Source organism: Canis lupus, chromosome 12 (genome assembly GCF_003254725.2).
Source record: "Canis lupus dingo isolate Sandy chromosome 12, ASM325472v2, whole genome shotgun sequence".
NCBI lineage: Eukaryota > Metazoa > Chordata > Mammalia > Carnivora > Canidae > Canis > Canis lupus.
In genome coordinates this window covers 57680437-57802332 of record NC_064254.1, presented here as the reverse complement: position 1 = coordinate 57802332, position 121896 = coordinate 57680437, and the positions used below count along the sequence as shown (strand labels likewise).

The window sequence follows — 121896 nt, the reverse complement described above, 5'->3', positions numbered from 1 at the left end:
TTGTGTGAATAGTTGATTAGAACCTGTCTCATATAAACACTATGTAGGCTGGACCATTGTTCTGTTTCACTCACTATTATATCCCCTGACCCAGCTCAGTGCCTGGCACTTGATATTTGTCGGTTGAATGGGAAAGTGAGTGAATGAAATGCTGGTAATATATTTCAATGACATTTCAATAAAGTAAAGTAATTTGGGTTACTTGACTTACAACAGGTTATTACAGGTTATTTTAAAATGATAGGCCACTTACATTTACTTCACTGTGGTACTAGTACCTTCATACAAAACAAAATAAATAAATACAGTTTTTCTTGAGGTTCTGTACTTAATCCACTTGTCTTTATTCTCAATTCCCCTTTTTCTTTGTTTTTCTTTCTTTCTTTCTTTCTTTCTTTCTTTCTTTCTTTCTTTCTTTCTTTCTTTCTTTCTTTCGATTGTATTTATTCACGAGACACACACAGAGAGAGAGGCAGAGACATAGACAGAAGGAAAAGCAGGCTCCTCATAGGGAACCTGATGTGGGACTTGATAGCAGACCAGGATCATGCCCTGAGCCGAACACAGATGCTCAATCGCTGAGCCACCCAGGCATCCCTCAATTTCCATTTTTCTAAGAATAGGTCCATTTTCATCTTTTGGAACAGTAAGTCATGCCATTTCCAATGCTGGGAGAACCTCCTTTTTTAGTTTCCCCAATAATGACTTCTCAGGGACCTTCTTGAACCACCTGCCTGTCCATAAACTTGACCATGGCTGGTGGATGTCCCCTAAATCTCATCTTCTGGGCAGCCCAGGTGGCTCAGCGGTTTAGCACCGCCTTCAGCCCAGGGCGTGATTCTGGAGACCCAGGATCAAGTCCTGCATTGGGCTCCCTGTGTGGAGCCTGCTTCTCCCTCTGCCTGTGTCTCTGCCTCTCTCTCTCTCATGAATAAATAAATAAAATCTTAAAAAAAAATAAAAATGAATCTCATCTTCCCTCTTGTAGCAGTGGAACCTATTATTTTAGCTACATTTCTTGACCTTCCTTGAAGCTAGATGTGGCCATATAACTTAATTATGTGAATGGGAATGGTACTTGTAACTTCCAGGAAATGTCAATAGGGAGAGAGCCCTTTGCCTTCCCTTTCCTCCCTCCTGCTGGCTGAAAAGGGGACATGGTGGCTTGAGGTGGAACAGTCAGCTCAGCCCTAGAGCTGGAGCAAAGAGACAGAGAAGACAGATATGTGTATTATGATGTCAACCTGAGGCCGTCTACCTCTAGACTTGGATGAAAAAGGAGAGGGAGAACGAGGGAGGGAGAGAGAATAAATGAATATCAGCTTGCTTAAGCTACTGCTTTTTGTTTTTCTAGCACAGCCAAATCGGATCTTAACTTATTTGCCTTACCATAATATCCAGATCTAGAGTCAATCTTACCATTTAGTGGATGGGGATAAAGAACCTAAACCAACATTTGTTGAATGGAAGATCCCACACAAAGGAAAGCAGTGATATAGGGATCCTTACAAGAGTGGCCTGCTTTAGGTGTAGTAAGTCAAGAATTACAAGGGAAAGGGGAGCAAGCTAAAAGAACCTTTCTATGAGGGAAAAGTCAGACAAATCCAAAATGTGGGACTTCTATGAGTTAACTGATGTAAACTGCAATGTAGGTCAATGAGATGCAAGAACTTTGATTGGATTCTGGATAGAACAGTAACAGCAAAATAGCTCTAAAATATTTTTGAGACAATTGCATAAATCTGAACATAGACTGGATTTGAGATAACTTTATTGAAGTATGAACTTTCTTATGTGCGATAACATTGTGTTTATGAAAGACATTGTCCTTATTCTTAGGAACTGCATAGAATTGGGAATGTAGGTACTGAAAAACAAGGTATCTGCAACTCACATTCAAACGGTTTAAAAATGAAAACAGGCCATATTATTAAAAAAAAAAGGATGAGGGGAAAATGAGAACAGTTAGATAAAGACAGATTAAATACTTTTCAGGACTTTGGGAAAAGCTATATTTATTTAGGTTTCTGGGAGTGTGTGCTTACATATAAATACAGAGAAAGCATATGGAGTAACATTACTAATTGGTGAATTTTGATGAAAGGTGTACATGTATTCATTGTACTATAAGATTGAAAGTCTCAGAATAGAAAGAAAATGTGAGTGATACTGTGATATTAGATTGGCCCAGAAGAGAAATTCCGCATCAATTAGTGTAAATTCTATCTCATACTATTTTATAAAAACAATTCAGAAGTAATAATGGTCACTTACTGTAATCTTTTACTTTTATGTAACACCAGACTCTGTGCAAAGGGCTCACATTATCTCATTAAACCTCACAGAAACCCCATGAAGTAGGGACTACTGTCCACTGCAGTTTTTCACAAGGCTGTTAAATTGTTCAGAGTCAAACAATTATTAAGACTCAACCAGAAAAAAAAAAAAAAAAAAAAAGACTCAACCAGGATGTGAATGCAAGTAGTCTGATTCCTAAGCCTGTGTACTTCACTACTTTTATCCTTGTACCTAGTATCTGTGCCCTCATATGGTCATAGTAGTAGCATGGCCACACACAATGGCTTATCACATACCTGAATGGTCTGTATGCAAGGTAACATCTTCAAAGCTTTGAAATCAAACAGAGCTTCACAAGCTTTACAGCCTGGGCTATGTGGCTCAGACTCTTAGAGTTTCATTACTTTTCTACAACTAAAACATGTTACTAATTGCAACTTGATAAAATGCTTTAAAGACCCAGAATAAAATGATATCCTAACTTTCTATATTATAGGTTCTGCTATTGTATTAATGATAAATTGAAGAAAAGTATTAAAATATTACACATCAAAAATATCTTAATCAAGCAAAAAAGTCAAAATGTTGGACACTATTTGAAAAGTCTTTATGATGCGTACCAAGGATACTCGTGAGGACTTCCGTGCTCCTGTTGGCCTAGAACACACAATGTTGAGAGGCATCAAATAGAGATTCAGAGAGATTGCTCGGTAACCAGGCACAGGGGTAAGTTATGCTTCCTGGAAATATTTTTCAAACTTGGACTGATGAAGTCCTTGCAATTCTCTAAAACATATTTGCATCATTATAGGCTTACAGAAATAGGTCCAAAAGTCTAAGAATCCCAAGAAAATACCGTTGTAGAAATGAAGATGGAAACAAGACAAAATGCAAGAAAGTGTTAGTATAACCGACACATAATTGCTTTTATTAACTTACAGTGTGACTTTATTAGAAGAGAGATTCTTTGTTGATTATTACTTTTTTAAAAAAGATTTTATTTATTTATTTATTTATTTATTTATTTATTTATTTATTTATTTATTTATGATAGACATAGAGAGAGAGAGAGAGAGGCAGAGACACAGGAGGTGGGAGAAGCAGGCTCCATGCCCGGAGCCTGACGTGGGACTTGATCCCGGGACTCCAGGATCGCTTCCTGGGCCAAAGGCGGGCACCAAACCGCTGAGCCACCCAGGGATCCCGCTTTGTTGATTATTACTAATGAGATGCAAATGGCATGCTAGCCTTTTCTGTATCAAAAAAAAAGTTCCAACACTGAAGGTTTGCATAGAAATCAAGCAAAATAATTTATTAAGAGATCAATAAACCTCTTGTATTCCAGCAAGAAAAGGATGAGCACTTATGAATGAGCCACTGTTTAGGAGCTGAAAGGCACCATTTGGACCCAAAGAAAACAATATGTTCTCAAGATGATGTGCCAGAGCTGAGAATGGGGAGGGCAGCGGGAGAATTACAAGGTAAATACGGACACCAGATGTTTCCATTTTGTTCAAGTTGAATTTTTGTTTCTTTTTTTCTTTAATTTTTTTTAAGTAGGCTCCACACCCAAAGTGGGGCTTGAATTTATGACCCCGAGATCAGGAGTCCCATACTCTACCAGCTGAGCCAGCCAGGCACTTCTTGAATTTTTGTTTCTTGTTGACAGACAGAACCTAATGGAAGCTCATGGATATCATGTGAGATCTCTATTCATTTTCCTTACTCTACAACATGTAGTATCTGGGGTCTACATACAGGCTTCTGAAGTTTCAGGAACCCTTGAAATAGGGAACAAAATTGTTGGAGAGGGGGTACCTCACTGGCTTAGTCGGTAGAGCTTTCCGCGTTTGATCTTGGGGGTGTGAATCTGAGCTATAGTTGCTCATGGAATCTTTTTCTTTTACCTTAAAAGAAAAAAAAATGTGTGTATGCATGCTTTTTTATTTTTTTTCTGAGACCATCCCATAGCTCTCATCAGAGTCTCAAAAGGATTTATGACCACACAAAAAGATTAAAAATTACTGTACTAAAATACTGCAGTGGGAAATATAGCCTTTACTTGGCAGAGTATGTCAGGAAAAGGAAAAATATGGTCACTCTATCTTTTGCCTGTAATTTGTAAAAGTGAACATGAAGGCTGTCAAAAGTTGTGAAAGGAAAACTGGGACATTTAAATTGCTTCTTTTGGTTTTCTCTTTTCTTTTCTTTCTTTTCTTTTCTTTTCCCTTCCTTCTTTTCTTTTCTTTTCCCTTCCTTTTCTTTTCTTTTTTCTTTTCTTTTCTTTTCTTTTCTTTTCTTTTCTTTTCTTTTCTTTTCTTTTCTTTTCTTTCGGCTTCTACACCCAATGTGGGGACTGAACTCATAACCTCTCGATCAAGAGTCACAGGCTCTACTGACTGAGCCAGCCAGGTGCTCCATATTTGGTCATTCTTTTTTTTAAAATTTAATTTTATTTATTTATTCATGAGAGAGAGAGAGAGAGAGGCAGAGACACAGGCAGAGGGAGAAGCAGGCTCCACACAGGAAGCCCAATGCGGGACTTGATCCCTGGTCCCCAGGATCATACCCTGGGCTGAAGGTGGCGCTAAACTGCTGAGCCACTGGGGCCGTCCTTGGTCATTCTTTTTATACTGAATTTAAGAGATGTCCTGGGATTCTGTTTTTAGACTTAGTTTTGCATGGTGGCAGGTGAGCCTAAATTAATAATCAGACTTATGCAATGTTTAAAGAATTTCAACTCATAGGGGTGCCTGGGGTGTCAGAGTCAGTTAAGCATCCGTTTATGATCTCAGGGCTGTGGGATTGAGCCCCATGTCAGGCTCTGCACTCAGCATGGAGTCTGCTTAAAAGACTCTCTCCCTCTCCCTCTGCCCCTCCTCTCCCTGCCTCAAATAAATAAATAAAATCTTTAAAATAAAGAGTTTCAGGGACGCCTGGGTGCTGAGCAGTTGAGTGACTCCCTTTGGCCCAGGACGTGATCCTGGAGTCCCAGGACTGAGTCCCGCATCGGGCTCCCTGCATGGAGCCTGCTTCTCCTTCTGCCTATGTCTCCGCCTCTCTCTGTGCCTCTCAGGAATAAATAAATAACATCTTAAAAAAAAAAAAAGAATTTCAATTCATAATGCTGATTTTAAATGGAGATAAATAGATTAATAAGTAGACGGCTAGGTGGAGGATGGACAGATGGATGGATGGTTGTATGATAAATACTGAAGTCTGTTATCAAAGAGTTTAAGGGAATGGCTTTAATCCAGCTCACCTCCCTCCCTCACGCATACCACAACGTGGCCCCTAGACCCACTCTAAAGTGACCAGGCCTTTGCCCATGCGGCCTTTTCTTATTTACTTGAGCACCCACTGACTTGGCAGTTTTGTACCCAGAACCAAAGGAGGCTGAAACTTAACTCTTCTACAGGCAAATCTCTCTGTGTTCCTGAGATGACATCTTCCTTTGAAATCCATCAGTTTGGCCCCATATGACTGGCGCTCCAGGGATTTGCTGGGGCCAAATGTTTTTGACATTCTTGTAGCCCAGTAAGGATCCCTGCTAACCATAGTCACTGACCAAGATTTAGATACCCCATACTGATTCTTTACTACAATTTCTCCTTGAGACTCTTTCTTGAGTTCTTCTTGCGGGACTCTGCATCTCACTGCTCCTTTATACACTTCTGTTGCAGCCTCTAGAAGCCCCATTTCATGATTTACCAATTACACTCCTTTTCAAGTCTTCATAGCAATTTTCTTTAACTGGCTGTCCTCTGAGGATATGATTTCATCTGGAGCCATTTTGAGAGGAAGTTTCACATTCTCAGAGTTGAGAGATGGGGTTTGTGTCCTCTTTACTCATGGCCAAAACTCTTGTATAAAAGTTCTTATGTCTCTAAGCCTCAAGTCTAGCTGTCCTGTCCTCTACTTCTCTATTGCCAAGCTCTACTCCTGATCAGTCACAGCATCTTTTTAGTTCTTCCCCTTCTCATGTTCTCCCATCTTCCTGGGAAACTCCAGTGTGGATAGTTTGTGTCCCACCTTATCAGCAACAGGACCTTGTTCTAGAGGATTCTACCTTCATGGACACATCTAGCACTTGAGGTGACCTAAGAACATCTGAAATTGTGGATTGAAACACCCCACTCAGAGGAAGAAGCCTCTCTTATGATAGAAAACCAAGAAGGCATAGAAAAAAAAAATGAAAAATAACAAGCTGGGGAAAATATTTGCAAGTCAATTCACAGACAAAGAGTTATTTTTCTCAATTAGAGGCTCAGATAAATCAATAAAAAATACTTGTAACCCAGTGAAAAATGAACAGTTCATGGAAAAGTCAATACAAATGCATTTTAAAGAAATGCACCCAACTTCACACATAACAAGAGAAATGCAAATTTAAAACTACAATGAGACACTTTTCTCACCCACCAAATTAGAAAAGATCGAACATTTAAGAATATATGTGGTAAGGGTACATATGAGGATACAGACGCTTTCAAAACTAGTAAGAATTGCCCTCCATGGAGGGCAATATGGCACTATATATCATAATTACAATGCATGGCTCCTTTGACCCAGAAATTACACTTCTAGAAATATCTATGTATGTATCTATGTGTGTATGTGTATAACCACTATTTTCTATGCAGCTATAAAAACAAACCAGGAAGCTTAGAAGTTCTGTATTTAAGATAAGAAAAGAAAGTCATGTGTAGGACGGGCAGGTAATGATGCAATTTTGTGTAAAAATAATGCAAAGCAATACATACATACAGGTACATGTATATATAGAAAATGTTCTTATAATGCATCGAATATCTCTGGGAATACACACAGAAGCTGATGGCTGTATTTGTCTCTGGGGAAGGGAACTGGGTAATGAGAACAGTTAGGAGGGAGACTGTCTCTTAGAGCCTGGCAAGAAACAGAAGGTACATTTAAGTGGGTATTTTGAAGAGGGGCCAACAAGGACTAGCTAGAAAGCTGCAGCATCCCAGGGAAGGCAGCAGCAGGAAGGCATTACCACCTCTCCTGCTGAAGGAGATGTGTATGGACTTGGTTCTGAAAACCCACAGAAGGTGGCAATGTGGAGAGAGCTGCCTGATAGGAGCCATGGCCCAAGTGACTGCAGAAGACCCTATGGCTTAGTCATCCCTTCCTTACTCTCCTCCTGTCCTCCAACCTCTGTCATGGGGCAAACCCCAAGAGGGCCGTTTCAGTGCGTACAACCAGAAACCACGGTGCAAGGAAATAACTGATGTCTGGGGTGAGGAGCAGGGCAGAGAAGAGTCAGAACAGATCTGGAGGCAAAGGGAGAGTATCTGGAACAGAGATCTACTTTTCATTACATTCTTCTTTGTAGCCATTGAATTTTGTACTGTGTTCATATATTTATATTAAAAATAAATTATGTAATTTCTTCTTTTAAAGAATGGACAAATATTTACTTCCCCCTCCAACTATTACCTTTGCTTTCCTCTTTCACAGCCAAATTCATGCCAAGTGTTATCTACACTTATCATCCTTCCCTTCATTTTTCAAGCCTGGCTTCTGACCCCTTGACACTTGAATGTGCTCAGGCTCCAACGTCAGTGATGTCTGTACTGCTAGCTAAATTTATTTTACTCTGCTTTTTGGGAGCATATAAGACTATTGAAAAAAAAATGAAAAAAAAAAAAAAGACTATTGATCCCACTTCACACTTTCTTGAGACACTTTGGTTTCTACAGCCCCAATACCCATCGGGTTTCCCTCCTGGCTCCCTCTCCTTCTCAATTTTCTGAGTAGGCCTCTCTTCCTTTGGCCACCCTCTTAGATGTGGTGTTCTCAGGGTTCTGTCCTTGGCCCACTCACATAGCATTGACTCTCACATTCTCATTCTAACTCCCTTGTCTTTAATGACCCCCACTCATCTCAATCCCAGGCCCAAATCTCTCTCTAAACCTAATACTTGGGAGACATCTCCACTTGGACATTCTTCAGGCTATTATGGGCTGAATTGTGTTCTCCTAAAATCCATAAGTTGACGCTCTTCATAATGTGACTGTATTTGTGTGTGTCTTCAAAGAGACAATTAAGGTAAAATGAGGTCATTTGAGTGTACCTAATAATCCAAGATGACTGTGTTCTTATAAGAAGAGGACATACATAAGTTTCTCTTTCTCTCTCTCCAGGAGAGAGAGGACATCAGGACATAGACATACAGAAGAAATACCATATAGGGCACAGGGAGAAGATGGCCATCAGAAAAAAAATCAACCCTGCCAACACCTTGATCTTGGACTTCTCACTTTTAGAACTGTGAGGAAATAAATTTCTGTTGTTTAAGCCACTCAGGCTATGGTACTTTGCTAGGGCAGGCCTAGCAAACTAATGTATTGCTCAAGCTCAAAATCTCCCAAGCCCTTCTTATGACCTACCTTCTCAATTGCCCCTTACTCATTTGAGCCTGATTATTATTTGCAGATCTTTTCTCAGCATCAACTCCATTTTGCAGAAAGTGTTTTCTAATAGTTGCATATTTATGAGATGCACAAGGCCAGCCAATCAGAAAGTAGATAGTCAATGTCACCTATGGCAATATAGTAGCTTCCAGCTGTAATGTTGGTGAGGATTTGGGATGCCTGGGTAGGGTTGTATTAGATCTCTTCTCCACAAGTCAAGCTAAGAAAGCAGAAGCTCTACAGTAAAATCCAGTTAAAATCCAATTATATTGTTTATTCTTTGAATAGTATTTTAATTTTTAGATATTTTAATAAAATGGCATCTTAAATTTTATTATGTAAAACCAACATCACATCCACTTATTACCACAGCAGCAAGGTCTTAAATCTTTTAAACTATTTTGAATCATTAAATACAATATAAATTTTTTCAAGTATCAGTGAAATTTATAAAAGAATTATATTCATTTGTTTATGCTCTTAGTGTTGGCATCTGATAAAGTTGCTGTGCTAACACTAATCTCCCAGGATCCCGTCTTCTCTTCCTTTTCCCTCCCTACCACTCCCTCCCCCCCAACTCTCCTGCCCCATGGCTTCCTCAGCCAGCATCTAGCACTTAAACTAGGACCTCTCAAAAGGGATATGCATTACGTCTCTTCTAGTAGCTCTTCTGGAGTCTTGATTCACTTTCTTTCCATGTCTGATTCTGCTATACCAACCCTTTTATCTGTATGTCTGGTGTTTAAACTCATCAAGAACTGTGATGTGATTGGGCTGGTTAAGAACCACCCAACAGGGACGCCTGGGTGGCTCAGTGGTTGAGCGTCTGCCTTTGGCTCAGGTCATGATCCTAGGATCCTGGGGTCAAGCCCCACATTGGGCTCCTGCTCAGCAGAGGAGTCTCCTTCTCTCTCTACCCCTGCCCTCTCTCTCTATCTCATTCTCTCATAAATAAATAAATAAATAAATAAATAAATAAATAAATAAATAAATAAAATCTTAAAAAAAATACTGCAGGGCACCTGGGTGGCTCAGTTGGTTAAGCATCTGCCTTAGGCTCAGGTCATGATCTCAGGTCCTAGGATCCAGCCCTCCTTCATTCAGGCTCCCTGCTTAGCGGAAAGTCTGCTTCTCCCTCTCCCTCTGCTCTCTACTCCCAACTCATGTATGTGTGTGTGTGTGCCCTCTCTCTCAAATAAATAAATAATTTTTTAAAAAAAGATTTATTTATTCCTGAGAGACACACAGAGAGAGGCAGAGAGAGAAGCAAGCTCCATTCAGGGAGCCCGATGTGGGACTTGATCCCAGGACACCAGGATCACGCCCTGGGCTGAAGGCAGATGCTCAATCACTGATCCACCCAGGTGCCCCTAAATAAATAAAATATTAAAGAAAAAGAACCATCCAACATGGAATGAGCGTGGGAGGGGGGCTCCTTTTGGGCAGAGTCTTTGATCCTCTTAATAAGCTGGTGGTCTAGACCACTTTTATTTTTAAACATTTTTTATTACCTTATTTTGTTTAAATTCAATTAATTAACATATAGTGTATCATCAGTTTCAGATGTAGAGTTCAGTTGGTCTAGACCACTTTTTAAAAAATATATTTTATTTATTTATTTGACAGAGAGAGCACAAACAGGGGGAGCAGCAGGCAGAGGCAGAAGGAGAAGCAAGCTCCCTGCTGAGCAAGGAGTTGGCTGTGGGTCTCAACCCCAGGACCCTGGGACCATGACCTGAACCGAAGGTAGACACTTAACTGACTGAGCCACCCAGGCCTCCTAGTCTAGGTCACCTTTAATCAAAGTATGGTTTAGTCTTACCAGGAACCTTGTTAGAAATGCAGAATTTCAGACCTCACACCAGAACTACTGAGTTGGAATCTGTACGTTAAAAAGATCCCAAATGATTCATATGCACACTAATGTCTGAGAAGAATTGATCTAATTGTCCCTTATTTGATCATCATGGCAGAGTTCCAGCTGATACATATACACGTTTGGGAAGCACTGATTTACTTGTCCCTTGTCATATCATCATAGCCAGGCATAAATAGGCATAGCAGTATTAGCATAAGGAACTGTCTGAATCCACCTTTCTCAAAAGATGACAATATAGCTGGTAGGTATTTGAGGCTTTATAGCCATTGGGCTTATTTTATTTTTTTTTAAATAAAGATTTTATTTATTTATTCATGAAAGACACAGAGAGGCAGAGACATAGAGAGAGGAGCAGACTGCCTGCGGGGAGCCCAATGAGGGACTCGATCCCAGGACCCGGGATCATGACCTGAGGTAAAGGCAGAGATGCTCAGCCCCTGAGCCACCCAGGCATCCCAGCCATTGGATTTAGACATAGCTCAGAATAGAATGGTGTAAAGAAGGAATACCATGGACAGCGCTCCAGTCCTGGTACATGAGAGATACCATAGACGCTATGCTGTAAAGCACAAAGGGCTGCTGGTGTAGGACACAGTGGGTTTGAACCCTGGCTATATATCATTACCCAGCTCTGGGAACTGAACTTGTTAATTTATCTACCTTAGCCTAACTTTCCTCATTTGTAAATGGGGATGGCAATACTTAACTAACACAGGTTGTTTTGAAGTTACTGAAAAAAATATCACCGGACAGGCAGTTGGTGTATAATAAATATTAGTCCCTTCCCTTTTCTGGCCTTGTAAAGCCCCAATTAGAGTTAGTAAAACAAAGTCCTCACAAAAGAAAAATGACAAGGTCCTTCTAGCTTGAAGCTAATGTCCATGGTTATGACACCAAGGCTGTTAGGATTGGTGGTGGTGTGGAAGAGGTGCAGTAAAGATGCCCATTTGGCTCCTGTGGTCTTCATATCATTTCAGTAGCTGAAGGAGCCCTGGAAGGGGAGCTGGAGTGCAGACATACTTAGCTCCCTACAGCTTCACCGTGGGTTCAGCCTGGGATCTGGCTCTACACAGGCTATTCTGAGGAGCCATTCTCAAAAGAGTCAGTTGTTGACTCAATGCTGTTCAGTTCCCCTCTGGCTGTTAATTATACTACCCCTACTCCTCTGGAGCTGAGCCCCTGACTCTGAGCCAAAGTCTTCCTTCTCTTTGTGGCTGGATTCCATCCCATTGTGGTGGAGCAGCTTTTCCACATAGGGCTCATCTGATCTTGCACAAAGGTTGGTTAAGGCTTGCATGGCTGTTGTGCCTTCACAGCTGTGGCTGCTTTCCTTGTTCCCCATAGCTTTGCACTGACATTCTCATTTGGTCCACCTCTTACGTCTACTGACTCCTCATAGATTACTCTGCTTCCTTTCACTTTTATACAAGTTGAGTTTAAATAATCTTTCTCCTATGCCACAGGTCTAAAAGCTAAATTTTAATCTGTATCAGGTTAAGATTCTATTTTAGCTTTTCCCGTGAAATTTTATTTTATTTACATGTACATCTAAAAGATGTTCACTTCATGGTGTCTCTGAAAATTTATTTATTTATTTATTTTTAATTTAAATTTTTTTTGTCTCTGAAAATTTAAACCACATTTGAACTAAAGACCAGATGCTCAAGGTGATGGTTTAAAGATGAGCATCTTTAATACTCAAAGATGATCTGATAGGACCAAGAGGCAGCAGTTGGTCACCAGCCTCCATGAGTGGGCAGGGCAGGTCTGCCTACCACAAGAGGTATGAGAATAAAATGGGTAAGTGGCTCTCTGGGACCAAAACATTAAATTCATCTGGTTTCTAACTTGTTTCCTGGACATAGAGTTTGCCAGTATTGATTCTCCCTTTGGCCTTCCATATTGCTTCACTGAAGGTAATTTATGTTCATCCCCATGACTGAATCTGGACGCTCAGGCAAATAATTCAGGACCAAATAACAAACTGTCACTCTTTAAATACTGGCTCAACATTTAATGAGAGCAAAGGCTTGGTGCTATGTGGGAAGGGCATAGAAGAAGAATGAAGGATTGCTGGTCTTCCTTGTCCCATCTCTGCACAGAGCACTTTATTAAAGTTTATTTATTAATTTTTTTTAAAAATATTTTATTTATTCATTCATGAGAGACAGAGAGAGAGAGAGAGGCAGAGACACAGGCAGAGGGAGAAGCAGGCTCCATGCAGGGAGCCCGACGTGGGACTCCATCCCGGGTCTCCAGGATCATGCCCTGGGCCTAAGACTGCGCTAAACCACTGAGCCACCAGGGCTGCCCTTAATTTTTTTTTTTTAAATAAAGTTTATCTATTTAAGGAACTGCTACACCCAAGATGGGGATTGAACTCACCATCTGAAGATCAAGAGCTGGCTTGCAGTACTGACTGAGCCAGCCAGTAGCCAGTACAGAGGATTCCTGCTCTGATTCCAAGCTTACCGCTCTACCTCCTGTGAACAAGACCCTGCAGCCTTCTGGTCCCTCTCTCTGGAATAATCTAGTGACCACGTCTATCACTCCAGCAGGCCCTTGGGTTCCACTCTTTGCCACCTGCTCATGGGACTTTTGCTTCCAAGCGCGTACACTACTTCCAGACAGGTCAGGTGTCCATACACGGTGGTGTATGGGACACTGCAAGCGCTGCTGCATGGCCAGCCCCTTCCATTGCTCCTTCATGCTGGCAAAAAAAAAAAAAATAAAAAGGCCCGCATTTAGGAACATGACAGCATTCACTACTTTTTTTTTTTTTCAGTTCCTCCAAACAATTTTAAGCTATTCATGCTCTTGCCAAAATCCGTGTTATCATAAAACTATGAAACATGGCCCTCTTGTTGGGACTTAACCAACTTTACGAAATGAAATTAAAAATGAAGTTTAAGGGAAAAAAATCGAACACACACACACACACACACACACACACACACACACGTTTAGCAGATTTTCTGCACCGAAAAGAAAAGGGACACAAACCAAAACACCCCACATGTACAAGTTCCCCCATAATGATTTCAAAGGGGAAAAAGACCCGAGCTGGGTCCGGCCGAGGGGAAAGCCCTCCAGAGTGCATTTTTGTTGGTATTTGTCCAACCAGACGTCTCCTCCTCTCCGTGAGCGTGAGCGCACGGCCAAGACCTAGGGAACTGTGCGCTGTAATCAGAGTGTTTTTATGAATTATGCAAATGCGCAGCGCCTTCCCGATGGCCAGAAGAGGGTAACTCCCGGCCTGAATCCGGGCCCTCGTCCCCAGCCCCGCCGGGCGGCGTTGGGGGCCTGGCGCTCGCCGCGGCCCAGGTGAGTCCTGCGCGCTCCCCGCTCCCGGGCCCGCGGGAGGGGCCGGAGCGGCGGCGCGGGGGGGGCGGGGGGCGGGGGACGGAGATCCGGGCCCTGACTGCAGCTTCCTCCCGGTGGAGCCGCATTTCCAGCCCCCCCTCCCCCCTCCCCCGCAGCCCGAGCCCGAGCCCGAGCCCGAGCCCCAGCCCCAGCCCCAGCCCCGGCTCCGAGCCGTTCCCGGCCGCGCCGCCTGGAGGCGCGGGGCCCTCGGGGCGCGCCCAGCGCTGCAGCTCCGGCCGGGGCGGAGGCCGCCGGACCGCGGAGATGCGGGGCGGGGGCAGGGCGCGGGGTAGGTGACTTATCCCGCCTGTTTCCCTGCCCCGGGGAGCAATGACATCACGCGGCCTGCTCCAGGCGCCGACACAAAGAGCGGCGCGGAGAGGCCGCTGCGGGGGGAGCCGGCGGCCGCCGCTGCCGCCCAGGGCCCCGGGGCCCCGCCGGCCAGGCCCGCCGCCCGCGGCCCGCGCCCTCGCCCTCGCCCTCGCCCGCGCCCTCGCCGCCCGTCCTCCTCCTCCTCCGCCGCCGCCGCCGCCGCCGCCGCCGCCCGCGCCCCCCGCGCGCCGCTGAGCCCGCGCCCCCCGCGCGCCGGCCCCTTCCCCTGCGGGCGGCGCGGGCCTGGGAGGGGCGCCCGCAGCCAGCCGCGCAGCATGCACTGGGGGGTTGGCTTTGCCTCGTCCAGGCCGTGCGTGGTGGACCTGAGCTGGAACCAGAGCGTCTCCTTCTTCGGCTGGTGGGCCGGGTCCGAGGAACCTTTCTCCTTTTATGGGGACATCATCGCTTTCCCTTTGCAGGATTACGGTGGGATCATGGCAGGGCTGGGCTCCGATCCCTGGTGGAAGAAAACACTTTACTTGACCGGGGGAGCTTTGCTGGCCGCAGCTGCGTATCTGCTCCACGAACTCCTGGTCATTAGGTGAGCCGGAGAGAGGGCCCCGCGCAGGGGCGCCGAGAGGGGCACCTGGCCAGGGCAGGGCTGGCGCCAGGGGGGACCGTGCCAGCCGCTAGGTCACGCCGCGCAGAAGCCGAGAATCCTGCCCCAGCCCTTCCCTAGAGGCAATCAATCCGTGGTCACCTGGCCCGAGGGGGCAGTTTCGAGTTGCCAGGAGAATTAAACTGGTCGTGGGAGGGGGGAGAACATTGGTCTCCCAGTCCTTCGGTGCTAAAAAGCGAAAATTCTCTGGGTTGTTGTGGAGCGAAATAGTCTACTCGGAAATGCTCTTTGGTAAGATGCTAAGTGCAATGTTTGCAACAATAGAATGAGGCCTTGTAGAGATCCTAAGTTACACTTTTCGCAAATGCCTTATTTGTTTATAGGTAATAATGCTGGAATGGTAACCGCTGACCTTATCTTAAAGGTTAGTTTCTCCACTCTCCCTCCCCAAATTTCAACATCCTCAAAAGGCTGAAATTTGCAAAAGCTCCAGGGACACCCCCCCCCCCCCCCCCGGGTCCCTGTTAGAGAGGCATGGTCAAGTATAGTAGTGTGCAGTTGTGATGCAGCCTTAACCTGGTTGTCTGCTGATCAGGTGTCTAAAGCTAAGTACCATCGTGGGCTTTCAGAGCCATTGTTGTGAGAGCAGCAGGAGATCCGAGGACAGGACTAGCACATGGGCGTGTTTGACAGGAACACGGGAGTCAGCCCAGTGCCGTAAACACTTGCATAGGCTGCCTGCCGCAGAATGTTGACAGGACTGCCTTGGAAATGCCAGAAAATGGAGGCCCCTTACTGTTGGTACATCCAGAAGGACATGAGATCTTTGTTTGAGTAGGGTAATACCGTAAGCTCCTGGGATGGTCCTTTGGCTCACTGATAACATCAGTTTAGGCTTAAAATTCCCATGCGTTGGAGCCCTCTGTCACTGGGAGATGACCAGAAGCGGGCTGTTTTCAATGGCTCAGAATATCCCAGTTGGCCAGTATATGTGTTCACACTGCCTTTTTCCAGCGGGGGAATCCTACACAATAGGTTATAAACAAAGACAGTGATAGGTGACCTTTAACAGGCCAGCAGGGATTCCAGGGCATTGTGACAGGCCAACTTAGGTGTTTTGAATATTTCCTGTCTTTGAGAGGGTGGGAAATCATTTCGGTCTGAGGAAATGTGTTGGCTTTCACTGTTAGTCTGGCCATAATTGAGAAGTTTCATTCTAAGCTTATTATATACACCGAATTCTCTCAGCACAGTACCTTGAATCATTTAGCTGAACCAAATAAAAATGTTTAAAGTGAATTATTTCTCCAGATTATTTCCTATTTTTGCTAGTTTTAGAACTCCACTTCAAGTTAGATTTCAAGCTGTATGAGAACCGAAAACATTTGTGCAGTACTTTAAATGGTAACCCGGGTGTTTCTCAATTATATTCCAGTCCAGAACCTTTTCAGGATCCAGAACCATGTGGCTTCTCACTGGTTTAACACTTTGTGGTGGGAGTGAAGGCACGGCCTCGTAGGACCAAGTCTAAACCTTGCTTAAATGACCTTGCAGAAATAGTGAGGAGCCCAGAGCTCATCCTGAGAGCAGGCCACGCCCTGGCAGGTGTGGTCGCTGGACACAGAAGAGCCCTCTGTCCACAGATGTGTCCTTCCCCGCTTAGCAGACTGCTTGGATACTTATTGAGATTGGGACTTTTTCATTCTTCGTTTATTCACTTTTGTTTCTTGATGGATGTTTAAGCCCTGGGTACGAAATAGGTTATAATGGAGTAGAAAACCGTGTTATAATGCGGATGATAAAAAGGCTGCCCCTTTTGGATCCCTTAGTAGGGATTCTGTAGAGAAGTTCTTTACTTGCATTTATCTCTCTCAACTATGGTTGGATGCTTTGATTCCCATTTCCTAGATAAGGCAGTTACAGCTGAGGGAGGGAGGTTAAACTACTTGCCCAAGATCACACAGTAAGAGTAGTAGGATCCAGGCCTGGAAATGTGTGTCTGTGCAGTCTGCACTTTTAACCGCTGCCTCCTAGAAAGTACCAATGCCGAAATAAGCCTTGATGGGGGGAGAAGAAGAGAAATGTAAAGAATTGGGGTATGGCCCAGGGAAGACAGGCCTGTGGCAGGGAACTGAGTTTTTGACAGCCCCTAGGGGCACAGAAAGATGGGGGCTGGGGAAGACTGAACAAGGTCTGGGACTGTGAGTCAGAGATTACATGACAGAGACTTCCATTTAGGGCGAAATCTAAGTGTCAGTTGTCTCTGTAGTTTAGGCAAAACAAAACAATCCGGAATCTGCAGGATGGAAAACACACCTTGAAATGATCACAGTGTCTGAGGTCACGGGCCATGGTAAAGTTGTAACCTCTCCACTAGGATTTTCTGCTGGAGAGACTTAACCTTTGTGTATGGCCATGTCTCCAGTGTATGAAAGAAAGTTGACTGGTGAGAATTACTTAGGAAGTTTAATCAGTGAGTATAACCAAGAGAGGTATTTTGGATTTTATGCCTGCTTTTCCCCCCACTGCAGTATTTTTAAACAAATAGTGTCTCAACCCTCTTCTTTACTTCCCCTGAGTGGTGAGAGCCTAGCAGCTGTCTTAAATTCAATCCATTTGAAAATGTGTTGTTTGTAAATCAAATGAATAAATAATGATGTTGTTGTTGGTAGCTTATTTGCACTTTGGGCACTTGGGCTCAGCCTGTCGTGGAGAACTTATGGAATCAGAGCAGCCCACAGGTCAGCCAACATCTGATCTCCATAAACTAACAGCTCACCAGCCGCACACCGAGGCCTGGTCATCTGTGATACCCTTCGTGATGGGAGCTGGGGCTAGTCTTGCTGCCCAGTCGATGTTCTCTTATGTAACCCTCGTTATAAAGCCACTTTAGAAAGTAGAGCTGTCCAAGGTATTTTATTAAATACCTGTTCTTCTGATCCTAAGTTAGAGAGTAGTTTCTGATGTGTGGAAGGAGGGCTCTGGAGCCACAGCGGGCTCAGATTCACTTTGCTTTTAACCATGTAAACTTGGATATGAGAATGAGCTTCTTGGCTGCTTGGCTTTCTCATCTGTAAAATGGGGATAATGATAGCCTTCCTTATGGAGTTGACTGAGGACACATGAGACGCTTAGAACGCTTAGTTTGACACGTAAGTGAGCATTCAATTAAAGCTGGCCATCATTAACTATTATAACTTCCATCAGAAAGTTTCAGGCTCGAGTGGCTGGAGTCAAACTGGTGGTTTTGATAGTTTACTGAGAAATTGCCCATTTCAGTGTAGTAGAAGGGCTTAAGAGCTCTTAATGACCTAATCTTACAGTGATGTTCCTTGGACAAGTTATTTAACCTCTCTAAGCTTTAGTTTCCGTTATCTATTGTATACCATAATACACCAAATTTAAACTATAAGAGTATCCACTCCTTGGTGTTACTGTTGGAATGAAATAAATTAATATGCATGATGAATACAAAGTCAATAGCATACGCTTGTCACACCCATTCTTAGAATATGGCCCAAGTAAACCATTAGCGTTAGATGTTTCTGGGCAGTAGAGCAGAAGATTTTATATTTATCTTTCCAGTTCTTAAATTTTTGTCTGGCTACTCTACGTGAAAATACCTCTCTGTGACTTGAAATATTTGACTGGACAAGATCAGTTAATTGTCAAATCTAGTTTGTGCTCTCTGGGAACCATCTGACCTCCCCAACATTTCATCTAAAAGAGAAAATCTTTGTTTTACATAGCAAAGATTGCCAGAAAACAGCAAATACTTGTATCCTTTTGACTTGACGAGTGTTTGCAAAGTGAGTGTCATTCATAACTCTTTAAGTAGAAGGGGCGCTTTGTTGGTAAATTTCTCCAGAAGAGTTTGGTTTTAACTGAATGCCATTGCTGCAGTAAGTGAGCACCATGGGACGATGATACAAAGAGCTTGCTCTTGCTTGGGTGGAAGTATGTGGGGTTAAACTGGGAGTGATGTGAAGGAACCAGAGACTCAGGGAAGGCCAAGGGGAAGAGCGAGGCCTATCTGTCTGGGAAGCGGTTGGATTGAGTGAAAGGCAGATAATTGCAAAAGGTTCTTGAGGGTAGCATAAGATCGAAGCCCGGTAGGATGACGAGATTTTGTAGTTTAAGGGGGTAAGACCATATCTCTGTGAATGAGAATAGATTCTACAATCCTAACATGATGCTTGATAGCTCCACAAATGTTTACAGATGTTAAAAATTTCATCCTTGTGCTAAATGATGCAGAATTGGTACGGCCCTCACTTTCTGTGTGGGAGAGGCAGAGAGGCCTAGGGTAATGTGGCAGGTAGGAAGCAGGGCTTGGATTTGACTGCAGGCATCCACACTTGGAATCTAGCATGTTCTCTATTATACAGTATCTGCTGAAAGATTGTCCCAGGGAAATCCTCTGACCCAAAAAAGTAGCCAAGGGAAAACTAGATGTGTGGCTGAGATAGAAGAAAGGGAAGAGGCAGGGGTATTAAGTTCTATGCTGTGCAGCGAGAGCAGGGACCTGGAAAGCTAGAGAAGATGGAATAGAGCCCGGGAGCCAGCTTCCTTGGCATCATCCAGGTGAAAGGCCAGGTGAAGGCACCCATAGTTTGGAACAGGGACCAGAGTATTCGCAGTCTCAGATTCCCTGTAGATTTGGTTCATTGCAGAGTAAACCTACGCTGTTATTCTAGGATTCTAGGGACAGTTTCATGGTATGGTCCACGGGTCAAGAAACATAGCCTCTGCCTGCCTGGTTCAGTCCAGGTTCTGCCATTTAGTAGCAGTGTGACCTTGGGCAAGTTCATCCCCTCTGCCTCAGTTTCCTCATCTATAAAACATGGATAACAGTAGTACCTCCCTCATAAAGTCATTGTGAAGATTAAATGAAATAATAACCTGTGAAGCCCTAAGAAGAATGCCTGACACCCAGTAAGCACACACCATTATTTTTATCCGCCCGGCTTGTCCCTGGCCCCTACACATAGCCAGCTGGAGAAGAGGTGGGCCTGTATCACAAAGTACTCTTCCTGCCCCAATAGGCTATAGTTACCAGAAGGAGGTTGATACACAAGTTTCGCTCGAAGCCCTTGGAGTCCCTGTGATAGTTTGTAAGGTCCTCTTGTGTTTTGGGTAAGCTTCCACTCCTCTTCTGGAGTGAGCCCCAGTGACAAACAGATCTGCTTGTTCACTGAGGAGCTACGACCCACCAGGGACCTCTGGGGAACTAAGGGAATTGAATGTGTATAACAACGTGGATTGTTCTTGATCTCTGTTTTGGTTTTGGCAGGAAACAGCAAGAGATTGACTCCAAAGATGCTATTATTTTGCATCAGTTTGCAAGACCTAACAATGGTGTCCCCAGTTTGTCTCCTTTCTGTTTGAAAATGGAAACTTACTTAAGGATGGCCGACTTACCCTATCAGGTACTTGTGTACAGATGGGTTTTATTCTCATGGCAGTAATATCAGAAGGGGAGTTCCTCATCTCACATGGTGGGAAGGGCTTGCTCTTGGCCCTGGAGGGTTGGGTATGCAGTTAGCAGCGCCTGGTCCTTAGGAAATATTTAGGAGAGACTGGATTCTAAGGGCCATTGATTTTTACATTCAGTTTAATGGGGCACTCAAAGGGTATGGACTTTTGCAGGTTTCAGGGTCACAATGTTTTTTTTCCTGACATAGAATAGGCCTTGGTTTAGCTTGGATAGGCCTCCTGGGCAGCTCCTAATAAAGGTGGTTTTTTCCTTTAGGTTTGACAGCATTACTTTTTGTCTCTCATGAATCCTGGGGGGCAGAGCACCCAGCAGGTCACCAGGGAGATCGTTGTGATTTGGGGGAAACTTTTCTACAGTGGTCCGTGTTCTGTTTGGGTGACTTTCAGGGAAATATTCGCTCATTTCAGCATTAAAGAACAAACAGAGGGATGCATTTAATGGGATTCATTTTACTGTGACTTCATTTTGTCTCACAAATTTGACAGGCTGTGTTTTCATTGTTATTCAATTCTATGTATTTTTTAAAAATATCTTTCTTTTTCATCTAGTATCTAGCCATGTACAAGTTTTGATTTTTGTTATTGTTTTTTAATTTTATGATCAGAGCAGAGAGCCTCTGTGGTATTGGTTCCCTGAAATTTACTGAGGCTTTAGCCTAGTGTGTGGCTAGTTTTTATAAATGTTGAAAATCATTACCTATTCTCTGTTTGGGTGATGAGCTCTCTCTAGATTTACTTGCTTGAGCGTCTGTTTAGTGTGTTGTTTAGATCTTGTATATCTCTGCTTATTTTTTGTTTGCCTGTTTTAGTAGCGTCTGAAAGAAGTGGGTTAAAATATCCATGGGTATTTTTTGATTTATCTTTTCTTCTTGCCATCCTGTTCTTGCTTTATGTAAGAGATCATATAGTTAGGTATATAATACTATGGAAGATCACATTTGTACTCTCTTGTTTCTTTTCCCAGGATATAGCACCCAGCTGTGTCCCTTGCTTTTCTTTTTTTTTTTAGCCTTGAATTTTATATTATCAGATATTGAGATTGATTCTCCAGCTTTCTTTTGGTTCATATTTGTTTGGGATATCCATCTCCATCCTCTTTCTCTTTTTTTTATGTATCTGTCTCTCCTAGCCAATGTATTACCTGTAGCCAATCTAAGAGTCCTTAATTGGTGAGTTTTTTCATTTATGCTTGTAATTACTGTTTAACTACAACTTATTTCTAACATCTTATTTATTATTATTTTTCTAACATCTTATTTAATATTTTTCTCATTATACTTGTTTTTTTTCTCATTTCCTGCTTTCTAACAGATAAGATAAAAAGAAATTTTCTTCTCATTTAAAACAAATTCTATTTTTGTTGTGGTTGCTCTTAAGATCCAAATTTGAGTTTATTTTTCCCTATTATCACTTCTCAAATGCTGTGTTGGCCCTTGGATAATACAAGTATCTTACAGGTTCCCATGAACCTTGGGTCTCTCTTTTCCCAGCCCTGATCCCAAGTGTGTTGTTGTCATCTAATGTTTTAATCCTGGAATTTTGGAAATCCCTTCCTTTTTTGTCTGGTTCTTTTTTAGGCAACAAACCTTACTAAACTTCTGACTAGCTTTTTATTTCCTATGTATCTTCTCCTCCAGGATTATTTATCTTTTTATTTGAGTGCTTCCTTGATGCATATTTTCAGATTGAGCCTTTACGCAGCAAACCTCCAGTAGCTTTGCACACCTGATGATGTCTTTATTATGCCCTCACATTGGAAACATCTACCTTCAAAGTTCTTTCCCTTCAGGGCTTTAAAAATATTACTCCCTTGTCTTTCTGTGTCAGTATTGCTATTGAAAAATTTGGTATTAGCCTGATCCTTTCTCTCTCTCTTTCTCTCTGGAACTTTTAGAATTTGCATTTAATCTCAACATACTTAAATTTCACTATGCTGTGCCTTGGTGTGGGTCTTTATGTATCTTGTTTGGCCCTTTCTAAACTCTTAGTCTGAAGTCTTGAATCTTTTTTTTTTTTTCATTCTGGGGAATTCTTAATTTTCTTCAAATACTTTCTTTTTTGTTTATTTCACCATTCTTCTTTCTTGTCGCCTATTATCTGGATACTGAAATCTCTGCTTTTATTTTCTCTGTCTCTGAACATATTCCTTCATTCTTTTCTTCTTCCTTCTGTGTGGATTCGTCTTTCTGAAATTCCATTGCATCACTCTGTTCTCTTCTTGCATCCGTTGTACTACTTATCTATTGTGTTTAACTCTATATTTTTCTTCTTCATGTTTTCCCTTGGCTTGTTTTATCATTTCTGCTTTCGTACCTTAGAGGATATCTATTATGCTAATTAAAATTGGTCTGTGTCTGCACAGTCGTGCTCCATGTTGTATGGATTCATCTGTTGCTCTTCTGTGATGGTGGTTGCACGCTTCTGGTGTCTATTTTGGTTTGAGATTTCCTTTTTCCGGAGATGCAGCTTCCCTGCCTGGGAATCTGTACCAAGCCAGGGCCAAAGCTTAGGCTTCAGGTTTCTGCCTCTGAGGGGATATAAGCAAAGTAAGAAGGGAGACCCAGGCACCCCCAAACCAATGGTCCCTCTGGTTTGCTGCCACTCCTCCAAGTGGCCCCTGCTGGCCAGGGGTTCACCTTCAGGCTCTTCCAAAGTGGTGGCACTGGGAGGAAGTGGTCTCCCTTGCTGGTAACAGAGCAGCGGGGCCAGGCTTCTAGCCCTGCATCCCCTGATGCTCCCTGGCCTGTGCTTTCTGAGCCAATTTCTCTGCAGAAGAGGGGATGGGGGGTGGCAGTGACCCTCCGAGAGACCAATGCTGGGATGAGATGAGGGGCATCCTCCTGGTGTGGTAAATGCTATGATGGAGGCCCCGCTGGGGATATGATGGCGGGGCACCTAACCTGGACTTTGGGTGGAGGGCCCTAGAAACAAGGAGATTATTCAGGACTTTCTAAGCCTGAATAGAGGAGAAGATAGCCCTGAAGACAGACGGAACTTGAAGCATCTAGATGCAGCAGATCAGATTTGAAAGATGGTTGCTGAGCTTGGTGTTAGGCAGCCAGCACTGGAAGATCCATGTCACCCAGGGGCTCACATTGAGGGAAGAGAGTGCTCCCCACCAGCTGCCTGTCTCTATTCTGTCATCACTCTTGACCCAGTCATATCAATTAGCCTTGACAGCTTGGGGGCAGTTAGGGCACCAGGCCTGAATTTTGTGCTGGGTAGTCCCTGATGGCTTTCTAGACCTCTTGGACCCTGTCACCTTGATGGAGCCGTACTGCTGTTTGCAGGGGCCAGCTCAGCTGCCGGGCTGTGCCACCCTAGCTCTTCCTGCCTTCAAGCCTGCAAGTACTGACTGCTGCGGCCCTGGCTTTACCAGGAGCCTAACTTCCTCTGCTCATGTTGCAGAGCAGCTGCTTTTAGGTAGTGTGACTGGGCCAGCAGGACACATGTTTCACCGTGAAACCTGAAGCTATTGCACAGGCCTTCTAGGAGGTGACCACTTCCCCTTTTCCAAAATTATGATTTCTTGTTGATGTGTGTGTGTGTGTGTATATATATATATATATTTTTAAAGATTTTATTTATTTATTCATGAGAGACAGAGGCAGAGACATAAGCAGGGGGAGAAGCAGGCTCCTTGGGGAACCCGATGTGGGGACTTGATCCTGGGACTCCAGGATCACACCCTGAGCAGAAGGCAGATGCTCAACCACTGAGCCACCCAGGTGTCCCTGTTCTTACATTTAAAAAAAAAAAAAAAAAAAAATCCTTGCCAGCATCACCGGACTTCACAGCACTTATTTTTAATTCCCCCTAGCTACTCTGTTTCTCCACTCTATTCCCTCAGCTTTGCTGCTCATAGTGTGTTGATTCAGAATTTAGCCAACCCGGCTGCTTGTGGCTTTGTTGAGTGCTGCTAGGAAGCCTCTGGCTTTCCTGAGAGTTGGCCATGACTTCCTCTTTGCTGGCCTCCAGTATTTTTGTTAGACCCTAACTGTCTCTAACATTCACCCCTCAAGGATTCTGAGCCCTTAAAATCTTTTATGGGAAAATGGGTGATGATCCATCTTCTGTAACTACTTCATGCTGGCATGGGACATTGACCCTGCCCCAGGGCTCCAGAAGTCCTTGCTATCTAAGTTTTAGGAAATCTGAATGGACGGTGGGGCAGAGAAGTCATGGCTTGGTCTGGTGGGTGTTGATAGTCATTTGTTTTGGGGCTTCTTTGGGGGTTGTTATGGGTCACCATCTGGAGATTTACCAGACTGGAGGCTTTAACTTCTGTGAATGAACAGATCCATACACAGCACAATGTGTTAGCTCTTGTGGAGTCTCTCTGATTTCTGTAGGAATGGAGTCACGGGCCTCCTGTAGTCAAGTGGTTTTATCTATATGGATTCTTCTCAGGAGGAGTTTATATATATATAAATATTTATAATATATATAAATATTTATATATATATATATTTTTTTTTTTTAAAGAAAGGCATAGGAGTGTTTTTTCTTCTGTGAGGACTTTGTGGAAAATCAATGCAGGGGGTGTTCAGCTCAGAGCAGAGATTTAGGTAAGAGAAAAATGGTCCTGTGTTTTGGAAGGATGCTGTGTGCCCGCCATGGGTGCCTTGAGACCTGGGTGCCCTCGATGAGGGTTTGTGTTGTGGGTGCCTGGGAAGTGCAGGTGGGGCTCATCGCCTGCACTCGTCAGTATAGAGGCATTCTGTCGGAGATCCAGGGAGCTCTATTCTCTGCCCCTTCTTTGCCCTGTGCCTTGAAAAAGAAAAGATTAAAATGCCATACTCCCAAGAACACAACTTTATATTTGAAGCTTTTTTTACTTTTTAACAGAAGAGAGATTGGAATAAATATTTGATGACCATTAGTAGAAACTCAAAGGCTTTTTTTAAAAAGCCTGATCTATTGGTCACAGTTACTATCTTTTCATCTTTTTAAAATCAGGATGTAAATATTGGTAGGTTGAAAACTTTTCATTTTGTAGTAATTATAGATTTGTAGGAAGTTGCAGAAAAGGTACAACAAGGAGGTCCTGCGGATATGGTTAATTTTTTTTTCAAAATGAAAATAGCTTTATCATCTTTTTCTGATTACATATAAATGACATATAGTCCTTATAAGAATTTCAAACAATACATAGAGTGTAAGTGGAAAATGAACATCACCTGGCATCTTACTAACTAGCCATTGCCATTACTGATACTTTGGGCCATCCTTCCAAACATTTTTCCAGACACACACAAAGATGCCTACATTGTTTGCTGTAACTGGTTGTATAAGAAAGCTGTATTTCACACAATAATACTTTGTAAATGTGGAAGAGAAAAAGAAAGAGAATGGCTCCTTTGGAATTCTCTGCTCTGGCTTTTAGCCCTAACTTTTGATTGTTACTTATTTGCTGATCTTGTGTGTTCCCCCACTCCCCCAACATTTTGTGTTGGAACTTTCTAAGCCACAGACAAGTTCAAAGCCTAGTACTGTGAATACCCATATGCTCTTCACCTAAATTGACCAATTACTGCCTTTTTTGCTTTATTTCTCTTTATATAAACAATTTTTTAAATGAACCATTTGAAAATAAGCTGCAGAAATCATGACACTTCACCCCTCAGGACTTCAGTATGCATCTTCAAAAAATAGGGACTTTTTTTCCTACAAAACTACAATACATAGTTGTAAAGGGAAGGACTTCGTTTTTTTCTTTCTATGTGGGACAAAACCCAGCTTTTCCCTACTATGTGTTTCTTCCCTGGGAGTCTCCTTTACTATTCACATCAAACACTTCATTTCTGACACTTGTGGTCACTGGATATGGGGAGGTTTTCACCCCACACCAGGCAGCTCTCTGTGACACCATCTGCATGTCCTGCAATTTAATTCAATTCTGACATGCTATTTGGAGACAGTGTCATCCCATAGGTTAAGGACTCTGTCTCATAGACTGTATCCTTCCCCCTCTACAGAATTCAGGGAAACACGTTTATACCTAGTTTACTAAGGAATACGTTAAAAGATACAAATGAACAGCTAGATGAAGTGGTACATAGGGTGAGGCCTGGGACGGTCCCAGTTCAGGAGCTTGTAGAGTTGGATGCATCACCTTCCCCGGTATGGATGTATTTGCCCATCTGGAAACTCTCTGAACCCCATACTTTTGGGATTTTTTGGAGGCTTCCTCACATAGGCATGAGCAATTATTTACTCCATTTCCAGCCCCATCTTTGGAGGATGGGGGACAGGACTGAAAATCATGGTTGCTCATCAAGGTTTGGTCTTTCTAGTAACCTGGCACCTTCCAAGAGCCATCCAAGGAGCCCACCCAGAGTCACCTCATTAAGACAAAAATGTTCCTAGTGCTCTATCACTTAGGAATTTTTATAAGGCTTTTAGGGGCTCTGTGCTGGAAATTGGGGGCAGAGACCAACATATATATTTCTAATTATTTCATAATAGTGGTTGTGTAGATTTTTTTTTTTGCCAATGTGTTATAATCTATAAAAGTTGCTCAAATTGTCTCAAATTTAGCCAGTGGGAGAGCTTTCAAGATGGCTCCAGGGGTGCAGTGAATGTAATGGATATACATTTAGCTGAAAAGTTGGGGGTACCATGGCTAGTGTAGCAAGTCAGTGTCCCAAGACTTTGGGATTTTTTTTTAAAAGCTTTTATTTATTTATTCATGAGACAGACAGAGAGAGAGAGAGAGAGAGGCAGAGACATAGGCAGAGGGAAAAGCAGACTCCATGAGGGGAGCCCCAGCCCCACGTTGGACTCGATCATGGGTTTCCAGGATCAGGCCCTGGACTGAAGGTGGTGCTAAACCCCTGAGCCACCTGGGCTGCCCTTTTTTTTAGGGTCTTAATTCTCCATTTCAAAATGGTAATGGTGATGTTAATATTTCTGATGAAGGGACTTGTCAAACTCCTTCATGCATGTAGTAGTCCTCCTACAACTCTTGTATCCCTATTCTGTAGATAAGGAAATTGAAGCCCAGAGAGATCCAAGGATGATAAGGGAGATCCAGGGATGACCAGGGTCACACTGAATAAGTGATGGAATGAGATTTTTAAAACCAAAGCCCATAGCTTTCACTGCTGTGTTAATAATATAGTAGAAGTGTAGATTAATTTCACCTAGGACAAACTTGCAGGAGGAAACTAAAGCTCACAAAATATATAAAGGTTTATCTCTTCATGATTCTTCTCAAAATTACTTTCAGAAACCACCGTTAGTGGGCCAGTCAGACTTCAATTGCTTAAGTAAGATAGGCCAGGAGTTCTTGAATATATTTAGGAAGTTAAGGAAAACTAAGTATTATTTTTAAAAGATAATGTTTTTATTTTAACAGTAATATAGCCAATTCTGAAAGACTGAAATTCGTGGAAAGATCATCTGTATCTCATACTATTGCCAATTACTTCAGATGTTTTTGTGTTTCTTTTTTAAATATTTTTAAACATTTATCTAATTTTTTAATTAGATATGATCATAGTATCTCTAAAGTGTTATCTCCTACTTTTCTTTTTAAAGATTTTATTTATTCATGAGAGACACACAGAGAGAGGCAGAGACATAGGTAGAGGGAGAAGCAGGCTCCTTGCGGGGAGCCCAGTGTGGGACTTGATCCCCAGGCCTGGGATCATGCCCTGAGCTGAAGGCAGATGCTCAACCACTGAGCTACCCAGACGTCCCTGATTTGAGAATTGTATACATTACAAAGTACTCACCACAATAAGCGTAGCTACCATCTGTTACCATACAAAATAATTACAATATTATTGACTATACTCTCTATGTTGTACTTTTCATCCCTATGATTGATTTATTTTATAACTGGAAGTTTGCACCTGTTAATCCCCTTCACCTATTTTGCCTAACCCCTACATCTCTTCCCTCTGGCAACCACCAGTTTGTTTTCTGTATTCATGAGTCTGTTTCTGGTTGGTTGGTTTGGTTGTTTTTTTAGATTCCACACATGATATGGTATTTTTCTTTTCTGTCTGGTTTATTTCATTTAGCATAATACCCTCTAGGTCTATCCATATTGTTGCAAATGGCAACATTTCATCCTTTTTTATGGCTGAGTAATATTGCATCCTGTCTGTCTGTCCATCTACCTATCTGTCCATCCCATATCTTATTTGTGCATTTGCTTATTGCTGGACACTTAGGTTGCTTCCATACCTTGGCTATTGTAAATAATGCTGCAATAAAAATGGGGTACATATATCTTCAAATTAGTGTTTTGTTTTCCTTAGGTAAATACCTAGTACAGGAATCACTGGATTGTATGGTGTTTTTTTTTTTTCTTGTAAAGATTTATTATTTATTTGAGGGAGAGAGCGGGCACGCAAGCACATGGTGGGAGGGGCAGAGGGAGAGAAAAAATCAAGCAGACTCCACACAAAGTGTGGAGCCCAACAGGGGGCTCAATCTCATGACCCTGAGATCACTACCTGAGCTGAAACCAAGATTTGGACACATAACTGTGCCATCCAGGTGCCCCTTGTTGAGGAACTTACATACTATTTTCCATAGTGGTTGCACATTTAACATTCCCACCAACAGTGCATGAGGGTCTCCTTTTTTTCTACATTCTTGCCAATATCTATTGTTTCTTGACTTTTTTTATACGATTCTGGATGGTGTGAGATAATATCTCATTGTGGTTTTAGTTTGTATTTCCCTGACGATTAGTGATGTTGAGCATCTTTTCATGCATCTGTTGGCCATCTGTATGTCTTCTTTGGAAAAATGCCTGTGCAGGTTCTCTGACCTTTTAAAAATTAGATTTTTTTTTTTTTTTAGTATTGAGTTATAGGAATTCTTTATTTATTTTGGATGTTAACTTCTTATTGGATATATCATATGCAAATATTTTTTTCCCATTTGGTAGGTAGCCCTTTTGTTTTGCTGATGGTTTCCTTTGCTGTGCAAAAGCTTTCTAGTTTGATGTAGTGCCAGTTGTTTATTTTCACTTTTGTTTCCCTTGCCTGAGGAAACAGATCCAGAAAAATACTGCTAAAGTTGATGTCCAACAGATTACTACCCATCTTTTCTTTTAGAAGTTTTATGGTCTCAGGTCTTATATTTAGGTATGTAATCTATTTTTAGTTTATTTTTGTGTGTAGCATAAGAAAGTTTTCTAGTTGCATTCTTTTTTTTTTTTTAATTTTTATTTATTTATGATAGTCACACAGAAAGAGAGAGAGAGGCAGAGACACAGGTAGAAGGAGAAGCAGGCTCCATGCACCGGGAGCCCGACGTGGGATTCGATCCCGGGTCTCCAGGATCACACCCTGGGCCAAAGGCAGGCGCTAAACCTCTGCGCCACCCAGGGATCCCTAGTTGCATTCTTTTAATGTAGCTCTCTAGGTTTCCCAGGCACCATTCAATGAAAAGACTGTCTTTTTTCCATTGTATATTCTTACCTTCTTTCTTGTAGATTAGTTGGCCATTTAAGTATGGGTTTATTTCTGATCACTCTATTCTGTTCCATTGATTAGTGTGTCTATTTTTATGCCAGTACCCATACTATTTTGATTACTGTAGTATTGTATAGTTTGAAATCAGGGAGTGTGATACCTCCAGATTCATTCTTCTTTCTTGAGATTGCTTTAGGCTGTTCAGGGTCTTTTATAGTTCTCTACACATTAGGATTATTCATTCTAGTTATTTGACAAATATTAACATTATTTTGTTAGGGATTGAGTTGAATCTATAGATTGCTATGAGTAGTATTGACATTTTAATAATATTAATGAATTCTTCCAATCCGTGATTGTGGTATATCTTTCTATTTATTTGTGTTGTCTTCAATTTCTTTCATCAGTGTCTTGTAGTTTTCAGATTTTTAGTCTTTCATGTCCTTGGTTAAATTTATTCCTAGGTATTTTTTTCTTTTTTGATGCAGTTGTAAATGAGATTTTCTTTTTTTTTTTTTTTTTAAAGATTTATTTATTTATTCATGGGAGACACAGAGAGAGAGGCAGAGACATAGGCAGAGGGAGAAGCAGGCTCCTCACAGGTAGCCCGATTGTGGGACTTGATCCCGGATCCTGGGATCACGCCCTGAGCTGAAGGCAGACACTCAACCGCTGAGCCATCCAGGCATCCTGGATTGTTTTCTTAATATCTCTTTCTGCTAGTTCATTATTAATGTACAGGAATGCAACAGATATTTGTATATTAATGCTGTTTCTACAACTTTACTGAATTCATTTATTCTAATAGATTTTTCGGTGGAGCCTTTATGGTTTTCTATATATAGTATCAGGTCATCTACAAATAATGACAGTTTTACTTCTTACCATTTTGGTTGCTTTTTATTTCTTTTCCTTGTCTGATTTCTGTGGCTAGGATTTCCAGTACTATGTTGAATAAAAGTGGCAAGAGTGGACATCCTTGTCTTGTTCCTGATCTTAGAGGAAAAGCTGAAAGCTTTTCACCATTGAGTATGATGTTAGCTGTGGGTTTTTCATATATAGCCTTTATACAGTTGAGGTATATACCCTCTATACCCACTTCATTGAGAGTTTTTGTCATGAATGGATGTTGAATTTTGTCAAATACTTTTTCTGCCTCTAAAACTAACATTTTTGATGACAAAAACCTATAAGAACTTTCATTTCCATAAGAATCAATCATTAAGGGCAGCCCTGTTGGCACAGCGGTTTAGCGCTGCCTGCAGCCCAGGGTGTGATCCTGGAGACCTGGGATCGAGTCCTACGTCAGGCTTCCTGCATGAAGCCTGCTTCTTCCTCTGCCTGTGTTTCTGCCTCTCTCTCTCTCTCTCTGAATAAATAAAAAATAAAATAAAATAAAATAAATCCCTTTAAAAAAAAGAATCAATCATTAATTTTTGTTACTCCAGTTTTTAAAAGGAGTCTAGATAAAAATGTACCAAATACTTGGGCGGGGGGGCATGGCCTAGAGGGAAAGGCAAAGGTACCAATGGTAATATTATAAGATGGGAGGAATATACACTGTACAATGGAAGCATGGAGGAAAGGAAGTAATGGTTGCACCTTGAGGAAATATTGTTCACCAACAAGGTGAACTTTGAACTAAATATTTTAGGATGGATATGACTTGGCAGAGGTTGGGAAAAGAGACTCCTATAAAAAGTAAAGAGTGCACAAAGTCAGAGAGGTGGCAAAGACCTTGATGTGTTCGGATGTGTGCAGTTGGAATTCAGAAGACTGGAGAGATTGATAGCAAAGAGGCTGGGTAGGTGGGCAGTGGCTAGGTGGTATAGGTCTAGACTGGTATGTGAAAGGGGTTAGAATAGATCCATTAAAAACCACTGGATAATTTTGAGCCATAGAGATCTTGCATCTCATTTGCATTTCAAACAGTTTCCTCTGATGTCAGTGTGTAGGATAGAATCCATCTGCAAATGACAAAAGTCCTGAAAGGGATGTGTTAGGTTGATATGGGTGATATCAAGAGTTAATCTGAAACAGGTACTATGTTATATGGTAAATTTACATCTTTAGTGTACAAATTACAAGAATATCTGATGTACTAACAACTTTTCGAGGTTTGTAACATTTCTTCTGGTCCACATCAAGGGGAATGTGTAGTGCCTGGCCAAGGAGTGGAGGCAGCAAATGTCACTCTAATTCCCAGTGTTCATAAAGTGTATGACTCCACACCCCCATTCCACTCCATCTGGGATCATGTCCTCTGAGACACTGTAAGATTCTAGCATGGGTGTAAATCAAAGGGGAACTTAGCACAGACACAGATTTCTGGGCACCATTCCCAGGCTTCTGATGCAGAGGTCTGGGCTGGGGCCCAGGAATCTACATTTTAACCAACACTAGAGTTGAGTCTGTTGGATGCACTTTCTTACACCTAAGTGTTATAATTTATGGGGCCACTTGTTTGCCATGGTATTAAGCATTATTCAAGCATAAGCTGCTGGGTTTCAGATGAGATCTTCGGTTAGTAGCCTCACCAGTGCAAGCCCCATTATGGCTTATTTTCACTGTTTTGCATTTGTGGCTTGTTCTTAACCTTTTAACTAAACCAACTATTACCAAGATCATTTCAACACTACTTCTCCTCTCTGGTCTTTTTTGTAACAATATACCAGAGCTCATGATAAAATCTATGGGAGTAAAGTAATATCTTCATGTGAGGTATTTTTATTTCTCCAAGAGTAACTATTTGTTGTCTTAAAGAGTTTATGTGCTGAGTTCATTCACTTGAACAGTATAGTCACTATCAAATAAAGGGTTGGAATGTTTCTTTCTGTTAACCATACAGTGAAATTTAAATAAAACATTGCTTTTCTCTTTTTAAAATTTACTCTGCTTAGAATTATTTTGGTGGAAAACTTTCTGCTCAAGGGAAAATGCCTTGGATTGAATATAATCATGAAAAAGTTTCTGGCACAGAATTCATAATTGACTTTCTGGAAGAGAAACTTGGAGTGAATTTAAACAAAAACCTTGGCCCTCATGAAAGAGCCATCTCCAGAGCAGTGACCAAGATGGTGGAGGAGCACTTCTACTGGTGAGTCCCCCAGGCATGTTGGGTGAGTGCCCAGGGCCTGTCCCCAGCCTTTGGAGTAAGCCCAAGTTCTGTTTCACTTTTCAGACATTCCCCAGCCTTTTCAAAAATTTCTACATTCTGACCGACTTAGGGGTCAAAGTTATAACGGATAAGTTTCTAGGTATCTAGAAAAAAGGTAGACATTTTCTGTAGAGGCCTCGCTAACACATGTTTTAGGCTTTGTGGGGCCATGGATCTGTTGCAACTCCTTAAACTCTTCCATTGTAGTGCAAAAGCAACCATAGATGACATGGAAATGAAGAGCATGACTCTGTTTCAATGAAACAATAAAAACACTGACATTTGAATTTCATTTAATATGAAAAGTTATTCTTTTGATTTTTTTCCTCCAGCCATTTAAAAATGTATTTTTAATTTTTTAATTAATTAGTTAATGAATTTATTTTAGAGAAAGAGAAAGAGAGAGAGAGAGAGAGAGAACGAGTGCATGTGAGTGGAGGGAGGGGCAGAGGGAAAGAGGGACAGAGAGAATCCCAAGCAGACTCCACTCTGAGTACAGAGCCCAGCATGAGGCTCGATCTCATGACCCTGAGATCATGACCTGAGCCGAAACCAAGAGTTGGACCCTTAACCAAATGAGCCATCTAGGCACCCCTCCAACCATTTAAAAATGTAAAAACTTATTAGCCTATGGGCTGTGTTTGGCTGACCCCTGATTTAGACCTCACCTCACTGAGGTGAAGAGGATATTTCAACTGACTCTGCTCTTTACTAGTCCAAACTGCTGAATTAAAATACTATTATATCGGACACCCAGAGGAGGGAACAGAAGACTAAGTCAGGTTAGAAGTCTTAAGTGAAATGAATTATTCAAGCTTTGTAAAATTATTGTCAGTTTTCCTTAGACGACAAGAGCTTCTCTGTGTTCCAGAAGTAAAGTGTACTTCTGCTTTCTGAGTGCTCTTGTCCCGCCTGGCTGACCCCTAGGTTGCATCCCTTGTCTGAAGCCTCACACACTGCGTGGATGAGTTGCCTGTATTCTGCATGTGCCATTGTGCTGGCTGTGACATGTGAGTTAAACAGGCACAGGGCTTCTTGGCTTATAAACTCATCGTCATGTGGGATTTTTCCTTTTGTCTTTCATCCATTTCCTGGAGTTTTAGCACCTTTCTATACACCCCAGTAGATGAGTTTTCTCTATGATTTCTCTAGACTTATCTTGTTCCAAAGAGCTAATTAAGAATCGTTAAGCCCTCTTTTTTGGGCATTAATTGTTATTAAGGGGTCAGTTGCTCACCCAGTAGCTTTCGCCTCCTCCACACTCAGTGTGGGGTTGATTGTCGAAGGTCTTCCCTATCACCGTCCTATTTCATCAGTTCAGTTCTCTTTCTACATGGAAACTTGCTTGTTCTTTCTAAATGGAAAACTTGCTGTTCCCTCTCTTGGATTTTAAGTGACTCTCTATTTCTGTTTTCTTTTTCTGCTCACAGTCCTTGCCCCGTTTATCCCAGGGCAGATCCAAAGCACCGCTTCTTTTCCCCCCTCTCACTGTAGGGGTGAAGGGGGTGGGGGCAAGGAGGGAACCCAGCAGAGAGCAGAGGCAGGGGTGCAGATCAGCATGGTAGTAATCACAGACTCTGTGTTCCTGGAAAGCACCCAGGTCTTTTCTTTATGGTACTTGTGGAGAACTGATGGGGCTCCCATCTTCAAGAGCGCAGGAGTTACAGCATGGGCCAAGTGAATGACTGCATGTGGTGTGCTTAGTCTCAGGGAAAAGCCTGTGGGACAGAGCCCATCTCATCTCTTAAGAGGTTCTAGTCCCCACTTGGCAGCAATTGAAAGAAATGAAGAACCAGCACAGGGCCACCCTGACCCTCTGTGCCTTCTGTTGATGCAGCCCTCCAAAGTGCTACCTTGTTTGATTGATGGGCCCATTAATGCGGAGAGCTCTTGCTTTGTGAGCTGCATGGAAAGAAGCTGAAAGTCACCTTACATTTTCATTAGTACTTGCGCTACAACTCTTGATTTTTGTAGTGGTTCATAAAATGTACATTCCAGTTAGAAAGACTTTGATCCAGCAAGATTCCCAAGTACCAGCTGTCCCTGATTTTTTCTCTTGGTGTGTGGAGACGTTTTATATGTTTACTCCCTGGTAGAAATTCATCTTCTGCTCTTTCCCTTCCCTTCTCTCCCTTCAACAGCCCCAGCTAATACATGATGGGAGGCAGCTCTAGGTGGTGGAGGGAAAGGTATTGGGGGGTGGGAAGTGAGTGGGAGAGTTGGGAGGTGGTATCCTGGTGTGGAAGAATCTTAATTTTATGGACCATAAACACACAAGTGCTTGGGGGAGTTGCTTAGGTCGTACATAGACCTTTCTAAGGATAATTTTGTATCTGTAATCCACTTTTTAAATACATTTTGTAATTCAGAGCGGGAGCTAGCTACTGTGTCTCATTTGTGTCTCCTCAAAGGTTATTTTGAGGAAAATATAATGAAGGTGGGAGGTCAGGTCTTCTTCATAGAGATAAAAATATCCAGTGAACTTTCTTTCTTTTTTTTTTTTAAAGATTTTATTTATTTATTCATGAGAGACACACACAGAGAGAGAGGCAGAGACACAGGCAGAGGGAGAAGCAGGCTCCATGCAGGGAACCTGACGTGGGACTCGATCCCAGGTCTCCAGGGTCATGTCCTGGATTGAACGCGGCACTAAACCACTGAGCCACTGGGCTGCCCTCCAGTGAACTTTCAAAGAAAAATTCCCAATTCCTTCAATTCCCTTCAGTCCCTAGCAGCAGAAGGAAAAGCAAACCTTCCTCTGTTTCATAAGGTTTCCTAACCTTTAGCTATCTTCTTGCTTTGGGGAGACTTTGAACAGGCATTCCCTAGAGCTCTAAATCCCAAAGGAGAAAAGACACCTGTCCCTCCAGTAAGAAAATGCCTGAGGCAGAGTTTGTGGACACTCCTTGTCAGGTTCCTCTCCTGCTCCCCACTTTCTTGTCTCAGAGGCCACACACAGAATGTGCACCCATGGAAACTGGGGCCAGCATGAGGAATGGACCACCCTATATAGGAAAATATTACAGGATGAGATTTTCATTAGAGCTTGTTAAATTCTAACAATCTGAGCTCCAAGGTGTGTCTGTGTTTACAGCGGAGGAGATGAAATCCACTGTTTGAATCAATTGATTCGAATTATCTGGAGTTTTCAGATATGTTTATTTTGGTCCAAAATTGCAAGAACGCTCCAGGTGTGATATTTCTGAAAAGCGAAGACAATGGAAAGCTGGCATTGTTACGTAAATACCATCACATCATCCTGGGGCTCTGCTTCAGGTTTGGTCAAATAAGCACACTTAGCTATAACGAGTTTTTCTTGAACTTGAAATCCATACCAGTATGTCCCACTTGCATAACTATGATTGAACATGGAGAAGACAGGTTTCTATCCTCTTTGTTCCACTGAGTGCTTAAGTTAGATCCAACGCATGGAAGTTGGTATAAAGGGAAATACGAGAGACACGGGGTCAAATTAGTGGAATGAAATTGAGCTCTGGTAACAGACACTACAGCTTCATCTATATGACACACTAGTGCGCCAAGAGTCTTATAGCCCCACAAGGAAGTGTGTAGCGCACTGTGGTCAGGCCATACCACTTTGACCCATTAAAATATAGGTGTTGGAACAAATTTCCATCTAGGCTGGCCATGATTTTTCAATTTTGAGGTTGGCTTTTGGTATAGTTTCACTAAATGGGGGAGGTGGAGTCCTTACTAAAATGACTTACCCAAAATCTTGTCTAAAAGCCTGGAGTCTCTCTCCATGATTAAAACTGGATTAATGTGATCCCCTCTTCCCTGTTCCCCTTGCCCCCTGATTTCAGATGTAGTGAAAGGTCCTGCTTGGAAGGGTTAGTCTAGGGGCTGTGCAACTCGGTGGAATCATAGAAGCTTATCATACGCTCTTGCACCCCCATGCATTTAGAAGACAACCGAAAGATGACAGGATGTAGCAGGATATGGAGAAAGGCATCTGTGGTCAGGAAGGCCACATGCTGAGACTCAGTCATCAAACAGTAGATTCCGAGGGTTGCAGTTTTCCACATGTTAGCATGATCTCTGCTATGGGCCAGGCCTCATGTTAGGTTATAACAAGAGAGATCTTCATTGAAACATCAGGGGTCAGCGCTTCTTTCCTGTACTCTTGATCTCCTTTAAAAATGTTGAACAGTATTTATTCTTCTGTTCTGACTAGGATAATCAATTTTTAAGAGAAACCTTGACCCCGTTTTGCAGAAGAGATCCGGTACATCATTTGTGATAAAGGAAATGAGAATCAACTTTCTGAAAGAGGTTCTCAGAATGATGAATTAATTGTTCAGCTTAGTCTAGTTTCCAAACTGGCTCTCCCTGCCCTTGCCGGTTGATGATTCACGACTCCTCATGGAGTGGGCTCTTCCCAGTAGAGAGTGACGCGGGCCTCAGAAGAGAACAGTCAGCCCCTTCTTCATTCTTCAAAGGCATTTCTGTTTTTCCTTCGTCCTATTTAAATATTGTCAGCCCTTAGAAACACTACTTAGCAGTAGCTGGCTCAGGAGTAAAGCTTTTTTTACCATTCAATCAATAATTCATTCTTTCAGTAAACTTAATGAATGACTCCTAGTGGCCATACTCCATGCTGGATGGGGGGAAGCAAGACACTGTCTCCGTCCTCAGGTGACTCACAGGCTGAGGGAGACATTGACCCATCATAATGGTGGGTGCTGGGGGAAGAGTTTGAAGACCTGAGGAAAGGCAGCCAGCACCTGCTGGAGTGATGGGGGAAAGGCTTTCCCAGAGGAGATGGTACCCCAACAGAAGCTGGGGACTGTCAGGGCTGGGTGAAAGGGGCTGGGTGGCAGGGGATTAGGATATCTAGGCAGAGAGAGCAGCATCTGCCAAAGTTTAGACGCAAGACAGAGGAGCCTGGGGAGACACAGGTGGTTCTGTGTGGCAGGTACACAGGAGGCAGTGCAGGGGGATGGGGCCAGGGGATGGCCAGCCGTGCCTGGGTGAGACTGTAGGAGGGCTGCGTGCCAAGCTAACGGGCTATGGGGAGTTAATGAATGACTCTGAGGAGCAGCCTGATGGGATTAGATTTGTGTTTTAGGAGATCTTTGTGGCTGCCTTGGGACAAATGGCTTGCTGAAGGGCATGGACGGGATGTCAGGAGACCTGCTAGGAGACTGCTGTGCTTAGGGGTTGAGAAATGATGGAGGCCTGAGCTACATGATAATCAAGTTAGAGAAAAGGACAGATTCACAGGGTGACTGGCTTGTCAGGAGTGAGGGATAGAGAGCAGCAAAGAACACATCCTGGGGTTCTTACGGGCTTGGGTGAGGAGAGACAGATTCAAAGGAAAGGAAGATCATTGAGTCCAGTTTTGGATATAGGCTTTGCAGTTCCCAAGGACCCCTCACAGAGATCCCTGGGTGTCAGGACAAGGGTCTGGGCTGGGTATGGGTTTGGGAGTCATCACTTTGAAATCATGGGTGTGAATTAGATCATGCCATGACGGTGGAGTAAGAAGTAGGAAGAATGGTGATGAAAATCTTGGGAACTTGCATGAACATGCAGGAAAAGCAGTAGAGAGCTTTAGAGAGTAAGCCAGGGGAGAGCTCTTCTACAAGAGACACCAACAGCGTTACATGTTGAGGAGAGTTCAAGAAAGATAAATAAACAAGGAAGGTTTATGGGCACTGGGATGGCTCATTCAGTTAAGTGTCTGATTCTTTTTTTTTTTTTTTTTTTTTTTTTAAGTGTCTGACTCTTGATCTCAGCTCAGGTCTTGATCTCAAGGTCATGGGTTCAAGCCCCATGTTGGGCTCCATGCCCAGCATGGAGCCTACTTGAAAACAAAAAATAAGGAATGTTTATTTGGATTTTGCAACAAGGAGGTGTCATTGATTTGGATGAGAATAGTTTTGGTCAAGTACGAATAGTTTGCTGGAAGCTTGGTCACGGAAGGAGGTGGGTTCTTGGTTGTGAGAATATGGAAGTGTGTGTAAATGAGGTTTGCTGCCTGTAGTGATTGATTTAGGATCCCACGAATTACTTGTTCTCTTTGGTATTTAAAGTTTGTACCCTTCATAGGGGTTGTACACTTCATAGGGGTTGACCCTTACACAGCCTGCCTGGCCCTCATTTGCTTCTCTTCCCTGACACTGGGCTCAGGATTAGGCACAAGGAGTGAAAGAGGGAAGAAGTCAAGAGCAGGGTGGCAAAGAGAAGAGAGGAAGACCAGACAGTTTCTTTCTTTTTTTTTTTTTTTTTCAGACAGTTTCTTAGGTTACCTCTAGCTGCAAAATTCCAGATCAACCTAGTGTTCCTCCTTCTGTGCCCTCCATTCAACCCACTAATGCAGGCAGAGAACCTTACACCATTGTATTGGTGGGGTCTCCTCCAGCTTAGCTGTGTGGCCCAGAACAGCTACCTCTTCCATCCCCATCTGCTACTTGAATTCATTAGTTGTGCAAAGCTCTCTCTCCATCACTGCATCCTCATCCTGTGCGCATGCCCCCATTTCCTGCTTGATGGTGGAAACCGGAGTCACTAGGCAGGAATTCTGAACCTCTCTGCAGCCCCTTCTCTTACAACATTCTCCACCTCTCTTCAGAGCAAGGGGCGTCTCTATTTCTCTCTATGCTGGCCCTTCCAGCCTTGCCTTCTCACCTTCTAATTTGCCCTTGACTTGTGTAAGCCTTATACCTAACACCACACCTTACCTTAGAAACTTCCTTAGGTGATGTGACCCTTCTCCTCTGACAGCTTTAGCACTCACACTGACAAACCCTCACCCACAAATTCTCTATCTTGAGTCTAAAACTATCTCCTGAGTCCTCAACCTCTGGAAATTCTCACTTGGGGGTTCCATGGGATCCTCAAATGAAACCGTTTGATGTGTCTTTCATCATCTAAATCTGTGTGTCTGCCCTTATTGGTTAATGGCATTATCATCCACTCAAGTCATCAGCCTGAGAGAAAATACCTAATCTCTCCTTATACCTAATCCATTGATCAGTAGACTCTTTCTCATATTCCAGAGTTTCTCCTCTGCATTCCCTGCACACCCTCCCACCACCTCTACTATTGCCCTTGTCCTTAGGTCTTGCCATAGTCTTCCAAGCAGCCTTCCTCCCAGTGCTTTCTCCATTTGCAGCCCTTCCTTCATATTGCCACAAACCTGATTATGTTTCTTGACCCCTTATCACTTTTCAGTGGTTAAAGCTCACCACCCTTTGTCTCAGGCCCATCCAGATCTGGTCCTGGCCCACCCTTCCAGCCTTTACTCTTAGCTGCTTCCCAAGGCATCCTGTACCCACCCCAGCCAGTGCTCCTCACGCATACCATTCCTCTTCTGCTCTGCCTGGTGAGCTTCTGCTCATCCTTTGGGATCAGTTATGATTATGATAAAATCTGTGTAATCCATCTACGAAGAATACATATATATTTTTCACATCAACCTGTCAGTTTGGAGCCACCACATTCCTCATTTTTACTCTTTTGGTGCTTCCTAAATGCTGTTATGACCTAGCTATGCTTATTTGGGGATAATTTAGTTTTATTCTCAGTTCATGGACTTGCAGAATAATCAAGGATGGGATAGCTCTTTTCTGTGTGCCTTTCAGTCTAGTACAATTAGAATCAAAGAGCTGAATTATTCTAATAGAATATGAAAATTGATACTTTAATTACTACAGGTGTAGAAAGAAGAACAAACAGGAAAGTATTTAGTTTGCATGTTTACAAAGAATTTACTAGAGTAAATGTGAGATCTTTTATATCAAAAGATCCATTGACTTCTCTGACTGTATGTATTAGTTACCACTGCGATGTACTTTTTCCTATTTTCAGCAAAATTCATTTCTTGACTCAAGACTTTATTTTGAGAGATTTATAAAAAAAACAAGTATAAAGCTCTCTAACAAGATTTGTAGGCATTATCTTAAAAAATAATAAGAGTAATGGGTACAGTACAGAGAATTATGTTGAAATTGGTTGTAGGACTTCAGGAATCCTAAATCAGGAATGCTTAAAAATTTTTAGGGAAATCTGTTTTTTATTTTTATTTTTTGTAGAAGAACGAACACTGGAAAGAATAAAACTATATAAGATGATCAACATTTCAGGGACTTTTTTTTTCTTTAAAAAAATTGAGGTGGAAAAGTAGTTATAATGTATTGTAATTCCTTGTGTTCTCTCTGTAAAAATGTTTTTCACTCTTCTGATTTTTTCAAAATGGCCATTATTTCTATATCGACCAACATAGGAGGAGAGATGACTGTCAGTACATCTTTTATTGCTCATTATGGGGAAAAACTAAAATATCTTATGTGGGCACTCCTACAGCTACGTTTTTCTCAGCCTTCAGGAGAAAACCCTTTTAACTTCTGTCTACCAACACTATTAGCCATAGAAACATTCCTGCAATTGCACAGGTTCAGAGACCAACATCAGTCAAGGCCTGAGTTCTGTAGCCAGCATACCACGCAAACAGGGAAGAGCTGCTGAGCTATCTGTGTATGTCCCATGGGAACACCGGGAGAGTTTGCCACAAGCACCACCCAGATGGGAAAAATGACTCAACTGAGTTCCTTCGGTATTTGTGTTCACTTTAGAGTTCTGGAGAACAAACTGAAACAGTTCTCCAGACTTTCTGGAGAGCAAATAATATACATAATATTTACACTTTGTGTAGTTTATACTAAACACAGACAAGTATATCTCCTCCCTACTCCTCTGTCAAAAAGGCAAAAACCTTTTGAAAAAGCTCTTTGATGTTGTAAAATATAAAATGCATTTAAAAAACCCCACATTCACTAATTGTCCAAAATAAAAAAAATGCAGCTTACTTTTACTTAACACAGAGCATATACCTGCATATATATATGCAGACATGCATATATAAGACATATATAAGCAGAACTCTGCTTGCAGAGTTGATTGTGCATAACCATGACTTAGATCAAAAAAGACAAGGAAGCCAGCACTGCAGTCACTGTGCCTCCTTCCTCTTGTCCCCATAGGTATGCACTGTTCTGCCTAAAAACCTTTTGAAGTGGGTTTCTACTGTTTTCCGTGGGGTTGCCTAGGCGGAAGCAGGAGCTCGGCCTTGGGGAGGTGGGGGGGTGGGGGCGTGGATCTGAGGGTGGGTGCCAGGAGAGGTTGGTGGAATTGTAGCATGGCATCGTTATCTGGATTTGTTTTAGTCTCTCTTGCAGACCTGAAGCCTAGGCATTGACCAGAAACTGTTGTAACATGTGCCATGCAGACTGCTCTTTGTGAAAGCTGCTCTGGCTCATTTCCTCCAGAGTGTGCTCCCTCCTGACACACTCACTGGAAATGGACTCTGTGGAGCGGACGTGTGTCTAATGCCCAGTAGTAACCTGTTTCCACACAATTCCAGGACGTTAGCTTATTGCCAGTGGGTGGACAATCTCAATGAGACCCGGAAGATGCTCTCTCTTAGTGGTGGCGGTCCCTTCAGTAACCTGCTGAGGTGGGTCGTGTGCCACATAACGAAAGGAATTGTGAAACGCGAGATGCACGGCCACGGCATTGGCCGCTTCTCAGAGGAAGAGATTTACATGCTGATGGAGAAGGACATGCGGTCCTTGGCAGGGCTTTTGGGTAATGTACCACACCTTCTATTCTATATTTTATATCCTTACTTTTTTGCATGATTAGTAAAGCACTGTTAGTTGACTGATTTAAAATTTCATTTGGGTTGGTTTCTTTGCACACGTAGGTCGCAGTCCCACCATTTAACCAAGTCCCCTGTTTTCAGGAGCAAGCGTCTCTCCTCTTGATCTCTAGTGCCAGGCAGTCTAGTGTGTCGAGGCCCACGCCAGGAGAACGTAGGACGGGGTTCGGCCTGACTGCCTGGCTGGAAGTGCTGCTGGCCACTCGGAATGTGTTGTGAGCCAAGGGTGATTCTGAGCAAGGAAGCTCTCCTCACACAGGCCAGGGTGAAAGGGCTGCTTGGTAACACATCTGCTTGCAGAGTTGATTGTGTATCCATGGACGTCGAGCTGCTAGAAAGGCTGGCAGTGCTGGTTCTGACCCATTCCGGGCGCACGTGCCACGTTGGCATCTCTCACCCCTACGTTTCCATTGGTAATCTTAGTCGTCTTCTAACTAGCACGTTGTGAGTCTTCTGATTTTGTGTTTATTGCCCATGGTAGGTTTAGCTGTGCTTGGGAAGCCCCTCAAAGAGAAGCCTGGAGCAGCCTGTGTCCGGGTGGGCAAGGCTACCGAGAGCGGAGTTAGGTGTCCTTGCTCACCTTGTTGGCTAGAGGTGGCCGGGCCGATGTGACTCTGTGCTGGTCAGAGCTCAAGTCTTAGCTGTTAGTTGTCAGTTCAGAAATACATCACTTGAATTCAGGAGCTTCTGTGTGTGAAATGATGGTTTCTCTTGGGGACAACTAATGTGCAGGGAGCCAAGCCCTCTATGAGACTAGTCATGTGACCTGGCCCCTTGGGACCGCGTATTTCTCCTGGGGAAGGTGGGCTTTTGCTATCTTTTGGCATCCTCATTTCCATTCTAGAGCGTATTGTATTCTTCACCTCCTCTAGGGAGTGGGATTTGGGGTTTGTTTTGTTGAAACCCATGTAGTGCTCCAGGAACTGGGGGCTGTGCTAGGTAGGACCCGCCCCCTGCAGGGTGACTCACTCTGACTGGCTCCTTCCCTATTCTGGACTCCAGATGCTTACTGGGCCTGGTGTCCTCCCCTGAGCCCTGGCCTGCCGGTGGAGATCCCAACAGCAGATCTAGCTCTCGGCCAGCTTTGGTTTGTGGGGATGGGGTTGATGCTATCCAGACCTTCTGGTGCTCTGCCTTTCTAGGCCCCAAAGGGCCTGCCTGAAGGAGGTGTGAGTAGAATTAGCTTCAAGTTCACTTTGTTCCCATGGAAACAGTACTGGACTCGCAGCCTCACAAGAACGTGGGCCATTTCCTCCTTAGGGAGCAGCTTATCTGCTCCCAGCTTCCTTTCCAGCTCACACTGTGGGGAGCCCCGGCAAGCCAGATACTGAGTCCTCAAAGTTAAGCCAGAGATTATGCCAGTAAAGTGCTGTTTTTTTCTAAAAACTTCATAGTGTTGGTTCCTTAACCAGGGAGGGGTGATCATCACTTTTCTGGAGCACTTCTGGTTGGGAGAACCAGGGAGCAGGGGGACGGTGAAAAGAACAATGATAACTGCCCACGTTTCTCTGACACTTAATGACTTAGCAAAATGCTTCTTCCCCAATTACGGTGAGATGGGAGATAGATTATTGTCAGTAGCTAGGTTGGATACCTGGCAAGTATTCCAAACACCATCAAGTCTAGATGGTTTCCTGAGATGAGACATTGATTCGGCTACTTGAAAAGCAGGAGTTTGCTGGAGTTCTCTTCCATGGGCGGGCCTGGAGAACACTCTAGGCTCTCATAGGAGAAGCACTTTTGTTGCCTTTGGGGAGGGAGAGGCTCTTTGGCTGAACATCAGAGATGTGGCCTGTTTGTTTGTTTTAGAGCCTATGAGCTAAGAATCATTTTTACATTATTAAAATGTAAGGGAAAAAATGCAACAGAGATCAAATGTGGCCCAGAAAGCCCAAAATATTTATCATCCAAAGCTCCATAGAAGTTTGCTGACCTCTAAATGAGTACCCATGTTTAGGTTGGGCTGTGACAGGTTCCCTGACAGAGATCTGTGCTTGGTGCTCTGGAGACATGGCAGGAGCAGGGGTGAAATGGGGTGGAGAGCTTGGGAGGGCCAGAGAAGAGGCGGCAGTCATGTGGCCTCAGAAGGTAAACAGTTGTCCCAAGGAAGAAAATAAGGAGGAACCGTCTGGGCAAATCATAAGAAAAGGAGTTATGAGTGAGGGGCATTTTGGAATCGTGGTCAAAATGAAGGTTAAAACGTAGTTTGGGGCCATATTATCAAAGGTAGTAATTATGCTGAGAGACTTTTTCATACAGAAAACATGGAGGTGGTGCAGACTTCTGAGTATTAGAAAGAACCATATTCGTGGTTTAGAAAAATGGCTCTGTTGGTGTCATAGCAGATGGCTTAGGCCTGAGTGGGCAAGTGGTAAAGAGATACTGAAAATAGTACATATCTATAGATATAGTTTAAAAATTTATGATTAAATTAAAATAAAAAATTAAATTTAAACAAAAAAATTAATTGAAAAAGATGATATCTTAATGTTGGAAAGGAGGAGACAAAATTATTTATAGAATTTATGGGATTATATAGCTAAAATACTAGGGAATCAAAATTACAGTTAATGAGACAGTTCAGTAAGTTTACAAAATTATAGACATCCAGATGGCCACCAGACACATGAAAAGATGCTCAGTGTCATTCATCATCAGGGAAATGCAAATCAAAACCACAAGGAGATATTCCCTCACACCTGTCAGAATGACTAAAATCAACAACACAGGAAACAACAGTCGTTGGTGAGGATGTAGAGAAAGGGGAACCCTCTTTGGTGGGAATGCAAATTGTTGCAGCCATTGTGGAAATCTGTATGGAGGTTCCTCAAAAAGTTAATAATATACTACCTAGGATCCAGGAATGGCACTATTGGGTGTTTACCCCCAAAATACAAAACCATCAGCTCAAAGAGATACATGCAACCTCATGTTTATTGCAACATTATTTACAATAGCTAAACTATGGAAGCAGCCCAAGTGTCCATTGATAAATGAATGGATAAAGAAGATATGAGATGTATATATGTGTGTGTATACAAACATATATATATATGAATATTACTAAGCCATAGAAAAGAATGAAATCTTGCCATTTGAAATACCATTGACAGAGCTAGGGAGTATTATGGTTAGTGAAATAAGTCAGAGAAAGACAAATAAAATCTCAAATATGATCTCACTCATATGTGGAATTTAAGAAACAAAACAAACAGGCAAAGGAAACAAAAAAGGAGACAGAGACAAACCAAGAAACAGACTCTTAACAATAGAGAACAAGGGGATCCCTGGGTGGCTCAGCAGTTTACCTTTGGCCCACGGAGTGATCCTGGAGTCCTGGGGTCAAGTCCTGCAGGCTTCTCCCTCTGCCTGTGTCTCTGCCTCTCTCTCTGTGTCTCTCATGAATAGATAAATCTTTAAAAAACAAAACCAAAACCAAAAAAACAATAGAGAACAAACTGATGGTTACCAGAGGGAAGGTAGGTGGGGGAGGGGGAAAATAGGGGATGGGGATTAAAGAGTACATGCATCATGATAAGATAAAATGATGAAAAGTTTACAAAGTTACAAACATGTAAATCTTGATATCGCAAATAACCAATTAGAAAATATAATTTGAAATTTCCATTTATAATAATAAAATCAAAATATTAGAAATATGATATATGAGAAATATTATAAATATTAAAATATTAGAATATGATTATATTAAAATATTAGAAATATGATTAGAAATATTAAAATATTAGAAATATGATGTATGAGAAATATTCATGCCCTACAGAAATAAAATTAAGTAGTCCTAATAAGAGACCGAAAGTTTTTTTAGAAAATGGAGAGTAGAGACGCCTGGGTAGCTCAGCGGTTGAGCATCTGCCTTTGGCTCAGGGCATTGTCCCAGGATCTTGGGATCGAGTCCCGCATCGCGCTCCCCAAAGGGAGCCTGTGTCTCTCTCTGCCTGTGTCTCTGCCTCTCTCTGTGTGTCTCTCATGAATAAATAAATAAAAATCTTAAAAAAAAAAAAAAGAAAATAGAGAGTATACTTTCATTCATTCATTTGAGAGTGATGCCTCTAAGCCAGAGATCAAACCCAGTTCCATCACTTCCTAGCTCTGTGACCTTGGGCAAGTTTCTTAACTTCTCTAGGCCTGGGTTTCCTTATGTGTAAAATGCTGAAAAGAAAAAGAGCACATGTAACGTGCCCAGAATAGTGCCTGGCAGGTAGTAAGCAATCAAGTAACAAGTAAGTGTAAAACACAACTGCAACAAGGGCAGGAAGCAGAGGTTTGTGGTGCTGCGAGAGCTGATGATGGGCGTAGGCTTGCCTAGTCTCCAGTTGGGCATGTTCCCACGTCTCCTTGGGGCAGGTGTGTGTGTTTGAAGCAGAGATACCACACATAGTGGATGCCTTTCACCTCGTGTGAGAATTGCATATATTGCCTATTTCTATCCCTTCCCCAAGGGATAAGAATCGAAAAAGCATAGAAGACATAAAAATCAAGAACAGAAAAGTTAGGTTTCTGAGAAGCAGTGTGGCTGGAGACAGGAAATCTTGTGGCCACAGGAGAGAGGGATTTCTGGAGTCAGATCCCCAAGGTTCGGGGTTTGCATCTTGGGCTCCACCACTTAGCAGCTTTGTGACTTCCCATGAACAACTTGAACTTTTTCATCTACAAAATGGATGTGAGAACAATGCCTACATCATAGAGTGCGAGGACTCAATGAGCATTTATGTAATGTACTTAACCATAGTGTTTGGCCCATAAAAAATGCTGAGAAGTATTAGCTATTATCATTATCACGGTCACAAGTTTTGTATGTACCAGGACTCAATCAAGAACATTGTTTTCTGAGAAAAAAGCCTGAAAAAACCTTTCCTCTGATTTTTAACATTTGTTAATTGTAGAAACTTGGGGAGGTTCAGAAGAACACAGAGAAGGAAACTAAGTCACCGTAACCTTATAACTTACTGCTTGCTAACCACCGTTGTCCGTTTGGTACACATCTTTTCAATATTTTATTTATTTATTTTTTATTTATTTATGATAGTCACAGAGAGAGAGAGAGAGAGAGAGAGAGAGAGAGGCAGAGACACAGGCAGAGGGAGAAGCAGGCTCCATGCACCGGGAGCCCGACGTGGGATTCAATCCCGGGTCTCCAGGATCGCGCCCTGGGCCAAAGGCAGGTGCTAAACCGCTGCGCCACCCAGGGATCCCCTCTTTTCAATATTTTTATGTGTAATTTTGAAACACATGTATTTCTGTAGATGCACACATACACGTAATTTTCCAACCTGTCTTTTCCTCAATATATTGCAAATATTTTTTTCTATACTATATAATGCCATGTGCCAGGTATCACACTTGATGCTGTGAAAACTGACACAAAACTCATCAGCCAAAACCCTGCTTTGCCTTGCCTCTTTATATATTTCTGTTCTACCATTAATCCTGAGTCTATAGGTATGAATTTGACGTGGAAGGGAAATAAGATAGAATGAATATAAGAAAATAAGAATACAGCTGTGTGTCCTGAGTTAGCACAGAGATCTCCGGCTCTGATCATTTGATAGGGGAAGTAAGAAAGAAGATGGAATCTGGTACATGGTGGTGGCAATACCACCCGTTTGACAGATGAAGAAACTGAGGCATGGAAAGGTTGAGTGACTTGCCCACAGTTACACAAACAGTAAAAAGAGAAGTTGGTGAACAAGTTGGGCACAGCCCTGAGCTGCTAGAGCTACCACCTGAGGGAGATAGTCACAAACATTTATAAAATGGGAAGACTTGTGAGAAGTACCACGTAGAGAAGTACTAGGTGCAAGGAAGGAGCTTTTGCAGGAGAGACTAGCGTGATGATGGTGGTGGTGGTGGGGTGGGGGGCAGTTATTGCAAGGCTTCTTTGAGAAGATGACACTTCCAGCCTCTGAAAGAAAAGTTAGAATTAGGCAGGTGTATGTGCGAGGAGGAGGGACGTTGTGGGACAGGAGACTAGCATGGAACGTAGAAGGGACATCACATATGAAGGCTGTAACATGAAAAGCAACCAGAAGGAAAAGATGGCTCTAGTGTGTTGGAAACCATGTGAGAACTGAAGTGTGGCATGAGGCAGAGGTAGGCAGGGGCTAGATCACACAGGTCTTCTATATCGCTTAAATAAGCTTGGCCTTTGTTCTAACAAGAATGGAAGCTGTCAGAGGTTGAAAGTAGGGCAGCAGCGTGACCTTATTTATGTTTATGCACTGGAGGGGCCAAAGTGGATTTGGGGGCCCAGGGAGGACGCTGTTGCAGTCCAGGAAAGATAAACTATGGTGATAGAGTTGGACATAAGATTATGGTTTAGAGCCATATTCTAAAGCAGAATTGACTACAATTTGGTAACTTGATAGATGTGTGTGTGGGGAGAAGAGGCAGTGATGGAGAGGGCCGGGGTTAGGAATAACCAAATTCTTGACATGAACACTTAGTAAACGAAATATTCAGAGTTGGAGAATGCTGGAGAAGAGGGGAAGGTCATGAATTTCAGGTGGGAGTACGCAGTCTCAGATCCATGTGAGACAGACACAAGTGGAGACAGAGCATATGATAAAGGTGCCCTTTTGAATTGGTACAGAAAAGACAGATTAATTCAGTAAATGGTGTTGCGACAGCTGGCTAACCATTTGGGACAAAATAAGTACAGTCCCCCTGACTTTATGTCATACACCTGAATAAATTCCAAATGGATTAAGCATTTAAATGGAAAAAAAAAAAACCCCTAATGGTATCAGGTTAAAATATGGGAGATTTTTATATAATCTTGAACTTGGGAAAGCTTTTCTAAATATGGTACCAAAGGGAGAAGTGACAAAAGAAAAGTTGGATTGCTAGATTTCTTGAGAAAAATAAAGCCACCTGGATGTCAATAATGACCATAAATAAAATTAAAATGGAAATGAAAGATGGAAAAATGTTTGCAACATGTGACAAAAGAATTAATTAACCATTTGAAGAACTTCTATAAATCAGTAAGAAAAGTGAATACTTGAAGGAGAAAACTGAGCAAAAGTCATAAAAAGAGAATTGGCAAAGATAACACAAATGATTAATAAATACATGAAAGATGTTCAGCCTCTTTAGTAATCAGAGCAATGCAAGTTAACAAATGAGGCACCACTCTGTCAGCCAGGTGGGCAAAGTTGTTTTGTTTTGTTTTCCTTTAATGTGATGCATTGGTGGGGGTGTGAAGGAGGCGCTGATATACTCTATTGATAGGAATAAAAATTAGTACAGGGACGCCTGGGTGGCTCAGCGGTTGAGCGTTTGCCTTTGGCTCAGGGCTTGACCCCGAGGTCCTGTGATCAAGTTCTTCACTGGGCTGCCCGCAGGGAGCCTGCTTCTCTCTCTGCCTGTGTCTCTGCCTCTCTCTGTGTCTCTCATGAATAAGTAAATAAAATCTTAAAAAAAAAAAAAAAAAGAATGGATAAATAAAAATCTTAAAAAAAAAAACCCAAAAAACTAGTACATACTTCCTGAAGTTGAGTTCCACAGTTTCAAAAGCCATAATATTTTACATATTTACTTATTAAATAATTCAAAAAATCAGGAATCAAAGCTTTAAACCTTAACAAGAAGAAAAAGGGAGAAATGTCAAATTCTGTGCTTCGGATCCCAAACTGAGTCGCACAAATATAGGGTGGGGGGAGAGACATGTGAAAGAGAGACTTTCAGGATTATAGTGGATTTCATTCTCTGTCACCAGTGTGATGGACTATCAAGGAAGCTAATGAAAACCTAGCTTATTTAACGCAGCATGGTGTCTCTAGATTTATTTATAAACAGGATTATGAAACATTGCAATGTTTTTTTTTCCCAAGATTTTATGTATTTATTTGACACAGAGAGAGCGAGCACAAGCAGGCGAAGTGGCAGGCAGGGGAAGAAGCAGGCTTCACGCTGAGCAGGACTCCATCCCAGGACCCTGGGATCATGATCTGAGCCGAAGGCAGACACCTAATCAACTGAGCCACCCCAGTTCCCCAAACACTGCAATCTAACAGTTATTAATAATGTGGGTTTTCTGTTTGGGGTCCCTAGTCTTTGTGATGGTAATGGGAGACTGAAGTTACTTTAGGCACTTGATGCTGTCTTTCCCATCTTCTTCTCTCCACTCCTATTGTCAACTTTCCCTTCTTTCAGCTGGGTGGCTTCTGAAGGTTTAACCAAGACAGGACACATATAAATTAGTGTATCTTGAGGTGCTCACCTGTGAGTAATTTGCGTTTTTCTCTAGAATGGTATCATTTCATCAGTCCTCTTTGGTCACAGACATACTTAAGGAAATTATTATTACTTCAGAGGATCTTCTAAAGGGCTAAGCAGTAGGGACGCCTGGGTGGCTCAGTGGTTGAGCATCTGCCTTTGGCTCAGGGCGTGATCCTGGGGTCCTGGGATCAGGTCCTGCATTGGGCTCCCTGCGCAGAGCCTGCTTCTCCCTCTGCCTATGTCTCTGCCTCTCTCTTTGTGTGTCTCTCATGAATAAATATCTCTCATGAATAAAATCTTAAAAAAAAAAAAGGGCGAAGCAGTGAGCTGTGGTGTCAGGAGGTGGGAGTCCAGTGGAATGAGGTTTGTAGTTTGTAAAACAGCTTGGGACAGCTAAAACTTTTTTTATTTTAAGGGTACAAAGTTAAATGACAACACGGAGAAGGTCAAAGCACTCAATTCATAATTTGCTTCTATATAGGTAAGAACTGAAATCTAAACTAGGTGAGAAGGTCGCAAAAGAGCACTTCGGTATTTTCAAACAACTAAAAGACTAACAAGCAAACTAATTATTTGAATGTTATTTATTTATTTAGATTTTGTTTATTTATTCATGAGAGACACACAGAGAGAGGCTCAGAGACACAGGCAGAGGGAGAAGCAGGCTCCATGTAGGGAGCCCGATGCACAACTTGATCCAGGATCACACCCTGAGCCAAAGGCAGACAGATGCTCAACCACTGAGCCACGCAGGCATCCCCTGAATGTTATTTTTGTATTAGTTACACACTAAATGAATGTTGGGCTCTTGGGAAACAAAGATGAATAAGAATGGTCTCTACTTTGAAGAAGCTTATAAACCAGTAACATTCGAGTCTCTCAGCCCTAACAATGTCCTAAGATGTGAAAAATTTTCCATGTGATCTTGGAATTTCGAATGTAATCTTTCAGAAACAGGAAGAATAGGAGCATGTCAGAAGTTGTAGATGGAATTGTCCCTATTTCCAAAAAGGGAGGAAGAAGTAGATTCTGATAGTGAAATAAAATACTAGAATAAATTATTAAATAAATGGTTAGTTTTCACAAAGAACTATCTTGGTTTATTGTGAAAGAATCATACCAAAAAGTGACTACTGTGTCTTCTTGACATGGACTTACTAATTGGATAGACTATATCTTGATTTATTCAAATCCTTGGATACCATCTCTCACGATATTCTTTTTTTTAAATTATTATTTTTTTTTCTCATGATATTCATGTGGGCAAGATGGTTGGGTTTCAAAGGGGGCTTCTTGGGGGCATATGGTGCCACCAACTTTCCTTGAGTGCTCCAATAGGGACGAGAGGGAGCCCAAGCAGTTTGGACTCTCTCCACCTGTTTTACCTAGAACAGCTCCCTAGTTACCTGTTTATATATTGGACATCTATTGCATTTTGATTTGATAGAGAACTTTTCCTACAAAAGAAAAAAATTTGAAAGTCCCCGGATTAACTAGTGGATTTGTGGTTGAGTGACTGTATCTTTACTCTGCCAATCAATGGCTTGATATCACCTAAAGAGAGCTCTCCAGGGGCTCTGTTCTTGACTTTTCTCAGTGACCAGTTGACAACTTCAAAGGCATGGTTTTTGAATGTTTCTAGCTAAACAACTGGGTGGGAAAATTAGGAATCAAAGCTTTGAATCTTAGCAGGAAGAAACCTAATAGGGAGAAATGTCAAAATCTGTACTTAGGTCCCCAAACTGAATAGCACAAATATAGGGTGAGGGAGAGACATGTGAAAAAGAGACTTTAGGATTATGATGGATTTCAGTCTTAGGATGTCACCAGTGTGATGGGCTGTCAAAGAAGTTAATAAAAACCTAGCCTGTTTAACACAATACAGTGTTTCAAATTAACACTTGTTTCTCTAAGGAAACATTTCTGGATCTTTCGTTGTGTCAGGCAAACCTATTCCTTGCCCCGAGGCACTTGGTGCTTCCTTCCTTCCTTCCTTGTACCTTCTTTAATGATTTGGTTTGGCAGTCTCCTCAGCTCGACTGTGCCAGGCCTGGTGTTTTCATTTCTGTCTCTAGGGTGTGACCAAGTACCTAAGCAAGTGTTTGTTGAACAAAGGAGTTCAACAAAATGTTAAGTTCTGGGATCCATCTTTTAAAGGAACTTGACCGAACCAGGGTGTATCCAGAGAAGGGTGGTTAGGAAGGGGGTTCATCTCAAAATAATTTTATGCAAGAATTTGAGGATCCTGGGGGAGGATGGTCTGCAGAAGTGATGATGTATGGGTCATTTAGCAGCTTTTTTCAAATATTGTAAGTGGGTACTGATTTAGGTGTTGTGGCAGATGATGGATGTATTTGGGGAGAAGAGAGTGGGGGGTGGGTATGTGGGGGAAGGCAACAGATTACGACTCAGGGTAAGGGAGCACGTTAAAACAGATGGGTTCTGAGTTGGAAGGGCTTGTCTTGTGATGTGGTAGGAGTGGCTGTTCTTCGGAATTACTCCAAGGTGAGACTGATGACCTCCATCAGCCTCAACCATCTGCCATGATCAACCATCATCACAGGTGCTGAGATCTTTAACTAGGGATGGTCTCTGGCACGTCCTTCCAGTTCTCATGGTTTCATGATTTTATATTCATCCTCCAGAGAGGGGAGCAGAGATGGCTTTCCAAGTTACAAAACAAGGCAGAGGCCAAAGTAGAGATCACTCGAGCTCTGGTTGATCTCTTGGATTGTGATTTATGTTAGGCTGCCACTCCTGCCTTCTGAGGGCCCGGCGCTTTATAAACCTCTCTTCCAATCTTCTACTTTTTTTTTTTTTTTTTTACTTTCTTTTTCTTAAAGTTTTTTTTCACTCAAAGGCTTTTGGAGGGGATTTTGCTTTGTTTTGTTTTGAAGCAAGCTTGGGAATAGGCTATTTTAATAGCTGCTCTTCCTACCCCGTTTAATTATATTATGCAAACAGCACTGACTGCATTACAGTAGGTGTTTTGGCCTAGGGTGGGAGTCGCCTGGGACATAGCAGCCACACACAGCGCCGCCCAGTGAAAGTGACAGGGTGGGAGGTGGGCGGGGGAAGCCTTCAGGACTAGGCACTAGAAAAAAGACGAGAAACATTAGGTTTTATCTACCACACATGAGCACATTTAGCATATGTTGAGTGTGAACAGAGGGAAGAGGAAGAAAGACATAGAAGTAATTTTGCCTGTCAATCTAGCTAGAAAGATAAACACACAGATAAAAGAAGAAAATAATAGACGCTAAAAGGAATGTTTTGGAACCTCAGAGCAGTGTTTCCTAATGGGGGTTCTAAGCCCTTTCCAAATTACAGGCACCTCCCTAGCATAATGGTGGTTCTCAACCCTGATTGCTCATTAGATCACCTCAGGGGCTTATAAAACACAGTTGCACAGGCCCTATGCCAGGCCAGATTATTCAGATCTCTGGGAGTGGGGTCTGGGGAAAGGTATTTTTTCAACTGAGCAGGTGATTCAAATATGTCTGTAATCTGGGCAGCTGGGGAGGTCAGAAGGGCTGGCCTGGGTGCTAGGTGCTGGGAAGAGGACTGGGTGGGTAAAGATCATGGAAGGGGCCCCAAGAAGGCACTCGGCCTTGGTTTAGGCAGATATCAAAAGGGAGAAAACTCAGAACAAGCTGAGCCTATTCATTTTTGTCTCCAGGGTAATCCTGGTTGGGTCTGTGCACATGGTGCTGGACTTTCAGACAGATACACTAAACATTTTTGACAGCATCTTCAAAATGTTGTATCTTACAACACCCCTGAGAGCAAGTTATTTTACAGATAAGAAAGCCCAGCAAGGGTCAGAGAGGTGAGGAAGTGGGTCTCAGGCTGCTCAGCTAATGGTGATGCTTTTCTTTGGCTCTAGTACAACTTTGGAATGTTTGCACTGATGGCTTGTTAAGATCACACGCAGGGACAGTAATCCTGGGCTTGGAAACCATAAATTCTACTCTTACCTATATTGACTCCAGGGAGTGCCTAAGCTTTTTACAAGCTCCTATAGGAAGGAATCCTGTACTCACCTCCTGAGTGGAAGTGATTTACTCTGAAAGGGCTATACATATTATCCAGTAACTCTGAATTGCTTGCAGCCCACTAATGGCATCAACTCTTCTTTTCAGGCATCCTCTCCAATCTAGATTTTCAGAGGGAGGAGGGAGGAATGGCTAGCCAGGGGCTAGTGGGGCTGGGTCCTGCTCATGGTGTTTGCACCCACAAGGGAACTAGGCAGTCGGGGGCCCAGGTTGTGGCTTGTTTCTTTTCCATTCTCATTGTTGCTATCTCAGTGGGTACAAATACATTGGCTATTCATGAAAACAAGACCAAAAAAAAAAAAAAAAGACTTAGCAAAATAAAATTAAATGCTAATGAGTACTGAGTTTTTAGAAATCTTTGCAGCTTATTTCACAACTCAAACTGGTTGGTATAATTGTGACAGAAGCGACCTGGTCTCTATTCTGGGGGCATGCTGGCTGTTTCTTCCTCTGGGAGAAGTGTCTTTGACTTTGCATTTAAAATTTCAGGGTTCCAGTCCTGAATGATTAGAAGAATGAAAAATTCACAAGATAGCACCCTTTAGATAACAGGCTTTTAAAATCTTTACAGTACACATCATTTCCTAGTGTTGCCAGATATAGAAGCCCTTCCGCATTTGTGTTCTGTTTGGGCTGATTTGCCTGCATAAAATTCATGGAATCAGACTGTCTAACTCAGGGAGGAATTATAGATAAATGATGACCTGATGTATCATGCATTAAGTCCTTGGTGAACCCACCAACATTCTTATTTAAAATTTTCAATTTAAAAAAATTTTTTAAAAAATATTTATTATTTATGATAGAGAGAGAGAGAGAGGCAGAGACACAGGAGGAGGGAGAAGCAGGCTCCATGCCAGGAGCCCGACGCGAGACTTGATCCCGGGACTCCAGGATCAAGCCCTGGGCCAAAGGCAGGCGCCAAACCACTGAGCCACCCAGGGATCCCCATAAAATTTTCAATTTATATTAAAAAAACTAATCAGCATTTAAAACATTGGGGGAAAATGTAGATATTTTTCATCATTGTATCACCTAACTCAGTAACAGTTTTCTCTTTCCCTGTATCTCCCACATGCATATTTTTAGGAAATATCATTTCTGATGTACACATCTCTTTGTATTCTGTTCATTTTTTTTAAAAAAGCAAATGCCAAAATTAAACGTGCTTTACTTTTGAGGAATTATTACTTTAAATAGACTTAGGAGTAAATTTACTGGGTGAAAGTTTATGAACATGGTTAGGTATGTTCCTAGGCATTGCCATGGTGTTTTCCAAAAGAGAAGCACAGATTTTACAAAGGGACCAGTAAAAGACTGAGATCCCAGTTTCACTGAAGGCTTACCAGTAACTGTTCTGATTCCTTAAAAAGAAAAAAAGAAAAGAAAAAAGAAAAAAATCATTTACCACTTTATTCATTACGAACTCTTATCTTCAGGTTGCTCTGTATTCTGGTTCCTTAATCACCTGTAAGAATTATTTTCCCCTTTTTATTTGTCCTAATTGTTTCTTATGTGACTTAGCCGTTTCAATTCTTTGTCCATTTTTCCACTGAATTTGAGGTTTCCTTAAAATGTAATTGATCTATTTATATCTCACAGATCTACTCAGTGATATTTGAAGCAAATATTTTCTCAGTCTTGCTTGGAATCTTAAAGATGCATGCAGATGGACAGTCTGATTCATGGTTTTCCTCGTCCATTCTGACCCTACTGTAGGCATCCACAGTGCTCATGTGGGTGTTTGTCCAACATCTTCCAGCCTCGAACCCAACCCTGCAGAGGAAGGACCTCTGCTCCTTCCATGGAGCTGCCCACCGCCTCCCCGAGGCCAGCTCCAGACTCAGGGGGCACCTGGGACTATTGACTTCGGACCAGGACCTCCGAAGGTCCTAGAGCAGCCTGGGTGGCCCATCTCACTCCCACACTTGATAATGGATTGCCTCTCAGCCTCAGCCTCCTTTCTCCTTCATCTTCTCCCCACCCCACCACGTTGTCAGCCCCCCTCCCCCTATTTGACCTCACTGCCTCTCTGCCTCCTCTGAGCTCCATCATAGAAGCTGTTCTCATCCGTAGGATCCCCCATCCCCTCACCTTCCCCATCCAGCAGGGCTCCCGTCCCCCTGGTCAGCCTCGCTCTGCGGAGTCCCACCCCCTCCCTTCTTTCCCTCTTCAGGAAGTTTGGGTTCACATTCTTTCTTTTCTCTCTTCAACTTTCTTTACAGGTTCCTCCTACTTTACCAATATAAACCTCTCCCTTCTTTAAAAACACTCCTCCAGGTCTTGGGTGTGTTGAAGAACAAAAAATAGGGGGGCCTGGGTGGCACAATTGCTTCAGCAACCAACTCTTGGTTTCGGCTCACATCCCTATTTTGGGTTCCTGGGATCCAGCCCCGCCTTGGAGTCCGGGCTCTGGGCTCTGGGCTCCAGGTTCTGCCTGTTGAAGATTCTTTCCCTCTCTCTCCCCCTTAGTCTTCCCCTGTGCGCATGCACACTCGCTCTCATAAATAAATCTATCACTTATCTTATTCTATCTATCTATCTATCTATCTATCTATCTATCTATCTATCTATCTATCATCTATCATCATCTATCTATCTATCTTTAAAAAAAGAACAAGGGATTCAAGCTCTCTGTCTCTGGAGGCTTCATCCTCCAATTTCAACTCCATAGATTCCCAGGCACCCAGTGAGGGGCCATCAGTCTCTTGCTGTTTTAGGTGATGCCCCGGTTCTTGGCTATAACCCACCAAAATGAGCAGGCAGTTAGTTTTTTTGTTTGTTTGTTTTTCTTTCTTTTTAGGAATTTTATTTATCTGATAGAGAGTAAGGGAGCACAAGCAAGGGGAGCGGGAGAGGGAGAAGCAGACCCTCCGCAGAGCAGGGAGCTGTAATGATCTTTTCTCAATGAAGAAATTTGGGCACAAAGAGGTACTTTACCCAGGAACACCCAGCTAGTAAGTGGTGGAGCTTAGATTTGAACTAAGTCATCTGGGAGAAGCCAGAGGCCCCTGCTGAACACCGTTTTAGCCCTTACCTTACTTACTGGATCTGTCTGACCCTTCTTTCCTGCTTTTCCTTCGCAGGTTCCTTAAATACTGATGGCAAACGGCATGAGATATTCTTTTTTATCCTATATATATATATATATATATGAATGGGAGTTTATTTTTTATTTTTTACAATTTTTTTTAAAAAAGATTTCATTTATTTATTCAGAGAGAGAGGCAGAGACACAGGCAGAGGGAGAAGCAGGCTCCATGCAGGGAGCCCGACGTGGGATTTGATCCCAGGTCTCCAGGATCACTCCCTGGGCTGCAGGCGGCACTAAACCGCTGCGCCACCAGGGCTGCCCTATTCTTTTTTATCCTTAAGGTCTCCTAGATGGACTAAAAATTAAATTTATTTGAGATAGATTAGCAAGAGAAGAGAAAAAGTTATATGTGCGGAGCGACCTAGTAATGAAATTGAGATCTAAAGAAATGACCAAGGCAGGCAGTTTTTAATACTTTTTAGACAACGAGACAATCAATCTTTGAGGAACCGATAGGAAAAAGAAAACCATGGGAGCGCCATTTAGTAAGGAATTCTAAACAGAATTTGGGCTGAGGTCATAGATTAGTAAAAACACTGGTTGTCGACACAGCCCTCTTGCTCTAAATTTCCTGCCTCTGGTGGGAAAGAGACACTCTCCTTAGCTTCTGGTTCAGGGAGGATGCCTTCCACGTGGGAGATTTATTTCCTGCTTTGGGGGCCGAGGAGGAGGGGCTGAGTGTGCTTGCACAGGCCGTCTCACGTCACTGTTGTACAAAATAATCAATAGGCCAAAGTGGCACATTTTGGGGCAGCCTGCCCTTGGCCCCTGCAATAGTTCCTAGGATTCCATCCCCCACCATCCAGAGTCCAGCTCTTTTCTGTATCTTCACTTAGATGTCCCTTAGCCACCTCAAATTCAGCACATCCTGAAAGAACTCCTCACCCTCCCAACCAAACCAACATGCCTTTCTGTGACCTCCCTGGGAATGGCATCATCATCCATTTAGTTATTCAGATGGGATGCTAAAAAGTCATTCTAGATTTCTCCTTGTCCATTGTCTCCTACCTGGCTTTCAAAGCCCTATACTGCAGAACCTTCTTTCCAATTCTTTCTTTTTTATTTTCTTTCTTTCCTTCTTTCTTCAGAGGGAGAGAGAGAAAGGATGGGAAGGCCAGAGGGGGGAAGAGAGAGAGAGAATCTTTTTTATTTTATTTTATTATTTATTTATTTATTTATTTATTTATTTATTTATTTATTTATTTATTATTTTATTTATTTATTTATTATTATTTTATTATTCTTTCTTTTTTATTTTCTTTCTTTCCTTCTTTCTTCAGAGGGAGAGAGAGAAAGGATGGGAAGGCCAGAGGGAGGGTGGGAGAGAGAGAGAATCTTAAGCAAGCTCCATGCCCAGCATAGAGCTGGAGCCTGACACAGGGGTTGATCTCACTACCCTGAGATCATGGCCTGAGCCGAAATCAAGAGTAGGACATTTAACTGACTGAGCCACCCAAGCACCCCACCAATCTCATTTCTAAACCCTTGCCTATTATATGCCAGCCACACTGGTCTTCTCTCTGCTTCACAAACCCACCGAGCTTGTTCTTACCATAGGACATTTGTCTGAGCCATTCCTTGTGCCTACCATTCTCATCCTCAAAATCTTGGCGTTGCTAGATCCTCCTTGACATTCATTACTCTGGGTAAATACCACCTCCACAGAGAAGCCTTCCTTGACCAACAGAGCTGTTTAATGCAGCTGTCAGTCACCCGCTAGCACGACACCTTTCTCTAATTCTCGGCATGGCACTTATCACTTACTGATTGATTTGTTTATCATCGCTCCATGTGATGTAAACTCCAGGAGAGCAGAGACCTTGTCTGTTCTGTTAGTCCCTGTAGCCCAAGCATCCAGAGCTGTCTTGCATATAATCAAAATAATATTGACAAGAGCTGTCATTTATGGAGCATTGCCAATGTGCTTAAACAAATAGTAATATATATATTACTTACCCTCATGTGATAATCCCTACTTTCACAATTATATACATAATGTATAATTTAACATATATGATACAAAATATCTATGATCTATAATATATAATGTACTTATATGTGTATGCGTGTGTGTGTGTGTGTGTGTGTGTGTGTGTGTGTATCCTCCCAGTAATGGAATAACAATACCTAGGCTCCTATGATTTGGTGAGAAGTAAATGAGGCAGGAACTATTCTCATTCATTCATTCATTCTTGGAGGGTAGGTGTATTGTTATTAGCATCAGTAATACTATGCCTGGTTTGCCAGTGAGAAAACTGAGGTACGTAGTGGTTAACCAACCGGCCTGAGACCGCAGAGCTGATAAAGGATGGGGTCAGGCTCAGACCCAGGCATCGGTCTCTAGAGCTGAGGCTGTTCGTGTTCACCCCCCGAGGGAATGGCTGTGCCTCATCACCGGGGTGCTCCCCAAGCACCTTCCTCTCCTGCGGCCTTTCCACCCCACAGCCGGAGGAGGGGGCACCCCATGTCTCTTGTCTGGATTTTGCTACAGCTTCTTAGCTGATGTCCCAGCCTCCAGGTTTCCTTTTTAATTTTACTAGTGTTTAATCTAACATGTAAATCAGAACTGTTGGCTCCCGATCGCGTGGCCTAAAATCTAAACTCCCTTTCTTTACAACCTGAATTCCACTCACATCTCTAGCCTTGCCTGGTTTCCCACTTCTCCCTCTCGCGCACATTTATTTCTCCCACGCCAAATGACCCTGGGATCGCAGTAGCACACGCTGCTGTTTTGCGGTTCTGTGCCTTCAGATTGCGGTCTCCTTTGCCTTGCTTCATTCCACTGATTCTCAAGTTTTATTTCTTTTTTTTTTCAAATAAAGATTTTATTTATTTGAGAGAGAAAGAGAGCGAGAGAGAGCATGCACAGAGAGGAAGAAGCAGACTTCTCCCGATGTGGGGCTCGATCCCAGGACCTCCGGATCATGACCTGAGCTGAAGGCAGACACATAACCGACTGAGCCAACCAGATGCCCCTCAAATTTTATTTCTACTTAGAAATTTTCCTAATGGTCTCCTCGACCTCCTCCAGTCCCCTGGCACTACCTACATTGGGTGTTTCTCTTCTCTCCTGTTTCATTTCATGCAGACCTCCCTCATGGAAATACTATATTGTACATGTCTAGGCTCTTTCTATGCCCCGCCCCTCCACCTGGGCTTTCCCTCATCCTTACCTGAGAACATTATTATTTTGAAGAAATTGGCTGACTAGCTTCCCTCTGGCCCTGGTACCTAACAGAAGGCCTGGTAAATAGTAAGCATTCTGTAACTGTTTGCTGAATGGGTAGTAGCTTCCAAAAGGAATTTGAGGTAATCCAGAGATAAGAGATGGGATAGTCAACCATCACATAAAACTTTTAGAAACCAAGTGAAAAAAATCATGTTCTTGGAGTGAGTTTATTCCTGGAATTGGGCCCAATTTAACTTTGAGTTTTTTGGCTACCAAGATAAAAAAGGAAACTTGCACTCATGACCCTGAAATCAAGAGCCACATGCTCAATGGACTGAGCCCCTTATAGACAGGGTTTTGAATGTAAACATTTGTAAAAGTTTTCCTTAATAAAAGCTCAAGGTTTAACACTGAATTGCTGTTCCAAATCCCAGGCATTTTTCTGGGGACCTACTTTACTGTAGTTCCTATGTATATATATATATATTTTTTTTCTGATACAATTTATTATAGGGGTGGAGTTTGAAAAGGCTAAAGGTTTTGACAGCTTACCCTACAACCATAGACCCACTGTTTAGTATAAGTTCGTTTGGAGCAGAGAAGTTGAGGGCAAACTTTAGCTAGTCTTGCTTGAGTCAGCTATTTTACATTTAATTCTATGGTGATTATAGCTCTTCCATGTTGTTGGTTAAAAAGAATTCTCCTTGCATTAAAAACCGGGTGATCCAGGCTTGGATGTTCTCTCATGAGAACTTAAGGCCCTGACTTGTTGGGATCCCTGGTTCGAAGGCCATCTTGCCTCCATGGAACAGTGAGCTATAGCAGCCTGCGACTGGGCCACAACAGTTCTTCACCAACAACTATTAGCTCAAATACCTATACAAGCCCTTGGTTGGGCCCAAGTTCTAGATCCTAGAGTTCTGTGCCATCAGGTATGGGAGGGATAACTTTGGTCCAAAAGATTTAAGGGCAAGGTATTATAAAATAGTTGCCATTCTCTGAAAAATATATTTACTGAGTACCTACTGTGTGCGGGGCACTGGGCTGGGTACTGGAGGTACTGTGTTAGCACTGAAGTAGGGCTCATCGTCTAGTATGATTTCTCACTGAGTTCACAATCTAGACAAAGTCACAAGGAACCATTCCAGTGATACCGTCAGGACCTCTAGGAACCAAATAAGCCCAAAGTAGCTGAGTTCATTCACCTGTTAGATGAGGGTGGTGAGTATGGGCCATTTAAATATTGAGGGACATCTGCCAAGTGCTATAATTTAACATTAACATACGAGTTAGCTTAGTTGATGCAATTTTCCCCCTTGATCCATTGTTAGTGAACAAGATCAGGTGGTCTTGGTTTTTTTTTTAATTAGGAAATTTTTCAGACACACAGAAAAGTACAATAGTAGTCCAACAAATAGCTTTATAATCATCACTTTGATTTCATAGTTGTTAATAATTTGTCATATTTGCTTCAGCTCTTTTTTTCCTTTTTGGTGTGCATTATAGAATAAATTACAGATACCATGATATTTAACCTCCAGGCACTTTTGAATGTAGCTCTGATAGATTCCTCCCTTGTAGACAGCCTCCAGGATGCCCCCCAGTGTTCCCTGCTTCCTGGTGTTCATCCTCTTGTGTAATCTCCTAACCCTGAGTGTGAACTGGATTTATTGATTTGTTTCCAACAAATAGAATATGGCAAAAGCAATGGGATATCCTTTCCAAAACGAGGTTATAAAAAGACTTCTGAAAGATAACTGCCACCCTGGATAATTTCTTGATTATATCCTGTGAGACACTCTGAGCCAGGGGCACCCAGCTGAGGCTGCCTGGATTCTTGACCCACAGAAACTGTGAGGTAAATAAGTGTTTGTTGTTTTAAGCTGCTAAGTTTTGGGGTAAACGGTTTTTCGGCAATCAATAAGTACACCTACATAGCTCCAATCCTATTAACCCGAATAGGATACTCTTTCAGCTGCTGCTGAGTTGTGAAGAGTGAAGCCAGGTTGTCAGCAGAGGAGAGTGCTTATCCTGCAATGGTAGGTGGCAGGCATTGGATCTCAGTTGCCTCAAGTTATTTAAATGAAAGGTTTTTACATCTTTTAGAAGTAGAATCTTATCTTTCTCTCAAGATGCTATCATTATTGCCCATTCTGATTCTTAAAGGATTATTTTCATCTTGGCACTGAAGAAATCTGTATCAATGCCAAAGTAATAGAGCTTGCCACACGGGAGGTTTCTGTCTCTGGATTTAGTGATCTTTGAGAAAGCAGTCTCTCTAGGGAGAGAGCTATGTGGCACATTTAAACCCATTTAATGGCCAGGATATGTGGGCAAAAGCATTCAGTAAAGGAGTAATAACATCTCCTCTAAAGTAGGATAAAGACTCAGTCCTGCACTGAGCATCACACAGAATTTTGATGTGATGTTTAGCATAGTCATGGGTATATCATTTAAGGATGTATAGAGGGCAGCCCTGGTGGCTCAGCGGTTTAGCGCCACCTTTGGCCCAGGGCCTGATCCTGGAGACCCAGGATGGAGTCCCACGTCAGGCTCCCTGCATGGAGCCTGCTTCTCCCTCTGCCTGTGTCTCTGCCTCTCTCTCTCTCTCTCTCTCTCTCTCTCTCTCTGTGTGTGTGTGTGTCTCATGAATAAATAAATAGAATCTTTAAAAAAAATTTTAAAAATTTAAAAAAGGATGTACAGGATTCCCATTTTAAAAACTAATTAATTAATTAATTTATAAAGGGAGGGGTAGAGAGGCAGAGGGAAAGGGAGAGAGAGAACCTCAAGTAGGCTCCACGCCCAGCGTGGGGGTCGATCTCATGGCCCTGAGATCATGACCTCAGCTGAAATCAACTGATGGAGCCACCCAAGTGCCCCCAGATTCCGATTTTTAAAGGTAAAGCCTGTAGCAATTTGATTTCACCCCCAGGGATCTGTGCCTAGTGCGTGAATCTGAGTAAGATTCATCACTCTGAGTGGGCCCTAAACAGTTCTGGAGGTTAAAGATCTTTACCAGTTTTTGGTGCTTGGTCTGATGTTCAAAAATGGTTGAGGAGCCTGGATTCCAACTGAGGTGAAACCTGAGATCCGTAAAATGAACAAAAGTTCTTCAGGATTGTGGAGTTTGCTTGCATGGCCCTGATGGCCAAACACAAAACCATGAGAATCTATTACTAGTCAACTTTCTTATAAGTAAAAGTTCCTTATAAAAGGATTTGAACTTAATTTTTTAAAGATTTTATTTATTTATTCATGAGAGACACACAGAGAGAGGCAGAGAGACAGGCAGAGGGATAAGTAGGCTCCCTGCGGGGAGCCCAATGTGGGACTCCATCCTGGGACCAGGATCACGCCCCAAACTGAAGGTAGACGCTCAACTGCTGAGCCACCCAGGAGTCCCTGAACTTAAATTTTGATGTGGCATTGAGTTTTGCCTGATGTGTTGTTTCATTGACCAAACCAGACTTGTGGGAGCTACCAGATAGTCTTTATGGGATAAAGAGATGGAACAACTGGTTCCTTTGCCCTGATACAGGGCAGCCAAGACTGAAATGAAATTAAGGGGAAAGACTCTCCCGGGATGTAGTTTGAGTTGAGTGATTTATATTCTTTACCCTCAGAAGGTATACTTGGGAAGGGGCGACTGGGGAACCCATGTGACTTTTATACCCCTCAGATTTTCAGTCCAGTGTGTAGCAGAACTGAGAAGCAACAATATTGCAGCAACTTCAAGAAGAGAGAAATAAGGCCAATCATTGGTGAGTCGGTAACATTACATCACCGTTAGGGATATTAGCTGTAGTTCTGACTTCCAGGAGCTGCTGTTTAATGATAATAAACTATGATGTGAGTCTGAGCTGGCATTTGCCTCCTCCTGAGGAATACTTTTTTTTTTTTTTTTCTGAATTTCCCACGTGGGAAGTTTTTTTCCCCTACAACCATGTGCAAATCCTCTATCCCAGTTTTCTAAAGTTAGAGTTTATGCTCATGGAGGCTTTGGGTGGGTAGAGGTCAGAAGGTGCTCAGACACATTAAGAGGGCTGAAGTATAGAAGAGCAAGTGCAGGGATGCCTGGGTGGCTCAGTGGTTGAGCATCTGCCTTTGGCTGGGGTCGTGGCCCCGGGGTCCTGGGATCGAGTCCCACATTGAGCTCCCCACAGGGACTCTGCTTCTCCCTCTGCCTGTGTCTCTGCCCCTCTCTCTGTGTCTCTTATGAATAAATAAATAAAATCTTAAAAAAAAAAAAAAGAGCAAGTGCGACTCATTCCTTGTAGTGGGGAAGGGATGTACTTGTGTCTCGTCTTAGGGAATCCGAAGAGGTGGGGCATCAGCAAAGAGGAAGAGGTGAGATGATTGGCTGGTCAGTGGGGACAGGGTCAAGATAGTTCATACAAGCTGAGAAAAACTCTTTTCGTGTGTTCTTTTAGGGAATCTTACAGAAAATTGCAGGAGTATCTGGTTGCTTCCCAGAGTTAAATCTGAGGAGGGATTAAATTCCGGTGTCTCTTCTGGTCTATCTCCCGATGGTTAATAACCTCACAAATAGGATAGTAACCCCTTTCTTCTGCATAATTGAAAGAATCACATACGTGGCAATTTTAGGATATGCTGGGAATGTGAACAAGAGCTCTTTAAAGGAAGTGGCCCAACAAAGAGAGTCTGATCAGGAGTGTAAGAGAACAGAAAGTAGATTTTATTTTCCCTTGCAGCTTTGCTCTCTTGGTAATTGATATGCAGAAAAAGAGCTTAACGTGTATTCTTTGAAGTTGGCTGGTAAGAGTCTGTGACCTATGCTATCCTTGGGGAAAGTATTAAAAATCTTTGTTTCTCAATTTTCCTCAAATTACCAGTTAATTAAAGGCGAGGGAAGGACAACTAGAAATACGAGCGATGTCCTCATGGACTTCACTGGAATTATCTGCTTATAGGTCATATCAGTGCTCAAGTATAAGGAAGCCCATAGTTGAAATACACAATTACCCTTTATTTCTTAGACTAAGAAAAAATGAGAGCTTGAACATTTTTTGACTGTTTTCTTTAATTTCTCTCTTGAACTTATATTTTCTAGCAAAGCCCTTTCTCTTCTGCCACTTATAGGAAATTTAACTAAATGGCAGGAGAATTGATAGTGACCACTGCAAAATGGGAACAAAATTAGTAAGGGAGGGAATAGATGTGAGTCAGAAGTTCATTTCTGTAGCTATTTCCAAAGCCCTCCAGTAAACTTTCTACCCACGATGCCATCGTGATATATATGCAAAGTGGTCAGCTTTTGCTTTAGAAGTATGTTAGTGGAGATTTACTTTCCCAGGAACGGATAAATATGGCCATAAATTCTTTGTGTGATCCCAGCGGAAAGAACTGGGATCAATGGCAGAAATTCTAAGGTGTTCTATTTTGTCTCAATGTAAGGAACTAACTGTAGAATAGTCTGTCCTGCCCAAGAAGTGATAGAGACGTCCTTAGCAGGGTTGGCGCTGGGGAATTTGTAGTAGGAAAGTGGGAGAAGGGATGGAGAAGGGATGTCTACAGTGGGAGAGATGTTGGACTGGTTCTGTCCACAGTCACTACTTGTTCTCATTACTGGTGATGAGTAGAAGATTATTTCTAATGTTAAAAATAACATTAGTTTGCAAAGTACTAGTTTGCAAAGTACTTTTACATTATTATACCTTCTAGTTGGCAAAGTACTTTTACATTATTATATCTGCTAATCGTCACAGTAGCTCTCCATTTTAAGAAAGGACAGAGACTAAACATAATTAAGGGTAATATCACCTAATTGACAGTTTCTACTGTGATAAGTACCAGATGGACAGAAAAGTAAAACTGAGAGTTATTTGCCCTCAAAGACCTGCTTGAGGAGATAGGACATACACACAAATCAGACTATGAGATAGCACGTGTGAAATACTTGATGGTGAGCTAGGTTGGTGGTTCTTAAATGGTGGTCCCTGAACTAGCAACACTAGATTATCTGGGATCTGCTAGAAATGCAAATTTAAAAAAAAATTTTTTTTAGAAGTAGGTTCCATGTCCAGCATGGAACCCAATGCAGGGCTTGAACTCACAAGCCTGAAATTAAGGGCAGGCTGGGTGGCTCAGTGGCTTAGCGCCACCTTTGGCCCAGGATGTGATCCTGGAGACCCAGGATCGAGTCTCACGTTGAGTTCCCTGCCTGGAGCCTGCTTCTCCCTCTGCCTGTGTCTCTGCCTCTCTCTCTCTGTGTCTCTCATGTCTCTCATGAATAAATAAATAAATTCTTAAAAAAAAAAAAAAAAAACCCTGAAATTAAGACCTGAGTTGAGATCAAGGTTTGGAAGCTTAACTGACTGAGCCACCCAGGTGCCCCATAGAAGTGCATTCTTGTGTCCTGCTCCATACCTCCTGAATCAGAAATTCCTGGTGGGGGGGTGGGGATATCAATCAGTGTTTTTCAAAAGGCCTCCAGGTGATTATGATGCATGCTCAATTTTAAGACCACGGATCTAGTCCAGATGAATACTCCTCAAACTCTGGCATGTTAAGAGTCACCTGGAACAGTGCTATTTGTTTTCTTAAAATTTTTTCAAGTTTTTATTTAAATTCTAGTTAGTTAACATATATATATATGTATGTTTACTATATATATGTTTACTATATATGTTTACTATATATATATATATTAAAATTACATCTGGAACAGTGCTATTTGAAATATGGCCCAAGAACTTCAGGCTCTCCAGGTGATTTTTATTGACCTGAAAGCTTATTAAAACATTTTCTAGTCCCACTCCCAGGCATTCTGATTCAGTAGATGGAACCTGAGAATTTGTTTAGCTGTTGGGCTCAGACTCTTTGAGCAGCTCTGCTCTAAGCAGTTGTGCCTCAGGGGTTTAGCAGAGGAATGGGCAGTGAGAGATACTCATGTGCTGGGACGGTGAGGGTGGTCTTCACTGAGTAGAGGAGGGAGAACCTGATCTGAGGGAAGGCTTAGGTTGGATAGGAGGAGGTTATCTGAGGCCAGGGAGGATGGGGTGAGCACCCAGCATGTTTGACTGAAGTAGAACATTCATGCTAGCTAGACCTTGGCTTGTCCTGCCTGGGACTGGGGGGCAAGTTAGCAGCTCCCCGCAAGGAGGAGGCTGAGAGCCAGGCAGCAGGCAAACAGCCTAGGACCAGGAGTACTCTCTTAGTTGGCGCTGTTATATAGTCCCACCCTTTAAGTGGGACTTTTAAGACCCATTATTGCTCTATTTTCTCCTCTTCCCTTCATTCCCCTACCCACCACGCCTGGCTTGCTTCAACTATACAGCTTGTTCTCTCAGTTTGGCCTGAATCTTCAGGCTTGGATTCTGACCATTCTTCTCAGACTCCATGTTGATTTAGTTCTTTCTGGACAACCGTGTTCCTTTGCTCTCCATATTCACCCTTCTCCGTCATCATCCACCCATCATCACCTCAGTCAGTCCTTAATGGGGGTGAGGAACCTAACGAACATAGTCAGTCTTCTTTCATATACTTTCATCTTTGTTGTGTCCTGGTGTCTCCTGGTCAGCCCTGTGTTGCTGTTCATGACAGGAGAAGTGGAAGATAGGGTGGCAAGAGCTAGATCAGGCTTGAAGGTCAGGATAAGTGGCCTTGGATTAATGGGGTTGCTTAGGATTTTGACCAGTGATCTTGTAAAATCCAATCACAGCTCAAGAGCAAATATGCTTTAGGGTTCTGGAACATTTTTGTTATTCTTTACTTAGCAACCTCCACTCAATTTGTGACATCCTTGGGTGCCCCAGTGGTTAATGCATCTGTGTCATGGCTTTTGCCATGGAGAAGAGCTGCCCAAACCACCCAAGAGAGGTAGGATCAGATTTTAGAAATGTCTAGGACCAGCTAGCATTCCCTAGCCCTCAGTGGAGCCAACGCCTGTTGCCCCTGCTGTGGGCCCTTCTTCTTCATGGCTTCTCCTCTCTGGCTGGCTGCTCACCGTCCTTGCATTTCCTTACTGGTCTCTGCTCCCTAGTGGCCACTTGAAGATCCGGGCATGGAGTTCTGTGAAATCACCCTGGGCACCTGAAGTCACCCTGCCTTCATTGGCTGGATATACTCCACACTCTCTTGCGATGCAGGTTCACCCTCACAATCAGAAGGGCTCTGCACACTAATGGAGGTGTTCTAGGTGCTTGGAAAGTGACCTCTGGTGGAGCATCCCTCAGGGAGTCTGGTATCCCTCACCTCCCAGGGATTCTGATATTTTCAACCTTCATTTGCCCTCACCAGTGGTTCTGGTCCACACTCCCAACCTGGAAGCTGGCAGGGGGTCACAGGTGCTCAGGTATCTCTTAGCCACCTGAGTCCCTCCCTATAGAAAGTAGTGGGGATAGTTTACCTACTGAAAGTGAAGCTTGAGTTACCTTGTCCCCCAAGCCTGTTCCTTCAGTGCCCTTCAGAAGTGCCTTTAGTGTTTTGTTTTTGCAATGTCTGACTGCAAGATCTGGAACCAATTGGTGAAAGCTGGGAGTGCTCCAGTCTTGAGACCTTAGCTTGGCCTCTTTGTCTCTAAGTAGAGTCAAATCTAAATTCAATTTCCCTCTTAAAATTACTTCCTGCCAATGTCCAAAAGGCCAAGGCTAGAACAATTTGAGCAAGAAAATATATACTAATAGTACTGGATTATAAGCCATGGAATAAAAGAAGTATTGATGGATACATACTTACATAAATAAATAATTGAATACATTAGTAAATAGGGGATGTAGGGAATAGTAGAATTCCAATCAATACATGTAGAAGGAATGAGAAAAATAGAAAATCCTGACGAGGCAAACATCATAGTAGTAACTATTTCAGATAACATCCACCCGTGGATGCTGAAATCAGTGGGGCAGAGTTTGCTGAGAAATATGATATATATAGAGTTTCAATATATCTCTCCAAGTTTATTAATTGCAAAGGAAAAATAGTACCATTACAGTGAAGAAATCTGTGGGCACCACCTTTACCACATAGTCAAGGTTAACATCACAACTAAGAAGACACATGGAAATTATGGATCCTCTGATAGGTTGCCCTGAGAAGGTATATTAGTCAGGTTTCTTCAGAGAAACAGATCAATAGGACGTAGGTAAATATATACATTGGTATGTATATGTTTAATATAAAAGTTTAGTATAAGGAATTGGCTCTTGTATTATGGAGGCTGACATGTTGCAAGATCTACAGGGTGAGTGGACACTGGAGACCCAGGAGAGCTGGGTCAGCAGGCTCAACACCTAGAAAGAGCCATGTTTCATGTTTGAGTCCAAAGGCAAGAAGAAGTCCATGTCCCCATTTGAAGGCAATTAAGCAGAAGGAATCCTCCCTTACTCTGGAGAGAGTCAGCCCTTTTTTTTTTTTCAAAGATTATATTTATTTATTTGAGAGAGAGTGAGGAAGAGCGAGAGAGCACAGCAGAGGGAGGAGAAGAAGGAGAGGGCGAAGGAGACTCCACGCTGAGCAGGTGGTGGAGGTGGGGCCATCTCACGACCTTGGGACCATGACCTGAGCTGAAGGCAGATGCTTAACCAACCACCCAGGTGCCTCCCCCCACCGTTTAAAAAAATTAAGGCCTTCAACTAATTGGATGAGGCCCACTCATATTAGAGAGAGTAATCTGCTGTAGTCAGTCTGACACTTAAGTGTTTTTTTTTTTTTTTTCTTAAGTGTTAACCTAATTCAGAACACCCTCACAGGGGCACCTGGGTGGCTCAGGGGTTGGGCGTCTGCCTTCGGCTCAGGGCGTGATCCCAGGGTCCTGGGATCAAGTCCTGCATCAGGCTCCCTGCAGCGAGCCTGCTTTTCCCTCTGCCTCTCTCTCTGCCTCTCTTTCTCTCTCTCTCTCTCTGTCTCTGTCTCTCATGAATAAATAAATAACATTTAAAAAACAAACATAAAAACCCACCCTCACAAAAACCTAGAATAAACTGACCAAAAAACTTAGCACTCTGTGGCCTAATTACATTGACATATAAAATTAACCATCACAGAAGGTTACATTATGACTTCCGTGGTATTCTTGCCAAAAATGCATGACCTAATCTAATCATACAAAAACTTAGGCAAACTCAAATTGATGAGCATTGTACAAAAGAACTGACCAGTACTCTTTAAAAGTGTTGGGGTTATGAAGGACATGGAGAGACTAGGAATTTTCAGATTGGAGGAGACTGAGGGTACATGACACCCACATGCAGTGTGGGATCCTAGATGGAATCCTGGATCGGATCCTGGGACACGAAAGGGCAGTAGTTGAAAAACTAATACAGTCTGAATGGAGTCTATAGTGCAGTTAACAGTACTGTATTAATATTAATTTCTTAGTTTTGATACAGGTACTATGATTGTATAAGATACTGATATTAGCAGAAGCTGTTTGAGGGGTATAGAGGAGCTCCTTTTTTTTGCAACTTTTCTGTTAGTCTAAAATCATTTCAAAATAAAATTTTTGTAAAGGCTTCCTGCCATTTGGTACTTGAGGACTGTTCAATAACAGAGTATATTTTGATATTCTTTACATTTATGACTGTTGTGTGTGTGTATACACTTGTAATTTTGTATCTACCGTTCATCATTTTCCACGAATTCCGTCCTGGTTTTTTTGGAAGCACCTTTAAAAAGCCCTAGGCTTTTTTTCTTTCTTTTTTCCTATATTCAGAATTCCTTCCTCTCTAAAGCATTGTTTTTGGTAAAGGATCACAGCTCAACCCTCCTGCTGTTCCAGGGGGTGTTAATCTCTGGGATGATGATCCATGTGGCATATTACACAGAGCAGAGAGCCTAAGGCCAGAGGTTAGAAGACCTGGGAGCCAGCCTTCTTAGTCTGGTTCTATTACTAACTAACTCTGTGAATTTTTAGTGTTAATGTTCTCATGCCAAATAGGAAATTTGGGCTGAATACTGCATGTATTAGTTGATGTATGGATTCAAATGATTATATTTTTTATTAAATTTTTTCTTTTCTTTTTTTTATCAAAGTCCCATGTGCTCTTATTTTTAGGTTCCTAAGGTTGGTTTTTTTTAAATTATTTTATTTTTTTATTTTTATCCCTTTGTATTTTTTCCTCTTGTCTCCAAAGTCTTTGGGTTCTACAACAGCTGTCAATTTATACACTTCACTCTGGCATTTCCCTTAGACAATCTCTTTCTCTCTTTTTTAAATCAAAGAGATCAACATTTTTTTTTTTTCTTTCAAGCAGGAAGCTACTACAGCTGTCCTGTCTTTTTAAAAAATATTTATTTATTCTTGAGAGAGAGCGAGAAGCAGAGACACAGGCAGAGGGAGAAGCAGGCTCCATGCAGGGAGCCCAATGTGGGACTCGATCCCAGGACTGCAGGATTATGCTCTGAGCCAAAGGCAGACACTCAACCGCTGAGCCTACCCATGCATCCCCAGCTGTCCTGTCTTGTTTTTCTTCTCTCTGAAACTGTGTGGGCCTTCTCACAGTAGTCCCTAAAACTGTCTCATGGCTTCTGCATTGTGGGCTTCCTTATGTTTGGGCCTTGACTGGGCCAAGCCCTGGCATAGTCCTATAGGGATCACTGGCTCACCCCTCCTGCCCTTGTAGGATGGCACAAGAGCTCTGGGTCAGGGTCGCTCAGCCAACCTGCATCACTAATGCCAGCCACTCCATGAGGCCAAGGCATGGAGCCAGCAGGGTGCATTAAGAAATAACTGACACTTTTTTTTTTTTTTAAAGATTTTGTTTGTTTACTTTAGATCGAGAGTGAGAAAGTAAAGAGTGGTAGGGAGGAGCAGAAGGGGAGGCAGAGGGAGAGAGAGAGATTTTTTTTTTAAGATTTTATTTATTAGAGAACGAATGTGCACAAGTGAGGGAAGGGACAGAGGGAGAAGCAGACTCCCCACTGAGCAGGGAGCCCAATACAGGGCCTCCAGGATCTTGACCTGAGCTGAGGGCAGATGCTTAACTGACTGAGGCATCCCACGGAAACAACTGACACTCTTGAGAACAAATGATTTATCCAGGTTCGCTCTGTTATTTTTGTCTAGTGTTTTCCTGTGTATTCCCAGTATATGGATGGAGGGCTTAGATCCCAGGGTAAGGCTCAAATAATGGAGAGATTGGTTGACAGTGGGAAACACCTTAGGGGCCTCTGGTATGGACATCTAACTTGCTTGTCCTCACCAAGTAGACAATTTGGTTAGGGCATATTTAGGGCATTTCTTGGTCCCAGTAGAATATAGAGTAGAAATGAATTTTTTAAAGATGATCTCCAGCTACATTTGTTGTTGTTTTTTTGGGGGTTGTTTTTATAAAATTGAGATATAAGTAACATAAAGCATTATGTAAGTTTAAGGTGTACAGAGTATTGATTTGATACATTTCCATATGTTCATATTGTGCTGTGTTGGTCTGTTAATTTGCATTCCCAACTCAAGCCATTTCTCCTTCTAGCTTGTTTATACACAGTCATCAGATACTTAATTTTGTCAGCCTGCCACTCAAGAGCAGTGAAATGGGTAGATATTTGTAGCATACAGCATTTAGAAGCATGCTTGGTATGTAGTAAATATTTCATTAGAATTTGTTTAATAAAAATAGGAAATTATTCTTACTTTCAAAGACCGTATCATTAATTGGAAAGATAAAATGCACAAACAACCAAAAGAAAAACAAAACAAAACAAAATAAAAACAAAAACATACCCAACCAGCACATAGTTCAGTATGGATGAAATGCCACCCAAGAGGCTGGGTGAGAAGAGCCTCTGCTGTGTGCTCTCAAGTCACCTCACTTATTCGTCTAAACTACCAGCAATTCCTCCCATTTTATGGTTCAAAAAATTGAGGTTAGTAGGCATAAAAGGCCTTACAGTCCTACAAGGTCATATGTTAATAGCAAGGTTTGAACTCAGGACTGTCTGAACTGAAGACTCTTGTTACCACCAGATAGAATAGACAGAGAAAGCTTTGGAAGGAGGCTTGTGCTGGACCGGGAAGGATGGATAGAATTTACCAGATGGAGAGAAGTGGGGAGCACATACAGACTGTGGAGGGCAGGGAAAGGGGTAGGTACAGCATAAGAAAAGATGGGACCTTGGGAAGCATGAAGTGTGCTGGGAAGGGGGGGGTACCCCCCAGACTTGCCAGAGTAAGGAAGGAGCATCAGATAAAGCCAGAACATGGGTTGGAGGCAGAGCATAATGAGCCTTGAATTCCGAGTTTGGACTTTATTTCATAACCCATATCATAGCCCATTGATGGTAGTTGTGAAGGGGAGTGACATGGTGAAGAGTACTTTAGTGATTTAAGTCAGGTGGGATAGGAATGTGCTGCAGAAACAAAGGGGCTGCTATCATGAAAGCGAAGGCTTGAGGTACCAACATATGGTTTAAGTACTTCATGTGCATTATGCCATTCATCCTGATGATAGCCCTAAGAAATGAGCACTGTTAATGTCATCCCCATTTTCCGGATGGGCAAACTGAGGCTCTGGGAGGGTAAGTACTGAGTAGACTCCCACAGGGATTACTGATGTTGCTGGGATCTGAATACGGTGGATCCAGTTCCTCCTGAGCTGCCTCTGTATGCTACAGCGCCTGACACTAGCTCGGGAGACAAGTTGGGGCAATTTTAATAGGTCAGATGTCCAGTAGTTCGGTAGTGATGGAAAAGGAGAGATGGGAGCAGAAGTGCAACACATCGTTGTATGCGAGCCCAATCCCTAGGCCTGTAATTTCATAGTTTCTGTGTAGCGCTTCCTTCAGAAGCTGGTGCTCAGTGTGAGACCATTGCCAAGACCATGGTGCAACATGGAAAACCTTGCCACCTAGCTTAGGCTTCTTGAATTTTTCCAAGGAAATGTATTAATTTAATAAAGTAGGTGCCTGAGGCTGGTGTGCTTGGTGTGGGGTACCTTTGAGATGGTTTAAGCAAATTTTCAGGTGTTCTTAAGCATCTCAAGTTTTAGTTACCAGAGTTTGAGACGAGGAGGTGCCTCCAGAGGTCTGTGGGTGATCACATCTCCCTTCACCCCATGAACCTCCCCCCTCACCTGCTTTTCTTGATATGTTCCCAGTTACTTCTCTGTTTTGCTGCTGTATGGGTTGATATACCACAGAATTGTCTGTTTTACTTTTGTTTCTAATATATATATTTTTATTTATTTATTTTTTTTTTAAGAAAAAGAGGGTGCATGCATTTTGTCTCTGCAAAGCTTTTGACACACAGTTAAATGGACCTGTAATTTGTGCTTTATGTGATGGTGGCCATGTGGGGCAGTGCAGGCCAGCCCAATAACCTCTCTGCTCTGTCTGCTGCAGGTGATAAGAAGTACATCATGGGGCCCAAGCTTTCTACTCTTGATGCCACTGTCTTCGGACACTTGGCACAGGCAATGTGGACCTTACCTGGGACAAGACCTGAGCGGCTGATCAAAGGCAAGTCCTACAAACCTCTTCGGGTTTTGGGAGTTGCTGTGGGATGAAGGGGTGTGTAGGGGTAACACAATGAAGTATTCTAGGCCAATGCCTGTGAACTTGACTAAGTTTCATGGTGACACCAGGCTGTGGTGTCTAGGGCCAGGGTCAGTTTACTGTGCTCATGATATTTAGGGGTTGAGGAGAGACCAGGCTGCAATCTTGCCTAGACTATGTTCTCAACAAAGTTGACACAAATTGTACTGTGTAGCACACCAGGGCTTTTCTTTCAACTCCTACGTAGTGGACTTAGTACTTGTTGATACAGAGCTTGAGTTCCACTTAGTGCTTTTGTTTTGTTGGCTTTCTTAATTTCCTTGGGACACAGGTGGCTTACCACTTTCTGATATATCTAATGCTGCTGCAAACATGGTAGGCTGGGGCTGATGGACTCACTGCCCATCTCCATGCTGTTTTTGAGTCTGAGCAGGTTTATGTATTTCACGTGTAGGTATAAGTACATACGTTTCTACATCATTGGAGTTCAAAATATTCTTTTCTCCTATTCCAGTGGGTATCTACAGGTCATATATTGAGAGTAGTAGAGCTAGAAAGTTCAAGATTGTGAAAAATGGGGCAAGTGTCAACAAATGCTTCGTAAGTCAGATACAATGTAAGATATTATTACTTGTAGTAGTTGTGTATGTTGCCTAAGAAACACAATCTTGTATTTTTGTAGTATGAGCTTGGCTGTAAGGCCTGCCAGAGTTTCATTATGGACTGGAGGAGTAGAAGTAGGGGTGAATAGGACCAGACCTAGAGGAGGAATGAATATATGTGTGGGGGTGGGTGGAGGTAGGGGTGGTAAGCCAAGAGTAAAATTCATGTTATCAAGGGGGCAGGGAAAGTCAGATCAATGTGAGTTGATGTCAAGGACCAGACCTTGGCGTGTGTGTATGTTGAGGGGCGCAGACTGAAGGGGTGGGATGTACAAGGAAGCTGGGCCCCTGGGAGAGGCTTCCCCTGTGTTGGTGGGTGGGAACTGTTTGGAGTCCTCTCCAATTTGAAGAAGTACCTAAGCAAGTGCCTGGGGGCTGGGGATAGAGGGTTCAAAGTCCAATATTTGGGTTTGAGAAGGGGAGTGACAGAATTGACCAGGGTATTTATGCCCTGACTGAGCAGGCTGGGAGTGTAGATGAGGTCACCAGTGAATAGCATATAGAATGCTTTTAATGTTGGATGGATGATGGTTGGGAACCAACCAAGGCAGAATGATACAAGAAACATGACGCAGGTGAATACTCCTGTGTGGTGGTCACAGGTAGGTGGATAGGAAGGTTGGTGAAGGCTATGGCACTCTGGTGTGTGTGTGTGTGTGTGTGTGTGTGTGTGTGTGTGTGTGTGTCTGTGTGTGTGTATTCATGTGCATGCCCAGAAGCTCAGACCAGGCTAAGGACAGAAGTCATTCTCCAGATCCTCCTATTGGAGGGGTTGGGGCTTCAGCTACATTACCAGACTTGGTTGGAATGGGTCAGGCACTGGCTGAAGGTCTTCCAGAACTTCAGCTGAGTGAGGCCTGGGATAGTATGCACTGATACTTAATTTCCTAAATAATCAGCATAGAGATGTTCTTTATCTTACAATATGTTAAAACTTACCTAAATTGAATGTTATCCTAATGGTGACATTTGTAGCATTTAACATAGTTTCTCTTCATTTTAATTATCTAAAAATATATTGGTTCCCTTTAGTTCATTTAGAGGTATGTTTTATATGTACCCTCTGTTCCTGTTACTTCCTACTCCCTCCCTCCATTTCCCCAGCACACCACTTTTACACACTGGTGAGTACACAGACTGTTACATCTGTCCACATAATTCTTTATTTTTTTAAATTTTTGATTAAAAAAGTATTTTAAAGATTTATTTATTCATTCATTCATTCATTCATTCATTCATGATAGACATAGAGAGAGAGAGAGAGAGAGAGAGGCAGAGACACAGGAGGAGGGAGAAGCAGGCTCCATGCTGGGAGCCCGACGCGGGACTCGATCCTGGGACTCCAGGATCACGCCCTGGGCCAAAGGCAGGCGCTAAACCACTGAGCCACCCAGGGATCCCCTGATTAAAAATTTTTTAATTTAAGTTCAATTATTAACGTATAATATATTATTGGTTTCAGAGGTAGAGCTCAGTGATTCATCAGTCTTATAGGAAACAAACTGAAGGTCGCTGGAAGGGCAGAGGGTGGAGGGACAGAGTAGCTGGGTGATGGACACTAGGGAGGGCACTTGTAATGAGCACTGGGTATTATACTCACATACTTCTATATGTACATACTCCATACACACTCACTTGTACACATAGACTTATATTTGTACCAAGTGCTTGCTCATGCGCGTGCGTGCATGTGCACACACAACTGACATCATCTGTTATTACTCAGAAGCATTTAGGTATCCATTATAAGTAGAACTATCAAATTCTATGGAATCCCTTCTTGCAGGGATGAAGCATCTTTTATTAAATTATTTATGACTTGGCCCTTCTCTCTTTCACTTCCTGGAAGGACTCGAGACATTTATTGTTCTTTTTAAAGAAATGGGTCAGCCTTTTTGAAGGATTGATTTTGAGTCCCACTCAATGCCCACACATTTGAGGGAATCTGACACCATCATCTGTGAGGGACTTTGGCACATGGTTGCATGTACTTGATTCTTAAACAAGTTAGCAGCTTCCAGCTCTCCCTGGGGAATGGTGTCGCATGAATCATTAAAGTCCCTAGAGAGTCTCCAAATCACATTTTGGTCATTGGTTCCATGCTCTTCTTCTAAACCTTCTGACTGGAGCTGCTAATAGGAAGGCAAACTACTACTTTCGCCTCTACTTCTTTCTCCGTCTTTGCTCTTCCTGTGGTGGAGACTTCCCTAAGAAGTAACAAGAGGAAGGAGAAGCAGAAACAACTAAGAACCTGTATGATTTAGAACTGGCTCAAAACCAGGAGTGTGAATGCTTGGTTGGATGAAGCAATTTTCTGCCTTAACTTTGGAGCCGCCAGGGCACTGTTGGCCTCACTGCATGTGTGAGTGTGTGAGTGCATATGTGTAAATATTAGCTTTTGGTCCTAGATATTAGTTACAGTATCTAGCCACACAGTGTACTGGAGCCATCTAAAATAGTGAGAAATTTGCCTTGATTTAGGTGAGTAAGTTGAGGGACTTTGAATATTCAGCAATTCTTAAAATATACATAAGTGTGTGTTTGCATATATATATATAGATAGATAGATGTAGATATATGAAATATTATTTTCTTGCTGGAGAAAATTTCAAAAAGTAGAAAAGTTAAAAAAAAATAACTTGTGCCCCCTGTCACACACAGAGAACTACTGTTAATATCGTAGCATGTGTCCTCATCTTTCAAGAAGTACATGTATGTGTATATTTTTAAAAATTAGGATCCTGATGCTGATACAGTTATAAACCTATAGTTTTAATGAACTATGTATTATGACCATTTCCCTTGTCATTAAATATGCCTTAAAACAACATAATATTCTATCCCATGGCTACATTGTAATTGATGTGATTAATCTTCTTTTTCTGGACTTGTGGGTTATTTCACATTTTTTTAAACCAGTATTCTATAGTGAATATTGTATAAATACATATTCTTGCTTATTTCTGGTTATTTCCTTAAGCTAAATTTCTGGTTGGGGAATTTCTACCTTAAAAGGTTTAAGCTCTTAGTCTACATGGCTAAATTGCTTGTTAGAAAGACTGTAGCTGTGTATATTCTTATTTAAAAAAAAAAAAATCACGACTTGAGCCAAAGACAGATGCTCAACCACTGAGCCACCCAGGTGCCCCTTTTATTGGAAATTTAAATTTAAAAATACATGATTGTCATAATAAGTTCAATTATATAGGAAAATTTTAAAACATTTATTTAAAACAATTTTTTAAAATATTTTATTTATTTGAGAGAAACATAGAGACAGCAACAGAGAGTGTGAGTAGGAAAGAGGGGGAGCAGTGGGGAGCCCCATGCAGGGCTCTATCCCAGAATCCTGGGATCATGAATTGAGCTCAAGGCAGATGCATAACCGACTAAGCCACCTAAGCAGCCCTGATTTTTTTTTTAGCCCTGAATATTTTAAAAGATTTATGCTGTCCCCCTCATCCATGTCCAATATCACTCCCATAGAATAACCAATATTAAGAATTTGGGATGAATCTTTCTGTGCCTTTCTTTTTCATGTGCAAATTTACATATGTGTATATAGTAGTTTTGGTTTGTTTTTACTATTTTTAAGCTAAGCAATAGAACTGTATTATACACATTATAACTTGCTTTTTCCACTTAATACAATATTATGTCTTTTTAACAGCTACAGAATATATAAAATTGATACAGTATAATTCATTCAGTCAATCCCTATTGATGACATTCAGGCTGTTTTCACCTTTCTTTTTTACTGACACAATGCTGTTGCTATCCATACCCGTATATCTTTATATACTGGTGCTTTTCTTTTAGTAGACTGGAGAAATAAAAGTGGAGTTCTGGGCCAACAGATATATACATTTAATATTTCAACAGGAGATTTTGGATTACTTTCCAAAAAAGTGTATAGCAATTTATAATTCCATGAGACATGTAGTTACATTGCCTGACCCTCCACATTGGATATTATCAGACTTTAATTTTTACTGGTTTGATGTACGAAATCGTTATCTGATTATTAAGTACATTTTGAAAGAAATGGCAGTTTTCCTATAATTTTACAAAGTTTACACCTTCAACATAGGCTTTTATGTTAACACAGTTATATCTCAGACACACACATACACACATATACACAGAGCCTATTTCTATTGCCAACTTTTTTCTATTCTTTTGGCTGGTGGCATGTTGAGCGGGTTAGCTGATGGAGAATCAAGGCACAGAAGAGACTGGCCAAGCCAGACAAGGATAGAACTCAACCATAAAATTTCATTCTTCAGTCCATTCTTTTTATTGGTGGCAGGATATGAGGATGGATATGTGGGCTCCTAGTTTTTGTGTATCAAAAGCAGTCCCTTTCTGGACTGCATGATGGAATCATCACTTTTTCTTGACAACTCTTTATCTTTGAGGGGCGGCACCTGTCCCCTCATAATTCTTGAGACCCCAGGAAGAATTACAGGAAAAAATTCTGTGGCAGAGAGTGTGCAGCTATTAATTCCCAAGCCAGGTTGTCAGCTCATCAGTAGAGAGGGAGAGAACAGATTCGTGGCGAAGTGCATGGTGTCTGGAGACTGCTGGTGTTTGAATCCTGGCTCTGCCACTTTCAAGCTATGTGACCTTAGGCGAGTTAATTAACCTCTCTGTTGCTTCAGTGTTCCCATGACAGATGGGGATAATAAAAATTCCTGCCTCATAGGATTATTGCAAGGGCTAATTCAACACATGAATAAAGCACTTCAAACAGTGCCTGGTACGCAGTAAGGACTATATGCATGTTTGCTACTATTATTATTAATTTTTATTATTGCACACTGAAATGGTATTAATGTCACACACTATGAAGGCAGGGCAGCTCTCCTAGAAGAAAAGCAAAGAAACCGAGAGTAGAGAAACAGCCGCACAAGAGGCAGATAGAACCATATATGGTGTAGATTCTGTGACTAGATTCTGACTTTCTAGATGCTCACTAACCTGTTAATAGGGAATGGTGTTGATTGAGGCAAACACAGCTGTCCCCAGACCCTACTGTGAAGTGACCATGATCTTTGATTCCGCCCCCCCACTCTCCAAACCTTGGTGCTGCCTCCACAGCTTTGTCCGAGTCTTGGTTACTTGTGAAGGGCAGCAATACCTGGTGAGGTGTTTCATGACTGCTTCCCTGAGGAAGAGTCTAAGGGAAGGTTTTGCCTGCATCTTTTCAAGGAGCACTGATGTTGGCTCCTTGGCTTCTGGCTCCTGGGTATGTATGTAAAATCCTTGAGTAGGGAATCAGGATGGACTCTTCCGTAATATGAGTGGAGTGTTAGGATCTGAGACAACTGAAAATGGTGACCTGGAACCAATACTAGTCCATGGAGTAGGACTAACTCCATGGAGTAGGACAAAACTTTATTATGTTTTGTAGGGAATGTGCTTATTGAAGCAGAGCAGCAATCAAGTTTTGAAAAGTTTTCATGGAAAATGCATATAATGATGTTATGCAAAGTAACAGGAAGTGGTAACAATGACAATAATTAAATAGAAAATATGCAGAAATAAATTGCACCAAAATGTTAATTGTGATGACCTTGGATTGATGAGAGCATAGGTGCCTTTTGTTTTCTTCCTTATCTATTTATACCATTTCTATATACAGACTTCTAATTTTCCGGAATGAGAGTATATTATCTTTTTTTTTTTTTTTTTTTGAGAGTATATTATCTTTGATAGAAAATAAAATAGTGTAGTTAAAGGCTATAATCAAGAGACTCATTAATATAGAAACAACCTAAAGGGCCACAAAGGGGGGCTGGTAAAAAACAAAATGAAACTATGGTACATCCAAATAATGAACTGCTGTGCAGCTATCAAGATGATAGTGTGAAATTGAAATTTTTCCATTATAGGATGTTAAGTGGAAAAAAGTAGCATAGGAAACAATATATAATATATGCTAAATAGCAAATGTAAATATATATAAATGTATATGGAAGTATATACATTTCTGGAAGAACATAAACAAAAATGTTATTACAGTGGATGCGATTATTGGTAACTTTTATTTTTTGCGTATCCACATTTTCTAATTTTCTACAATAAAACATGGATTACCTATATAACAAGTAGATGTTTATAGAGCTTTTAAAAAACAAACATCCGAAGAATACTCTTAGGGCAATGAGATCCTGTAAGGAATAGTGACAAATTATGTATTTGTAAGCAATGTTGCCATCTGGTGGATCAAAGGCAAAAACTCACCCTCTTCATTTTTCCCTGGGAGTTAGGAAATGCATGTCAAATTCTGTGTCATGTTTCAGACCAATACCTGGACAAGTTTAGTGACTTAACCAAAGTGTTCCTTTGATTCACGTGAAAAGTAGCCCAGTGACTGGGTAGGAACCTAATTATGGGTATAACGTTTCAATTTAATTTAAAAAATTTTAACAAAATACCTGTTTTACTTAAAAGTGCCTGTGGGCACACTCATCCATAGACAATTCTGAGTTATCCATTTTATTTAGGATTATTTAGGGCAAAACTAACATCTTAACATAACTTTTTTCAACTACTTGGCTTAGTACCCAGACCTTAATTACACTGCAAATATTTGTAGAATGAATGATTACTTCTGGCTGACTTACCCCAACTAACAGTTGGTGTATTTTCATGGGCTATAAATTAATTTAAATATGAACCAGTCAAAGCACCAGTTCTCTTGATAAGCAAACATGAAATAATAAAATGCTTTACAAAGCCAAATGATGGTAGTTTAGCTGCCATTGTGGATACTCTACCCCCACCCCCCATCATCACCATAAGACTCTCCTATATCTCGCTCAGCCCATTTATGATTTAACTTTTCTCACTCACCTTTCTTCTTATGTGCATGAACATCTAAATCTTTGATAGTCCCCATGGAGAAAAACATTGTTAATGTCTCCCCCACCACATTCTTCCCAATTCCCCCATAAAGCTAAGCTGCTGCCTTTGAGAATTAACCCTGGCTTTCCTTACTGCCACCCCCCTCTCCCCTGCAGGTGAGCTGATCAACCTTGCCATGTACTGTGAGAGGATAAGGAGGAAATTCTGGCCCGAGTGGCACCACGATGATGACAACACCATCTATGAGTCTGAGGAGAGCAGCGAGGGCAGCAAAACCCACACGCCCCTGCTGGATTTCAGCTTTTACTCAAGGACAGAGACCTTTGAAGATGAGGGAGCAGAGAACAGTTTTTCCAGAACCCCAGATACAGATTTCACTGGACACTCGCTCTTTGATTCTGACGTGGACATGGATGACTACACAGACCACGAACAGTGCAAGTGATGTTCAGCCTTGCTGACCCTCTTCTGCTAGAGCTGCCACTCCCTGGGGTTGGCCCGACGTCCTGGGTAGAAATCCATCTCAGCTGGGAGGAGATCTTCGTGCTCGGCACACTTCTCACAAGCTAACTGGACTATAGCAGCCTTATTTCTTTTTGTACAAAACAAAAACACAGAACCATTCAGATGGCTCCATTTAAAACAAACAGGCAAAAAAAAAAAAAAAAAAAAAAAGTCAGCATGGTTCCTGAAATCCATTTTTGTTTTCATTAGAAAACTAACATTCTGTGGTAGAGCAGGTGCCAGAGCAGGTTGTCTATGGATCGTGTTTACGTAGATCCTCTTCAACCGGAGGGCTTAGCTGTGAGATGGAGTCTTGAACATCCTGCATCCACCTGGGTTCAGAGTCAATGAGACAAGTCACCAGGAGAAATGTAGGAGACAGATGTTCTATGGTGGCTGCTTGTATTTTATTTGTGTATATTGTATGTTGAGATAATTCAAATAAAATCCATAGATATTCAGTGAACACCTACTACGTGCAAAGCACTGTGTTAGGTGCTAATCAGTATAAGTTTTCTTTGTCCTGCCAGTGACTAGCTGTGTGATTTCGGGCAAGTCCCTTAATTCTTGTGTGCCTCATTTCCCCCACCTGTAAGGTGGGGATACCAATACTCTCCACCTACCTACCTCACAGGGGTGTTGTGAGGATTCACGTGGTAACATTCGGCGCTTTAAACCTCTTGGAAGGGGTGTGACATAAACGCAACATTTTCTTCTTGATTGTGCTTCCGACGTATGAAGATTCGAGGGCAGAGGAATTCCATATCCAGCCAACAGCAGCCACAGTCGACTCGCAAAAGCCGAGCAGACGAAACATGCAAAGGCACAGCTAGGACTCTGTCATCGTTCTTCCCTGTGATCTTGCTTGAATCGAAATCTTTTGTTGAAAGAGCCTTGAAAAATATTTTTACAGATCATCAACAGCTACACACAGTCTTCAATTCTGTGGACCTGCAGAAGTCTTTCTTTTGTTGCCTGAACGCACACTGGAATGTCGTCCTTTGTTGACTCCCGAGTGTTAAGTTGCCTGTGTTCGGTTTATTTGAAGGGAATAAAGCTCAGGAATATGATAGGTTTCTTAGGGGTGAAGGGGAAGGTATTTGACTGATTTTTCTAAGCAGTCGCTTACCAACATGTAATGTCTTTTTGAAAACAAACCTTGCAAGAAGTATTGAAAAGATGAAGTATGAAGAGGATCCTGTTACTGATATCAAAGCACTTTGTGCAGTGTAGACTCTATGCAGTTTTACTAATGCAACCTTTCTGGTGTTCTCAGCCATTGCCCCGTGAGAGGAAGGCAATGCTGAGGACAAATCTTAATATTTCTTAAGGATTTCCCATAGTCTCCCTGTGCTCCCTCTCCTTCCCCGTAGAGCACATGGATCCTTGGGGTTACTCTATTTACCAAGGCATCTCTGAAGACATTATTTTTGTTGACTTAAAACATTTTCCAGTGAAATATGGGGTGAAGATGCTGGGGTGATGGCCGTGGATTTGGGCTAGGAGGGTCGGTGTTAAGATTTACTACTGCAAACAGAACTGCTTTGCTTCCGATCACAATGGACTCACTGGGTAATGGTTATTCATTGTAGGGCCAAAGACGCACTGCTTAAAAGACAGCAACTTGTGCTGAGAAGTTCACATACTTTGCTTGAAAAAGACTCTCTTTGAATATGGCTTTTGCAAAAACAACCCTAAAATGCGGTGGATTCACAAAGAGGTAAAGGGGGAGAGTTGCTGAGGCCGCTTACCATTGAAGCAACTGTGTGGGATATATGTAACTGGGAAGAAATGTGGAGATGCCCTGAGTTAGAAATTCTTGTTGCACAGGAAACCCAATTGGTAGTATCTTATTAAAACCTTTCATCTTCCAGAGGAGACTGTTTGTGCCTGATGAAAATGTGGTGGAGAAGATATGAATGGATGAGCGTGTTTTATCTCCAGCGTCGTGTGCGAGGATTGGTCATCTCTGTCTCTAACGTGTGTTCCAGGGTCAGCTGGTGGTAGTTCTGAGTGACTAGGGATACTTTGACTAGGGAAATTTTGGGCTTGAAAATGTGAATGAAATAAACAGATGGACTATAGACCTGTCCGCAAAAAGACCGACTTGCCCTGTTCCCACCCTTAGCTGGAAAGAGTTGTGTTTGAAATTTTGCCAACAATTTATTCTTACTATATAGCACCAGGTGTGTTATATCTTCACTTCAAGAATGATTAAGTTATGCCTGTGTAGAGTCACATATTTTTTTATTGTGCATAGCTTGGCAAGTACATGGAGAGCCAATGTTTTTTTGTGAAGTTGTAAAATAAGTCATTCTATCTAGGTACCTCTCACAGGGGCTTGAATGGACATTACCACTTGGAGTCTTGGGTACCAGCCTGATGGCTCATGACTGACTATACAGCATTTTGTAGGTGTAACCTGATTTGGAACCCTGGAATATACCCAGGTTTTACCTTCCAATGTGTATTATAGAAACAAAAGGACCAAGAGAGAATCGCTGTGGTGTGGATGACCTGGGTAGTCTTTATGGGATGGCTTTATTTTTATCTTTTTAATTTTTATCTTTCATTCTTAAGCTCCCCAGATTTGAAATGTTCTCCAATATGGTGAACAGGTGCTACTTATAAGAAAAAATAACAAGAAATTAGGGGATATTTTGGTTATCTGGCTTACTTGTTCAAGTTGTGTTTCTTTTTTATTGGAAAGTAACTTAAGGAAGTGTGATCTTTAATGTTAACAGATGTTTTTTGGTTGATCGGAAGACCCACTAGCCACCTGTTTTTGTTTGTTTCTTTTTTACCTGTCATTGTAAAAATAAATTCTGCTCTTCCATCCCTCTCCCATTGTCCCTTATCCCCACTCATCAGGATCGAAGAGCAGCAACAGTGTGATTTAATCTACATGTGGCAGAATAGATATAAGGGCAATATAAATTTATGCAGAGGTAAACTATATTGTCAGAGTTTACCATTTTGTTGTTACAATGAATTGTGAACAGTGATGCTACGGAGGCCACCCAGGTGACTGATCATAGACTTAGAACAACTTGGACTTGAATCACAACTGCAGTCTGGCCCTCCAATGAACCCTGCCTGTATGTACTGTGGTGTTAGAAATTAGGATATCTTTTCCTAAAATAGTTAAGAGTTCAAGGAAAGGAAGAGCTAGGGATTTTAGCTTCATGGGTGTTGCGTAGATTATTTGAGAGAAAGTATAGAATCATAGCAATGTATAGTGGGGCCATGGATTAGTTGTAGAAATCCCCTTACAGGAGAGCCTCTGAGGTTATTGGCTCTATGTCACATGCACATTCATTTGGAGGGCAGGACCTGAACTGAAGTCATTGACCTTGCTTTAGATGGTTCTTGCCATTATACCACTTTGACTTGGTTTCCTTTTAAAACTCATGTCCCCTGAGAAATCACTCCATGCCTGTGGAACCAGAACGTCCCCGCCTCTCTTAAAGAGTGCTTGGGGTCTTCCACTCTTGTTCTCCATGTCTATTCAGGTCCATCCAGACCAATTCAAGAGATCTTTCATTAGGATTTACTCTGTGCAAGACACTGCTAGACTCTATGAAAGACATCAAGTCACCAAGACTCCTTATCCTTTGTTATTTATCTTTAAAGAATCCATACCTGTTTGTTCACTTATTATGTATTTACTGAACATCTACCTACCCTCTGCCTGGCCCTAGGACCCATGCTGGATAAAGAGGTGAACAGAACAGACATGACATCCTTGTTTTAGGGCATCCTTTTTTTGCCTAGACTTCTCTGAAAGCTTCTTTTAAATGCTTGGTTGCTTCCCTGATCCATTCCACCCACCACCATTAATTTTTTTAAAAAGCCTTGGCCCTGAGGGGCTGCCATATTGCCTCAGGATGAGGGCCACTCCCTGGGGCATGGTATTCTCACCTCTTCTCTCATCTCATTTCCTGTTGTGTCTCCTAGGGCTCCTCCATTGTGAGCCATCCAGTGCATCTGGGTTGGTCTCTTTGCCACTGCCTAAATAGGCCTCGTGTCTGTCTGCCTCTGCTTATGCCTCTGCCTATGTTAGCCTCTCTTCTGCCTCTGCTTATGCTAGCCTCTCTTCTGAAATGCCTGCCCTTCCTGTCTGCTGGTCCAACTCATGCCCAGCTCTTGAGGCCCATTCATCCATTCTGCAAGACTTCCCAGCCCATTATAATCTCTCCTTTCTCTAGAAACACAGCACTCATCATTTCCTTCCATGATGGCTACATGGGAAAGGTATGCCCAGAAAGCAGGCCATACACTAAAAAGTAGTGGTTTTAAATTTTTTGTGTTGGGGCTGTCACTGACAATCTAATGAAAATCCTGTACCTTATTACCAGAAAAATACATATATGCAAATATGCAAAATTTTACATATAAGTTCAGTTTTAGAGGCCTGAAATCATTCATGGATTCCTTAGGGATCTCACAGACCCTAGCCAAATAAGCCTATTAGAAAGTCTTTAAAGTTACTGTTGTTAGTGTTCATTCTTTCTTGCCTCTGATGTATTCAGAGAGGAGAAAAATTGGTCTGGGATGTATGTGCAAAAGCAATCTCTTATTGTCCATGTCGAGTGTGTGTTGAGTGACAGGGAAGGAAGGAAGAAGAGCAGTCTAACATTAATTGATAAAGTGTCTTTGTCTTGACAGATTCGACCTTTCGAAACTGACAAGATTTTATTGTTGTCATTGTCGGTTGTCTTTAAACTATCCAAAAGTTAGTTTATCAAAATCAATTCAGGGCCAGATGAGCTTCACTTCAGCCCTTGAATCCACCACTTCTGCGTGGGTAGGGTGACTGGCTGGGGGCTTCAGATAGGAGAGAAGAGGCTGGATTTTTCCTTATAGGAAAAAGGTGTGCACAGTCACATTTTCCTGTACTCATCCATCCATTTATTCATGAATTCATTCATAGGATAATTGTTGAGTGTATTTTCAATAAAAGGATGGTGCCTTTGTTGATAGGTAACTACTCAGGTTTTTCTTTATTGTCGTTGTCTTTGTCGTCTTCTTTTTTTTTTTTTTTTTTACAGGGTGAAGTTATTTTCATTGCTCCTGACTATGATCCAAGATCCTTTGCTTTCCGTTATGTGCAGTGCTGTTTAAGTTGAACAAGAACCGATGAAGGTACATTCGATCACAAATACTTCGAAGTCTGAATGCTGAACTCTGGCAACCCATCTTTAATAGATCCAGCCATCAATTATGTATGATTGTGGAGTGTTTGACCTTCTTTCACTTGCTTCCGGTGGTCTGGATGAAACTAGGTGAAGTTTGAAAGGATCCCCTTAGTGGGTGGGGCAGGAGGTCCCACTTTCCTGGAGTACTCTTGCTAGTGCTGGGAGTAAATGCAAACACATCATGAATGTTTTCGTCATTTGAATTCCTTACCAGAAACTTGAGTTTTTAGTCCCTGACTTTAAAGAATATCCGGAAGATATTATTTAAGATTCCTTAATCTTTAGGATAAGATAACTGGGATGAGTAACATATTGACCTGGTCTTTAGAGATGGTTAGAGAGGAAACTGAAAAATAGCTTAAAGGAAAGTGACTCAGCTCTCTTGGGGCTGACAGTGTGACCCCCTCCGGCATTCTGGCTCTTGCCAAGGCAGGGAACTTGTCCCCAGAACAAGGCCCTCTGAAACTTATTGCTGGCTAGATTATGACAAAGTGGGATGCTCGAAATTCAAGATTATTGCTCCAAGTTGTAAAACCTTTAGATAAATAAAGGGGCCCATTGCAATAATAAACTAACTTATGAATGTGGTCTACCCAGCACCAACACTCATGATCATTTTAGTAGGAGAAACAAGTTACCTAGAATAAAAGATTGGTAGAGACTTTAGTGTTCTGTACACAATTAAATAACATCAGCAATGAACTTCATGGCCTTCTTGGATTTTTGAAAATTGTTGTCCCTATTAGTAGCTTTAAATATTTTGAAGCAATCCACTAATTGTAGAGCAATATGTATTTATGATAATGGCTAATTTTATTAAATATGAATAACTTACACCCTGCCCCCACCACAGCAAACATCTTTTTTTTTTTTTTACTTTGTGACTTTGGAATAGAGCAACTCATTTATCAATAATATTTAAAACTTTTCCTTTCTTTAGTATTTTTAAAAGTTACTTATGGCTTTAAAAACAATAGGATTCAGCTCCTAAATTGTCATGTTAATTAGCTGTGGCTAAAAAGCAGAAGGAATACAATTAAGTGGAGGGCTAGGAAAGAGAAATGCAATGCTTTGGATATTTGCCACCTCCCTCCTCTTAACAGTCACAAAACGAAACAGATCTGTGGATTTTTTTTAACAGTTGTTCAGAATTAGAAGTGTTGTGTCATATTTTCTTCTCTCTCTTCAGTAAGAGATCACATTTGGCTTATTCAAACACAAACCATGTCCAAATGATTGTATTTTTACTTTAAACAAATTGTATCTGAATTCTTTTGCAGCAATAAGATTAAAAACAGTGCTCAAATTTTTGAGGAATCTCTGCTTCAGTAGGGGCGACATGTTTGTGTTACTCCTGTCAAAATGATTACCTCAAGTAATCAGTCTCATGGGATCATGCTTATTGTAAACATGTGTTTTCCCCAGAGATGTGCATCCTGCAGAGTGTCTGACAGCTCAGACGGTGGTGATGGTTGGGAAGATAAGGGTCTGAATCCTTCAGTTAATGGTATGAGGATTTCATGGAGTGGGAGGAGAGGAGAAAAGGGCGACGGATGTGGTGGCTTCAGGCAGCCACGTGGTATGGCCGTGTTAGAGATGTGTCCGGCACGTCAAAAGTTGTCTCAGTGGTGGTGGTAGTAACACAATACAAAATCCAGGTTTATACAACAAAAACAAATGCAATTTATAGGGAAGGGTTGTTTGTGGATATACAGAAGACCGGTGAAGGAAGCATTGGAGTAACATTGATCTTTGTCTTAATTTATATGCTCGAGCTCCAGGATTGTCCCACCTAAAGCCAAGGAAGTAGGGGAGCAGGTAAGAGCAGAGTGTTGGACTCCACCCAGTTCCTTTGATTCTGGAACTTCCTTCTAGTTTCTCAAAAGGGTTTGTGGCATATGGCTTCCATTTTATAAGTATAAAATGTACAAAGTAATGTCTATTTGTTTCGTTGATGTCCTTTAAATGGAGACACCCCAAATCATCGGTATTTAGGCAGGGGTCTCCAAACCTTTGTGCTCATTCACTCCACAGTAAAACTTTCTGAGCATGCTCGTTAGCATATTTATTTATAAACACACACACACTGCTCACACTGCTGTACTGATACGTACATGAAAAACCATGGCAAACATAGAAATTTTCATATTCTCCCGCACTCAATAAGAGTTTAGGGAACAGGGCAAGGTGTATTTAGGGGTAGCACCTAGAAGGCTGCCATTGATTAAAGAATGTGTATGTAACATTTGCGGCAAAGTGATATGTAAAATAGGCATGGGCGCATGATCGTAGGTCAAGGAATGTATGTCTGCGTGTATTTATTTTTACTTAAAATGGACATTTTTAGTTGGGGAAGAGAATAGTGAATACATAGATATCCCCTTTACAAGAGCCATTTTTGATCCTGTTTTTTGGGACCACTTGATCTGGAATGTTTCGGAAATTTCTGAAAGATTTCACAGTCCATGGATTTAAGCAAAATAAGAAAGGAGGGGAAAAAAACAATGCAAATATGGGATGTATTGCTTGAGAATTCCAGTACCAATCTGAAAAGCATGTTTTGCTAATTCCTGGTAACCATCATCTCACTGATTATATATCTTTCTTCTGTTTGTTTGTAACCCCATGTCTGCAAATGTGTGGAAGATGCACAGATTTATTTTCAGATGTCTGAGATAGGAAGGACTGATGTTGGTATAATTTGAACCCACATTTCAACTGCTTGGGGGCTGATGGGTGGACACGGCCGGCCTGGAAGCATTTACCTGAACCATCTGTTTCGCAAACACAAATAGCGTCTTGCTGAACAAAGGGCCTCCGTGTGGAGGTGGCATTCCAGTGTTTATTTCTGGACCTATGAGTTACTTTAGCACAGTTATTGTTAGTAGTTTATAAAGCCATATTTAAACTTGTACACTTGATTGTAAGATAGATTTGAATTGTGCACTATGTTGATTACTGTATATAAATGTGGAAATTCTGTACATTTGGTCTCAATGCTGTATGTATTTGATGTGTAAATGATAACTAGTGGTTATGAAATAGCTTTGCTGTGAATGTCTTTATTCCCATTTGCTTCTCTTTTTGCAAATTTGAATGTTTTAAACGTTACCCTCAGGAGGAAAATCTGAAATTTTTGCATCTAACATACTGTTAAGTGGTGGTCTCTTAGATGCTTGGGAAGATCTTTTCCTTGTAAGGCTCTTGTATAATTAAAACATAGGTAATGAATTTTTTAGCTATATAACTTTTGGATAAGAATTTCAAACGAATGTTTTTTAAGTAGAAAAACAGGTCTTTGAATATGTTATCCTCCCCTCTCCTGCCTTTAGTTCCTTTTTAAGATTTTATTTACTTATCTGAGAGAAACAGACGGAGAGAGTGACTGAGAGGAGAGGGAGAAGCAGACCCCTGGCTGAATAGGGAACCTGGTGAGGGGCTCGATCCCAGGACCCTGGGATCATGACCCCAAGTCGAAGGCAGACACTTAACCGACTGAGCAACCCAGGTGCCCTCCTGCCCTTAGTTCTTGCCCAGTGTGCCCCTCAGAGCTTTTGGGGAGTGATATCCACTAGTAGAGAGAAGAAAAGGAGAGGGTGGAAGCGGGACACATGTTACGACCTTCACGGGGGGTACTAGGCCTGATGACAGAGCAATTTCCTTTTCTATTGATAGTGTCTAAATTAGTTTTTGTACCTCTTCAATGAAGTATGATTCCCATTTTGTAGATGACGGAAGGAGCCTTGGGAAGGTAGATTAGGGTAAAGTGGCTAAGATGTGCTCAAGTTATAGATTTGCAGTGAGGGCTTTAGAAATACAAATCCTGTCACTAAGTGTTCCACCCAGACACGCCTGGCAATGAATGGCAAAAGACAGCGGGGCCTAAGGGCATGTCAAGACCCATAGAGACATTTAGGATGTTTGAAATCCTATCTAGAAATTTGACCAATTATTATTCATACGTTAGCATCTTAGCATTTATTTATTTTTTAAGAGATTTTATTTATTCATGAGAGACCTACAGAGAGAGGTAGAGACATAGGAAGAGGGAAAAACAGGCTCTCTGCCAGGAGCCTGATGTGGGACTCAATCCTAGGACTCCAGGATCGTGACCTGAGCCAAAGGCAGATGCTCAACTACTGAGCCACCCAGGTGGCCCTAGCATCTTAGCATTTACAGCAAATTGCAGTAAGGTAACATTCAAAATCCTAAACTTCCCCAACCATGGGAATATCTATTAAGTAGGAATTGAGAGGATACTGTAATCCCACATTCTAGAGATATAATTTGGATTTTAGACCCCCTTTCCTCTGTTGACTTATAAATCCCAACTAGTCAACCCTGCTTATTAACACAGGCCCATAATTGAAAATGCTTTGGGACAAAGCTATACCTACTTCCATTTAAGTTAGCTCCGGACCCTTCCAGAACTTGTGGGGAGGTCCTGGGTTCAAGCCTGGTCCCCTTAGGGAAGCTTGCCCTCTTCGCTTTCCAAGGCATCAGAAGGAAGGGGGGTGGGGTGTTCGCCTTTCCAACGTGCTGTGCTCTCTCAGAAGGAATGTCTTCCTGCCAGTTGTACTGAATATTCCACGACTTGATTTTTCATATTTTTGTCCTTCTTCCTTTCAGAGAAGAGGCAGAGCAGGTGGTGTCCTGGCTCTCCCAGGGGCGGCCTATTTTGCTTGCACATGATGCCACTGTCAGCACCCATTAAACCCTTCCCAGCTGGGCTGGTTCCCATTAGCACCAGACTTTTCTTTTAAAGCCTACTGAGGTGAAAGTAGTTAATCCCGTGGATGAGAGGAAACTTTGGAAAACAAAGGAAAGAGGACCAGCTCCCTCCCTCACGGCAATGGCTGGGTTGGTGCCCTGTGTGCCCAAGAGCTACCTGGTGTATTTTCATGGTGGTGCGCCCATTGTGAAGACGGAGGGTCATCTCCAGGTGAGGGCCTGTTAGGTTGGAGGCTCACCCACTCGGGGAAGTGTGTTTGGCCTGGGCGAGCACACTGGGTAACAGGTGCTCAACATGTATCAGGTCAACCCTGATGAAAACAACACCACAGGCAGCCTTGAAAGGGAGGAGGAGAGTTGAGGGGAGGGCTACAGGGGCAGGGAGCAGCCCCAGACCCCTCCCCTGGGCCCTGCTGCTTCCTTCTGCACCCTCACAGACCTCCCTGCGGCCAGCTGGGGCATTCATGGGCTAGCAGTGGAAATTTTAGGACTGCTCTGGGATGTCAGAGTCCAGATTCCCTGGTAAGAGGGGGGTTAGAGGGAAGGAGACTAGGCCGGACTGTTTGGAAGTCATCCCTCTGAGGGTAAGGAATGAGGACTTACGCAAGGAAAGAGTATTTAAATAAGACTTGTGTGATGACAGCCTGGATGTGGGCCCAGTCCGAGGAGAGGTGGCCACAGAGCAGCTGGGCTGCATCTCGGTGGCCACCGAGATGAAGTTAGAGACCAGAAGTGGGGCAGGGGTGCTGTGGGAACCGGAAGGGCGAGATGCCAGGCGTGGAACGTGGAGCACATGCACAAGGAAATGCTGACTCCCGGGTGTGGGGAAGGAGAAGACCAAGGTGTGGGGGTAATGCTGGGATGTGAAGAAGCGCTGGTCTGGGGGAAAGTGGTGGTTGGGTTTAGCCACACCAAACATGAGCAAGCAGCAGGAGATGCGGGACTGGAGCTTGGGAAGGGGGGGCAAAGTGAAGCTGCAGCCCCGGAAGGGGTTGTGGAAGCAAATGGGCTGGAGAGTGATGGAACATCTTTAGCTCCCTGCATTTGTTTAATGTTGCCCTGCCGGTAGGCGACTGTCTCAGTAACTCCCTGCCCCTGTCACCTGTGTCCTCACATGCGAAACGGGGGGTCTTGCAGGTTGATCTTCAAGGTACCTTCCAGTTCAACCTCCTTTTGTCCTTCCCCATGGTTGAATACCATTTTCCTATCAACACCGATTCCACCTCCTGCTTTGTTGATTCTGATCGTGTTGGAAGGAGGAATTTCGTGACCAGATCAGCCACTAAGAGCTAACATTTACTATCGCTTAGTCTGTGCCATGCCCTGTGTTCTTGGCAACCTGCACCCCTTAATTCGTTTAACCTTTACAAACGCCCGGTGAGAAAGGGACTATCAGTGGCGCCACTGCCACCACCATGATTAGCACCACCACCACCACCACCACCACCACCACCACCACCACCATCACCACCACCTTCCTCGGCACCATCACCATCATCACCATGTCTGGTTCACAGATGAGGAAACTGAGGTAAAGAGAGGTTAAATGACTTGTCCCGGGTCTCCGCCAAGTGAACAGCAGAGCTGGGGTTTGAAGACCTAGGTTTGAGCCCATTTTGTGCACCGCTAGCCCTACACCATTCTAGTGGTTGTGACATTGGACCACACAACCTTTTAGGAGAAGGCTTGTGTGGAAGCAGAAATGACTTAATTAACTTCTGAGTTATTCTCAGGCAGCCATGGGGTTTGTCTTCTTACAGAATGCACATAAACCCTGTCACCAGGCCTTGGATCCATGTTCAGACAGACGCTGGTTCTGTGCTGGATGGTGGGGGTGGGGGGGACCTGAGTTGTGGGTTATCCCTGGTTCATGTGCTTCCCTTCTGGTGGTCATGGCCATTGGCCCCACACACTGGCATTCGCCTTGACCCTCCTTAGAGAGGGAATTCCTGGGGAAATAACAGAAAAAGAAGGAGACAACCCCCCTAGGTGGCAGAGTTCTTCGGGTTTCTACTGCCTGCTGCCCGGAGGAGCTCATCACATGCATTGCTGGCCACCATCTGTAAGCAGTTGCTGCGCACTTCTCCGTCTCTAACCCCACACCATGCTCCCCGTCTCCAGACCCACATATCCATATGCCCGTGGGATGCTGCCTGTGGATGTCTCCACACGTCCAGATGTCACTGCTAATCCACATCCTCCTTCCGTCTGCTGTTTGTCAGGGTTCCCGAGCCTCTTAGTGTCTCAGCAAGAACCCCAGAGTCACCCAGTCCTGGGGGTTCTGCTTCCTGAATTCCTTGGAATTCATCTCCTCAGCTCAGCCTGAGCTTGTGGGGCTGCTGCCTTCTGTCTAGGTTCCTTCCTTCTGGTCCGCCTCCCTCAAACCAGCCTCCACCTTGCTGCCAAGCTATTCAAGAATTTGCATGTCATCCTTGCGCAGGGGCCATGCTAATCTTCTCTGTGTTGTTCCAATTTTAGTATATGTGTTGCCGAGGCGAGCACTGCCAAGGGACTCATAAAGGGAAAACTGTCCTTGTTGTTTCTGTAGCTTTCAGGATAAAGTACAGGCACATGAGGCCTTCCGGGACCTGAACACGCCTCCCTCACTTGCCATATTTCCCACCACTGCCCTTCCCATCTTCACACACCAAACTCCAGAGTTACCAAACTATGGATTTTGTCACCTTGTTTTACCTGTCATTCCACCACTGAAGGAATGATGCTGATGTAAAAAAAAAAAAAAAAAAAAAAAAGTTATTGGCATTTTTTCCTCCTTTTCTATTTACATAGATAACAAATGGCTGGCTACAGTTGATTTTTTTTTTTTTTTTTCTGTTTTCTCTGCTGAGTGCCTTCTTTTCACCAGACTTTCCCCAAGGAGAGAAAGCGAAAGAGAAAGGTGTTCTTCATTTCTGACCTGGTGGGGGATAGAAAGGTACATCAGATGCTGACTCTACCCTCAATGGTAGGTAAGACATAAAACTGGTAAACTATAGATGTTGATAGATACCACAAGAGAGGGATAGATAAGATGGGTTGGGGGGATCCCCCTGGTGGATAGAACCCTCCCAGTACAGGGAGCCTCATCTTTCTGAGATGAACCTCACTGTCAAGGACCTCCTCTTCACCCTCAACATCTTAGGTAAGTAGCATTAGCCCTGCAGGGTTCAAGGAGTCCGAGAGCTGTCTTTAAAGGATCAAAATGGACCTAGAGCACATCTGTGGTTGGGAAGGACAAGGCTTTCCACCAACGGCTTGGAGGCAGATGGTGGGGGCTGTTGGATGTCTATAACCTTGTGTCTTAGCAGCAGCTGCATCAACCCCTTTCTCCTTAAGAGCAGCTTCTGGAAGTCACTGTGCAGCAGCTTTTCCTATGAGTGCATATTAGCTTCGGGGAACTCTTAGGATGGAACACTCTGGAAACCCCACCCACAAATGCTTGTAGTTGTTTCCTTATCAAACATTTGCTTTACTTGTTGCGGGGTACTTATCCCCCGGGCAGGGCTCTCTAGCCCGCTGTAGGATGTCTGATTTCTGGTGCTGGATAACTTGAAGGGTTTAGGGTTTGCAGTAGGTAGAGATATGAAAGGAACCGCATGATCCTCTCCCACAGCATTCGTACATGTAGTAAATGCTCAATAAAGACTGGTTATAGGAATGGACAGATTCTCAAGGAAAAGAGAGATCAAATTGCAAAGAGACATCCAAAGTTTGAAGTTTGACATGACATACTGTGCAGAGGCAGCCGGTAAATCACTCATAGAACAAACCACAGGTGACTGAAATATGGGGTAGTAATTTTTGTAGGCTCAAGTGGTTTATGGAGTCCTTAGGATCTCTTGATGGAGTTATAGCCCTGTAATTCAAATAGCTCCCATTTCCTTGACACATGTAGACCATGGATCTGAATCCCAAATCCTGCCCATGGCTGGCACTGCATTTTTTCCCACCCCTGCAGTCGTTTGCTGCCCAACAAAATCTTATTGGAGCCTCTAGTGTGAAGTACATTCACCCATTCTTTGTTTTATACTGTTTCTATGTATTACAATCTATTTATTAATGAGACGGCATCCATTAAAACTGTGTATGGCTCTCTTTTGGGGGTCTTGGAAGTCTATTCCTTTTAGCTATCGGTTTTTGCATCCTATAGGAGGCGGAGTGATATTAGTGATACTTTCTTTGCTTAAGTATTGGCATATTTAGACTTAGCCCGATCTCTGCACACAAAAGTAAAGGGAGAAATCCCTGGTAGGTAGGAGATAAGATTTATTTTTTTTTATGATTTTTAAAGAAGATTTTATTTATTTATTCATGAGAGACACAGAAAGAGAGGCAGAGACAGGCAGAGGGAGGAGAAGCAGGCTCCCTGCAAGGAGCCCAAAGCAGGACTCAATCTCAGGAATCCAGGATCAGGCCCTGAGCCAAAGGCAGATGCTCAACCGCTGAGCCACCCAGGCGTCCCATCAGGTATGATTATGAAGCAACTTCTTATTATTGGTTTTTTAACTGCAACTGCAAAGTTAGTCTCTGTAGGATTAGTTTTCCCTTTAATATTGGATGAAATTTCAGGCAAGCCTCATTGTTTATCTGCTTAGTCTTAGTGAAAGTTGGGGATCTCTTTAGTCTCTCAAGACAGGTGCAGTTTGTTACGAAGATGTACAGTCGTGTAATAATCAGAATGCTGGGTTCCATTCAACAGTGAAGTTGCTCCTTTGCTTGAGTCTCCGTCAGAAGGGCATGGTACCTTTATTTTAGGTCTTCTTTCAACCTCTGCCTCTTTCCCTCTTTCCCACCGCATACCCACATCGGCTAGCTGTAACTTCTGACCATTCTAGGGTTAGAGCAGAGGAAGGCAGAGGAAAGCATGTCTAACTTGACTGCCACCAAAATGGTTGTAGATATTTGTAGATGTTTAAAGATGACTCTGTGGTGGGTGTTTTCACAGAACCGTTGGAGACCTCCCTGGTACTAGGGGTCTTTCCTCTGGCAGTTCCCATGACACAGGCAAATGCGTCTCTCCTGGCTGGTCCTTTATGACTCTGCCATTGGCCCTTGGTTGGAATTCTAACACTTTTCCAAAAATCCCCTTGGGCAAAGTGCCTTTAAGATGGTACCGTTATCTCTGTCTCTTTTAATGATAAAATGTAGATTTTGCCACTAAAAAGTCGAGCTCTCCACCAAACCCCACTCACTAAGCTTGAGGAGGTTGGAAATTACCCTCGTCCCTTCCCCCACCCCTCGCCTACCCTGCTTAAGTGGTTTGAGACCCACTGCACAGTGGGACTAGTTGGAACCTATTGTCCTGGGGATTCAGTAGAAGGTGAGAGTACACTCCCGGGATGTGAGAGTACATCCTGTAAACTGTAGCATATACATGTGAAAGTGAACCAATTTTTTTTAATTTTTAAAATTTTCTTTCTTTCTTTCTTTCTTTCTTTCTTTCTTTCTTTCTTTCTTCTTTCTTTCTTTCTTCTTTCTTTCTTTTCTCTTTCTTTCTTTCTTTCTTTCTTTCTTTCTTTCTTTCTTTTTCTTTCTTTCTATTTTGCGAACCAATTTTTATGTGGGTTTGATAGTCCTAAGTCTGTGAGAACTCATGTTCTCACCTAAATGGGCAGGACTTTGGTGTCTTTTCTCAGGCTAGATGTGGGAGGCTCTTAGCACAGTGACTCTGTTCCAAGCAACTGCACCTTTCCTGTTCCTTCCTGTGGGCTTCTATTTCTTCCTTTATCATTGCAAAATAAGAGAATGAAATATTTTGTAGTCCAATGAACCGGATTATCTTACCCTCAGATCCTGAAGTACCTTTAAGCTATCCCCTTGGCATATAGGAATATTTCCAAATATCCTTTTCTTTTAGTAACCTAGAATGAAACTAACATCCATACATAAAAATCAATCTATAATCAATCAATCAATGGGTAATCATTGCTCACCTTGTGCTCTGTTCTGTGCTAGTGATTTGACAGGGCTAAATAAGACCATATTTTATATGAGAATATAAACTATGTAGATGTGAAAAGATATCTGGCAATGGATAAGGGGACTGTCAAGGGGCCTGGATTGGAGACTGTCTAGTAGGAGGCCTTGGCTTTATGGAAAGCTAAGGGAATTTGATAGGAAAGTTTAGTGTTTTTGTTTTTGGTTTTTAGAGGGAGAGAGAGAGTGGGGGAGAGGCAGAGGGAGAGAGAGAATCTTAAGCAGGTTCTGTGTCCAGCACGGAGCCTGACATGGGGCTCGGTCTCACAACACTGACCTGAGCCAGAATCAAGAGTAAGATTCTTAACCGACTGAGCCATCTGGGTGCCCGGTGAAATATTAGTTATTAAAATTTCTCATCTAAAGGAAAAAATGAAGGGTAGATTGGTCATAGTGGTTTATTCCTGAATTGTGATTCAGGGAAGTTATAATGACTTGTGTTTTAATTATGCCTATGTATAAGATTAGGGTTAATCTAAGACTTATAAAAGAGAAAAGAGTAGAAATCTACTTTTAAAGTCTGGCTGCTATGTGCTGGATGCTGTCATTCTGCCCCCAACTGGTGGAATGCAGTGGAAGGGACCTGTTCTAAGTGGCAAGTGAGTTTGTAACTAGGTCTGTGCAAGACACTGGAGTTTGGTGGATACAAAAAGGAGAAGTTTGGAACTTTGTGTGGGATGCAATGAGGACTTTCAAGTGGAAGACTGGCAAGATGATAAAGGAAGAATGTTCCAGCAGGTATTAGAAGGGAAGAGCAGAGTGTCTTATAAATTTGTTCCTTCCTTTTTATTTTCATTGTTGCTCTCAGCTTGGGTCCTTGTTGCTTCTTGTCGGAACTTCTTGCTTTGATGGTTCCTCACCCTCTACAGAGTGGTCTCAACTCTTTAACCTATTTGTCAAGGGCTTCTGATACCTGGTTCCTAAATTCCTATTTTCCCACTCCTCTACGTGAAGCTTCTTCACATGAACTCTGTTCTCCACCCAGAAGTCGTGTCATACCCTTGGCTAGCTTTATGTCTTAGTTCATAGAGTTTCTATCCTAATAGCTTATCTGTTCCCCTTCCATGCATTATGGCCATATCAAATTCATCCTTCTCCACGAAGTCTTCCTGCTTTGAGAAATGGTGCCTTCTTAATTTCTGAAATATTCACTGTTCATCTATTCATTGAGCACCTAATATGTGCCTCCATGCTTTCCTATTCATTTCCTGTTGTATACCACATTCTAGATTATGAACTTCCAGAAATACCACTTGAATTTCTATATTTTTAAAAATTTCCTCCGAGGCTTCAGTAAATGTGTGCTGTCCAAGGTAAAGACAGTGGAAGTAGAGGGAAAGACACAGATGCATGAATGATTTTGGAGGAAGACTTCACAGAACTTTGTGATTACTGACTTAACGAGATGCTTCTTGGGGACTTATTTTTATTTGTATGCTGTTTAAACTCTTGAGATAATGGGTTCCATATACATCCATACTCCTGTGCAAAGAAATTCTTCCTTTTATTTGTCCTAAATTGCCCTTTATACTGATGATCCTATTTAAAGCATAAGGTCTATATGCCTTTTAAAGGTTAGGGCACTGTTTAGCCAGACGCCCAAATATTTATATACTGAGACCTACACGAGTGTTGTCTGATTAATACCTGTCTTCTTGGGAAAGCTGTGAATAATGTCAACATGAACTACATTATTCCTGCTAAAAATTCATCCATTTAGTTTAACTTGCATGTAATGACACCTGAAAGTCAGGAGCTGTTTGCTGAGCGCTGTTGCAATACTGTTGTAGCTCATTCATAACGAATGGCAATGAAGTACTTTCAGCATACCAAATGGGAGCATCAGCATAAATGGGAAATTTAGGGGCTCCTGGAAACCTTTAATATGTGATGAATATAAAAGGAAAATGCAATGGGTCTCAGAGAAATCCTTGTTTGGGAAAAAAAAAAGACGCCTTCAGTAATAAAATTGAATTGGAAGTTAAAACTATGGTATTAACCACATGCTCTACGTTAATGCCAGCTGAAATTTATCAAAAAAGCTGAACAATAAAGAAGGTGGAGATGGAGCTATTAAATAGGCCTGTGGGGGGGTGGCTGGGGAAGTACAGACCCCCTCCATTTTCTTTTCATCTTTCTCTTTCCTCTTTTTGATTCCTTCTCTTCTCTCCCATTACAAGCAGCCTCTCATCTTTCCTCTACAGGCAGCTCCTTTCTCTCTCCCTCCTCTTTCCTGTTCCCTCTCCATTGTGAGTTATAGGGTTTTGCAATTTGGAGGACCTTGAGACCATCGAATTAGTCTTCTTCTCATAGATGAGGCTGAAAAGCCCAAGAGGAATTAACTTACTCGCTCAAGTCACCCAGTGAGTGATAGAATCTCTACAGGAAGCCCCACCTCTGAGTTTTGAAAGGGACCAGGATGTCACCTGTGCCACGCATCCGTCCAATGCAGAAGCACTTTCTAAAATACCTGGAAACAGTTTGAGACTAATTCCAGGGAGAGTAGCCTACTTATTGGTTAGGTACATTATTAAAATTGTTGGAAAATTGTGATAGAAATCTATTCTTTAGGTTAAATTCTGCCTCCTTGCAATTTTCTTTCACTGTTCTTACTTCCATCTACTGAGTTTCAATGAAGGTTTCCTTTCATGTGCTTGCTCTTTAAAATATGTGATGAAGCAACTGGACTTTCTTAAGCCTTTTCTCCTGTAAACCAAACATCCCTTAATGGTTCCTCCTGTCAAATGGTTTACCCATCTCTTACCACATTAGAGCCCTCCCTTTGGTGATCTCTAGTCAGTGTCATCCTTATAGAATGACCAAAGATTTAGACACTATACTTCAAATAATATTTAATCCACATAGACTACAGGATCACGATTTGGACATTTGATCAGTTTATTAGTGCTCATCAAGTTAGCTTACTGGAAGGTTAGACTCAGTTGAAACCCTCACATCTCCTCCATTTACACTGCCAAGAAGCCAGATTTTTCCAGCTCTTCGGATCTGATTATGTAGATGACTATAACATTATGTCTTAATTACTATTCCCATAACATTTGATCATTTTGGTTTTACCATTTTGCCCTGTAATGTGGGTTCTTTCTGGGTTGGTAGCTTTTGTCCACATTTTACAGTGCGCCCCAGTTTCATACTGGTGAACAGTCAACTTCAGTCAAGGTGTAAATCTATTTTAACCACACAAAATGTGCACACCATCACAGTGATCTCTGCCAGATAGGATATTGTGACGGTTACCTGCTATGGAGTAGAATGGAGTACTCCTTTGTTTGTGTCAGTTAAGGTTCTTTTGATTACAAGCAATAGAAGTTAATTAGAAAAATGCTTGGGACACCTGGGTGGCTCAGTCAATTGAGCATCTGTCTCTTGGTTTTGGCTCTGGTCATGATCTCAGGGTCCTGAGATCGAGCCTGTTTCAGGCTCAACACTCAGTCTAAGATGAGTCTGCTTGAGATTCTCTCTCTCCCTCTTCCCAGCTAAAATAAATGAATGAATCTTTGGAAAAACTCTTCTTTCTCACAGAGTGAAAGGAAGAATGGGGCGATCAAATCTCAGAATGGGCAATTCTACAGGCAAGTGTGCATGAGATCTAGAGATTGGTGACTCCTAGTGTCTCGGGTTTTTTCATTCTACCTTCAAGATTCTTGGTGAAACAATCTGATTGATCCCACTTAGGTGCCACTGAGGTCCCTGGAACTGTCTTGGTTCTTGCTTTCCCCACTCTTGGTTGTCTCATTTTGTTCTGAGTCATGTAGTCAGAGGTACAAAGTTTTGTTACATATACCCAGAGCCATTGGACCCTGCTCCTGTGCCCCTGAATTCCTAGCAAAGAGGAAGTAGTATAGGCCAATAAACCCTACTGATGCCTACTAAGGGCCTAGCAAAGTATAAAGAGAGTGCTGAAGGAAGAGGGTGTGTTCACTGGACATATGAGAATGGAGCCTCATTAGTGTATAACACAACAAGGTCGGGACAGTAAAGAGATTTTCTCCAACAGCTATGCAATGCTGAAGGGCAAATGTGGGAATAGCAGCAGCTTTAAAGACACTACTAAGTGTAATTTTACTGTAGGAGTGACTCTGCCATAATTTTGCTGACCTCATTTGCCCAGCAAATAGTCATCAAATACTTATTATGTGTCTACCATGTGTGAGTCATTATCATAGGGGGTTAAGGAATAAGACACATACAGTCTTGCTCTGAGGGGGCTTATAATTCAGTGTGTGTATGGGCGCATAATAGACAAGGAAACAAACAAGAAAGATGGCTCCAGATAACAGTAAGTGTTATAAAGAACACAAAATGGGGTAGTGTGAAGGAGAATGACTGGCCTGGTGCACGGTCAGGGAAAGCCATTCTGAGAAGATGACAATTGAGCTTATGCCTGAACATCTCAGGGGACAGCCATGTATTATTGATTTGGAGGGTTAGTGATATCTGATTTGTTTACTGTTATTTTGAGTCCTTTAGTACCTTTCAATATTCCTGATAATTCTGGCATTTAAAAAAAATATTTATTTACTCATGAGAGACACAGGCAGAGGGAGAAGCAGGCTCCCTGCAGGGAGCCCAATGTGGGACTAGATCTCAGGATCCCCAGGATCACAACCTGAGCCAAAGGCAGATGCTCAACCACTGAGCCACCCAGGCGTCCCTAATTCTGGTATTTGAAAGTGAATCACAAACACAGGAAGTCTGAGAGCCCAGCACTCTGTAGATTGCTATCAGGCGAGGACTCCTGACGTGGCTCTGAGAATCTGGTGGCTCTGGTGGTACGAATGAGGCAGTAGCCCCTGGAGTGATCCAGTTTGGTATGGATGTGTGCAGAATTGGCAGAAATTTAGATTTCAGTTCCAAAAGCTTCATAACGATGAGTAGGAGGTTCTGACTCCCCAATTGCATTGCCCTGTGTTGTCCACCATTTTCCCATTGGCTCCCTCCTTAGACGCAGGGCATGGAAGGACCCAGAGTTCCCAGAGATCTGCAGGCCCAAATCTGCTTTGATATGAGAAAACTGAGAGGTCAGATGCCTTGTCTAAGATTATGCAGGTAGTCAGGGCTTCTCCTGAGGAGTTGACCCGGGTTTCTTGTTCTCTGGTTCAATTCTCTTTCATCCAGATCACTCTGGCTCTGAAGACAGAACAGGGTGTTTTTTGAGAACTATATTTCTTTTTTTTTTTTTAAAGATTTTATTTATTTATTCATGAGACACACACACAGAGGCAGAGACACAGGCGGAGGGAGAAACAGGCTCCACGTGGGGAGCCTGACGTGGGACTCAATCCCGGGTCTCCAGGATCAGGCTCTGAGCTGAAGGCTGGCGCTAAACTGCTGAGCCACCTGGGCTGCCCTGAGAACTATATTTCAAACTAGGGTGGGCGCAAAGTTTGCGTTTAGTGTTAAAAATAATTATTTCATAAAAACTTCTAAAGATAAAATTATCATTAGAAAATACTTTATAATTAAATATAGATCAGTAACATATTATTAAGAACAATTAACAAATGCCTTATAAAAATAATAAGCAGTTATGGAATTACTCACAAAAGGCCAATTAACCTTGTAGCTGTGGGGGTGTGGGGGGGGAGAAGATCATGGGAAACTGCAGGGAGGAGCTGATATTGAACCTGAGTCTTAAAGGGTGAGTAGTAATTCAGTAGTGAGTGGATGGGAACGTGCAGGGAAGACGTCTCAGGGAGATTAGCCTAAGTGGTGGGTGAGGGGGTCATGTCATGTTGCAGTTTGGAGAGGGAGGCCAGAGAGGAGAGTAAGAAAGCAGACAGGACCAAGGTCTTAGGAACCTTGTTTGCTTTGCTAAAGGTTCTTAGCCATCTTATAGAAAAATGCCTTTCAAGAGCATTTTCTGTGATCTTGGACATGTTTGATATTTGTGCTGTCCAATATGGTAGCCACAAGTGGCTACCAAGTGCTTGAAACGCGCTAAGTGCAATGGAGGGATTTTGATTTTAATGGATTAAAATATAAATTTAAATAGACATGCACAGCTAGTGGCGGCCGTATTGGACAGTGCAGCTTTAGAACGCTGTGGGCCATGAGAGGTTCTAGGGAGGTGAGGGAGGCAACTGCATTTCTGTTTCCTGGCTCCTCAAACGGAGGCCTCGTTAATGCGAAGCTGTATTTAAGCAATTCTAAGACAGCCAACCAAATAAGAAAAAAAAAATTCATTGATTTCTGCATGGACTAGCCTTAGAATGAAGACCATGGTGATTTGGGGATAGGGGATGCCCATAAAACAGACTTTTCTAATGTGCATGCTCCTGGCATCAGAAGGGTTGCTCCAGTACTAGTGTTAGTAGCCACCGGATTGTGACATATCAATAAAAAGGTAATAGTGAATAAAACACTGTTTTATTGAGGTTTCCCTCTTTCCTTAGGTGGGTAGACTATGCTGTTGCCTTTCTGTAAGATTTCTGAAATTTCATGTATATGTTAAGAATGTAATAATTTAAAAAATCCATTCTGGTTCATTTATCTGTCACTAGTTAGGTTGCAAATTACGTGGCGGCTAACGGGGAAATCTTAAATCTCTCATTAGCACGGGGTAGTCTCCAGAGAGACAGACTTCAACACACATTTTGGATACATTCCAAGCTAGGGAGGATATCTTTCAACATTCCTAAAAACAAAAAATAAAATCCTTTTCGCTCCTGAAAGGCTCAAGTCTTGTTTGGCCCACTAGGGATGGGACTTGGGCTGCAGTGGTGGTGGTGGTGGTGGTGGGGGGCGGTGAGGGCTGATGGGAGGGGAGGTAGCATCTGCTTCCTGCCTGGGCTATTCAGTGTGAATCCACCTCCCCTTCATGCTCCCTGGAGCCTGGTTTGGTTGACATGGTTCAGGATTTCATGACAGGCCTAAGCCCCTGATCTCCATTACTCTAGAGGTGTAACTCTGGAATACCTCATCCTGCTAGCTGACCCCACCTTCCACCCGTCTTGACCAACCCAGGGTTAGGCCTAGAGCCCGGATCCAGATTTGTACCATAGGAAAATTATAAACCATGACAAGTCAGACCTTTTATTGTTTCTCCTCCTTCCCTTTCCAAGGCTAAGGATGTACCCAGACTTCCTTCGAGTATCCCAGGCCTTGGCCAGAACTGGACCAATTTCCTGACACACAGGATGGTTGGGACCAGGCAGGCGTGCAGTTTTCCCAGGTCCTTTGCAGAGGTGAGCAGGGCTTCTAGACATCATATATATTTCCCCCCTTTTTCATGTCTCTAGTCTTGAAAACCAGAGGGGAAGGATGCCAAGTCTCCCACAAGAGGGCAGCAAATGCTTTCCATTCTAGTTTTGTTTCTCTTCCACAGAGCTTCTATTTAGTCAAGAAATAAAAATTTGATGCTGATGGGAGGAATGGGGCCCAGGTTTCATTTCCCTGTGCAGCTTTTGCACATTTCTCGTGTACCCTTATTAGTATAGCTTATCACTAGAGTGTGGCAAGTCCTGGCTGGGGGTCTCCTGGCCCAGGCAGGCAGGATGGGGAGGCCAGTGGGGACCAGGCCTTCCTCTCTGCTCAGCTTTCAAGGTTGGGATTTATCTCTGAGGAAAGGAACATCACAGACCTGCATTCAGTATATTTGTTGTTGTTGTTGTTTTGTTTCAACCTCCTGGTTCTGAAAGATCCCTGAGCTTGTGCCTCTGCCCAAATTATCAGATGCCGTTTGCTTCCAATTTGCACACACAGGAGACTGAACAGGTGGAGATGTCTCCTGGGCAGAGGAAGAGGACTTCCCCTCATTGGTCATCATGAGGAACGCTGCCCTGTTGGTGGATGGAGAGCGTTTATTCCTGTTTGCCCATGATGTGAGGCTCAGATGGGCCTAGGTTCAGTTGTGAGACGGTCCTTACCCAGCGTCCTTTGATTATCTCCTTCTCTCTGCCCTTCTTTCTCAGGAGAGGGGCTTTCTGTGGTCTCTAGATCCAAACCAATGAATATTTATTAAGCACCTCCACTAGGTGGATGAACAAATGACACTAATAACAACAATGTATTTATTAAATGTGTGTGCTCAGCTGTTATGAGCTGAGCTCATATTTAATGAATCTCCTAAACAACCCTATGAGATAAGTATTCTTCCCAATTTATAGATGAAGGGATTGAGGCTGTAAGAATTTAAGTGTTTGTAACTTAAGGGGAGGCCATTCAAGGGGAGGAGAAGGAATTTAAACCCACGTGTGGCTGACTCCAGGACCCTGTGGTGCTCCATTGATTTTCTTCCTAGAAAGGCCTTTTAGTCTCAAAAACCTTATAATTTAATGCAGTGGTTTTCTGCTAGAGGCACATCAGAATCACCTGGAGAGCTTTTAAAAATCCTAATGCAAAAAAAAAAAAAATCCTAATGCCAGGGTCTTATCCCAGGCCAGTTAAAGTTGAGTGTGTGTGTGTGTGTGTGTGTGTGTGTGTAGGGCAGGTGACGTCATGGGCATTGGCATTTAAAAAATGTTCCCCAGGGGGCACCTGGGTGGCTCACTAGGTTAGGCATCTATCTGACTGTTGGTTTCAGCTCAGGTCATGATCTCAGGGTCTTGAGATTGAGCCCTGTGTCGGGCTCCACGCTCAGCATGGAATCTGCTTGAGATTTTCTCCTCCCTCTCCCCCGCCCCTCCCCCTCCACTTGCCTTCTCTTTCTCTAAAATAAATAAAATCTTAAAAAAAAAAAAAGACTCCCCAAGTGATTCCTCAGTGCAACCAGAGTTGAGAAGCCCCCTGCCCTTGTGGAGGGGAAGTGATGGGTGATATGAAATCCAGAGAACAAAATGAAGAGAGGAGTATACTTGTTTTGGTTGGGATCACCTGTCAGTGTTGTTCAGCCCTCTCCAGTAGACAGCTGGCTGTTCCCGTCTAAGTGGCGAGGTGGGCACTCACATGTAAACCAGCTCCCATTTGGTGACAGTTATAATAACTAACATTGTTTCGAGCACTGGCCCCTTGTAAGGCAGTTTTAATTTTGGCCAATATTAACTCTTTTAATCCTCTCGACAACCTAGTGCAGTAGAGTCCTACCTCTTTATCAAGTCTAAGACACTAAAACACTACCAGCTAATGGTTAGTCCCTGTAAGCGGTGATTTTTTTTTTTTTTTTTTTTTTTAGAGATGTTAAAATGTGAGAAAACATGCATCTTAAAATTAATGAAACATGGTGGTGGTATCTCTTAATTGATGAGGAAGCAGAGGCAAAGGAGGAGGAGTAACGTGCCCAGGATCACCCAGCTGGGCAGGCACGTGAGCCTTTACTAGGCCGTCATTATTCTGCCTCAACGTAATTTGTAATGGCAACATTAAGTTTCATATAAATATGGCCTAATTACTTTAATTACTCCCTTAATTTTAGCTGATTATATCTTGATGTAGGTTTTTATATGTATCTTTTCCCAGGGCATTGCCAACCATACATTAGATGCTGACTATTTTACAGCCAATGATTCAGTTAAACCATCCCCACTGATTCTCTATGTGTCTGATGCGAGAGCGACGCTGGGGCCTCACAGGCCTCCTGTAGAGCTTTCTCTCTCACCATTTTCTCTTTTCACCACTGCTGAACTCTGGATGGTGGGATGCTGATGGGCTGCACATGGCTGGTTTCTTTATCCAGCATCTCGGATCTATCAGCCTCTGATCGTCTTCTGCTCTGCGCTCACCCCGCTGCTCTCTAAGACCTCATGACCAGTGGCTGTATAGTGAATCAGGTCTTGGGAGCATTGCTTCCCAACAGCATTGGGAAGTGAGTGGATGATTAGGATCTGAGGGATAAGCATCCTTGACGATCAGGACAAAATTGCTGGGACTTTTTGATTCTGGGAGATCCAACCCTTTTCCTTGCAGACATCTGTAGACCTTCCTCATGCATGATCCTTGGTAAGATATTGCCATTTCTACAAAAAGCCTGGGCAGTTTTTAGTAGAGCCTTTCCTTTTCTTCAGCAGGGTGATGCAGCTGGGAGTTTAGACGTTAATGAAAGTGACAAAGTTTATAGTTTGTGGGAGAAGGTGGCAAGTTATCTCAGCTGCCTGAGAGTTTAGTTGGTCATACCTGAAGACAGTCATCACCTCACTTTGAAGAAAGTATAGCTGGACCCTGACTTCCCTGTCCTTTATCAATCCTCCTCTTTTAGGTAGACACAACCAGTGAGACCACAGCTGAAACATCCGTTGGCTGCTAGTTGGTCACATGGACATGCTACTTATTTTCTTTCACATGAGGCAGATTTCTAATAGGTAGGGCTAGCAGCTTGAGATTCTGAGACCATTTCTGATTTACCAGAAGTACGTTGTTTCTGTTATTTATTGTTGTGTAACAACTGTCCCCTCCCCCCAAATTTAGTAGCTTAAAATAAAGGTCAATTTATTATTAGCTCTCATTTGGTTCTGTAGGTTGATTGGACTCAGCTGAGCATTTCTGTTTGTGTCACTTGGAATCTGTCATGTCATCACAGTCAGATGGTAAATGGAACTGGGGTCACCTGAGGCTGGACTGGGAAGCTGGGAGGGCTGAGACTGCCTCCCTCTCCATAGTCTCAGAACCTTACCAGTTTATGGAGTTTCCCTACCAGGATAGTCAGATTACCTACATGGTGGCTCAGGGATCCTGAAAGAGCAAAGATGGAAGTTTCCAGGCTTTCTCCAGGCTCAGGCCTAGAACTGGTGTAGTGTCATTCCAATTCATTAGAAAGTTACAGGGCCAAGCCAGAGGCAAGGGGAGGGTTAATAAATGACACTTTAATGGAGGGATTTACAAAGAATTTGCAGGTATATTTAGTCTCCCACATATGTTCACACTTTGGGTGGTCATATTGGTGAAAGTAGGCTAAGAGATAGATCCAACCCCAAGGACTTCAGGGTGTGCAATTGCTTCCCTACTATTGCTTTGATAAAGATGTCAGATGAGTCTGTGTGCATTGGCAAATGTTTTATCAGGAAGAAACAGGAAAGCGTAGTGGCTAGAAAAGGTGTGAAAAATGTTCAGGTGCGTCAGTGCCTAGAGGACCCAGGTAGAGCAACTTGATTCCATTTACCTCCACTCTCAGTCTGTGAGATCCTTTTCTTAATTTGAACCACTAAGATCATCTTCTTTTCTGCTACTTCTTCCTCTTGCCCTCTCCCCAGCCCTCTTGGATGCCCAAGGGGGAAAAGCAAGGTTATGGTGGCGGGGGGGGGGGGGGCAGGCAGGACAAAGAAGCTAAAGCGATAGATGAGGTTAGAGGTGAAGACCAAGCCAATTAATATTTTGCCACTGTGAAAGCTAGCTGTATCCCCAGGACCTTCCATTGTCATCCTGGCAGAAAGCTGAAGATCTCTCTTCTCCGGGCTGTGGCCTCCTCCACTGGGAAGTGGGAACGACGATGCCCATCTTGCAGGGCTACCGAGGGAATTAAATGATATGATGAGTACACAGAGCCCGGCACACGGTAGGTGCACGATAAATGGGATCGGTCATCCCTGTGTCCTCCCCTGACAAGTCACACACATCAGCCACCTGTGCACCTTTGTTACTGTCCCTGTAACCGGCTACCTCAAGCGGCCCACACAGTTCACCACCCAGGGAAGACGTACCATGACTTCACAGGAAGGAGACATGAGTGGCCCAGCCAAATTCTTTGACAGGTCGACTAGTAGGGAGGGCCGGCTCCCTTGGGTCAGCTTTCTCTGGCATGATCACCAGCACCAAGGATGCTATGGTGTGAAGGATACAGGAATCTTCCATTGGTGTAGGGCACGCTCTCCTAGTCCTAGTCTCTAACTCTGGGCCTGTGGCTTCTACCTAGTAACATTCAGAATTCAGATAGTTTTTTGCTTTTTTTTTTTTTTTTTCTCAAAACAGGGAGCCAGACTTTGGGGGAAGCACTTCCTTTCCTTTGGCAGATCTCCAGTCCGCCCCAGGGGGAAGGCTGCTGCTGCTGTGGTGCTTCAGGTGCTTCACAGAGCCGCAGGATGAGGTACCACAGGCCCTGGTTCTGAAAAGTCGACTCCTCCTTCTGGAATTCTCCATAGCAGCTCTGGGTTTGCAAGGCAGCTTGTCTCCCTTCTTTGAAACTGGGATTATTTGCTAAGCAAAGGCAGCACCATCACATCTTGCTGATGCTTCGAGCAAACATCAGTAGCAAATGATCCTCTTAAGCAAGTGCAAGTGGCTGGAGGCAATGCTAGGGGCTAAATATATGGAATGGACTAAAACCAAAACAACCGCTCCCTCTCAATGCCACCGCATCAGAGGACCCCTTCAGAATACTGATGTGGGGAAGGTGCCTTGAAACCGCAGGCTGATGCACTGGGAGAAGGGGCTTCCATCCCTCTGAGCAAAGGGCTCGCATCTGGGGGCACCGAGTCTAGGACTTTCAGCTCTTCTGCTCTGTCCTTCTGGCTGGAGAGAGGCCCAGGCTCTGAGATCAGCTTGGATGAGGGCATAAGAGGACTACTGAGTGGGAAGGCGAATGCTTTCTGTATATCTGGCTTCTTGATTTTGGCAAACAGAATTCCCACGAGCCCAGTGGACCGCTTCCCATCTCTTTCAGTGGGTAGCAGAAGTCCCTGCTACTTGAGTGAATGGTTTATGTCTTGATTTTGGAAAAGAAAATCTTTGGATGTTTTTCATAATCCTTGCTCGGTTATGGCATTCCCGTTGGCAGTTTATTTCCAAATCACAGGAATTCTTTTTTACTGACAGAGGCCTGGGATGGAGCTCTTTGCACGGAAGGCAGTCGGGGAATGTTGATGGCTGGTGGCACTTGTGTTATCAGGTTACTGGTACCAGTAGGTTGCTGACATCATTGGAGCACATAGAAGCAGGATCTCACGAGGGTTCAAGTTTCTCAACCGCGGAGTTGTTTGTCGGGTGGCTGTGTTTTCAGATGCTTGTTGGAATTGTCCTTGAGATTTGATGTTTGCATTTTTCTGGAACCTCACCTTGGTTCTCCTTGATTTGAGTCAAGGAGAGGGCCCTGTTTGATTTCCAGCCTCTGTTGTCTCCTGTCCCCAACACATCTGTGGTCTCCGCTCTGCCCTGGGCTCCAGGACTAGTCCCATTGCCATGTAGGAGAGATTTAATGAGTTTCAGGTTTCAGCACCAGAGGTCTTCGGTGCTCGTACAGTTCTCACCTTGACTTCATGCCCCAGTTCTGATACACTGAAGTTGTGTGTGGGTCCTGAGACAACGTCTTGCTCCTGTGCCTTAGGTCTGAAAACTGAGCTTCTGTCTGGTGCTCAAAACCCAATTGTTGTTGTTGCTTTCTCATTAGAGAGTTTATTTTGTGCTGTTTACTTCTTGAAAATTATTATGTTGACAATCTTCCATTTATTTTGGTTTCTCCAGGATGGAGGTTGTGCTCTTGTTAGCTGCCTCCTTGTTCTTCCTCCCTGAATACCTTCCACCTGCTGATGGACAGCTCTGGTGTTGCCTGCCTATTGGGGCTGTTGAGTTTCTTCTGTGTCCCTCATGTCCCCTATTTGGGTGCCTTTATAGGTAACATGAGCTCTCTTTATGGACTCTGGTTAAAATGCCCATCCATCCTTGCACCCATCCATCCAACCACCTGTGCGTCCTCATCCATCCAACCACCCATCATCCCTTCCTCTGTTCATCCAGGAACTACTGAGTGCCTACTGCATACCAGGCATCCTCTTCTGTAACGATACCCTTTAAACACCATGTTGCACCTGGCAGGCCATGTTTCCTTCTGGTGTGTGTAACTAGGTTTAACTTGCAACTTCATTGAGCGGATCCAGTTGTGGGACATTCTTCCCTGATGTCGGGCCCTTCCAGCTGGCCCATTTAGTTAGACTTTACTGAGATTTCTTACTTGCCCATATATGACAGAGTCTTTAATTCAGCTTTTTTTTTTTCTTTCTTTCTTTTATGATTCTGATCGCCATATAAAAATATTTAGTTTAACATTTAAAATTCAATTATTGTAAATTCCATGGTATTCCTTGAAGTTTGTTTATTAAGACTCAGGATCTGGTCAATGTAAACATGATTCTCTTGTTTCAGATATGTTTAAATTCCTTCTAAGTTGTATAATTAGTTCATATTAATTCCACTCCTGCTTTCATCTTGATAAATTTTAATATGTCCTTCTGAGAAATTTTGTACTGTTTTGTTAAACTCGCTCATATTTTAAAGATGTTTCTGGAACAGTTGTGGAAAACACAGAAAAAACAAGGTGAAACAGAGTCAGTCTACTGCCCGACTCAGACAACCTCAGAGAGCGACAAGATCAGAGAGAAAGCCACTCAGTGCTCTCTCTTCAGACTCCTCAAAGGTAATTATTGTTCAGCTTTGCAAATCAATCGTTTAAAATTATTTCCTTTGAAGTGGTAGATTGGTTCTGCAAGACAGTAAAATGGTAGAAAAGAGTTAAGAAATTAAGAAGACATAATGAAATTATCTGGTTTGAAGGAGTATGAAAAGACACTTAATGATCTGAAAATATGATGAAGGAATTTTTTTTTTAACTTAAAAATTAGTGGCATGTAGAGCAAATTAGTCCAATAGCAAGTGCTAACATGCAAATTAAGTGCTAAACTCAACAAACTGATAGAATCCATAAATCTCTCAGAGGGAGGAGATGGGTTCTTTCTGAGGAAGATTGTTGGACTATGGGAGACATTCTCCAGAAGGTCAGAGGTCCCAGGGATTAGGGCGGAGACATTTAAAGCGAGCAGACCCCACTGGAATCCTGGGCACTTTCATTTAAGCTTCCAGACGGTGTGTTCTGAACAAGCACTTGAATAGCTCCTCTGGGCAAAGTCCTTAGATGTGGTGGCTGAAAGCCAGTTCTATTATCTCCACAGTCCTCCTTCTCTCTGTTAACTTGATAACAATTCACTTGATTCCCAAATGAAATGTTTCTCACCCGTCAGAGTCTTTGATCTGGCGTGTCAGCGTCACATCAGATTGCGTCACCTGCTCTCTTCTCTCCTTGCTGTATCATCTTCCTCTGTTTCTTCTGAACTGCATGTCCCTTCACATTTGGATGATTATGTTTGAAAATGCTGCCTCGACATTTTCCCTATTGTATCATGTGTCTTGGGCTCCCACTCTCTGTTGGAAATGAGGATGCACAGTTAAAAGAAACCCCAACATTTTAGTTAATGAGATAGGACAGAGGCGTCCCTGTTTGTGCCATGCACTGGAACACATCTGAAGAGATGTCCTTAAAAACAAAGACTCTTCCTTAGAGCGTTGCATATAATTCATTTAAAGTGGTTAAATTTCAAGACGAGCAAACTCTGAAGTCTGCGTAGACTCTGGTTGGTTTATCGTCTTCTGCTTTTTTGCTAATTGTTTAGCCGAGACCTACCTGCTAAGTTCTGTGGTTCTCTCTACTCTTTATTACAGCATAACATATATTGCTTATTGTGGAATAGTGTTACAGTGTGCCCGTACGTTACCAGGTGTGATCACAATCATTTGGACCCTCATCAAACTTACAATTACCATAGGTCTTACTTGCTAAGCACATACTGTATGAAACAGTGGTTTTCAAATGTGGGTGCACCTCAGAATCACCTAGGGCCCAGGCCACACCCCAGGCCAATGAAATGAGAATCTCTGGGAGTGGGGACCCAGTCATCAGTATTTTTAAAAGTGTCTTGGCAAGCTTCCAAAGTTAGGTTTGAGAACCAGTGGTGTAAACTCTACTCAAAGTTTGGTCTGTGTACCAGCTGTATTGGTGTCACCTGGGAGCCAGGTAAAATTCTTGAGCCCCCTCCCAGACTTACTGAACCTGAATCTGCATTTTTATCGAGAGCCCAAGATGCTTCCACATGCACTTGAAAATTTGGGGAGCACTGATGAAAAAGGAAGGGCACTCTACTAAGCATTTTTTTAAAAAAGATTTTATCTATTGATTTGAGAGAGAAAGAGTGTGTGAGAGAGCAAGCGGGGGAGGGGAGGAGGGAGAGGGACAAGCAGACTCCCAGCTGAGTGCAGAGTCCGATGTGGGGCTCCATCTCACAACCCTGAGATCGTGACTTAGGCCAAAAGCAAGAGTAGATGGTGCCCCATCTACTAAACATTTTAAGGTCATTCATTCAAAAACAATTTATTATGCTTCCACAGCATGCCAGGCACTGCACGGGGCTCAAATTCATCATTACCCAGTGAAAGGGTAATTGAACATTATTTTATGTGGAAATTGAGGTGTGGTCAGGCTAAATATCTCAAAAGAGGCTCAGCTGGGATTTGAACTCTGGTTTCTGTTACTCTAAAACACAAGCCATCTGCTTCTAAGTATGACTCTTGGATATGTTCCATGGCAGACCAAGTAAATAGTACTTCCTAAATCTTTACCTTATTAATGACATCTTTAATCTATTTATCAAGAACAGAGTTAAAGATTGCCTGGTGACACATGTAGTTCCTGGCCGAGAAACATAATCAGGTGATGAGTTGTATGTCAGTCACTGATGCAGAAGGCAGGAAGCAGGACAAAAATATTCCCCTTTGGTTACAAGTGAGTCCCAGGGGACGCACGGAATATTCATTTTAGAGGGGAAATATCCTCAGTTAGTTATATGGGGGCTCTAGTGTGCCTGACTTCGGGTAACTGGTCTGGAAGAACCAAAATTGCCTGTGGGGCAGCTTCATGTAATTCGACATACATTCTTGTCATCTCACTCAGTTGTTTGCCTCAAGGGCATCATTCTGGGGCTACTTGTTCGAGGATTTTGTGTAAACAATTCACGGGGACTCTAGTAGCTAGGATGTGAGGGAGATTTGATATGACTGAAAATGTGCTCAACGATGTATATTGCATGTACTGATATTATTTCAACTAAATAATAATAATGATCTGCCACCGTAGCTCTCTTCCACAAATCTAACTCTTGGCTGTCTTGTGTCAGTTTCCTTCACAAATTAGAGTTGGTTTTAGTGGAACACTTCTAAGGTATATTAGATGTAGTATAATGGAATAGATAAAATAACCCCCCCCCTTTCCACTTAATCTGAAGCATTTTTTTCCTGTCATTAAAAATCGTAGACATGCAACAGATTTTTTTAAATTACTATTTAATATTCCCCATAAATAATAATCTAGGGTAAAAGACATGAAGTCCTCTTCCCCCAAATCCATACCAATGCCTGAAAATGATTCTAATTGACGATGTTTATGTCATATTTCTATTCTTGAGCCAAGCCCTATGTCCTGGGAGATGTATATTCTTACTGGCCAACCAGAACCATGTACCCACTTCTGGATTTAAAAATCCCATCAGATAGAAGGGAAGCCACCCAAAGAAAAAGTTGAACAGACCAAAAAGTAAATGTGGAAGACAGAAATCATTTATTGTTTGACAATCTGGGCTCCAGTTTCTTCAATAATAAGATAAAGAAATTGGATGAGATAAATCTCTAAATTAAAAAAAAAAACTTTATTGATTTACCCAAGTCTCAAAGTGATATATGTTGGTTTAAAAATTAAAACAGCACACAAATTTATAATGTAAAAGGTAATAACCCCCTAATCTCTAATTTAGTAGATATTTTCTAGGCTTTCTCTCCCAGTATTTATGTTATAAAGTTTTATCTACTATTGAGCTGCTATAATGAAATACCACAGAATGGGTGGCATATAAAGAGCCGAAATTTATTGCTTAATTTATTGTTCTGGAGCCTGGAAGTCCAAGATCTGGGTGTCAGCACGATCTGGGGAGGGACTTCTTTTGGGTTGCAGATTTTTCATTGTATCTTCATATGATGGAAGGGACTGAGGGATTTTTCTGGAGCCTCTTTTATATAGAAAGCACTAATCCCATTCATAAGGGCTCCATCCGTATGACCGAATCACCTAATATAATCACCCGAAGCCCCAACTCCTAACACCATCACATTGAGAGTTAGGATTTCAATACGTGACTTTTGGGAGAACACAAGCATTCACTTCGTAGCAGAGAGTATGTACGTTTCACATATAAATATATAATGTCAAGTGACTCATCAAGAAGTTTTATGAATTTATATTCCCTTTGGCAATGATTGAGAGGGCTTGCTTCCCTATAGCTTCATCAACATGAAGTACTGTCTGTTTCTTAATCTCTGCCAATTCAATAGATAAAATATATTTTCATGTTTTAATCATTATTGCTATCAACCAAGTTCTTCAGTTTATCTGCAAGGCTTGCCATAAGCTGGTCCTTCTATAATTTCATGTAAATTTGGGTTAATATGGTAAATTTTTAAGGATTTTTGAAGGGTTGTGCATGGGTTGCAACAGAACAGTGTATGACTGGAGCAGACTTTTCTGCATTTATTAGTTCATTCAGCAGCAATTCATTGAGCATCTACCATGTGCAAGGCACTAAGTTTGGTAGTGAATATGCAGAAATGATTAAGATAGACATGATTCCTGTCCTTTTCCTTAAGGAGAAGTGTTGAATATTGCATAATTGATTACCAAAAGGAAACTGGGATGCATTGGGATTTAAAATAAGGGGGCCAGGCCTTGTCTGGAGATTTAATTAAGCTTATTTGAGAAAGTGGCATTTCTATTGAAACCCAAAAGATAAGTTGGCAGAGACTTAGGCAGAGAGAGGTATAAGGTAGGACTAAAGGCAGAGAGAGTATTCCAGGCAGAGGAAATAGCTTGTGGGAAACATGAGGACTGGAATTGAGAAGGATGTAGCCCATTTAAAGAAATTCAGTTTGGCTGGGACAGAGAAAACAAGAGTGGTACAGGCTGTGGCCAGACGAGTGGGCAGGGGCCAGATCATGTGGGTCTTAGAGGCCATGGTAGAGAGTTTAGGTCTTTTTCTAAAGTCATGGGGGACTACCTTAAAGGTTTTAGGTAGCAAATGTCAGGATTATATTTGCATTTAAAAAGACCACTGTAAAAAAAAAAAAAAAAGACCACTGTAGCTGAAGTGTAGGTAATAGGACCCTGGGATCACCACTTGAGCCAAAGGCAGGCTCACCACTGAGCCACCCAGGCATCCCCCTGGGTAAGAATTCTTTTGACAGAAGACCTTTGTCCTTAAATAAGTTTGAAAATCACTAATCTGGCTTAATATTCCATTTAGAGGAGGAAACTGAACCCCTTGGTAGGGTTGTCAGATAAAATGTAAGCTAGCCAATTATATTTGAATTCCAGGGGATCCCTGGGTGGCCCAGCGATTTGGCGCCTGCCTTTGGCCTAGGGTGCGATCCTGGAGTCCCGGAATCGAGTCCCACGTTGGTCTCCTGGCAAGGAGCCTGCTTCTCCCTCTGCCTGTGTCTCTGCCTCTCTCTCTCTCTGTCTATCATGAATAAATTAAAAAACAAAACAAAACAAATTTGAATTCCAAATGAACAAAGAATAGCTTTTTAAGTATATCTCAAATATTGCATGGCACATATATCTATGAAAAACTATTCCTCTTTACTGGGCCCAATAATCCTAGGTCTAAGGAGTATAGCTGCCCTGCAGAGATCAGAACCGATGAGGTGTAGCAGGAGGTGTGTGACTGACTCCAATGAATAGTCTCCTGACCATAAGTGGGCCTTGGCCAACTGTATTGGATAAAAGTACAAAGCCTCCCCTTGCTGGAGGTCTAAATGTTTTTAGCAGAGCCACACCTGTTTAGGTGCTGGAAGTGGGAGGCTCTAATGGAGGCCGGCCTGGGTGAGGACAGTGGCCCTGCTGTCATCTACTGCACCTGCCTCTTCTCTGTGTGTCAGCCTGTCGTCCCTTCCCAGCTGTGCCCTGGAGGCCCAGCAGCCCAGGACACTTGGGGTGGATGAGCCTTGTAATGGATGAACATTGGTGTCTAGTGAAGGGGGACACTGAGTCCTTATCCCAAAAGCTTCCAGCATTCTCTCTGGAGCATGGGAGAGAGGACAGGCCTTAAAGTTAACAAGCAAAATCACTCAAATGATCTCCCGTCTTACTCTTCCTCGACTCGGCCTCATTAACACAAGGAGGCTAATATTTGGCTCTGGAGTGAAGGCAGGACTGAAGCTCTCTCCAGGGGCTCTGTTAAATGTCATAAATTGTGAGAGCACAGCTTGAGGAGTTTGTGAATGGCATCTGAGCCCGAGGCCATCTAGTAATATTTATACTGTGGAAGTTCAGCCTTTTTCCCCCTTTAAAAAAAGTTTCTGATTTGTTTCAGAGGATGTCCGTCTTAATCACTGTTTCTGGTGCTCTAATGGGCAAGATTCTCAGTTCCTAGGTGCCAGGGGAAGGCCATGGAAGAAGCAAGGCTTCATACTCAGGAGGTGCTCCCTGGAGCCCGGATTCTGGACCTTCTATTCCACCCAATGCCTTCTTTCTGTTTGGGGTACAGTTAGGAAACAGGTCTCTAGCTGTCCTGGGTAAAGAGAATCATTCTTATTTTTTGTTTATAAAATCCAAAGAATGAATTAAATATTCCCGTTTAGCCATCTCCAAAGGGCACAAAACTCCTCAGGAGGAATGATGCACTGTTACCAAAAATTAAAAAAAAATAATGGTGTATACATACCTAGAACTTATTATTTACCAGGTTCCCTGTTTTAATGAATATATATGTTGTATGTGTGTGTATATATATATATATGATATATATGAGAAAATATATATATGAGAGAGAGTATATATATAATATATAGATATATAATATGTAGATATTCACTTTATTCTTGGAACAATAATGTGAGGTGGGTACTATTGTTATCCCCATTTTAAAGGCTAAGAAACCAAGGCTGAGATCTTGATCACTAATTTCTGTTATAGATTCAAGCAGAGGATCATACTAGCTGCTCACACCTAGATCAGCTTCTGAACCCCAAAGCCCAGAATTCCTCTTACAATTCGCCCTCAACCTATCTTTTCAATGCTGACTTTGGGCACAATTCAGATATGGCAGGTCTCACTGTCCCTGAGCTCACCAGGTACATCCCTCCTCTGAGACTCTGGGTCTACTGAGTATATGGTGAGTGTTGTCTGCCCACCAATTCGTAAAGAAACAAAAAATCCATCCACCCTTGGATCATGTTTATCTTCCAACCAGGCATCCTCATGGCTATTTCAGGCCATTGAGATTTCTTACTTGTTCTGAATTATTGAAGAGATGCTCCTCAGATGGTTAAGCCACTATAGCCTTGAAGTTGCTTTGTCCTGCCACTCAAGTCCAGTGCTGTTTCTTAAAGACTCATCTCTCTGTTTCATTCCCTAACTAGATTATAACTTTCAGGAGGAAAAAGGCTTTCTATGACCATAATAGTCCCTTTGTCAGAGACACTAAAGGATAAGGGGCTGAGAGGGTATTTTATACTTGTTGACTTTAAAAGAATCACAGAAGAGGCAAATGCTTCTCTTCACGAGCAATTGGGATGCTCCTGGTGTCTCTTGGAATAGGCTGAGTCTGGGATATAAGACTCAGTATAGGGCAGCTTGGGTGGCTCAGCAGTTTAGCCTGCCTTCGGCCCAGGGCATGATCCTGGAGACCTGGGATTGAGTCCCATGTCGGGCTCTCTGCATGGAGCCTGCTTCTCCCTCTGCCTGTGTCTCTGCCTCTCTCTCTCTGTTTCTCATGAGTAAATAAATAAAATCTTTAAAAAAAAAAAAAAAGACTCCGTATAAGCAGACACTTGTGTAATACTGGTCTTACACAAATTCTGTTTTCCTAAAATTATTCCATAAAACACATAATAAGACTTTAGAGTTGTAGAAAATTTGTGGTGTAAGGAACAGAGAGTCAACTGTAGCAAGCAGCAGGCCCTATGAACAGGCCTTTCCCTTTCTTTCTGACATGATTTTGGTGACCATAGGACTCGCGGTGCACTGGCCTACAGTACATCAGTGTTCTTGTGTCATTCTCCCACTAGTGGCCACGAGTGCCCATTAACTGCAGAGCAGAGATCCCACAGAGGCTGGAAGTTCGCCTGACGATGTAAGGGTGAAGTCCAGAGATGCCAACATTGACTCTGAGTCCAGCCTTGGATGGTTCAATAGATTGAGCTCATGCTTATTTTCAGGATGTGAAAGTGTGCTCTGACAGGGATTGAAAGGAAGAGAAAGTGATGCTGAAGTGTTTTTGACTTTTACAGAATTCGAGTTTTACAAGACCTTTTTAAAATGAACAATTGGGTGTCTCAGGGAGCAGTTGCCATTTGTGAATCTGGAGAAGACAAAACAAAGGTGAAATGTTTCTGGAAATGTGTAAGCATTTTGTGTCTTGGCCCTCTGTGAGATCTCCAAATTCACAACTATGGTACTTCTGGCCTCCCAGCCTGTCCTCCACTTTCCTTTTTGCCCAGGGAAA

General features: G+C 42.5%; 1 protein-coding gene, 1 long non-coding RNA gene and 1 other non-coding gene across 7 annotated transcripts; 2 read left to right on the top strand and 1 right to left on the bottom strand.

The window, feature by feature from the left end:
• Positions 1–495: 495 nt before the first annotated feature.
• Positions 496–13550, top strand: LOC125752264 (uncharacterized). Its single transcript, XR_007401327.1, has 3 exons — positions 496–3024; positions 3644–3779; positions 10362–13550. It is a non-coding gene; the product is annotated as an uncharacterized LOC125752264 (long non-coding RNA).
• A 198-nt stretch (positions 13551–13748) lies between these two features.
• Positions 13749–91974, top strand: FAXC (failed axon connections homolog, metaxin like GST domain containing). 5 transcript variants are annotated; one of them, XM_025444521.3, is made up of 7 exons: positions 13803–13938; positions 14769–14890; positions 20202–20337; positions 32742–32938; positions 42384–42607; positions 75544–75660; positions 83384–91974. In XM_025444521.3, the coding sequence occupies exons 2-7, from the start codon at positions 14784–14786 to the stop codon at positions 83671–83673; spliced, it is 1071 nt and encodes a 356-aa protein (XP_025300306.1). In that variant the 5' UTR covers positions 13803–13938; positions 14769–14783; the 3' UTR covers positions 83674–91974. The 5 variants fall into 5 exon arrangements, 4 of the variants coding, with proteins under 4 accessions (XP_025300305.1, XP_025300306.1, XP_025300307.1 ...); XM_025444522.3 differs by lacking the exon at positions 13803–13938 and adding an exon at positions 14150–14266; XR_003135662.3 differs by lacking the exon at positions 13803–13938 and having other exon boundaries at positions 14549–14890; positions 83384–85452; positions 88784–91974.
• Positions 91975–96056: 4082 nt separating this feature from the next.
• On the bottom strand, positions 96057–96163 carry LOC112658766 (U6 spliceosomal RNA). The gene has a single exon (XR_003135945.1). It is a non-coding gene; the product is annotated as a U6 spliceosomal RNA (small nuclear RNA).
• Between the last annotated feature and the right edge of the window lie 25733 nt (positions 96164–121896).

Excerpts from the sequence above, each read along its gene's own strand:
- FAXC (XM_025444519.3), top strand. The coding sequence starts at position 14,625 with ATGCACTGGGGGGTTGGCTTTGCCTCGTCCAGGCCGTGCGTGGTGGAC. Across the intron at positions 20,338-32,741 it reads TGGCCGACTTACCCTATCAG|AATTATTTTGGTGGAAAACT; the intron begins GTACTTGTGTAC and ends TACTCTGCTTAG. Across the intron at positions 42,608-75,543 it reads GTCCTTGGCAGGGCTTTTGG|GTGATAAGAAGTACATCATG; the intron begins GTAATGTACCAC and ends TGTCTGCTGCAG.